This window comes from Camelus ferus, chromosome 9, assembly GCF_009834535.1.
Source record: "Camelus ferus isolate YT-003-E chromosome 9, BCGSAC_Cfer_1.0, whole genome shotgun sequence".
NCBI classification, from domain to species: domain Eukaryota; kingdom Metazoa; phylum Chordata; class Mammalia; order Artiodactyla; family Camelidae; genus Camelus; species Camelus ferus.
This window is the reverse complement of record NC_045704.1, coordinates 7,011,235-7,149,837: the sequence shown is the minus strand read 5'-3', so window position 1 is coordinate 7,149,837 and position 138,603 is coordinate 7,011,235. Positions and strand designations below refer to the sequence as shown.

The following is a 138,603-nucleotide window of genomic DNA, read 5'->3' as shown; positions in this document are numbered from 1 at the left end:
TTTTCCCATTCTCAGGAGGGGTTCGCGAGAAGCCAGAGCGCTTACTCCTTTCCTGTTGCTTTGATGAGTTAAGTCACTGACCTGACCCATTTTTGGCCCAGAGGACTCTGCTTGTGGCCTGCAAAAATGGACTACCTTTATTCAGGGATATTGTTCCTGTCACCGTGACTCCTGTGATGGAATTATCTAGCCCTCAGCTCAAGCCCAGGAACAGCCTGCCTCCCATTGCTCTGGTTTATGCAATAATAAAAGCCTTATTGTTTAAGCCGCCTTTAATTTTGAGGTTCCATTCACTGTGGGAGGCGATTTGAAAATGGTTGGGTTCTGCCACCATAAAGGAGTGAACAACTTCTGTTGGGAGTTCCAAACTGTGTGCTTCAAGGGCACAGTGTGATGGCAGAATACATCTCTCTCCATTTTGGCCTTGTTTGAGTTGTTGCCCAAGGCCTCCAAATAAAGACTACAGAACTTTATGGTCCTTCATTTGTAGCCTGAATGCCACGATTTTTTCTAGGTTCAGGAGTCAACAGGAGGAAGGAGCAGTTGTTGTAACAACCTTCGGTGCTTCTGAGAGCAACATCCAATTGTCTTGTTCACAGGAGACATTACCTGGTGCTCAGCACTGATGAGAATCTTCTCCCAGGTTCTGCAGTGGAGCCAGTTGCCCTGATGTGCAGAATTCTGTAGGGCAGCATCACTGGTTGTAAGATTATAGGGGAAATAATTGTTACAGAAACACTGGATTAATAGTGGGAGGAGGACACTTAAAAGCTGTTTGGAATGTGTCTCTTAAAGAGGCATTCACAATGTTCAGTCACTGTGGCTGTGAAGGATGAGCAGGTGCAGAAATTCTCAGACTTCTGAGCTGGGAATCTTGTAGAGCAGAGGGTGTTATGAGAGAAAATAATCTGAAGGTTCTGTGGATTTCCATAGCCTCTCTGGGCCATCGTCCTCAAGGCCATTTCTGTGCAGGCAGAAGAACGAGGATACGGAGGAGGGATATCGCTTCATCGAATAATGGACTCTGTGACCCAGCCAGTATTCCTGTTGAATCAGGTAGGAAGTGTTTACTCTTTTCCCCCCAGATGGCCCCATGTAACATTTATTTTGAGATTTGTCAGTGATGCTTGTATTAATTCATTCTTTTTATATTGATGAGAAGTACGATGTTCTGTGGGTTTATTCCTTTGTCTGTTTATGCATATTTGAGTTGTTTCCAGTTTCTGACAGTTTTAAGTAAAACTGCTGTGGGCATGTGAATCCACTTCTTCATGTGGTTACGTCTCACTCTTTCTGTTTTAATACTTTGGGGTTCAGTGCTTGGGACACAGGGTTAGTGAATGTGTAACTTTTTATAGAACTCCATACTATGATCTGAAATGTTTGTGTTCTTTGGTATTCCTACCAGAACAGTTTGGGACTTCCAGATCTTCCTTATCCTTGCCAATATATTCAGTCTTCTTATACTTTTGACCTTTTAAATAAATACGTAGCAGTATCTCACTGTGGTTTTAGTTGTATTTCTTAGATGTTTTTTGATGTGGAGCATTTTTTCATTTCCCACTTGTATGTTCTCTTTAGTAAAATGTCTTTTTATAATTCTTGTCCACTTAGGAGGCAGGGTAATTTGCTTGTTTGTTAATGGAGGTACTGGGGATTGAACCTAGGACCTCATGCATGCTAGGTGTCCACTCTACCACTGAGCGATACCCTCCCCTGCTTTTTGTCCATTTTTTAAAATGAATTGACTGTTTCTCTCTTTATTAACAAATAAGATAATGAAACAATGAAGACTTATTTGAAATTCCATTCTTTAGAGATGTGACTCCTGCTGTGAGAAATAATTATTACTGAATACTGAAATGCTGTTTCCTAAATTCTGCTGCACGCAGTGGCTACATACAGAATATACTTTTAAGTTTAATCTGTATTACTGACATATTCTCCATCACTTTCATAAGTGTAGATTTTATTAAACAATAAAATCATCAAGCCAAGATTTGTACTGTTCGCAATTTTCCCAGTGTAAGTATTCCCACTGTGGTCAATTCAAAACTTCCAATGTGACATCACTGAACACAGAGTTTGAAAGTTGCTAGTAGCACGCTAATATATATTCCACCTTAATGATGGTGGGAAAATGTGCCACTGAGAACACAGGAAAAAAATAGTGAAATGATTAGGAAGTCAGAAGTTTTTACATATTTTTAAACAGTTCAGTTGTCGTAAAATTGCATAAAGTGAACTGCACATATTTCAAATGTACATTTTAATGGTTTGACAAATGCTTCCATCTGAAACCAAAACTTTACTACTACTCATTTTGACTCATCCTTCACAACATAGAATTACTGATACAGTGACTTATCTCTTATGGCTATTTCCAGTAGCCACAGAAATGGAAAAGACTATGTTAAGAACCTGGACGAACCCTTTCCTAATCTACCATCATTACTGGCATTTCATGGCCATTCTTGTTTCATCCACCTTCATGTACACTAGTGGGTTACTTTGCTTTTAATCCCAGACATAACATTTAAGCATAACTGCCTCAGAATGCATTTTTAGAAATTGAGTGTTCCTTCATAACCCCAATGACTATCACTTAAAACATTTAAAGATGGAAATGTGTTGTGAATGCTCAGTTATTGTAATTGTCTCAAAAGCATGTTTCTTTAAGGCAGATTAATCGCAGTCAAGATTCAAAATGTATTCTTATGGTTTTCAGTAGCTGTGCCTCATTAAGTCTCTTAATATTCAAGTCTCATCATTTGTATTCTTATTTGTTCATCAGAATTTGGCAGATTCTAGATGTGGCTTATTGAGGATCTCTGATACTGTTTAACTGATGACCCTTCCCCCATAACCCTGTACACCAGATATTGATGAGATGGGTGATTTAAGTTTGGTCCCAGCAGACCAGTGTGTGATGGTGACTGGTAAATAAAAATAAAATCTCTGGACTCAGAAATCTCTCCTCAAAGGTAGTAGTGACAGAAAACACTTTTTATTTTAACTGAGTAAGCATTAAACCAGAATTTGGTATGTATCACAGGGCACATGCTAAGACATTACAAAACCTGAAAAAAACTCCGCTCTATGTTGCAAAGCAGATACAACCCATTACATGTTTTGAAGATAAACAGTAACTAGTTGCCTAGCGCTATTACCTGTTCCATGCTTAGTCACTGGCTGAGAGCCGCCTGCCGAGAGTGTGGCTTCTGGGATGTGTGGTGGCTCCCAAGGCAGCACAATGAGGGGCTGTTGGCCAGCTGCACTTTGAGAACAAAATCCATCGTGAAGGGAGAACTGAGTAGCATACTTGCATGGCTGCCCAGAACTGAAATCAGGGATAATCTATGAATAATTTTAAATATGGTTTGGGCAGAGCAAAGAGGCAGCAGAATAATCCTTTGGTAGGTCTCTTAGTTTCTGAAACTTCCATCTCATTCTTATTTTAAAACCATCAAAGTAGGTCTAGCCGAAAAGTAAGAAATAAGCCCTGAAAACGCACACACACACACACACACACAGTCAGGAGAATTTGATTGCTCCATTTGTGACGCATAGTTCTTCCTAAATTTTTCGGGCAATGGGCGTGATTTTTGTGAAATGAAAATCAAAATGAAGTCGATGTTCCTAAGAACACTCTAAATTTGAGCCAGGAAGCTACTAAGGAAGTGTGGCTTAATGTACCTCTCAGCCTGGATGGAATCTGATCTTTTGAACACCTATTGTCCCAATGAAGTCATCTAGAATTTCTGCAAGAAACTCAAGATACATATCAGACCCTTACCCTAAAATAACTTGTGACAGACTATCTACTTATTGGACCGCTACCCTAAAATAACTCCTGATTCCTTAAGGACAAATACTTCCTAAGTATTTGTTGCATCAGTCGATCACAATTCTTGCCAGGCAACTTCAACAACTTCATGGCTTCTTGTCTTTGTAAACCCCTGACTCTCTTTCCCTGGAACACTCGTGGGGTTACCTGAATTTATGCCTCCTGAATTGCAGTCCTAAGACCCTGGATAAACTCTCTTTTTACTTACAGCCTCCTGCCTTATTTTTTGGTTGGCGTTACATCTGTCAGAAGTGGGATACAGCATGATCTGCAAACTTTAACACCGCCATGGATTCGAGTAAGGTGCCTACGAGAGACCACTGTGCTTTACCATCTCCTTGATGATCCCAGGTCGTGCTGGTGAGTCCTCCTGTACCTAAGCCACCTACCTTCGTAGAAGTTCTAGTTTATTTGGGTGTCCTCTGTTGCTGGCTTCTGTCCTCTGGGATTTTGCTTCCCATTTTGTTTGAGGGGCCTCTAGCATTTCGTTTCTCATTTTGTTTGGGTTAGCGGCTTCTGTTCTCAACATTTCATTTGCTGTTTTGTTTTGATGAGCCATTACCCTTGGAATATGGGAAGTTCGCTCTCTTTCCAAATTAGTTTTTTTTTTTCCCAAAAAAATACCCAGAAGTGGAATTACTGGATCTTATGTTATTTCTATTTTTAATTTTTTGAGGGATCTCCATAATATTTTCCATAATGGCTGCACCAATTTACATTCCCACCACAGTGCACAAGAGTTCCCTTTTCTCCATATTCTCACCAACACTTGTTATTTGTTGTTTTTGACAGGCCCTCTGCCCATTTTTTCATCAGGTTAACCCCTTATCAGATGTATCATTTACAATATCTTCTCTCATTCAGTAGGCTGCCTTTTCATTTTGTTGGTAGTGTTCTCCACTGTGCAAAAGCTTTTTAGTTTGATGCAGTCCCATTGCTTCATTTTTGTTTTTGTTTCCCTTGAAGACGTATCCAAAAAAATGTTAAGACTGATGTCAGAGAGCATACCGCCTATGTTTTCTTCTAGGAGTCTTACGGTTTCAGGTCTTAAATTTAATTCTTTAAACTATTTTGAGTTTATTTTTTGTAAGTGGTATGAGAAACTTACAGTTTGATTCTTTTGCATATAGCTGTCCATTTTTCCCAACACCATTTATTTTTGAGATTGTCTTTTGTGCATTGTTTCTTCTTTTCTCCTTTGTTGTAGATTAATTGACCACATACTTGTGAGGTAATTTCTGGGATCTCTGTTTGTTCCATTGACCTAGGTGTTTGTTTTTGTGCCAGTACTGTGCTATTTTGATTCCTGTAGCTTTGCAGTATAGTTTAAAATCAGGGCATGTGATAACTCCAGGTTTGTTCTTATTTCTCAGGATTGTTTTGGCCATTTGGAGTCTTTTGTATTTCCGTGCAAATTTTATAATTATTTGCTCTAGTTCTGTGAAAAATGTCATTAGTATCTTGATAGGGATTGCATTGAATCTGTAGACTGCCTTGGAGAGTGTGATCGCTTTAGTAGTATTAATTCTTTCAGTCTATGAACATAGTGTATCTTCCCATCTGTCTGTGTCATCTTCAGTTTCTTTCACCAATGTCCTGTAGTTTTCCAAATATAGGTCTTTTACCTCCTTGGTTAGATTTATTCCTACGTATTTTATTCTTTCTGATGCAACTGCAAATGGGACTACTGTCTTAATTTCTCTTTGTGATAATTTTGTTGTGAGTGTACAGAAATGCAACATGTCTTGGTATATTAATTTTGTATCCTGCAACTTTACTGAATTCATTGATGAGTTCTCATAGTTTTTTGGTCAAAGAATCTTTTAGTGAAATAATTTTTAATTCCAAATTTTCTTCAGAGACCTCTGCATAGCAAAAAACAAAAAACTGCCCATTGAGCTTATCAGAACTTAAAGTACCTCTTAAAGTACTTTTTTTTTTTTTTTCAAACAGAATGTTCCCCAGCATGGCCACTGAAGGTCTAAATCATCTTTGCTGAAATTATGCCATTTATAAAGATAGATGCAAGAATTCAGATTCTAATGAGTCTGTATAAGAAGCACAAGATTATTCCTGGTAGATTTAGGTGATGGTACACGCAGATGTGTGTACACTTCAGGCCTCAAGCCCCAGACTGACAGTGTACCACCTACAAACACAGACCCAGCCATCAGCACCCCTGGTCAGGCTGAAAACCTGCATGCATCCATTCCAGAGTCTGCGGGCTCTGCCACCCCAGCTGCTCCTTAGTGCTTTGTCCACGTGGAAGTTGTGGGTCAGGGTTAGAAGCCCCATTTCCCTCTCCCTGGACCTGGAAAATAGTCCTCGAGGCACAGCTCACTTATACTGGGCACAGTGCCCAGAGCTGCTCACAGCCCGCCTGCTGACCCTCTCCCCAGGGCCTCCAAGAAAGGGCTCTGTGAGCACCCCCATCCCACAGATGGGGACACAAGAGGCTCCGGCACGAGCAGACAGTCCTGCTGCTGGGAAAAGGCAGAGCAGAGACCCGAACCCCACGGCAGAAGTGTCTCAGGGTGCCTCCTGGGGAGACAGCTGACCTGGGCAGCTCCCCACCGGATGAAGACTTAGCTGCAGCCTCTGAGTAGGACCCCAAGTAGGGGTCAGAGCTGTTCTGGGAAGAGCCCCCTGTTGGCACTGGAGCCCTGCAGTCCACGAAACCCTCGGAGGTCATCGCAGGCTCCCCGGGGCACTGCAGCACCCTGCAGGTATCAGGACCCTAACAGCTGCTGCCCTGCGGCCTCCCTCTCGGCCTCGCCCTACACATCCCCCAGGAGCTCCTGAGCCGGCTCCATCTTAGCCCCGTTTTGCACTGGGGGACTGAGGATGTGTGGGCTGGAGGGTGTGTATCTTGCTGTGACCCCAGGAGAGGCAGGGATGCAGAAATCCACACCAGGCTCGCCCACTGCGTCCTCCTCCCCTCCAGCCTGGTTCCCCACAAAAAGTCCCTTCTGCTTCCCTCAGGCTCCTCTTAGGGTCCTTCTCACCCTCCCCACTGGTGCCCTGCAGACCTCCTCCCGGATGCTGGTGGTCCCTCAGTTAGTTTGCTAAGGTTGCCAGACCAGGGCACCACAGTCCGGGTGCTTTAAACAGAAAGTTATCTCTGCACAATTCCGGGGGGTGGAAGCCTGAGATCAAGGGGTTAACCTAACAGTGGCTTCTTTTGAGGCTACAGTTGTAAGTGGCTGTCCCCTTCCTGTGTCTTCATGTGGTCTTCCCTGTGTGTGCATCTGTGTCCTGTTTTCCTCTGTGTATAAGGACACTGGTCACACTGGAATAGCAACCATCCTGATAATGCCATTTTACCACTTTAAAGACCCTATCTCCATATTCAGTCCCATTCTGAGGTATTGGGGGTTTAGTACTTCAGTGTATGAATTTGGGGGACACAATTCTGCCCATAACAGCCCCACCCATCTTTTCACAGGCAGTTAACGAGGCGCTCTCCTGAGAATTACATCATTTAACAACCCCAGAAGTATCCAGCAGAGGAGCTATTTATTTCCACTTCTCAATGGAGGGATCTGCAGCTCAGAGAGGGTGAGTGACTTCCACAAGGGCACACAGCCACCAGACATCTGAATTGGGGAAGATTATCCCTACACTCTACTCTGGGTCAGCTTACCTACTTCCCTCACATCCTCTCCTGACAGAAATAGCCATCCAGACCCTGAACTCCACTGGACTCCACTCCAGTGAGACCATCTGCTGAACACTGAGCCATCACATAACGAACCCCACCCCTGGCCCAGGGCCTCCATGCTCCCCTCCCTCTCGGGCATGCAGTGTCTTCCCTGGTGTCACCCTGGACACATGACTGGCCCTTGCTGCCACACGTGAGTCACCCCAGGGTTGTTGGTCTTCCTCCTAATACTGCCCCAGGGAGTCTCCTCCAATCAGTGCCCCAGCACTCAGCTGTCACCTAGGAATTATGTCACTATTGTGGACATTGGAAGACATGCTAAAGACCAAGAATGTCTGATGTGACCCTCAACCGTCCCTGTCTCCCTGGCCCTTCCTCTCACCCTCTCTAGCCGATGACTCTAGCCCTGACTGCTCCTTCCCACCCCTCTAGGTACAAAGCAAACCAATGAATGAAACTGCTAATCCCTAAGAAAGTTCTGGCGCTCTCCTAGGGAACTGACCTTGACTGCCTTTCCCTACATGGGCTAGATGAGGTCTGGCCCCCTTATAAATCCTGCACTTGTCACAGTGACAGGATAATGGCCTCCCAGATTTGTCACTGCATCCCCGGGGGTATGTGAGGTGCCCCAGGCTGGGCTGATAAATGTCAGTGTCACAGACCTGCCGCACAGGGTCCCCAGTGTGTGTGCAGCTCATATCCAAGGCCTGAAATGTTTGTTTCCAGGCTGTCATGGTGTGGTGGCAAGACAGTTAGACTCCTTGTGTTTCTAGGTGTGTCACATACAAACTATTTTATTTGACAGATACACATTTTAAAATTGAGAGATTTTAATTCTCCCTTTTGAAAATGGGGAGATTTCCTTCTCCTTCAGAGCATTTACTTTAGGACATTTCTAACTGTCACATCTCTTTAAAATTCATGTCTTTGGATACTACACAAGCCTTTTTTCAGCTGGCTTTTTTTTTTCCTTCCAGTTTTAGGATTCGAAGATGTCTTTCTCAAGAACCTTGGAGCCATCCTTTCAAACTGCAGACATCAAGGGAGACAGCTTGCTTGTCAGTTCCTGTGGGAGGACAGGAGTCTCACTGTAGTGGACACCTTGCTCCAACAAGAAAACTGTCTCTGATAGAGAGGTGAGAAGTTTGTTTTTCCTATGGATAAAGCCAGTAAGCTGACACAGATACTCACCTCAGACAAACGGTGCTGTCGGCTCCTCTTTCTTGAAGACCTGTTATTGTTTATCTTGAATATGCGTGTCCAGTGGGTTGTACTGCTTAGCTATTTGAGAGATTTTTTTCTCTCCTTGCTACTTCCTAGTGGACTGCCTTTGATGCACATCTATTTTGGTTTAATGTTTATTTAAGAATAAGATTGGTTTTGTCTCTACCTTTGTGAAGAGGGTTTCTAGGTTGGGAGAAATTTTTGTTTTTACTTCCCAGTCACAATCACTCATCTGTCTGCAGGGATCAAACCTCACCACTCATCACATCAACACCTAATGTACAGGAAACAGGGGGAAGGGTGAACAGTGAAACAGCATCAGAGACTCAAAAAGCCACATCTAGAGTGTGCCAAATTGTGATGAACAAATGACAGAAAATTATTAAAAAAACAGATAATACGAATTTTAAAAGGTAAGTGGACCCTACATGTTAAGAGACCTAGAGATGCAGCTGCTGATTTTGTTTTGGATTCTTTCATATATGTTCTTCAAGAGTCTGGCTAAAAGGTTTATCAACTGTCTTTTCCAAGACCCAGCCTTTGGTTCCATTGATCTTTTCTATTTTTTTTTTTTTTAAGACTCTGTTTTGTTTCTGCTCTAATCTTTGATTTCTTTCCTTCTACTAACTTTCGTTTTGTTGGTTCTTCTTTTTGTAGTTCGCTTAGGCATTAGGTTCGGTGGTTTGAGTTCTTGTTTCCTGAGCTAAGCTTGTATCGAAATCAACTTCCTTCTTAGAAGTGCTTTTGGTGTGGCCCCTAGGTTTGGGGTCATCGGATTTTCCTTTCTATTACCTCTCTGTATTTGTTTCAGGTTTCCTTTGATTTCTTCAGTGACCCATTGGTTGTTTAATAGCATATTGTTTAGCCTCCATGTGTTTCTATTTTTTGTAGTTTTTTTCATGTATTTGATTTCAAATCACATAGCATTGTGATCAGAGAAGGTGCTTAATATGATTTCAGTTTTCTTATTACTGAGGCCTGTTTCGTGGCTTAGCATGTGACCTGTCCTGGAGAATGCTCCACGTGCACTTGAAAGGCATGTGTCCTCTGCTGGTGTCAGATGGAATGCTGTCTCCATCAGTCAGTAAAGTCCATCTAGTGGGATGTGTCCTGTGTGGCCAGTGTCTGTCTCCTTACTTCTTTCTCTGGGAGTGGGGTTTTAATGTCCCCACCATTGTTGTGTCAGTTTCAGGTGTACAGCAAAGGGATTCAGAGACATATATTCTTTTTCAGATTCTCTCCCATTATAGGTTATGACAAGATACTGAGTATAGTTCCCCATGCTATACAGCAGGTCCTTGTTGTTTCTCTGTTTTCCACATCGTAGTGTGTATATGTTAATCCCCAGCTTCTTAATTTCTCTGCCCCTGACCCTTCCCCTTTGGTAACCATAATTTGTTTTCTGTGTCTGTGAGTCTATTTCTGCTTTGTAAGTAAGTTCATTTGTATCATTTTTTTTTTACTCCACATGTGATATCGTATATTTGTCTTTCAGATGCTTTACTTCTTTCTCACCACTTGCAGTCAACATAATTTTGGAAGTCCTAGCCACAGCAATCAGAAAAGCGAAAGAAAAATAATCCAAATTGGAAAGGAAGAAGTAAAACTGTCACTGTTTGCAGATGACATGGCACTATACGTAGAAAATCTTGAAGACGCCCCCAGAAAAATCCATTGAGCTCATCAATGAATTAGGTACCGCTGCAGGATCCAAAATTAACATGTAGAAATTTGTTTCATTTCTGTATAGTAACAGTGAACTGTCAGAAAGGAAAATTAAGGAGACGAGCCCAATTACCACATCAAAAATAATAAAATACCGAGCAATCAATCTATCTCAGGAGGTAAAAGGCCTGTCCTTGGAAAACTATTAAGACACCGATGACAGAAACTGAAGATGACACAGACAGGTGGAAAGATATACCGTGTCCTTGGACTGCAAGATTCAGTATTGTTAAAACGATCACACTACCCAAGGCAATCTACAGATTTCAGTGCAACCCCTATCAAATTACCAATGGCATTTTTCACATAAATGGAACAAAAAATGACCCCAAACAGCCACAACAATCTAGAGAAAGAATGGAGCTGGAGGAATCACTCCCTGACATCAGACTATACTACAGAGCTAGAGTAATCAGAAAGTATGATGTCAGCCTGAAAACAGACACACAGATCAACAGAACCGAACAGAGAGCCCAGAAATAAACCCGCACACTTGGGGTCAGTTTACTCTACGACACAGGGTCAAGAACATACGATGAACAAAAGACAGTCTCTCTCAGTAAGTGGTTCTGGGAAAACCGGGCAGCTACATGTAAAAGAATGCAATCAGAACATTCTCAGACACCATATACAAAAGTAAACAAGATGGAGTACAACCTAAATGTAAGACCAGATACTATAAAACTAGAGGAAAACACAGGCAAAACACACTTTGACATAAATCACAGCAGTATTTTTTTGGATCCGTCTCCTAAAATGAAGGAAATAAAGGCAAAAATAAACAAATGCGACATAATTAAACTTAAAAGCTTTTTCTGAAGAAAGGAAACCATTGACAAAATGAGAAGACAGTGTCCCGAAACAGAGGAAATATTTGGACATGGTATGACCGATAATGGATTAATGTCTAATATATATAAACAATGCATACAATTCAACATCAAAGAAACAAATCAATTTAAAAATGGGCAGAAGATCTGAACAATTTTCCAAAGAGGAAATGCTGATTTTCAGTAGGCACATGAAAAGATGCTTAACATCAGTCATCAAGCAAATGAAAGTGAAAAACACAGTATCACCTCACACCTGTCAGAATGCCTATCTTCAAAATAGCACAAATAACAAATGTTCGCAAACTATGGAGAATAGGGGACGCTTGTACGCTGTTGGTGGGAATGTATATTGGTCCAGCCACTGTGGAAAACAGAATGGATGTTTGTGAAAAAAGACTAAAAACAGGCTTACCATATGATCCAGCAATTTCATTCCTGTGCATATATCCAAAGGAAATGAAGATACTAGTTCAAAAAGGTACACGCACCCCAGCGTTCACATCAGCATCATTTACAATTCCCATGATGTAGAAGCAACCTAAACGTCCGTCGACAGATGACTGGATAAAGAAGTGTTGGTGTACTTATACAATGGAACACTGCTCAGACATAAAACAGAATGAGGTAATGGCATTTGCAGCTACATGCATGGACTTGGAGGGCATTACGCTAAGTGAAACAAGTGAGACAGAGAAAGACAAATAGTGTATGATATCACTTGTAATGTGGAATCTAAAAAGTACAACAAAATATTGAAGATAACAAAAAAGCAGCAGACTCACACATACAGAGAACAAAGTCGTGGTTACCTCTAGGGAGAGGAGGGGGTGGGAAGTGTAGGGTTGGGGGTGTGAGGGTACAAACTACTGGGTGTAAGACAGGCTCAAAGCTGCAGTGTACAACACAGGGAATACAGTCCGCCCTTTGTCATAACTGTAAATGGAAAGTAACCTTAAAAATTGTATAAAAAACTAAAGGAAAAAACTTACCAAATTGTAAAATTCAAGTATGTGCAGTTTATTTCACATGATTTATATCTTCTTAAAGCTTTAAAATATGGTTCGAAATAAAAATCTGCAATTCCTTCTGTCTTTGGAAGTCAGGTTGAGTATGCTGATCCCCCATCTCTCTCCTCATGCCCTGGTGGAGGTGCCTTGCCTCACTGGTAGCAACGCTGGTGAGCCGCGGGGGGCCGTTTCCACCTGAGTTAAGAGAAATGCAGGCTGCGTTAACACATCCCCCTCCTCCTCATCCTGCTCATCTTTGTGTACAGCAAAGATGTGAAAGGAAAAGCCCAGATGGGCTCCAGTATTCCACAAGGGCTTTTTTTCACAGCCGTGGCCCTTACTCACACGAGGTACACGGCCCAGGAGGCCAGAGGATTTCTGCGCCTGCTCATCCTTCACGGCCAGTGACTAAACACGTGGATGCCATTTTGATAGAGGGACATTCCAACCAGTCTGCTGAGTCTCCTTCCTCCGATTCCTTTAAACCTAATGTTTTTGTCACAAATATGATTCCTACTGTACTCTTACAACCAGGGATACTACTCTAAGGAGTTAATGGGCAGCAGGACCTGTGGCCCCTCTGCAGGACCTGGAGAACAGATTTACCTCATTAATACTGAGCAATGCAACTTCTGTGAACTGTACAAGTTCATGTTTCTCAAGAAGCAAAAGAAGTTGTCATAGGTGTGCCCTTCACAAAATCATGGCACTCAGACTACAAACTGACTCTGGGTAGCAATGCAAACTAGGCCATCACTTTGTCCCCTCTGAGGCACATAAAGTTTGGGATCCCAACAAAAACCGTTCATCCCTTTATGTTAGCAGAGGCCACTTATTTTCAAACCACCCCCATACAAGGAATAAAATTCCCATGAGTAAGCAGCAAGGCCTTCCTTCAGAATCACAAACCAGAGCAATAGGGGGCAGGCTGTTCTCAGGTTCACGATTGGAGGATGGAACATTCCATCACAGGACTCACGTGAGACCAAGAGTATTACTGAAAAAGTAAGCCATCTTTTCAAGTCACCAGCAAAGTCCTGAGCCAAAAGTGGGCCAGCTCCTCGGCCTGATGCATCAAAGAGGAAGCAATGAGTGCCCAGGTGCTCACTGTTCCCTCCAGCAAGTGGAGGACACCACCATGTGTTTCCCCAGCACACTGCGGGGTGAGTGGTGGGGAGAGGCTTTTACTCTAGAACTGCAGGGACAGATACCTGCCAGCACAAAGACAGACATGTGGGTCAGTGGATCAGAACAGAGAGCCCACAGACCTACAGTCAGTCCATCCTCAACACAGGAGGCAAGAACACACAATGGAGAAGAGACAGTCTAGTCTCTTCAGCAAGTGGTACTGGCACAGCTGGCCAGTCTCATGTAGACCAATGTGGTCAGAACACTCCCTCCTCACACCACACTGCATCATGTGGGAGCTCTAATTTGTTGTTAGAGCACCTCCACATGCATACATGATGCAGCAAAATTGAACTCAAAACGATTTATAAAGACCTAAATGTAAGACGTGATACCACAAAACTCCTAGAAAACATAAGCAAAACACTGAGATAAATCATACCAATATTTTCTTATATCAGTCTCCCAAGGCAAAAGAAGTAAAAGCAAAAATAAATAAATGGGACCCAATTAAACTCACAAGCTTTTGCACAGCTAAGGAAACCATAAAGAAAACGAAGACAACTTACAGAATGGGAAAAAAATGTTTGCAAATGATGTGACCAACAAGGGGTTTATTTCCTAAATATACAAACAGCTCATACAGCTCAATAAAAACATACAAATCACCCAATCAAAAAATGGGCAGAAATCCTGAATAGACATTTCCCCAAAGAAGACATATACATGGCCAATAGGCATATGAAAAGATGCTCAACATTGTTAATTATTAGAGAAATGAAGATCAAAACTACAATACATTATCATTTCACGCTGGTCAGCATGGCCATCATCAAAGAGTCTACAAATAAAACATGCTGGAGAGGGTGTGGAGTAAAGGGAACTGTCCTACATTGTTGAGGGGAATAAAAACTGGTGCAGCCACTATGGACAACAGTATGGAGGTGCCTTAAAAAACTGAAGTTAGAGCAAGCACAGAATGCAGCAATCCTACTCCTGAGCATATATCCAGAAAAGGCAATAGCTGCAATCCAAAAAGATACACGCACCCCAGTGTTCACAGCAGCACTATTTACCACAGCCAAGACATGCAGTAACATGGATGGACCTAGAGATTATCATACCAAGTAAAGTCAGTCAGAGAAAGACAAATACTATATCACACATGGAATCTAAAAAAAAAAAAATACAGATGAACTTGTTTACAAAACACAGACTCACAAACATAGAAAACAAGCTTATGGTTACCAAAGGGGAAAGTGAGTGGGGAGGGATAAATTAGAAGTTTGAGATTACCAGATAGACTACTATACATAAACAACAAGGACCTACTGTACAGCCCAGGGAACCATATTCAATATCTCGTAATAACCTATAATGAAAAAGAATTCATATATGTATAACTAAGTCACTTTGCTATACACCAGAAACTAACATGGTACTGTAAATCAACTATACCCCAATAAAAATAAAATAAAAATAGAGAATTTCAGAGGTGTTCCTCAAGAACAGACCATGGTCCACGTGAACAGTGACCATTTCAGTGATGACAGCTCCTGACACAAGCAGGCATGAGGAAACGTCAGCTAGAGGAAACAGACCCTGCAGTACACAAGCTGGACAAGGTTACCTAGCCACGGCGAGGGCAAATAAGGTGCGATCCATTAAGACAACTGCAAAAGGTCTGCGTCTGACACCTTCCTGTGATGCTGCAGGGAGCAGGTGTCGGGGCTGCTCAGGGAGAATAGAGGGCAGTGCTCAGACCTTACAGTACCAACCCCAGCACCTCCCCCAGGGAACTGAAGGAAGCGGTGTCCATGGTCCTGATGTGAGGACAGCGCTGCCACTGGGAAAGGGGAAGGGCAGAGACCAGCTCAGGGAACAGGGGCGGGTTTGAGGCTCTTACCCAGGGAGGTGGCAAGTGCCAAGTTCGCCAGCATCACAGCACGGTACAGGCATCTGAGCCTCATCAAGGAGAACCTGTTCCTCCAGAAAAAGTTCACAGCTACATCTTCAAAGGTCACGCCATCCTGCTATGATGGTGACAGATGAAGCCACAAACAGCCCACTCCCAAGGAGCCACAATCCATTCCTTCCCACCCCAAAGCTCCTCAACTCAGAGGAGAAATCAGGCCCCAGTACTACTGGTGCCACTTTCTCCTCTTGGGTCCACTGATCACTGGGTAAAGCCATCAGCAGCAAGAGGCAGGCAGGCAGGCAGAGATTTGAGCGGTGGGACTAGCCCAGTAGGACCCACACATCCACAGGCAACTCCCCTGGAATGGCTGTCACCATGTAATTCTCAGTGCAGCGCCTTAGGCCACCAGACATGCTCTCTGTCTGACCAAACATCACTACAGAATGCATGGTCCTCGCCTCCAGATCCCACAGCCACAAGCCATGCCCACACAGGTGTCTCGTTGCCCTTCTCATGTTACTTGTACTTCAGTCTCCCCTTCATACCACCACTGGTGAGGGTTTAATTCCCACCCCAAGTCTGTGGCCAGACACCACCTGACACTGGCCAGATGCAGTCAACAGCCATTTATTAATCAGGTATTAGTAAGTGGGAGAGGACACACACCAAACAAAGGCCACGTGCAGGGTGGACCCCAGGAAAGTGACCAACCAAGGGCTGTGGGATCAGGAGGGCAGGGCGCCCCACTTCCTCCAGGAGAATGTGATTGGCTGCACGTTGGTAGGGACTGAAACCCACCCCAAAGGGATACACAGGAACTGCACCTACTCTGTTGAGACAAAGGGCTGTGAGGCTAGGAGGCATCACCTGTGAAAGGAGAGGATGGAGGGAAAGCTGGACTCCGGCACTGGAGGGCACCCTTTTTTCACCAGATGTCAAGGCAGCACATCTACTGGCCAGAATTTTAGAACTTAACAACACAGCTGGGCAGACAGCTTCCAGAATATGCTTCACAAATTCAAACAAGATCCAGTATGACCACAGACGTGGTACAGGTATGGTTCCCAACAGCAATGGCAGCCCCAACACTGTGTGAAGGTCTCATTGCACTCCTCGCCTCAGACTTAGCTACACAGAACCACATGTGGACCTCACACAGCCATGGTCATACACTTACTGAGCTCTCAGCACTTACAGCCTTCCTCCATCCACCCAACCCTCAAGCAGAGCCCAGTCCCACTGACGACCCACCCAGGTCTGGTGACTCACAGGTTACTGAGTTTCCCTGACCATATCCACCCAGGTGAAAGGAACACCCCAGACTCCCCCAGAGTCCTCACAAAATCTTGGTTGATACCATAGGGTGGTAAAAACGCACCTATTTCAGCCTGAGTATGTTTAAATATGCACAATTTATGGCAACACAATTAGTCAGACCTTGTTTTTCATGGGTTCCGCCTACTTACGCCTACTATAAATTTTCCTACTTACCAAAATTGGAAACCCCTCCAAGCAATACTTACACTTTTATACTCACTGACAAACACATGCAGAGACACAAAAATGTGTGTGAGACAGACAAGGTGACGCTCTGCCTTCTCATTTCGGCTCTCAACAACGTAAACAAGTGTTCTTGCCATGATCTATTGAGTGCCCCATTTGTGCATTTTTTGGTGATTCTGTGGTCCAAGACAGCCTCCAGACCTGGTGTTTACATGCTGTCTAGTGTTCCTAAGCACAAGGGGTGTGCCTAGAAAATTCTTGTTATAAGCACTGCTCAGGCATGACTCATAGTGCTGTCGGCCAAGATTTCAATGTTAAACAAATCAATGAATAAATAGTAAATGAACGTCTTTAAACAAACATGGAAAACAAAGTTATGTATTGATTGGCTGACAAATATGTTGTGACCAGGGATCCAGATTCACTAATTCAGTGTTCACAGCGACTCTTAGAATATGACTATAATGAATGACAACTGATCGTTCTTCAATAAAGCTGTTACAAAAGTTTAAAAATTTACAGTGTTCAGGATATAGTTCCTATAGTCTGAAGATTACTGTGCTCCATAGATCTAAAGGAGAAAGAGGCTTGTTACTCATTAGAACATTCCAGGCTGGAAGTGCTAAGGCAGGAAGGGGAACCCTGAAGTCCCTAATGGGCTTTGTGGGGGTTGAGGTCATAGGTCTTTGGACAAGCTGCTTCTCTGTGAGAGCCAGCTTCCTGATTATTAACCATTTTTCCCATAAAGGACCCTCAAATCTATGCTTGGCTTCTCTGCTGAGGGGTCATGTTCAGAACTAGGACTGGGTGGAGGCTATGGATAGAATCACTCTGTGAAGCAAGACCCAACTCTTCACCAGAGACTCCAGGAGAGGACTTTGTGTAGTATGTCCTCATGGAATGGTGTCCATGTCCTGAAATGCTGTCAAAGGCGTAGACCATCCCTGGGGAGTAGAAACCATATACCTATTCCTTCCCTAAACAAAGAGGAGGCTCTTTCGGTGAGTCCAGTGCCTTGGTCTTCAACTTCCCAGCCTCCAGAAGAGTGAGAAATAAATGTTTACTTAACCATGCAGCCATGGTAGTTTGTTAGAGCAGCATGAACTAAGACAGCTTATTTCCTGTGTCCCACCAAGGGCTCTCGACTCTGTCCCCACAATGAGCAACTATATGGGACTTAGGTGATATATTAAGGGAAAGAAAGGACAGACGGCATCTCGGTTTAGCCCAGAACAATGAGAGCTCACAGGAAAGAAAACTGTTACAGAGAGAACTTCGGAGGAGGGTCTTACAACAACAGACCACGACCCACGTAAGTAATAATGATGTCAGTGTGGGTAATTCCTGGCAGAGAGGCATGAGGAAATGTCTGGTAGAGAAAGAAAGTTAAACCTGGGTCACACAGGTGCCTTGGATCCAGAGAAAGTCACCTGGCCAGGGAGAGGGCAAGTAATGTGGGACTCGTTAGGATGAGTGTAAGGCTCCTGCGCCTGCGCCCACCCGGGAGTCTGCAGGAAGGCAGGTGTTGGGCCTGCTCAAAGACAGGAGGGCAGTCCTACCAGCCACAGCACCTACCCAGCAAACTAAGGAAGCAATGCCCACGTGAGACGGACACAGCTGGCCCTGGGGAAAGGCGAGGGGCAGAGACTATCTCTGGGCACAGGGGTGGGTGTGAGGGCCTCACCCAGCAAGGTTACAAGTGCCAGGTTCTCCAGCACCACGCCATGGTGCAGGCGTTTCTGAGCCTCATCAAGGAGACCCCACTCCTTCAGAGAGTACACAGCAACATCCTCAAAGGTCACACTGCCCTGCCAGGATGGTGACAGATGAACCACAAACAGTCCACTTCTGAGTCACAATCCCTCCCCTTACACATCTATCCCACACCCACCCTCCTCCCAAGCTTCCTAACTCAGCGTTTTAAGAAACCAGGCCTTGGCACTACTGATGCCATTGTGTCTACATGAGCCTACTAATCGCTGGATCCAGACATCAGCAACAAGAGGCAGGTGAACAAATGGACAGTTGACCTTTGAGCAACACAGATTTGAACTGCAAGGGTCCACGTATACTTGGATTTTTTTCAATACATACATATTACAGTACTAGATGATCTGTGTATAGGTTGGTTGAATCAGCAGATGTGGAACCACAGACACAGAGGGCCTCACTGTAAATTTTTATGTGAATTTTTTAAGTGTGTGCAAGGTTGGTGCCCTAACCCTTGTTTTTGTTTTTGTTTTGTTTTTTACCCTAACCCTTGTTGTTCAAGGCTCAACTGTAAATCCAAGCCATGGGCCTGGCATAGTGGGATCCAGCTGCTCCTATTACACTGGTATGGCCAAGGTCTCAAAACTAGACCCTGGAACCATCAGGTAAACTCCCTCTCCAAGTACACATCAGTCTTTACAATGCACGTCGCTCACACCTCTGGATTCCACAGCCACATGCTCTTGGCTGCCACCCCCTTGTCCCTGGTCTCCCTATACGTGACTTAATTAGTATCTCTTCACCCCACTGTTGAGGGTAGAATTCCTGCCCTATGGTTATGGAGACAGCCAAATACCTGACACCTGACACTGAACAGATGACACACATTTATTAAATCACATATACTCACAGCCTGGGAGACAAGGACACACCACACCACACAGGGCCACATGGAGGTTTTACTCCAGAAGAGAGTAAACCACCAGGGGCTGTAGGACATAAGCTTTGTAGTATCGAGAGAGAGGTGTTCCTTGGCTCCCAAGGGAGGATTGGTAGGAACTGAATCCCACTACAAAGGGATAAACAGGAACTGCTCTGATCTTGAAAAACTCACACTCAGTAACTTGCACTCCGGCCACTTAAACCATCCCATTTTCATCACCCATCTTAAGGCTGCCCATAATGGGCCTATGCTGTAACAAGGCAGATGACATCCAGATTATGCTGGACACATTCAAACTCGACCCAGTGTTACCCCAGACATCCCATGGCTTTCACTAGCAGCACAGCCTCACAACTTTCTATCCAGGTTTCCCTGCCTGGCTCTGCTCCTTGCCTCAGACTTTGTCACACAGAATCATGTGTGGCTGAGACAGCAGCGGCCCTCTTCCACTTCTGTGCTTCACTTGCTGTCCCCTTGCCACGCGCAGTCTTCCTCTGTCCACCTATCCCTCATTCCAGGTCCAGCCCCTGTTGGCCTCCCTGGGCCTAGTGACTCTCACAGAAGACCACATCTGCTCCTGACCTCATCCTCCACGCTGAATGGAAAACAAGCCCCACCAAAGTCCTCACACAACCCTGGTGTGTACGGAGTGGTAAATGAGCACCAGCTGCGGCCTGAGCGTCGTTCGCACCTCAATTACTATGACCCTGCATCCATCTCATGTCCACTCATCTCTTGGGAGCCTTGGCCACCTGCCAGACAATACTGTCTCTGAGGGTCTTAACGAAGTTACAAGTACCGGGTTCTCCAGCATCATGTCTGAGAGCCTCCCCAACTCCTTTCCCACCCCTCAAGGTGGGACCCAAGGACTGGGGGGGGGGGGGGTACACTTAACAGACTAAAGACACAATAATCCAGAGAACATGTGGTTCGGAGTCAGGGCCGGTGACCGAATGGACACCCTCTACTTGGCTGTGTCGGTTCACACGTGCTTCTGCAGCCGTGGGAATGTGGGGAAAGTGATGCGTTTGGGGGGGGGGGGTTCGATGGGCTCAGGCCTCCCTGTACCCTCGCCTGGCCCTCAAGCCTGGGGTAGCTGTTTAACGACTCTGCTCAGCGCTCAGTTCGCCCTTTACCAGGCTTCCCCCCGCCTGGGGGCCCGTCCCCGCGCCGTCACGCCGTCTGTCAGAAACACGGCCCCACCCGCGGCCGCCTCCCCGGCCTGGACCCCGGGGCCCGGGCCGCAGGCACGCGAGCAGGCGCCCCGCACTCGGGCTCTAGTGTCCGGCGGGAGAGGGCGGTGCGGGCACGGAGGACGCGCGTTTACCTGAGGCGGGTCCCTCAGCGCGGCCGCCGCCATCGGGGTCTGAGGGCAGGAGCGGCGGGGGAGGAGGGGAACGCGGGCGCGGGGGTCCGTATCCCGGACCCGGCGCGGGGCTCCCCGGGCGGCGTCGCCGAGCCTCGGACCCGCTTCTGTGCCGCGTGGACCACGACTCTTCTCGGACCTTCTCAATCCCGTCTCCTCAGTCCCTGCCCAACGCTCCGGAGCCACAGCCCCAGAGCAGTTAAAATGGCCGCCAAGAGGCGGCGACAGGAAGTCCCTCCTCTACCACTCGTGCCTCAGACGGAAACGCTCTCTTCATGAGGTTTTTGGTTGGCTGAGTGACGCAGCGGCCTGTCGAGGCGCATTCTGGGTAATGTATTTCCATTAGAGCCACAGGCGCCCAGCCGACCTCCAGTAAAGAAGGCGTGGCTCCGCCGCCAGGGGCGCCAGGAAAGGGCGCCGCTGGTTTCCCGGGCGGAGGAGGGACTTAGCTCCTTCTTAAAGAGGCCGCGCTCAAATTTCTCGGAAGCCCGTCAGCAGTTGATGGATCACGCAGGTGTTTGGAGACCTTAGTTGAGACGCTCTGAGGTTTAACATGCTCTCACAGGCTAAACGTATCCTTTCAGATGCTTCCAGAGTCTCTGTTGCTCCACAGAGTTATCCAGTCACAAAAGGTGTGACTGGTAGAGGACACTCAAAAATGATCGTCCTGCAATTCAAATGTCAGAATGATTAAAATTCAACCATGTTTAGGAATTCAAGAAACTATCTTTCACAGTCATATGCAAAAATAATAATAATGGCTCTGAAAGAAACTGAGACAATTCTAAGGGAAAAAAATTGCAAAAAAAACCCCCAACACACTGTGGTATTGGTATAGGGGCATATAATTTAGGTCATAAATGTAACAGAACAGAATATCGGGCACACACAAAGATATATGTGTATGATTTTATCCTTGATTTATGGGTATAGTGGCACCAGATAGCAGTGGGAAATACAAGCTTTTAAGGATGTTCTGGAGTACTGAAGTATGCAAATGGTTAAAATGCGACTTTAGACTTCTTCAAACTGGACACAAATATTAGCTGCAGGTAGATAAGGCTTACTTGGAATGACAGAAATGATTGTTTTTATAAGCTGATTGAAGAGAATGCAGATCAGATGTACACAAAGAAGGATTTCTCAAAACAGACTCAAAAACATGACAGGGAGTATGTATCCAAATAGAGCCAACTACATTGAAAGAGAGGGTCGATTATAATAAAATACCAAGAAAATTGAAATAACCGGCCACAGAGTTGAGAAGACATTTGAATTATTTATAATTGTTTAAGAGCTGGTCTATAAATAGTAAATTTATGTAATAAATAAGTCCTACAAATTAATTAGATAGAAGTCATCTCAAAAGAATTAAAACCGTTTTTTATAGATGACAAGAATTCCAAAAAGCCAACCATATCAATAAGAAGAAAGACTTTGAAAGTCGAACCTTAAATCAGAATGACCTCAGTGAATGGCAGACTGGGAAACTAACAGCCCTTGCTCCTTCTAAAAACACTGAGTAAACAACAACATGCTAATCAAAATAGCTTTGTGAGTACTACAGAAACCAGTTGAGGGTCTGCAGAAACCAAGCAAACACCCCAACCAAAAAAAAAAATCCACAATTAAAATGATAAGGAATCTGAGGGTATTTTCGCTGGCCCTAGCCCCATGCCCTCCTCCCTGACACCAAACAGGCAGGTGGAAGTGGCCCAATTCTCAGTTCTGCTCTGGGAAAGAAAGGAAAAGTGAAGGACTTGATTGCAATCTTCTGGTGTGTCTGAAGCCTGACCAACGTTCTGGTTTCTGCATTGCCTGTCTCAGCGCTGATGGTAAGGGCGGCAACAGTTTGAAAGTCAGGATGGAGACCAGTCAGGGACTAGCAGATTCCAAGCCTTGGGACAGCTGCCAGGAACTGCAGTCCTGCCTGCAGGTGCCTGGGGACAAAAAGGTTATGGCAGAGGAATGCAGTAGAATGTTTAATGCTGAGTAAAATGAGGGGAGGGTGGGACTATTAGGGAAATTAAGACACTAAATGCTGCATACTGTGTAGGCAGAACTTGGGGAACCCACACTGGCACACACTGGAGGGAAGAGGCAGGTCCAGAGAAGTTCTGACAAAGCCTTTAGCCTCCACAATGGGTTGGTTAGTAAAGATTTTTCTCTGCGTGGAGCCAGTCCCTAGAGGCTTGGAGAGGTGGCTTAATGTGACAACTAAGGGAATAATGGTCACATCACCTTTGCCTAATCACAAGTATGACATCCCTCTTAAGACGCATGCTCAAGGGAAGGGAGTTATAGAGCCTTGTGCATCAGGAGGCAGGAGTCTTGGGGGCCATCTTATAATTCCACCTGCTGCAGTGGATTTTGCTAAGAGACACCTGCCCAAGACTTATGCTTGCTATATTCTTGATAAAAAACAGTCCAGCCTCTCCATGCCAGCATCCCTATATGGTATGTAGCACTTTGCCAGCAGAACTAACCCTGGAGGAGGGACCACACTGGCTACCAATGACCAGAGGGCCTCACCGCAGACCTCAGTGGACTCCAGAGGCACGAAGGTGTGCTGCAGCCTGGCCTCCCATCTTTCTGGGCCCCCACCTGGTTTGGAATCCTGGAATATAATCACTCTGAGAATTATCGACGATCGAATGGATTTCTGCCTGGCTTCTTCTGGTACCACCTAGCTCCCAGGAAAGTTTTGAATTGTGGGGCATAACCAACTGGCACTGGCCGAGTTTTTTTTAAGAGTTAGTACCTGCCCCTTCAGACATGTTATATCCACTATAGGTAATCCAGAGGTCATAATATTTGTTGGGAAATATTCAAACTTGCTTTGCCTTGTTGGCTGGCAGATGAACCAGCTGCTGGCCCAACAATTATTTGCTGATTAGGAAAATGTTTTTAAAATCAGTTGCCATGGGCTGAATGTTTGTGCTCACTCCTTCCCCAAATTCAGTCATCACACCCCAGTAGGATGGTATTTAGAGGCAGGGCCTTTGGGAAAAATCAGATCATGAGGGTAGCACCCTCATGAATGGGATTATTGACCTTACAACAGGACCTACACCAGGACCCGACCACGCTAGCGTCCTGATCTTGGACTTCAAGTCCAGAACTGTTATTTAAGCTGTCCAGTCAATGGTACTTTTTACGGCCGACTAAGACAGCAGTGTGGCATGTTAGTGTCTCCCGAGTTAGGTCTTGTCTCAGAGGGTCTGGGCATGGCCTTGTCTAAGGGTAAGAAGCCACACAAAGGGACACTGAAGGCCCACCCAGGCTCTGAGACTCATGAGCCAGGGCAGCACACTGACAGCTACTTTCCCTGTGAGCTGGGCCACTCATCCCACCTGTAACCCTTCCTGGCTGCAATGTGCAGGCAGGTGCAAATTATTGGCTGAGGCAGCCTCTGGGATGTCCCATTTCTAATCTATAGTCCCATTACTCCTTTGTCACATTGTCTGTTATACAGTTTTTAATTTAAGAAAGGTGGAAACTGAGTCAGGAGACTTGGACCTGGCTTCAGTTCATCCCCAAATTAGACTAATTTTTTAAACAGCTCGATTGAGATCGAATTCACATACCACAACAATAACTCTTTTAAAGAGTACAACTCCGTGGTTTCTGGACCACTCACAGGTTTGTACAGCCATCACCGCTATGGTAGCCACAGCATAAGCTGCTCCACCTTGAGCAGCAGAGACTCTGAAACCTACATACATTCCTCTTTCCTGCTTAGAGTTACAAATAATGGCTGGCTAGCGAAGGGAGAATTAATCTTGCTTGAGAATTCCAGGGATGGCTTTAAGGAGGGGGTAGCAGACGGACCTTGGAGTAGAAGACTGATTGCACATGAGACCATCAAAGAGGATGCTACTCAGACTGCCCCGCGGCCAGTCTCAGGATGATCATCGGAGCTGCCTGTGCTGTTCTGCACGTTGCCACCCACCTGTGAACCCCCGAAACTCCTCTTTAAAACTCTGTCCTCTAACCAGCACTTGGAGATGGTCCCAGGACATTAGTCCACCATCTTCCCAGGTGGATGGCTTCTTGACCAAAGTAACTTTATCACCAACACTTGTCTCCCGAGTATTGGCCTTTCTAGTGGTTAGCAGCTGAACTTGGGGTTGGTACCAGCTTTGTCTGGTTACAGTCCTTTTTTCTTTTTTTTAACATTTTCATTGCCCCCCAAAGAAAGCCCTACACCCACGAACCATCCTTCCCTTTTCTCCCCTCCCCCAGCACCTAGAACCACTTACCTACTTTCAGCCTCTATGGAATTGCCTGTTCTGGGTATTGCATATAAATGGAATCATACAACGTGTAACCTTTTGTGTCTAACCTCTTTGTGTATTTTGAAGGATCATCTATTTTGTAGCACGTGGCAGCACTTCTGTCTTTTTCCTTGCTTAATAATATCCTGTTGTATGGACAGAATGCATTATGTTTGGTTGTTTATCAGTTGATGGGCATATATGATGTTTCCACCTTTTTGCTCCTATAAAAAATGCTGCTTTGAACATTTGTGTGCAGGTTTCTCATATTTTCAATTCTTTTGGATATATACCTAGGAGTGGAATTGCTGGGACATGTAGCGTCTCTATATTTAACTTTCTGATGAACCATCAGACTGTTTGCCCAAATCAAAAGCACCGTCTAGATTAAATCTTGTCTCTTTTGTGTTCCCACAGCCTTGGTGGCTCCCGGCTTACAGCTCTCGGAACACCTGGCAATCTTTTATAGCTCTTGGCTTGCAGACCCATTTCCCTCACCAGGTCCCAGCACCTTAAAAACAAGGATTACTATATCTTAATCTGGTGTCATATTTATTTTGACACTCAGTCTCCTTGCATGTAAAATGGAAGCAAGCTACTGAAATTGATATTAGTGTCCCCGGGGAAGCTTTGTTTAATGCAGGTGGTTCCCTGGCCCGGTTTGGGAGACTGCCTGGAGAAATTCCTGGTTAGGAGTGAGAAAAGAACGTCCCGACAATTTCTCTTTCACACTTAGGAAGCTGGACTTTTTTCTTTTCTTTTCCAATTAAGTTCTATGTATTCATAAACCGTGACAGCTAAGCAGCAAGAATTTCTGTATCATATGAATTTATTTTCTCTTATATACATCTAGCTTGCTTTCTTTCGAGTGCTCTTGCACAAGCTTCTCCGGGGAACGTCATGGCACACCCTCAGTCACCTGAAACCCCTGCGGGGGCTCCTCCACACTAGCCAGCACCTCCTGCACCTGCTTCGTCTGCTTTCACATATTCTCCATCTCTGAAGTGTGCAGAGCATCCTTTATCTTCACTTCCTTTACTAACTTTTGCTCTTGATTCAATTTCTTTTCAATGTGTTTTCTTCTTTTCGATCTAATAACTAAATATAGACATAATGTTATTGAGATAACAACTAATAAATGAGGACTAGAAATGGGGACAAAAGTGAGAAAAATATGGAAAAATAAAGGTAACAACAATGGCATTTTCAGGCTATAAGCAATGTTATTTGTCTGGTAAGGATGGTGAATATTGCATTTTTAAATCAGTTCCCCACTTTCTGTGGTCAAGCTTTATAAATACCCAGTTAAAAAATATATAATTTATAATAACTATCAATGGAGTATAACCTTTAAAAAGTATGACTCACCATACTGTATACCTGTAACATATAACACTGTACATCAACTATACTTCAATTTTTAAAATGATATTGTAAAACAAATACATACATAAAGTTTTAAAAAATTAGAGAAGTTATAATTCAATGTAATGAAAAGACACTGAAAAACTATCCTCTAAGGGTACAAGGGCCGTCTGCCTCGGGGAGCACCAGTGACTTCTATTCCTTGACCTCTCAGCTCTGACGGTCCAACTCTGGGCTTCTTAGAGGGGAGGTCCACGCAGGGGACGTCAGTGTGATTGAATCAGACATTGTATGTATTTTTGCTCTAGAATTTTTTTAAGCAAGTATCCAAGAATCTCAGAACTTCTACAAAAAGCAGGTTTATGTGCGCATATACACTGTTCTCTCCTCACAGGGACTTGCAGGTGTGGTGGGCTCCCGGGGGCTTTTGACCCGGGGGCAGTAACCTCCACTTTGCGGGCCTGGATCCCATTTCCACGTCAGATCGAGGCAGATGGTGCAGGAGGGACATCGACCTGACTGTGTTCAAAACTCAGCAATAACGCTGCACAAATGGTACATTTAAGGGAAATGTTTAGTATGGGAAAGGTTTTGTTTCCCAAACTATTTTCAGTCCTCGAATTGCCCTGCAGAAGGAACCAAGCAACCACAGCTGTTTGTCCTTCTGTGTAATCTGATGGGACAGGTCATTTCTGTAGGTGTGGCCGTAAACATCTATCTTGCTTACCTCAGACTCCATCAACTCCCACTTAGCTCTGCCTTTGAAAACCAGACCATCATGGCCAGCTCAGCTTTCATGCAACTCTGGACCTGACAAAAAAACTGGCTGCCCCTCTACCTGAATGAATGAACTTTTCCAGTTCCTTCTCATTCTCGGGAAGCAGATACGTGGACTCGTCCAGGCTGTCATCCTCGGGGCTCTCCTCCTCGTCTGCTGATGGTACCCTGATATTTTTATAAAGCAATGCCAGCTGTTGTCTCTCCTCAGCCTGTGCCAGTCGACTGGAGAACAATGCAGATGAATTTAAAAGCCCAATTTTCACGATAAATCCTCACATCTTAAATTCTGTGACTTTTTGATGGAAAAGGGTCACTAGTACACGGTGGTAGTTGGGGGAGGGAGGCAGAAATAGACTGTGAAACCAAAGTTTTCACAGATCTCAGATTTGTGCTGACGAGCAGAAAAGGAGTAACTGATGATGCCAAGTTGGATCGGAGCCAAGACCAGGGTGGGATGAATGAGGCACTCATGTTGGGTACAAAACGCCACAATCAAGTTGAAGATCTTAGTGCAGTATTTTACAAAAGAATAATTAATGCCAAGAAATCCACAATGAACAGAAGGTCAACATTTTCAGGAAAGACAGTATAGGTGTTACTGGCTTTTCCTTTGGTTCAGTTTCCAATATGATTTGCCTCAGCAGCATTCCTGAGCCTGTATTTAAAATATTGATATTTTGTTTATTATGGATTTTTGAAGGCATGAATTTAGATTTTTTTAAAAATACTGTATTAAATTATTATTTATCTTGATTATCAAATTTTTGGCACACACCCACCCCCTTAAATTTTGCACCTGAGGTGAGCGCCTCACCCACCTCACCCTGGGTCCAACCTTGGACATGGATCTCTGTTTGAAGTGGAAATGGGCAATAGTGTTTTACCTTTTCCTAACACGCTTACATTCCTGACTGTGCTTGACTCATGTAGTAACTAGTAATTTTAGGGCTAGTGTATCTGTGCTCTCAGGGGCTGGGATGGAGGGAAGGGACAGGAGGAATAGTCCAGAATCATACTGTGCAGCGGGGGGAACTGGCCTGACTGTAATCAGGAGGTTGGTGCAGGAGCAGGATTTGGGTGAGGAGAGTGAGGTGCTCCCTTTAGGTGCAGTATTTAAGGGGGTGCCAAAACCTCAGTAATGATGATAAATATTTTGACTTAATATTTTTTAAAATTGAAAGGAATGGGAAAAATCCATGATAAACCAAATATCAAAATTTTAAAGACAGGATCCAACAGTGCTGTGATTAACCACACAAAAGCCTGAGGCAAAGGGGAAAATATGAGTCTCTATATACATGTTTTTATGTATTATTTTATGGTTATTCTTTTCTGAAACTTTATGAATATAGTTGAGAATATATGAAAAAATTTAAAAATGCATAATCAAAACTCACACCATTACTTTAAGTTGACATACTTTATATCAGAAACAAAATTTATTATAATTTTACTTTCCTGGTTTAAATGAAATCACACTCACCAATATATTTTCAAAATCTGCTTCTGGGAAAAATGAACCGCTAAAAATTACATGAAGACATGTACTTTGGGCACACATTTTTCCTTTTGCCCTAAGCTCTCCCATGGCACCAAGGGTAACACAAATGCAAAAGCTGTAAATGTTGACATTAGTTCAGTAACTTAATTGGGCACTGAAAGTCCAGGAAGACACAATTCAGCGAGTTATTTTAGAAATTTTTCTATCTGTTAACATCTTTGTCAATACTAAAGAAATAAACTGAAATTGCAATTACATAAACTGAGTCAAAGGAGATCACCACATTAGGTATTCTGGAGCCAGACATGCTGGTGACACACTCTCATTAGCAAAATTTCTTCAATTTTACTTTTAATTTTGCCTTCATTTGATGTACACCAAGGTGATCCTAAAATGGCTACCTTAAAAAACATCCCACACATGGCAGTATATTCCCCATGGACATACTTAATTCTAATAGAGTAAATAATTTAGTACTTCCTCAGTTTGATGGGATACAGTGGAATCCCAGAACTAAATCCTAGACTAGGAATCAACATGTTGGCACTGATCAGAGCAGCACAATGTCACAGTGCGGCTCACTTTTGTCTAATACTAACTTCAAAGTGATCGCAGAGTAGGGAGGGTGTAGCTCAGTGGTAGGGTGTGTGCTCCACATGCATGAGGTCCTGGGTTCAATCCCCAGTACCTCCATTTAAATAAAATTAACCTAAGTGTTCATCAACAGATGACTGAATAAAGAAGTTGTGGTATAATTATACAACGGAATACTACTCAACCATAAAAAAGAATAAAATAAGGCCATTTGCAGCAACATGGATGGACCTGGAGATTGTAATTCTAAGTGAAGTAAGCCAGAAAGAGAAAGAAAAATACCATATGATATTGCTTATATGTGGAACCTAAAAAAAAAGACACAAATGAACTTATTTACAAAAGAGAAACAGACTCACAGACATACAGAACAAATTTATGGTTACCAGGGGGTAAATGGGGTGGCAAGGGATAAGTTGGGAATTCAAAATCTGCATCTCTTGGGGAGTGATGGAAATGTTAGGTATCTTGATTGTGGTGGTGGTGGTTTCATGGGTGTGCACACCTATCAAAATTCATCAAATTGTACATCTGAAATATGTGTAGTTTACAATATAGAAATTGTACCACAATAAAGTTGTTTTTTAAAAACTTAAAAATAAATAGATAAACCTAATTACCTTTCCTCCACCAACAAAAACAAAAAACAAAACAAAAACAATGATCACAGAACTTGACTGTAAGTTTTATCGGTGCGAACAAGATGAAATGTCTTCCCCAAACGCTAGTATTACCCCAGAGAGCCTTGATGATAAGTTTCTAGTGAAAGAGGGAGTGGTCACTCTTCTCTGCTTTGCAATGTTAAGATTCCTCCCAAAGTATCAAGTTCACATTTTGGGGGGATGCCAGCATCTCAGATAGTGGCATTCAAATATTTTTTTTAATGGAGGGACTGGGGGTTGAACCCAGGACCTCAGGCATGCTAAGCAGGCATGCTACCACTGAGCTCTACCCGACCCCTCAAACATTTCTGATCATGGTCTCAAGTAAGAAATAAGCTTTACCTCACAATCGTGTGTCTGAAAAGATTGAGAATCAGTATTTACTTTAATACATGTAATGCTTTGTAATATTTTCTATTCTACTAAATTGTACTCTCTCCTGTTTCTTTTTATATTTTTCTTTTATATCATGACCCAACATGAACACAGTCCGTATTCTAAAAGACACTGTCTATCATATATAATGACTATAATGAGTTCGTGATTATAAGAACTGTCATTATTATTATCATTACCATCACAAAATAATAACCTACTTAACTAGTTACGTCTTACGTAAGGGTGGTGAAGGTTACCCAGAACATACTTACTAGATCATATAGGAAATAGCGATGCCACACACCAGGGCGATGCTGAAGGCTACCCCCGCGACTGTAACTACTTGAACAAGAGCAGGTCTATGAGGAATCAGTGCTAAAAATGGAAAGAACAGACGTTCTCACTAAATCCTGTTTTAGCTGTGACTATCAGTGAGTATGTTACTCATATTGTTTTCCAGAGAAAACCAGGAATACCCTTAAAAATAACATTCTTAATTCTAAAACATATGGAGACTAGACTGCACAGCCTGAGTGAACAAATATACTTTGAATTCCCACCTAAGCCCTGACTCCTTTTCCATCTGCCTCCTGTCTTTGGTCCAAGCCCCTCTGATGCCCCGCAGAGACTGATCCCCGACTCAGCACGGCAGGCAGCGCCCGCCATCGAGGGGGCTGAAAGGGGAGGATCCTTTGTTTTCCAATCAGGTGCTGCCCGGATAGCCTCAGGCTGTGAACTGCTGTTATGAACGGACATCACAGGGCACTTCAGGATGCAGTTTCACAGACCTGTGTTCCAGGTGTTGGTGTTCGGGACCACTGAATGCCCCACAAAACCACGGAGCTTTGTAGCCTCAGGGGTGTCCGTCTTCCCATTACCTGAATCAAAAAAATAAACAACCAGAGTGACCGTGCAAACCGAACGAGGGAGCAAAGGGCAAAGCAACGAGGTTACCCAGCCACGTGTGAACCCTGACCCACACTCGACCTTCCTGCACTTTGTCTCTTCACTGGTACAGGATGAGGAGTTCAGCGGCTGAGCTGAAAAATACTTTGATAACGATAATTTGGGCGCTGGGGATTAACAGACACACATTACTGTATGCAAAGTAAACAACAAGGACCTGCTGTACAGCACAGGGAACTACATTCAATTTCTTGTAATGACGTATAATGGAAAAGAATCTGAAAAAATACTTATGTATCACTGAGTCGCTTTGCCGTACACCTGAAATTAACACTGTAAGTCAACTACACTTCAATGATAAATTTTCTAAAAGGGCCAAAGAATGTGGACCTTCGGACACCATGGCCTGGACCCCGCTGGGCTTCGTGGTTGTGGGGCTGGGGCGGGGGGCGAAACCCCATCGCTGAGCTTTAGGAAGAGTCGTAGTATCTTTGGGGTGGATGGGTGTATTAACCGTCTGCCTCTGTTTCTCTCTGTATTCCCGGCGCTTTGACATCTCGCGCTATTGTCTGATCTGCCCGAAGCAGCAGCGTTACTGATCCGACCACGGGGAGGGGCTGTGCAGGTGCCGGGAGCTACACCCACGACAGCGCTGGAAAGCGTCGGCGACCGCCCCGCCCCGCCCGATCCCCTGACTCACCCTCAGGCTGCGGGGAACGCATGGGCGCAGTCGCGGTTCGTGCTGTAAGTAGAAGGGGACCAGGAAGAAGAGAGGGGTCTAAGACAGATGTAGGGAAATAAGGATCTGCCCTGGTGTCAGACGAGAGGGGCCGTTCCAGATGGGCAAGATGAGGCTGCGAGGTGCAGCTCAGTGGCAGAGCGCGTGCTTAGCATGTGCTAGGTCCTGGGTTCGATCCCCAGTACCTCCATTAAATAAACAGATAAATAAACCTAATTACCTCCCCCACCAAAATAAATAAATTAATAATTTTAAAAATAAAAAAAAGTAATTGTCAACATAAAAAAAACAAGTAGTTAAGATGGTAAATGTTAAGGGGGATAAAGCTCAGTGGTAGAGCACATGCTTAGCACAAGGAGGTCCTGGTTCAGTCCCCTGTACCTCCACTAAAATAAATAAATAAGCCTAATTACCCCCAAATAAAAAAATAATAACTTTTTAAAAATTTAATAATTAAGAAAAATATATTTGGGGGAGGGTATATAGCTCGTCCTGGGTTCAACCCCCAGTACCTCCATTAAATAAATAAGTAGATAAATAAACCTAATTACCTCACCCCCCAAAAAATAACTAAAAATAAAAATAGAAAGTAATTGTCAAAGTAAAAAAACCCAAACAGCTAAGATGGTAAATGTTGTTAATAAACTTATTCCAATGCCTGGTAGAAACATGGGGCTTAATTTGCAGGAGCACGGAGCTCTGCCGGCACCCAGTGTCTCCTTTCAGGAATATGCACCCTTAAGAACATAATGCACTTGGTTCCTGGCCTGGTTTTGCAGTCGCTGGGAAGCACCCCTATCCCTCCCAAGCTGAGGGCCTGGAGGAAGTCAGCACAGAGTGGCGGGGCTGGGCTCCCATCAGGGCAGAGAGGCAGACAGCTCTGCGATCTGCCAGCTGACAGAGTGAAGAACAGAGCAACTCACTTCGAAGCAGTGCTTCCCTCACCATATTATGTTGTGGCCGGGCTACTGCCAGGCTTAGGAGACAGTGGTCTAGCAGGAGAGAGGGCCCCAGACTAGCGTTCTCACTGAACTGGATGAGGAACCACAAGGACTCACCTCGGAACTGGACCAAAGGCCCTTGAACCTGAGATAGGAGAATCTCCGTAAAGGGCAGCGTGGGCCGCTGGGTGACTTTTGTGGGTGCCTGTGCCTGTCGATAGCCTTGAAGAGAGAACCTGTAGCAGTGAAATGCAATGACCCCACTCTACTCCCCCTGATGGAAATGAAAACCACGGTGGGAGCCACCCCTTAAACCCACTGCTTAGTCGGCTGGTTTGAACTCACCTGCATAAGGCAAGCACAAATGAAGGGGGCATTCCATTAAAAATAAAAATAAAAAGATGAAAGAATTTTGAACCTTGTCCATCATCCCCAAATTGTTCATTATTTTACCATATGGGGGAGAGGAAGTATTTAGACATTTTCCAGCATCAGTCCTGTGTTTCTCTGAGGAACGAAGGTCTTCTACCTACAGAATGTCTGGGTCCTGACTTGGAGCCACCAGTGTGAGGTCAGCACACGCTGCCATGGGGAATTCTCTCATGGAACCGAGTCGGCCAATGGGGAGACACAGAATGTGGGGGCCGGTGCTGGGAGTCAGGCTAAGGTTTTGGGTACAGCTATGAATATGACCGGGTCCCTGCCCTCAGAAAGTGCACGGATCAGTGAGGAGGCAGAGGAAGTCAATTATCAGTCCTTGTGACACAAACAGAACGCAGTCGGGCTCTGTGGTCAAACACCTGAAAAGATCCTCATCTCTGGCTTCCCAGGTGCTGGAGCCAATCCAGTTACTTAACCTCTCCAAGCACCAGTATCCTCCTTGGTGAAACAGGAGGAAGAAGTAATATCTGCTTCACGGGGTCACAGCGATGGCTGAGTAACGGAACCCACACAAAGCTCAAAACCAGTGTGGGCACTGAATATGAGTTCTCGCTGTAATATGCGAGACTACAATATTTGCAAAAAATTCGCAATTCAGTGCACCTCCAACCTCTGGGGTACCTACACTCAGAAACCTAGGCCCAAGTGATGAGGCTGACCGGCTGTCACAAGGGTCCCCCTTTTGCTCTCCTGTAAATGTGACCTAGCGACATTCGGATGCAGCAGTGGCCACGCCACGGGCCACTCCTGGGGACTCCCCGGTCCCCTAATAGAAGCACTCACCTGTGGGCTTGTCCTCACTCTCTGCTCCCCACCTGCTGGGCTGAGCCCCTCCCTGGGTGCTCCTCCCCTGTGGCTCCTCTTCTCAGGGCACCTGATGGACCATCACCTGAGAGAACACAGAGTGGTGTTCATGGCGTTATTTATAGTACACAAGAAGTTATTATAAACCCGAAGTTCCCGCAACCAATGAATGGACAAGCACAGTGTGGTATGACCGTGTGATGGAAGATTGCTCACCCACCGTACGTGCTGCAGTGCTGATGAACTGTGTGCAAACACTGTGCTAAGGCCACACGGCACGTCCTCCCATTTCTGTGAAAGGCCCGAAACAGGCAAATCCACAGCGACAGAATGTGGACCGCCAGGCTGCCGAGGGCCGGGGGAGGAGGGGCAGGGGGTGGAGTAACTGCTAACGGGCTCCTTCCGTGGTGGTGGATGTTCTGCACTTAGACAGTCATGATCCGGCACATGTGAACGCACCGAAAACCACTGCAAAACGGTTAACGTCATGGTCTGCGACTGTCTCAAGAAAGCTACTGATTTTTCAGAACAGACTATTTTTAAGAGTAGCTTTTGTTCACAGCAGAGATCCCACATGCCCTGCCCCTCACGCACAATCACACACACACGCACGCACACGCATCCACCCCCATTATCAACACCCCGCACCAGACAGGGAGATTGTCACGGCTGCTGCGCCCACACCGACACATCATGGTCAAAGTCCCTAGCCTCTGCTGGGCTGACTCTCGGCATTAGACATTCTGTGGGGTTTGATAAAGGCGCCATGACATGAATCCCAATCTTATAAAACGTCACATAGCACAGCTCCTCTGCTGGAAGCATCCTCTGTGCCACCTCTTCCTTCCGCCCTCCTCCCCCCAACCTCTGGCAGCCACTGGTATTTTTACTGCCCTCATGGGTTTTCCCTCTTCCAGAACATCAGAGAGTTGGGCTCATACAGCACGTAGCCTTTTCAGACTGGCTTCTTTCACTAATTAATACATATTTAACATGACCCATAGTAATATGTTCCTCCGTGTCTTTTCATGGCTTGGCAACTCAAGCTTTTTTTAAATAAAGGTTTGGGGGGAAGGGTATATATAGCTCAGTGGTGCAGTGTGTTCTTAGCATGCACGAGGTCCTGGGTTCAATCCTCGGTACCTCCATTAAGATAAATAAATAAAAACCTAATTTATCCTCCCTCCCCCCCAAAAAAATTAAGGAATAGTTGGTTTACAATATTACAGTAGTTTCAGGTGTAGACCACAGTGATTCACATTTTTTATAGATTATACCTCCATTTAAAGTTATTTTTAAAATAGAAAACAAAGACACCAATTATAAAATATTGGCTGCATCCCTTGCAATGTGCAATGTATCCTTGCAGCTCATTTATTCTACACATAGTAGTTTGTCCCTCTTAATCCAGTACCCCTAACTTTCCCCTCCCTATCAAAGGTATTATTTTTTTTTAAATGGAAAAAGCCACTGAATTTGGATGCTCTTAAGTGTCGCCCATGGACTACAAGCCCAGAAGGCACACCTCCGGGGCAGCCGACCTCCTGCGTGGATCTCACCTGGGACAGTTTCCTTCTTCAAGGATGGGGTCCACCAGTCTCTCCCTGCTCTGGCTGTTCTCCAGGTGCCTTAATTTTTTTGCTCAAGGTTAGGAATTTTAAATTATTACCAGAAGGAACACAAATCAGATCCAAGCTTCTCCACCATGACTGCGACCTTTTCTCTTGGGCTTCAGTACTTTCTCTGTAACACTGCGGTTTCTTCGTGTTTCTCTGCTCCGAGGTTCACCGAGCACCTTTTCATCACCTCTCTGCACAGCCCCTGCACCACACTGGTCCAAGCGGCCATCTCTCGCTGAGTGACCAGAGGTCTCCACACCTGTCTTCCCGTGGTAGCAGCTGCTTCCGCCCGCTCACTGCCCGCCCAGCAGCCACCAGGCCTCTTCAAACACAAAAGCATCTTCTGTCCTTCCTGGGTAGATGCTCAGTGGTGCCGGTGCAGAAACCCAGCCTTCGGGCAAGTCTTTGGGCTGCTCAGCAGGGCTCTGAGAACTCATTCCTCCAGCTTTGGATTCTGAGCAGACTCAGCACCAGGGCTTGGAGCCAACTTCTGCCAAATGGAAAACAAAACCAGTCTTCGGTCAGGAAAGACTTTATTCAGAAATATGAGTCCTGTAAGGAAAGGGGGCTGTCTGCCAGCACCTCCAAGGCTGGGCAGAGAGGAACATGCCTTCACGGGGAGGCATGAACAAGGCTACAAAGAACCGGGTGTGGGGAGTGGGAGATCAGAGGAGACGCCTGCTGTCGGCCAGTTCTAGAGGCGGCCGCTGTTCTGCACCCTAATACTTGTTTAACCTCAGGAGTGAGTCAAAGTTCAAGGGTCTTTGGGGAGGAAAGAAGCTGAACTAAAGTTTGGTGAAGTCGAGATTACAGACTTTTGTTCTGATTGATCAGAGTGGACAGTCTTGCTAATCACTTCCAAGAAAGACAACAGAAATCTGGAGTCTGGATCTGGCCTTGCCCTGTGCAGAAGAGGGGTCCCTGAGAGCCTTATCAGTCCTGTGGGGAAGGATGGTCCTTGGCAGCGAGCCATTTCCTGGAACACAAAAGGTCAGAGGGATTTAACTGCCTCTGTGTTCCAGGAGCCTGAAGCTCAACGTCGTCACCTCTCACCTCCAGGTTTCAGGTCTCCTTTATCCCCGAGTCCTCTGGAGAGGACCTTAGGATGGCCTCCCACGGCCACATGAAGCCTAGACCATCACCTTTTCCTCCAACAGTGTCACTGTCATACGGGGCCAGGTTAGAGTCCCCAGCACCTTGCTTGGCCCTGCCCAAGGTGGCCTTAAAATGACCCCAAGTCATGCTGGCTTCCTTCCCTGTGGTGGAAACCATGCCGGGTCCCACTGGATGTCTGCTCCCAGGATGACAAGAATCCCCAGAGCTCAGCCGACAATACAGATTTCTGGGTCTAGTGGATCGGGGTTGGGGCCACGGTGAGGGGGTTGTCTGTATTTTTAAGAACACCCCAAGTAACTTTTAGGCTCTGGAGTTTGGGAAGCAAGGCCAAACGTAGAGATTTCTGGTTGGCAAATCTGATCATGTTCCCTGCCCCCAGTTCTCCACCTTTGAGACCCTCCCTCTTTGGAGCGTAAATACTCCCACCACGAGGACCCACCTTGAGCAAGGGCGCTGCTCACTGAGCACTACTGGCTCCGCCTGAGAGGGATTTTGTCTCTGTGATGTCACAAGGGAGGCGTTGCCAGGGGAAACAGATCAGCACCTGCAGAGAAACCCAGGCTGAGCCCTGACCTTCATGACTCAGTCTCTGTGTTGCTGGGGCCCCTCTGCACTGCCCACACCCCTTCCTCCGCTCTCCGCTGTCCACAGGTGAGGCTGACTTGTTGCCTCTCTGATTAACCGACTCCTTGACTTCCACCCCCCACGCCCCACTCTACAGTTGAGCATTCTGACTCATCCTTCTCCCACACACAGGGTTTGTGGACCACCTGCCTCCACGTGCAGAGCCCTTCTCCCCGTGGGCCCCACCTCACAGTCAGCCTGTCTCCTCCCCATGGTCGGGAGACCCTGGATGAGGAGAACTCACAGCCGCCCCACCTGATGAGGCTGGGCTGTTGGGAAGCTCAGTCAACAACATGCTGGTGTGTCTCAAGTACTCTCCGTGCCATAGGTGCCGTGTGGGCACAGGGACTCAGCATGACCAGGGCCAGCGTCATCCCCACCCCCATGGGGCTCACAGCCGAGTGCGGTATTGGAAGGAGGTGTGGACAATGAGGAAGGAGACAAGTAGACAGGCGACGTCAGTGGCGTGTGCAATGAGACGGACCGCGAAGGGAAGGATGCACTGACTGTAGGTCTGGAGTGTGGGGCGGGGAGGATATTATCTAGGAGCAGAGACCCAAATGTTGAGAAGAGGAGGAAGGGCCAGCCCCGCCAGGCACTGTGAGATTGTTGGTAATGAAGGTATGTGCTTTTCCTCTTCATGCTTCTTGCATTTTCCTGTTTCTGTCTCAATGACCTTCCTTTGCCCAGAGAACCACCTTCAGTATTTATTAGTGTTGATCCGCTGGCAAAAACCCCACCACTTTGGTCCATCTGAATCTCTTCTTCATCATCATATTTGGTGAAGACGGCATTTGTTTTCCTTCAGTGTCACCCCATCGCCAGCTGGCTTCCATCCTTTCCTATGGGAAGTCAGCTGCCATGTCACTTCTTTAAGGTTAAGGTGTCTTTTCCTGTGAGTGTTTTCAGGGCCATCTCACTGGCTGCAGCAGCTTGTCTGTGACCTGACCAGCTGGGGCTGATCAGATGTGTTGCTGTAGTTGGTGTCTGTCATCACTTCAGAGCAATTTCCAGCCATTCTTTCCTCATATGTTGCTTATGAGGGCTGGGTCTTTAGACACTGAGGTCCAATGTTCTCTTCAGAGCCCCTTCTTCTGAGGACAAGGCCAACCCCTTTTGTGGGGCCCACCTCAGGGTTTTCAAGGCTTTCGATTTCCCCACCATCTTCTCTTTCACTGCCCTTAGTCTCAGAGATGCCAGGCTCCTCTTTAAATCAGTATCCCATTCCCTGTTGAGGATACCACTTTTGTCTTGCATTCCAAGTACCAGCCCCCACTTTGCAACTCTGCTAATGCCTCTAGGGGACAGTCTTTCTGTGGAATCTCATCTTTCTCTGTTTTACTCTTCTTCCCACTGGCATTGCTCCATCTCTTTCTTAATGTATTTCCCTATTTTTTTAAATATATATTTTCATTTTTAATTTTTTTTAAATGGAGGCACTGGGGATTGAACCCAGGACCTTGTGCATGCTGAGCACATGCTCTACCACTGACCGCCGCCTCCCACCCCCGTACATCTTTATATATTTTTTCTTTTTTACATATTTTAATCTTTTATTTATTATTTATTTCTCCCCTTAGCGGAGGCACTAGGAATTGAGCTCAGGACCTCGTGCACACCAAGCATGCACTCCACCACCGAGCTACACCCCCACCCCGACGTGCTCTCCCTGTTTTCTCTTCACTCACAGCATCGCGTGTACGTACGTGCCACTGTCTGACTGCCCTCACCAGAGTCCCAGCTGCACGAAGGCAGGGTGCTGCTTTGTTGCTGCTGTGTCCTAGTCTCCCCACAACACCTGGCGCAATCCGGGCATTTTGTAAACATGTGTTGAGCAAACAAGTGATGAACCCCGTCTGTCCCACAGCAGGGAGCAGCGGCCATCCTTCCTGCTGGAAGTCCCAGTTGGGCAGAGTGGCTGTGGAGGGAAAGCAGGGGCCGAGACAGTAGGCTGGAGGAGGGGGAGGGCAGGGAGGAAGCAAGACTCCAGCACGTGGGTGGCCCCTGCGGCTGCAGAAGGCGGCGTTTCCATTGCGGGCTGGAACTGAAGCTGGCGGGGCGAGTCCCCAAGCCAGGGACAGAGCTAGCTCGCTGCTCTCCTGCTCCCTGACCCAAGCGTCTCCCCAGCTTTCTCCCTGTTCTCCTGATTAGCATCACCCCACCCTTTGCCGTCTCCATAGCAGGGTCCAGAGTGGACAACTGTACTCGCCTCTTTCTGCTGAACAAAGCCTTGAGTCTGATGTTCTGCAATGTCTCATGTTCATGCAAATGTGTTTTTTTCTCTCTGGAAAATCCCAGAACAGTGGAAATGGCTGGTGGTTTCATTGCTAGTCTATGGCCATGGACAGGAGTAAGGAGTGGCTTCACCTCCCCGGAAGGCCCTCCTTGACCCCCTGGTCTGACTGCAGTGCCTGCACGGGTGCTGCCATCACCCCTGCTGAAGCCCCTGCCGTGGTCCAGACACCGCGACCTGTCCCCACCAGTGTACCCAATGTCTCACCTATGGGACTGTGGCTCCTTGAGGGCATCCGCAGGGCCTGGCCCAGGACTCCTTACCCCAGACCCTCCAGGAGGGTTTTCTGAAGGCACAGACGGACCAGCGAACACGTGCTGGAGCGCAGTTTCCCGATGCTCTTTCCTCCCGCTGGTGAACCAGGTGTAGCCGTTCACACTGCAGAACTTACCTGCTTCTGGACTTATCCCCAAGTTGCAGCCGTGAGATGAAATCACTGTCTGGTGGCATCAGCTCCAAGTCTTTGCTGTCCTCATAGCTGGTTTCTGAAAGGGCCTGGAGTCCATGACCCTCCCCGACCCCCACAAACCCCCATCACTATTTCTTATATCAGTGAGCTATGCACTGTGATGGTACACACTCAACTTCTGTGCTGAGTAGTGAACCCGACCCTGCGAAAGAACTAGAAATGACAATGTCCCATGTTAGGATGATTACAACTGGGCTGTTCACATCAGGACTGTGAAAGACTTGCTTACAAGCATTTACCTAGAATGTTAACTGTGGAAGTTCTCCCCCGCTGCCCTCTATCAGGATGTTTGCACCCCTGGCCGCGCTGAGACACCAGAAGACCCACTGAGGCTATGAGTGGCCACACGGCAGTCCCCATCCAATTTACACCAAGTTTCAAAAGCATGAGTCAAGGCCTCCTAGTCCAGCTGCTTTATTCACTGGACGAGAATAATATCCAGTAAATAAACTGGAGGAAGCACAGCACCCACGAAGTTCATTAACACGGAGGCTTGTTTTTCCAGTTATTCAAAGTCCAGATCAACCTCACCCACGATTCCCTTGTGTGCGCTACACAAATCCAAGCCCCACCTTCTTCCCTTCGCCTGGGTTGCCCTCCCTGGACTCTATCAGGCCCCCTCTGTTGTCCTAATAACACGGGAGGGTCTTTAGAGACTGAGTTTGGTGCCTTGGGAATAACTGTAATGCTGGTCTGGCCATTTGTCCACCCCATGCTCATTGAGAACTGAACCCGCTGTGGGCCAGCAGTTCCAGGTCCCAGACGAGTGAGAATCGCTGCCCTCCTGGAGGTCGCGTCTAGTAAGAGCAACAAGCAATAAAGAGAAACATGCTAAGTAAGTCAGATTAAACAGCACGCCTGCAGTTGCTACGTGCCATGAGCACTTACAGCAGATGAGCAGCGCAGGGGAGGCGGTCAAGAATAGCAGGGAGCGGCCGTTTGGACCGGAGCCCCTTGGCCTTGGGCCTGCCTGTGGCGCTTGCTGCTTCTGTGGAGAAGCTGAGCACAAGGAGAGGTCGCTGGGACGGGGACTCCAGTACCTTCCTACAGACCTTCACTTAAAAAGGATTCACAACCGGGTTTCCAGTTCTGGGTGCCACAAGCCAGCTCAATCACAGGCAGCTGAGATAAAGCCATGCGTAACTTAAGAGGCAAAAGAGGAGGGAATATCAGAAACTGTTAGAAAGACCCGGGTTGACCTCTGATTTGAACTGGAGTGCGGGGCTGGGTGGCTGAGGCAGGAGGCAGCACACGGCTTGGCTCTAAGAACAGGAAAGAAGCCTCTGGAGTTTGCCCTGCTTCTCCATGGCCTTTGCCTTGACACAGACAGTGTCTGTCCCCAGCTGCAGCCCAGGCTCCCTGAGGCGTGGAGTCAAGGCAGGGCTGCGGCCTGCGCTTAGGAGCAGCTGAGAAACACGCAGAGACTACCTCACAGCAGGACATGTTTCTCCACACGTTTCTCCACACGTTTCTCCACCCTGCCTCCTCAGCCCTGGGCTGGTGAACCCATTTCAGAGGAACCTCGTTATCTTGTGAGGTGGAGCCTTCACCTCCCCAACCCAGCTTCCGTCCCTCCAGCCCTCAGTTCAGTGGGGTTTATAGGGGCCAGGATCTGATCCTGTCCTGTGTATGCACACACACTGATGGAGCAGCAATGACCCCGAGAGAAACAAATGTGCTCACGGGCCAAGAAATAAGCAATTTTCTGAGCATAACTATTTCAAAAGAAAAACAACACACTGGATTACAGATTCCATCAGAAGCACGTATATTAGAACAGACAGACCAAAATTTTAAGTCAGTCAATCAAGTACATTTAAAGAGAAGGCATGGTATTAGCAACAGGAAATGAGAACTACACATAAAAGGACCAAGCAGAAATACTATGTACATAAGACAGTCGCTGCAGACACAACAGAGGAAACAAGGAGCAAACTGAGGGAAAGTCCAGACAAAAGGAAGAAAGGACAAGGAATGAGAGAGCAGACAAGCAAAGGTGAGAGACATGAACAACCGACATAAACACACTAACACCTAAATGATAGGAGTCCTAAAAAGAGACAGGTTTTAAATGGAAAGGATGAAATATTAAAAAGATGAATTTCCTGGAATGTAAAACAGAATAAAGACGCAAGATTAAAAGGCCCATAGAAACGTCTACAAAGTTAAACACATACTTACCACACAACCCAGCTAGTCCACACCTAGGTTTTTACCCAAGGTAAGTGAAGGCCTGAAGGATGCCCACAGCAGCTGTGTTTACAGCAGCCCAGGGCTGCCCACCCCCAGGCGCGCGGGAGGACGGCCTGCGGTGGCCCGCCCACCTGGCGGACTGCTGCTCAGCAAAGAAAAGGTAAACCACACCCGACAGCGAGGATGAGCCCCCAAGTTCTGCAAAAGAACTGGACACGAAAGGTCGCATGTGCACAGAATGTTGTACGGTTGTTTTCATAAAGCTCTGAGATGCACTGACAAGGCAGCCGCGTGGTTGCCGGGTAGGGCTGGGGATTACCTGTGAAGAGACACGAGGGAGCTCTTTGGAGAAGTGCAAATAGTCTCTATTTTTATTGTAGTGGTGGTTACAAGGATGTAGGCACTTTTTCAAAACTCCTGGAACTGCAGCCTGACAGGGAGAGTCGTCAGCTACCAGTGGTGCGTGCAGAGCCTCAAGACGGGATGAGGTAAAGGCAGTGTGAGCAGATGGGAAACGGGCAGCCTGACAGTTAAGAGGTAAGGGCGGTGGGAGGAAACAGCAAAGGGGACTTGAAATGAAGGCCAGAGGGGCAGGAGGCAAGTCCCCAAGGCCAGGTGAACGTATTTCAAGGAGGACATGATCCACTGTCTGAGAGTCTGAGATGCTGATGACGGCGTCTGGGAAGAAGACAGAATCAACCACGGGATTCAGGAAAGAATGGAAAGGGAGTGGGGACAGCAAGGACACACAGCCCTTGAGACGTCCTGCTTTCTGAAACCAAGCAGAGAATGACATAGGAACAAGAGGTTGTTTTTCTTTTTAAGTATGTGCGCTTGTCGATGGGAAGAATGCAGTACAGGGAAAGCCCGATGATATGAGAGATAAGGGACGCCTGCGGGAGGGCGTCCGGGGGCAGCGGTCAGGGCTCTGGTGCCGACCCAGCCGCTCCACACACAGGCATTGGCGGGAGGGCATGGGCATCACGGGAGGCCAGGGGAGGCGGAGGAAGGATGCTACGGAAGGCCTCCGCTGACAGCGTCCGCTGTCCCGGGGAAACAGGAAGCAAAGCCATCCACTGGGGTTGAGTGTGAGAGGTTCAGCCAAGGGACTGCTGGAACGTTGGTATTAAGCAGCCGACTAGCTCAGGAAGAGGTGCTGGAAACAGACGGGGGCGCGGGTGTCGTCACGGGTAATGGAATGGCCCTAGGGATGGCCCTGGGAGTGACGGGCCGCTGCGGGGCGGGTCACAAAACCACACGCAGGGAGGTCAAAGAGCTGTGAGGGCAGAACACGGGGAAAGTGTCCACATGGACACAGGGATCAGGAAGCATTATGATGGGGGTCGCTGCAGGTCCCGCAGAGCAGGAGCTGAACCCTTCGTGGGCGAGTGACCCACTCACAGGGTGACTGCGACAGGGGGAGCAGGAGTGACGAGAGGGCCCGGTGTCCCCTGGGTCAGGACTGAGCTCCAGGGGAGGGAGGAAGAACAGTCCAGAAGCAGCAAGTGAAGAAGACAGGTAGAAGGCAGCCCCTCCCTGGAAGGATCGTTAAGCGGTGCCTTGCAGAGGGGAGACCCAGCTTCCAGCCACAGCAGGAAGGTCAAGGCAGAGTCCTGACGGCTGAACGGAGAGGGCCCACCCCGCCCGGCAGGTTCAGAGTCAGGGAGGGTGGAACGGGGGTCAGAAGGCAATGAACTGAGCACATGTGGGTTCAAGTCAGGGAGTCAGAGGGGACCCGGGAGTCCTGGACACATACAAGGCTGTGAGCCAGGAGGCAGGAGGCAGGGAACACCCCTGGAAGCAGCAGGGTCCCGGACCCTTTTAGAAAGGCCCTGTAGAAATCCAGGAGGCCCCTTCAGAAATGCTTCTTAAAAGACAGTAGGCCTGGTAATACAGTCACACAGGAACTTGCCGGGATGCCTGTGGGCACTGCACGGCTTACAAAGTCCTCCGGGGCCCCCAAATCAGACAACCTGGGTTCGCTGTCCATCCTCTCCTATCCCCGCTCCCCTCTGAGCACTCAGAGAAACTTCCTCACTTTGTTATGGACCCATCAGCTCCCTCCCTTTCTGAATCCTCCTTACTATCAAGCGATCTTTTCAACTGGAGAAGTTAAAGAAAACATAAACACTGAATTCAAGGGAGACCTTGAGAAACGGTACCCCACCCCCACCCCCCCACCCCCCCGCCCCGGCAGAGGTGTCTCCTGCCCTCTGCCTCACGAGGGGCACTCCTCTGACTTGCCCAAACCTTTGGTGAGTCCTCCAGCCCTGGCTCTGCTGTAATCCTCAGGGTGTAGGTGGTGAGACCCAGGTCTCAGAAATGCAGTGATTCCGAACGTCCAATCCAGACTTCATTTTCCAAAAGGAGCTCAGCTCTCGTCTTTAGCAGAAATCCAGCAGGACAGAGAGCCAGGTACCTTTATTTCACATTGTTTAGGAATTTGATTTTTATTATCAAATATCTACTATAGAAACACTGAACAAATTTTTTTTTTTTTTAAAAACATTAGGGGAAAAAAAAATCACTGCAGAGGCAGCATAACATAGTGGTTAAAACATGAGCTCTGGAGCCAAACGATCTCGGCTCCACTCCTTCCTGGGTGTCCCTCGCTAGGTTTCTCATCATCTCTGCCTCGGTTGCTCCATTTGCAAAGCTGGGATAGTGACAGTACCTGTCTCAGAGAACTAAGGGGACCAAACAAGTTAATATTTGAAGAGCATTTAAAACAAAGCCTAGCACATGGTAAGTGCTGTGTTTGTAAAACTTTAAAAAAATCTTAAATTAACTGGGTTAATTTATCCATGGGTCTTTCCAGCCCTTTTCCATATACACTTTTTGGATGTTATAGTAGATATTTATAAACAATTTTGTGTCCTTTTTATTCCTTCGTGTCACGGATACTGATGCAGCGTCCATAATCATAACTCACAGTGATTGCCTGGAACAAATGACAAACTACCTGTCCAGCAACGCAGGAGTGAGTCACAAACCGAGGACACTGACACAGTGAGCTACGAAGCACCACCTCCTGTTTCAACAGCATCAGTTTCATCCTTCTGGGCAATGACATTTCCATCATTAGTAATCTCATCCACTAAGCTTTTCTAAGGTTAATTTTGATCATCAGTAAACATCCCATTCAATATTATTTTTTCTTAAATTCAGATTTAGTTTTCCATATTCTATTCGCTAAAGGGCACCCAGAACCTACCCCTTTTCAGAGGAAAATCTGTTTCCATAATGACAAAACGTTATTGTGATGCTTCCATCCAATACCGCAGCCTGACACAAAACAGTGCATTTCTAGTTGAAACGCTCCCTAGGAGAAAGTTCCTCCCTTAACAGCACACTCTGACCCACAAGGGGCAGAGATCTCTCACTAGCCGGCGTCTCACTCCCTACGTCCGTGCTCCTCAGGCAGGACCTCCGCAGGTCATGAGGGGAGTCTGGGGACTTGTTCTCTGCAACTGTTTGCTTTTAAGTAAGAATAAGGCCTGGTGGAAGGCCACTGCCTGTTCTTTTCATTCACAGGTTTCTTCTACAAAGGAAACTTCTACTGATAAGTGAGGGGTCAAGTCTTACTGAAAACGCCCCTCTTGATTAGGCTTAGAGGGCTTCCGAATGTGTTATCACATGTACAGTAAAAGGAGCATCTCGCATCAATTCAACGCACAGAGCTTCTCTTCACTGTGGTTCCTCTGGTGCTGCAGCAGGGCTGAGTGGCCGCTGAAGGCCTTCCCGCAGTCGCTGCAGATGAAGCGCTTCTCTCCGCTGTGCATTCTCTGGTGAATGATGAGCGAGGAGTTCTTACAGAAGGCTTTCTCGCAGTGGTTGCACTTGTAGGGCTTTTCTCCAGTGTGGTTCCTCAGGTGCACGATAAGGGAAGAGCTCTCGTTAAATGCTTTCCCACACTCGTTGCACCTGTATGGCTTCTCTCCAGTATGAGTTCTCCGGTGCGCAATGAGATGAGAACTACAGTTAAAGGACCGTTCACACTGGGTGCATTTGTAGGGCTTCTCGCCAGTGTGGATTCTCCGATGCGCGACAAGGTGACAGCTCTGGCTGAAGGACTTTCCACATTTGTTGCACTCATAGGGCTTTTCTCCAGTGTGAGTCCTCTGATGTCTAACGAGGTGAGCCATCTGGCTGCAGGATTTGCCGCATTTATTACATTCATAGGGCTTAATTCCAGAATGAATTATTTCATGTTTAGTGAGGGCTGAACGCTCTCTAAAGGCTTTGCCACATTCCTGACAGTTATAGGGCTTCTCTCCCGTGTGAGTTCTCTGGTGGGCAATAAGGTGGGAGCTCCAGCTGAAGGATTTCCCACACTCGGTACACTTGTATGGTTTTGCTCCAGAGTGAGTTCTCTCGTGTTTACTGAGGGCTGAGTAATCCCTAAAAGCTTTTTCACACTCGTCACATTTAAAGGGCTTCTCTCCGGTATGCATTCGCATATGGGCAATGAGATGCGAGCTCCAGCTGAAAGACTTCCCACACTCGGTACACTCGAACGGCTTCTCTCCAGTGTGAGTTCTCTGGTGCCCGAGGAGATGGGAGTTCCAGTTAAAAGACTTTCCGCACTCGTTACACACGTAAGGTTTCTCCCCCGTATGAATTCTCTTGTGTACAATAAGATGAGAATTCCAGCTGAAGGCTTTTCCACATTTATTACATTCGTAGGGTTTTATTCCAGCGTGAGTCCGTTCATGTTTAGTAAGGGCCGAACGATTCCGAAAAACTTTTCCACATTTATCACATTCGTAGGGTTTCTCTCCAGTATGAGTTTTCTTATGTTGGATAAGGTAGGAGCTCCAGATGAAAGACGTCCCACACTCATTATATTCGTAGGGTTGCTCTGCAGTGTAAGTGCTCGTGTGCTGTGTAAGGAACGCATCGTACCCAAAGACTTTCTCCCATTCGTTGTACTTACATGCTCTCTCAACAGTACCGATTTTCTGGTGTTCCATAAAGGATGAGAAGTAAAAGATATTCTCATATTCTTTGTAATCATACTGGTTTCCTCCAATATGAAGTCTTGGATGTTCACTGAATGATGGGCCCTGGTTGAAGATTTGATGGCATTCCTTATATTCATAGAGCTTTTCTCCTGTATGCATTCCCACATGGTCACCAAAATGCAGTATATGATTCAAAGATTTAACGGCATCCGTACACGTGAGATGGCTGTCTCCAGCGTGCAGCCCTGCAGGCTGAGCAGGCTGCACGGACTGGCAGAAGGCTCCGTCACACTCACTGTTTTCACAGGTAATCTTATCTGTGAACATTATGGCTGAGTTACATCTCCAACTTCCAGCATTTGTATCAGGCTTATAGAAATGTTCTACTTGAGAAACTTTCTGAGATGGAACAATGTTTAAGCTCTGGCTACACCCAGCCCCAAGTTCACAGAACTCAGAGCTTCTCTGAGACAGCACTTGCTTCTGCATGAAGACCGTCTGCCTCACAGCTGTACTCCGGTTCATGTGACACATTCCTAACTGGTCCTTACATCCCAGAACTTCTAACCTGGAGAGCCAGGGGTCATCCCATATGTGTCTCTCCAGCTTCAGGCTATGGGACCGTTCCTCCTCAAAAATGCTCTGTGTTGGGATCAATGCTTTGCTTTCAAGATTTCTCATCCACTCTGAAATAAACAGAAAAAAAACTCATGAGAGCACAGAGAAAGAACCTCTAAGAGCAAAATGGAAAAGGTAAGATTTATTGTCCAATTTACTGAGAAGGCAAGTGGGAACTTGTTTCCAAATAGACTTGCAACCCAGAGAAAGATTGTAATAGTGAGTAAAAAGTGAATCAAAGTGGTTACCAGACTACAGTGTGCGCTGAATACGAATAAAACCCATATAGGAGTATTTTCCCAGGAAAAGAGGACCAGAATAAGGGTGTGCAGGAAGGAGTTAACTCTGCACACCTGAGTTGCTCAAACTTTGCACATTGCTAAAAAGGCCTGTTTCATGACTCCCTGGGCCAACTCCTAGGAACTGAGACCTTGGAATGTTCTAACTCATGTGAGAGTTTTGCCTGCGTAAGGCCTTGAAGCACACTGAGCCAATTTCTCTAGACGGTCTGTACAAACAACGTCATTTATGAACACTTGCTTTCCTTCCAGGGTTCTGCAGCCTCCGTGATTACAGTCAGCCATGTGTGCCTAAATGGCCAACCCCCCGGGAAACACCTGGCTCCAAGGCTCAGGCACGCTGCCCTAGTCGATGACACGCCACACACACTGTCACAGCTCCTTGCTGAAGGAACTAAGCGTGTCCTGTGCAAAGGGACTGGGAAAGGACTGCAGAAAGCCTGCACCCGGTCCCCTCTGGACCTGCTCCCTGCACCTTCCCCTGGCTGATGCTGCCTTGTGTCCTTTCACAAAGGTCATAAACCATCATCTTGAGTATAATGTTTGAGTCCAGGGAGTCCCTCTAGTGAATCGCTGAACCTGGGGGTGGTCTGGAGGGTCCCAACACAATTCAGGTGAAAACTAAGAAATTAACTGGCTTGAAAAAAAGAAAGATGTACAACCAGCCCCTCAGCAACTAACGTTTAAGTTACTCAAGTGTGCTAATTCATTTCTGTGCTATAAGGTCCTTACTGCTCCACTACTGTGACACCTGCCAGAAAAAGGAGGGGTTGGGATAAGAGAAAGCATCACCAACAGAAGCTTCGAGCTGTCACAGCATTTCCCACGCCACAGACGGTGCCGTCAGTAACACAGAACTCATCTGCCCCAGGGCAGCCACCACAGGCTTTAAGGGCACCGCTACAGTGCTTCCCACACCAGCGCCACCTGCAGGCTGGGAGGACGCAGTGAGACAGACACACACGGGCTGTCAGGCTGCAGCTCGCGGAAGCCCCCGCTCTGCCACTATCCTTAGAGGACCCTTCCCAGGATTACATGGGACTGAGAATCCAGCGAAAGGTCTGGCAAATCCATTACGTGGGAGCCACCTCTCATCACTGCTGAGTGTCGGCCCCTCAACAGTGGGAGGGGTCTGAATCAGTGCCCTCTCGCTGCTGTGACACATACCACACATGCAGCGCCTGATGAGCACACAAATTCACTGTCTTACAGGCTGGAGGTCAGAAGTCCTCGATGGCTTTTTACTGGGTTAAAATCAAGCTAGCTTTCTTCTGCAGGCTCCAGGGGAGAATCCTCATTGATGCCTTTTCCAGCATTAGAAGCTGCCTGCATTCTTTGGCTTGTCGCTCCTCTCCCATCTTCAAAGAATATCATTCCAACCTCTGCTCCTGTCAGTTATACCTGCGTCTGATACTCCTGACTCACTCTCGTGAGGGCCTCACGATTACAATGAGCCCACCCATATAATCCAAGACAATCTCTCCATCTCAGGACCCAGGGTTTCATTCACATCTGAAAACCCCCTTTGCCACATAAGGCACCCTATGCACAAGTACAGGAAGCAGACATTTTTGGTGGGGGGTCGTTGTTCAGCACACCACAGGGGCTAAAGCTGCAGTACCCAGCAGGACCTAGACCCTTGTCTTCTTTCTTCTCTATACACCACCGCCCCCTTTTTACTACCCAAATCCATTACAACAGGGATCCTTCTCTGCTGAAGAACTGGCATTTATTACCAATCCCAAGCTTAGCCCCTAGATGTCAGGGAATGATTTTCACACAGCTTTTGAATTCTTCCAGTAGAAACTTTCAAAAATGGTACTTGACCAAGTCAGTGACCAAATAAGCAATTCCTGTCCAGCTTTATACTCAGTACTCACAGCTAGAGTGTCTCCTCCACCTGTAACTTATAATCTATGTGATGAAAGAACAATCTGAACAGCTATGAACAGACTGTGGGGTTGCAGACGCTAAGTACGTGGGAGGTCGGAGGAGACCAGCACCGACAGAAACAATCAAGGCAGGTTTCACATGAGAGAAATGGCATGAGCTCAGTCTCTGAGCGTGGCTCCGGCACAGGCAGCCTGCTAGCGGGGCATGAGCAAAGGCCTGGGCGATGCGACTGAAATGTGAGGGGGGCCTTCAGGAAGCCAGCTGAGTGAACTGTAGGAGCTAGTCAGGAAAAGAGAAAAATAACAAAAAACTGGAAGGTCTTCAAATCTCAGCTGAGTTATTTAAAAGGCAACTCAAGTCACTGTAGGTTTACTGGCAGAGCCCTCGTAATGGACGACTCCAGGGGCATAAATCCAGAGTTAACATCTGAGGAAGCTAGTAACAAATAACAATGCACTCATCAACCTGAGCTAGGATTTTATGGGGAAGCACGTGGCGGGGATGTCGGTGGAGGAAGAATGACACAGTGGGCACTTCAGAGGAAGAAAGCCTCGGAAGGCAGAAGGGAGACTACTCCTCAGAGAAGAAAGGGCAGGAAGTCAGGGCAGCTTCCAAATGTCCAGCACGCAGGACTCACAGACGGCCAGCACAATGGACGCACATCTCAGGAGGAGCTGGGGTTCCTGGTTCTGTTGAGATCAAGGAGGCAGCCGAATGATGTGCAGGGCAGTACAAGTGTAACGATGGCAGCGGTGGAGCTGCAGGGCCCAGGATGGTTACAGAGACTGGCCAGCAAGATGGTGGGACAGTTAAAGCTACTGGAATTCACGAGTCCTTGGTGGGAGGTTTCAGATCTAAATGGGGGCAATGGGGAAGACTCCACAAAAGCCCACTTTGGTAGACTGGACGGGAAGACGTCCACCTTCAGGACTCAAGGAGGCCATGGCACACCGTCAAGTTAAAAGCAGCATGACGCAGAACGATGTGCTCTGTCCCACTTTTGGCAAGGTGAACAGTAACCACGCACACCTATGTGCCTGCAGCTGAATAAAGAGACTCTGGAAACAAACAATAGAAATCACTGAAAGTAACTAACCTGGGCAAAACCTCAGCGAAAATGGCAAAGTAAGGACCTCTGAAATCTCACCCTTCTGGAAAAGCAACCATAAAGCTGGCAAAAACTGACAGAATAAATTTCTTCAGAATTCTATAAATTAACAAAGCCTTGCAGCAACCCAAGGGGAATTTATTCAAGGAAAACAGCTGAGTTCTGTGGTATTCTAACTCACCCTAAACCCATCTCTGACTCCTGAGCTCAGCAGCAGCAACTAGAAAACAGCAGCCCGCGTCTCTGGTGCTGCAGGAGCAGACCGAGTTAGAGCTTCCCCAAAGCCTCGCCCCAAAGGGCAGTCACCATCTGACCTGCTTGGTGGGTCCCCGGGAGACCCCACTCGAAAGGCTTGCTGGGAACTTGCACAGTCCTAAAAACCTCTAGGAAGTAGGTATTTGTCAAACACTTACAGGCGCTACTGTCTGAGATGATGGAAGACAGTTGGAGCAAACCAAATGCACAAACCAAAACAGTGAAAGGAGAAGTGGAGGAGTGGGATGCCCAGAGGAGCTGTGAGAAGTTCTGCCCTGCTCCCAGCAATCTAGACGGCCACCTGCGTACACCGCTCTCAAACTCCCAGAGCCAAAGAGAGAATCCTGAAAGCAGCAGGAGAAGCAAGTCATCGCACACCAGAGACCCTCACCCAGACCACCAGCCTCCTCCTCATCAGAGACCACAGTGGCCGGAGAGAAAAAAGTGTCAATCATCAAATACATATCTGGCAAAGCTATCCCTCAAAAATGGAGTGATCAAGACATTCCCAGATAAAGAAAACTCTGGTTTGCTGCTAGTAAACCTGCCCTACAAGAAATGCTGCAAATTCTTTAGCTGAGATAAAAGGGCACTAGACGTAACTTGAAATACAGACCACCAATACAGGTAACTACACAGGTAACACAGCAAGACTGCGCAAAGGCATTTTTTGTTTGTTTCCTATCTGATTTAATATACAACTACAGAAAACAATCATTATAAACCTGTGTTAAGGGACACAAATGTACAATGTAATCTGTGACAATAATAGCACAAAAGGGGGAGGACTGAGCTACACAGAAGCAAAGTTTTTATACACTATCAAAATTAAACTAATAGTAATCCAAGCTAGATTGTTATAAATTAGGATGTTAATTACAATTCCCAGGACAATCACTAATAAAACAACCCAAGATTTTTGTAAAAAGAAAGTGGCCACCTGTGTGTACGTGTGTGTACGTGTGTGTGTGTGTGTGTGTGTGTGTGTGTGTGTGTGTGTGTCTGGGGGATAAAGATAATGTGGGCAAGAGGAGGGAGTATGGGTTTTTATCAGTTTACACATTTTATACAGCTTTGAGCTTTTTTAACCATGTGAATACAGTATCTATACAAAAAAACCGTTTTTGGTTTTTTTTTTTAAAGAACAGTCTGTGACTATAGGCTGTAAGTTTAACAATAAAAAATTAAAAAGCAGGTAAATGAGGAGAAGTCACCCAGGAGAAAGGGAGAGAAGACAGGATGAGAGGCACTGGAGCGGACGAGAGTAGGGGTGAGGAGGGAACCCTTACAGACAGTTACCCTGGTAGAAAGAGGGGCACCTTGCTCTGACTCAACGGCAGGAAAACAGTCAGTACGAGGGACACAGCTCCTCGGGAGTGGCTGCGGCTGTCTCCGAGGCAGTGGCGTCCTCATGGTCTCACCTGTGTCTCCAACAAGGAGGCCTGGAGGAAGGCTCCCCACTCCCACCTGGGGCCTGCTCTCACCTGGACAGGTGCGTTGAGGGGGATACACCCGGTCCATGGACCACGGCTCTTCTCCTTGCTCCAGCAGGGAGATGACCTCGGGCTTGGCGATCTGATTCCCTGCACGTGGAGGAAAAGCACGGATAAGTGTGGCCAGTAACCCTCCTGTCTGTTCCTCGTGAAAGACTTCACGACATGCCTTATGAGCACTAGGGATTTCATCACCACCTCAGCCCTTGTGAGGCCCCCGCGAGCTGTAAACACACAGCAGAAGGTACTGCAGGGCGGCAGCCTCGTTTACTTGTGCAGCGCCCGCCTTACCCACAGAGAGCAGGTGCCCATAGGTCTCCAGCATCACGTCACGGTACAGGGTTCTCTGAACAGGGTCCAGCTGCCCCCACTCCTCCTGGGTGAAGTCCACAGCCACGTCCTTAAAGGTCACAGTTTCCTAAAAGACACACATGTTCCTCCTCAGCCCGGAGTTACCCCTTCCCGTGTTTTCTGGGGGTGGAATGAGGCTGATAGCCCTGGGGAGGGGACAGGATGTAGAGGAACTGTCTGCCCTGGAAGCGTTCCATATTCCTGGCCTGGCTCAGGTCTCACTGGGAGCCCTCGGGACCCTGCATCTGGGATGTACACTTAGGGAATCAGGTATCTGGGCCCACAATGACGACAGTAAAGATGAGCAGGTCTCTCCTAAGCGCCTTGCGCAATTCTGGTAACACTGGCGAGTGTGGGCAGGATTCCCACCAGGGCAAGCCCCCTGCTTCTCTGGAGCTGCAGACACTTGACAAGACCTGGACCAGAGTGGACACAGATAATGAGCCCTGGTCACAAACCAGAGAACCTGGGGGTGGCATATGCTCCACAGGGATCGCGGACCTGGAAGGGTGATCCGAACACTCAGAGCCTGTCTTCCCGGGCACAGCGGAGAAGTTTCCACTCCCAGATTGTCTCCAGCCAGAGAACTGGAGGTGGGTTGTGAGACAGGATTGCCTGTGCAGAGCAGCCCAAGTCAAGGAGAATCACTTACAGTTGCTGTCAAAGCACTCTGAGTTTTTACAAGTTCAAACTGGTGCTTTTAGGAAAAGGAAAACCGGGAATACCCACAGAAAAACAAAGGGAAGTCTGATTTTTGCAGTGAATCCTAACCCTTACAGTCCTGTGAAGCAGTCAACGTGAGCCCGGGGATCTGGGCTTTTCCGAGGTGGGGTGGGGTCGCGCCCTCCCTCGAGGTGCGGGTGGCGGGTGAGCTACAAACCCCACATCCCCTCCTCCTTTCTCGGGCCCCTCCTGGCCTGCCTGCGCGCTCGGTGCCCCCTCCACGTCTGCGCAGACCCACGGGACGAGCGCCCGCGGAACCGCACGCGTGCAGCGCGCCCCGCCCGTCTCGCCTCTGCCCCGCCCCCCCCCCCCCCCCCCCCCCAGCCTACCGCCTTCCTCTCCCGGCCCCTGCAGCCCGGCATCTCTGAGCCGGGCCGCCCCGTGCTGGGTCTTCCAGCACCGACTCCGACTCCGCGCGTCGGAGCCGCCCCCCTCCCGTCCACACCGCTGGCTCTGCTCCAGCGAGTCCCTTACTCCAAAAACCACTGGAAACTGCGGGCCCCAACCTCCCGCGGGGAAGCCCTCCCCCGCCTCGGACTCCTTTACGCCGATTTCTTGGGTTCCCTCTCACAGACCGGCCCGGGCCTCCGTTTCTGTGACGGCTGCTGCGTCTACGTTTTGGGGTAACGTAAACTTTTTACTTAAATGTAACACTTAACCGGTAGAGCAGTGCACCAGCTGGGAGAGGGCCCTGTTCCTGCCCCCGCGCTCCTCCCGGGGGCTCCTCTCCTGCCACCTAACCTCCCTGGAGGGCGCCATCTACTCGGTCGGCTCCAAACCCACACCCCGGCAGCTGTCAAGCTGGGGGACGGACCACACGTTCACCTCCCAGCCCTCCCAAGACCCCGACGGACCCCCCACACACACACACTTAAAAAGGAACAAAAGAACTACACCTAAGAATCTCAGAAAGAATGAAATCATCAGAGATTCTGCAAACCCTAAAAGAAAGTGCACACTGGCCATGAACATCGATGACTGTGAAACCACGGGTGAACGGCCCGCAGGGGAATTTACGATGGAGGGGTCAGGCCGACAACACCGGCACCCAATAATCCGTCACAGCATCTTGCAGTGGGGCAACCAGACATCCCGAGCCCACTGGCATCACACAGTAGGAAGGACCCAGCACCACCCATCAAGCACGCACACCCAAAATACAAAGCCTGAATCTGCTGCAGCCCAACTGCCAGACAACAGGAGTCGGAGGGATGGAGGAACATTCAATGACGCCACAGGGGCAAAAATCAGGGAAACCCTAAGACAGGCGACCTGCTTTCTCCAGCCTACGAAGCACATGCAACGTGTGGTCCTCCCTGGGGTCCTGATCTGAATGAACCAACTGCAAAAGACACTGGGGACAAGTGGGGAAAACCGAACGTGGGCTGGGTATTAGGTGACACTAAGGAACCGCCGTTAATTTTGCTGGGTGTGATGAAAGCAATGTTTATCTTCTAAAAGGTATGTATGTCTCAGATATACACACAGAACTGTTTACGGGTAAAATGATACAGTATCTGAGGTTTGCTTTAAAATACTTTTTTTTTATATATAAAAATAAAAAGGTTGTGCCAGAATAGATGAAAAGGCAGAAAGCTGAAAGGTAACAGTTGCTAAGGCTGGTGAATACGGGTGCCTGTGGTCAGCTGACTAATGGTCCTGCCAAAGACGTAACCATCCTAGTAACTGCTACTTTAATCTAACAAAAGAGATCATGTTGCAGAGATGTGGTTCCACTAAGGACGCTGAGATGGGGAGATGATCCTGGATGACCCGCTGGGCTCAATGTAATCACAAGGGTCTGGACCAGTGACAGGCAGGAGGGCCTGCATCAGAGAAAATGACAGGGTGGAAGCAGAGGTCAATGTGATGCACAATGAAAGTGGAGGGGCCATGAGCCAGGAAATGCAGGCACCTCTAGGAGCCAGCGAAGAAGGGAGGAAGATTCTCCCTGAGCCTCCAGAAGGAACACAGACTCAGCTCCAGAACTAGGGAATAAATTCATGCTGCTCTAAGCCATTAAGTTTGTGGTAATCTGTTATAGCAGCAACAGGAAGCTAATGTAGGGTTTAAAAATCTAAAGTTTTTTAAGAAAGTAAAAGACACTGCACCAATGAAGAGATGAGGCTGCTGGCATGTAGCAGTCTGCACACTCCTGCAGGACAGGGGGCAGGTGGCAGCACGGCCAACCGAAGCAGCAGAGCAGAGGCCCCAGCTGCACATTAGAAGGGGTTGCAGGAGAAGGACCAGGAGAGGCTCTGGGCTCTGAGCTAAAATGAAGGCAGAGTGACAGTCAGGTCCACACTCAGGTGGGCTTTACCAGCTGCCCCACCTCCCTGCCAGCCATTCCACCCTGTGGGCAAAACTCCCCGGACCCTCTGAGACTCAAGAGTGTGGGAGGGTCTCGCTGCCCAGGTGAGTGACCACCCCTGAGCTGAGCCCTCTTCAGCCCAACACAGGGAGAAGAGTGAGGTCTCTGCCTGACAGCCAGCTGTGCACTCACAAAACTGGAAGCAGAACCGACCTGGTGATCTCGGCCCACCCAGGCCCATGGAGTTTAGAGTGAGACTTGTCAGGAGACAGAGAGACGCAAACAGACAGACACAGGGAGGGAGGGAGGCAAATTGATAAGGCACCAGATCAGCTCAGCTGCACCAAGCACAACTGTCAGACACAGCCTCACAGCTCTTCTCTGGGAAACACGGATGGACCAGAGGGCCCCTGCGCACGCAAGGACACCTGCTGCTCAGCTGGAGACCGAATGTGGCGGCCAAGACAGAATCCAGGCAGCGGTTGCATCCAACTTTCAATGAGCTGTAATTCTAACTCCTGGATTGGAGTCTCCGTATAAAACAGGACAGGACGTGAGAGGCTCAGAACACAGGAAAGAATTCACAGAATATGAAGAAGACACAGTAATCAGGTCAGGAGGCCATGTAACAGCTGACCTCATAAAAATATAAAAGACAAGGACGGGAGGGAATTTTTTTAAAAATATAGGACTTCTTTTAAAAAGACACAAACACCAGCCATAAACAGGTATTTCTGACAAAAACTCACCAAAAAACACCTCTCTGATAAGACACCAAAGTGAGGACAAGCTATAGATTAGAAGACAATCCATACACACAATCCAAAGGCAGGAGCCAGAAAGCATGAAATGCCCCTTTAACAGGAAGTCAGAGTCTACAGAAACCTAGGGATGGGGAGGCACACAGAGAGAAGGAAACACAGATGGGCAGTAACTACATGCAAAGGTATTCAACCTCACTGGCAATCAAGGAAATACAAATTAAAATAAAACTTTTTCAGTCTTGAGGTAAGCAAAAATTAAAACACCCAATACTGTCAAGTATCAGCAGAAATGTGGGGAAACAGGCACCTCCTCCCAGAGTGTGAGACTGAGAAGGGCTTTACCTCTTCAGAGCCACGAGGCCGCACTAGTCATACTGAAACACACACGCCCCATGAAATTCAGCAGAAATCTGCTTCTGGGGCACATGCACGTATGCACACAGAACTCCAAGAATGTCCTACCGGCCGTCTGCAACAGGAAAAACGGTGGAGGGAGGGAGGACAGAAGAAACGAACCAAGCCCACTTCTCTGATGGGACAAAAGAAACGTGCTTGGCCTCTACCTTCACATGGATGGGCCTCAAACCTGCCCAAGTGAGCAGAGAGGTGTAGAAAAGTTCCATGTAGAAAAAGCATTGTCTAAAAAGAAGAGGTTATTCAACTTGCAATGCCTACGTGATTTACTGCCTACTTGTGTGAAAATGGACCAGCTGTGCGCGCCATCTTGAGGGGTCACCCTGAGGAGGGTGGGGAGGGAATGTTACTGGGGACTAAAAAGGAAAGCAAAGCAGACGTGGCAGACACTGAGCACTGTTCATTTGGAGTGATGGGGATGTTTAATCACTTCTTGTACTTTTCTGCAATTATGGGATTTGTCAAAATAAAAATTTTAAAAAGAAAGATTTCCAGAATTGAGATGTCACCAAAAACTGAAGGGCCCACGGACTGCCAAACAGCAAGAAAAAAGACTCCCAGAGGAACACGCCCTCTGCTGGGGCCCACAAATCATGGAGGCCTTAGGGATACAGAGAAGAATGCAAAACTGAGGCTGGTGAGGAACAGGAGAGATGGCAGAAGACAGGCTGTGGAGACAAGAGGTGGGGCTGGGAGATGAGATGCCGGTATCACTGCGACCTAATGCTCAGGGCAAGGTGGCAGGACTGAGGGCCCAGTCTGGGGTACCAGTGAGCCCTTCCACTTCCCCTGTAACCCCCTCACCTGAACTCCCACTTTCCAAATACCATCTGCTATGAGCTGCAAAGATGTTTCACCCACATTCTTGTAAACATTTTTAGATGTACTGCTTTGTACACACATATGAACATTTGCCCAGGCATTCTAAAGCACTTTATGAGCAATCCGCTGGCACACAGGAGGGCTTAACGGAGGGTACAGGGGTGCCAAGCTGGGTCTTGGCTGCTTGCTGACAAGATCTCATCTGCCTGCTCCTGCATTACCTGAATTCTCTGACAATTTGCCCCTTCATGGAACCTGGGTACATTCAGATGGACTCTGGCATCTCCACAATTTCCTTATTTATTAAGGTTTTAGGGCAAACTTTGCAGAGAAGAAAAACATAACTAGATCGTGCTCATCCTAGAGACAATCAAGGATAGGGGCAGAGTATTCAACTACTGGTGTTCTCTGTGAATGTTTACTGTGTACAAATCTTTGGTGGTTAGAGGGCCTTGAGAGTTTTCACATTTGGGGAGGCTGGCGGGGGGTTTACATGGGCTGGGATATTATTATTCCCCCATTCATCAACATAATGGGACCTGTGCTCCAACTAGCTGAAACTTCACTATCCAACCTGTTTCTAAGATCAGACTGTTCAGGTAACAAGGGATGACAGCATTTGACGTTTTTCACCAGATGAATGCTTTATTTCAATGCTTAATTCGGAGGGGACAATAGAGGGATAAGGGGCACTCACTTGTGTTCCTGAAGACCTCACTTAACACAAAATTCACATAATCAGCTCTTGAGTTTCCAGGGAGAGATCCAAAGTGAGTGCGGGGATGGGGCCAGGAATATGTGCTTAGAAATCACAACTCTTCAGACACTGCAGGGCGATGTTATTTTAATTCTCCATTTTTATTCTCTTGCGATTTCTTGGCTAGTAATTCTCAGAAACCCTCACATAAACTGACAGCAGAGTACAGCACAGTGGTTTTCAGAACTTCATGTCAGTTCACTACAGCTAACTTCTGATCCCCAGCGACTGATCAGGGCTCATCCTTCAGCCTAGTCTAGCTTCCCTATTAACTGTTACAGAATCTAAAACCAATTGCACCCTGTAACAGCAGCTAACACCACAGCCGCCCAGGTTCTGACGCCTGACAGCCACCTCCCTGCATCCTGAGGTTCAGGCCTTTCTGTCTCCCTGAGACAGCAGCGCTGCCATGGGTGGTGGCAGTTACTACGATGGACTTCACCAGTCAGCTTTCAAACTGTGGGAGGGGTCCTTTTATTTTTTAATTTAGTAGGAGGCATAAAGTTGAACAGAGATGTTAATATTTTTATATCACAGTATCTCACATGTGCATGATTCATTGTTTTAACTTAGAAACAAAAACCCTAAATATAGTAATGAAACTATTCTTTGTCTTTCATAGCAGAGAATCATTACAGACTATGTAAATTTGATGAATTAGGATAAAAATCCCTAATTTAGAAATAACCCTAAGAAACTGAAGAAGTTAAAAATGGCTACTTCTGAGCCATGGAAAGAAGAAAAATGGTAACATGATAAAACATAGATGAGCCTTGAAAACTTGCTACAGTGACAGTCGCCAGACACCAGAGGCCATGTATTGTCTGATTCCCTTTATATGAAATGTCGAGAAAGAAAGCAGATTAGTGCTTGCCGGGGGCTGGGGGCTGAGGAAACGGGGGTAACTACTAATGGGTATGGGGCTTCTTTTTGGCTTGATGAAAATGTTCTAGAATTAAATACTGGTGATGGCTGCACAGCTCTGTGAATATACTGAAGGTCACCCAACTATATGCTTTAAAAGGTTGAACTTTATGGTATCTGAGTTATACTTTAATAAAGCTGCTACAAAAAATGTTTTTTTCTAAGTGGCTGCCTCTAGCAGGGGGTGTGGCAGGAGGGAGGAGGGAGACTACACCTCTCCAACACCATTAGCTCTGCTGCCCTACTTCTCTCTGGAGCCACCGTCATGGCCTTACAGTCACAAAGTCCTCCTGCTTTGACTGACTCCCTTATACCTCACACCTTGCTTCTGGGTGCTGGTCAGATTGAAGCCTGAATCTGCTTCCCACCTCCCTCTTCTTTCCACTCCCCTGCCAGGGGCATCTTTCCAGCCCCATTCCAGACCCTGATGTCTCCTGCTCCCGAGACTTCTGAGGCTCTTTATTACCACCAGGATGGTGCCCTGGCTCTACAGCAGGCATTCAGGACATGGTTGAGTCAGGCCCGGCCTCCTTGGCCTAAAATCTCACTCCAGTCAGCCTTCACACAGATGCTGGTCATGCAGTGTGTCCCTGTGGTGCCGCAGGAACTGATTTCCTGCTCGCCAGGCTGGTGTGTCCCAGCTACCTCCCTGCTCAGGAGTGTCCCGTCTCCCAGGCGCCTCCCCCTCCACAGCAGAGGGGCCCCAGCTGTTTGGGCACACAACCTCCATACAGACCTGCCCACCTCCCAGGGCACCAGGTGTGCTCGCTACTTCCAGGCTCAGCGCCTCCCTAAGCATCTCTGGCTCTTTGGGGCCTGACCACGTGTGTAGCACCAGGCAGCTCGTGAGGCCTCAGGAGCCGACTGACCAACCCTGCAGAGGGGCCTGGGAGCTCCTTGGGATGGGGGTACCCACCCCCGGCAAGCACAGAGCTTAATGGACAGCATCCCTGCATCAACCTGCATCCGGCACTGAATACGTGTGCGAAGGTGGGAGAGGAGGGGCTGCTAGCCAAAGGGGGTGTCCCTTACCTACCAAACAGCCCATAGCACAGCTGGGGCTCAGGACTCTGAACAGGCTGGTTGACAATAAGGCTCCCAGTCATGGAAAACTGAATTCCCCCTACCCACGCTCAAGAATCAATCAAATTCTGGCTGATTCCTTCTCTACCTAAACCCTAGCCATGGTAAACTGAGGAACCATGTTGACTGGGATGGCTGGGGATACCCTGAACACCTTAGGAAACAGGGTAACCCCTCAGGAAAAAGCAGAAGCCCCATCTCACCTGGGCCTGGGCTGTCGGGAACCCGGGGGCCCTCCTCCTCTCCTCAGGGGTCTCCTCCATGCGCCAGGCAGCATCCTGAGGACACAGAGCTGGGGGAGGAAAGTGAAGTCACAGAGGCAGCTCTCCCTGCTGAAGTGTGCCCACAGAAATCCTACCTCTGGATCCTGGCCCGCCCCTTCGGGCAAGGGAAAAGACCCACCTCCTCATGGTACAGATGAAGGACATGGGGCCAGAGAAGTTAAAGAATGTGACAACACAGAAACCATGGACCATCTCCCTCTGCTCCAAGGCACTGTCTCAGAGAAGCAGTGTCTGTTTACAGCCTTTCTGGGCCTGGGCCCTAAATGGCCACACATTCATTCTCATACATCCTGTCCTGGAAATGTCACCACTCTGAAATCCCTCGTGGAATCTTCTGATCCTTTCCTGCTTCAGCTCTGCACAGAGACAGATCTGGACCACCGTCCCTGTCCTAAGACCTGGCTCCTGAGCTCTGAGCCCCAGTAATGGCAGGTTACTGCTGGGAGAGGCCATGACATGGCAGCCAACGTGGCTGATGAGGATATGGGTTCTGGACTCACCCCAGGAAGCCCACGGGTCAACAGCCGCCATCCCCCAGGACTGGTCCGTAAGGAAACCTGCACCAGAGGATCAGGTTAGGACAAGGAAAAGAAAGAATTGTGATATCAATTCTAGTGACTGAAGGCAACAAAACGGAAGAGGAGACCTGTCTCACTAATGGGCATAACAGAATTCCATAAACAGAGCCCAGGGACATGTAAAAAAAAAATCCAACATAAGCTAAATTTATAGTGGAAATGCACAGGTGGGTCACTTGCAGGAAATTTATTGATATGACAGAATAGATCCCTTTAAATGGCTGGAAAAGTAGCTGATAAAATTAACATCACCTAATTTTGAAAAATATGTTCTTAAATTATAAACCAATACTATATAAATAATAAACAATAATAAAAGTAAAAAAACATGAAAATAGTAGAGAATTTTTAGTTGTAGGTATGACTGTTTTCCAAAAAATCCCACAAATCACCAGAAACATCTCTTAGAACTAATGTCTCAGGAAATGACTATAAAATACACAAAAATTACACTTGTCTTTTATATGAACAGACAATTTTTTAAAAATCTCACTCAGTTCTAATTCTGTACCAAGTCAGAGAGATCCCTTCCAATCCCCAAAAGCCCTCAGCCCAACCTCCCTTCAGCTCTGACCCCTGGCTACAGCAGGGCATTGCTGGGGAGGCCCAGAAGAAACAGGGATTTAGACTCACCCCAGGAGGCCCAAGGGTTGATGGCAGCCATCCTGCAGGATTAATCCACCAGGCACTTGCCCAGGAGCAGTGGATCTGGGTGATTACAGAAAGCAGCTCCAATACCCACCTAGTCACAAAAGTGGAAAAAGACAAAAGTGGTTTTCTCACAGACGATCCTGTGGGAATAAAGAGAACACAACTACAGAAGCAACAAAAGACTCCTAGGGAGCATTATAAGAAAATAGAATGTACGTGTCAAAACATAACAGAATTCCTGAAAAGAAATGAAGGGTGACTTGAATAAGCTGAAAAAGGGAACAGTCCAGGAGGAGACAGCGGAAATTTGTCTCTGGTTCCCAAGAGAGGTAACTTTCTGTTGACTTAACAAAAATTAATGTAAAATCTACCTACAACCTTCGTATGTAAATGGTTGCCTGGAGCTGAGAGGGAGAGAGGAACGGGAAGTGGCCGCTTAATAGGTTCACGGTTGGATTTTTTTTTTTTTTTTTTTTTTGCGAGGGGGCGATGAAAATGTTCTGGAGTTATATAGTGGTGAGGACCGCATAACGTTCTCAACGTACAACAAAACCACTGATTTGTACGCTAATATGGTTAATTTCATGTCACATAAATCTTAGCTTAAAAACCAAAAAAAAACCACCTGAAAGACCTGCCAGGCCCAAGCCTCTTTCTCCTGGTGCAGAGGCCAACGGAAAGCCGAATTTGGAGCCCAAACCCCGTCCTCCTCCCATTCCCCAGGTTCTAGGTCTTTATGCAACCTCTGAGTGTACCAACGCCAACTGGCAGGGCTTCGCGACTTCCTGGGAGCGTCTACAAAGCACTGGGACACCCACTGGGCTCCGGGAGACCCGAGATCTGCGCCCAAACGCCGAGGCGGAACACTGAGTATTCTGCACCGCTGTCTGCAACTGGACAAAGTCCTCCGGTCACGGCACGTCTGCAGGCGCCCCGGGCTATCCCCAGCCCACTTCTGACTTCCCTCCGGGCCAGAGGAGGACGGGCTCGCAGGAGAAATGGAAAGGTGGATTCCCGGAGAGGCCTCGGAGGGGTCCTCACCTCAAGCCTCCCGGCCTCCCGCCCCAGATTTCCTCCGCACCCCGGCTCGGAAGTGATGCTCACCGCCCGTCCTGCGAGCCACAGGCCTCCCACCTCGAGGGCCGGCGCCGCCGCTCTTCGAGGACGACTGAGCAAGCTCGCTCGCGCTTCACGGGGAGCGCTCGGCCCGGCCCGGCCGTACGCTCGCAGTTCCCGCCCGGGGGACAAAAGCCCGACAAGCAGGGTTCACCGGGGCCCGCCTAGCTGGTCCGGCGCGGCCTCCAGACCGAAGGCGGGCCGAGGACCCGCCCTGGCGCCGCGCCCGCCGCGAGCGTAGGCGCCGCCTCTCCCGACCCTCCCGGCCGGCGGCAGCGGCGAACGCAGCAGCAGCAGCAGCCAGACCGTCCGGGCGACCGCCTCACCTCGGCCGCGGACAATGGCGGCCGCTCCCCCGGCGTCGGCCGGGACGCGCGCCGCGCGGGCTGCTGGGAGTGGTAGTTCCAGGCAGCGCGCTTCCGGTGGGGCCGAAAGTGCCTCCACGGTAAGTTGCTGGGGCTGCGCCGCCTCCAACGCGCCCTCCGACGCGCTGACCCGGGTCGCCGTGTTCGAAGCCGCGGCAGGGCGGGCGGCTCTGTCCCAGCGGCGGACCGCGCTCCCCCGCCGCCGCTGGCCGACGTGGGGCGCCTGGGTGATCGCGGCTCGCGAGCATCAGCCCGCCGTCCGTAAGATGGCGGCTCGCGTCGCCGCGCTGAGCAGGAGGAACGTGGGGGAGTCCGAGCGCTCTCCGTCGCTTAACAGTTGCGAGATTGTAAGGAAGTGGCTGTTATGATGCCCTGTTTTCGGATGAGGAGCCTGACTTTGAGCTTCCCCTCACGTATGAAGCCACGTGGCTTGTTACCGAGTCGAACTGAGTCCTGGACCGAGGCCTCTCTCCCACCCCTGCCCAGGCCCTGGCTTCCCGCGCCCCCGCCGCCTTCTCCTTGCTCCGTGCTCGCCGTGCCCGTTCACTTCACCTTAGTTGCGACTGTCAGCTGAGGGAACAGCACGGTGGTCACAGAGTGTCCGACTGCAGGGAGCCGTCACTGCTCCGGCCCTGAGCGAGGTGGGCCGAGCAGACCTGGGCTCCGGCCTCGCCAGAGCTCTCCGGCTTCCGTAGAGAGCAGACCGAGCCCGGGAGGGAAAGGCCGGGGTGACCCATGAACCAACGCAGTAGCCAAGGGGGTGGTGATCAGCCGTCAGATTGTGGACATGTTAGTATTTTAATTAAAAGTAGAGCCAACAGACAGTGTATTCAAGGTTCTGCGTCATGGGCTGCAGTCCAGCCTGTAATACCCAGAAAAGGGGGGGGGGGGGGCATAGAGGAGGCCTCTCCGTGCGGAGCTGCTCACCCAGGGTGGCTGGGAACGGTTACAGGTGTGTAGTGATTGGCTTCCCTCCTACCCAGGCCCTCTCCTACTTCAGCTACCCCAGCTTGCTGTATGGTACCTTATGCTCTGTGCTACGAGGTGGCAAAGGCTGGGCTGGACAGCCGTCTTGGATGTCCCTATTAGGGGATCTGAGCTGTTACTGAGCTTTCTGAGTGGGAAAAGACCAGAGGAGTAGGAGAATCTAGGTTCTCTGTGGACATGCCCTTCCTCTGGGAGACGCCCAAAGTGTGGCCACCCCATGCCGCATGAAGGGCTCCAGCTGGTTCCACTTCCTCATAGTCAGATGAGAATGAAAGGTAAAGGGAGAGGGAGTCCAGGAGGCGTTAACTGGAACACCTAGGGCATTTTATGAACTCGTTTGTAGGGTCACCAATAGTAAAATAACTAGCACAAATTAGCTAGCTCACAGTTACCTTACGCTCTCAAATCCTAGAATTAATTCGTCTCCTCCAGCCAAGAGTCCAAGAGTCACTAAGGTCAACAGTCGATGGGAGTGGGTTCCCCACGTGAAAGTCCCGATGCTTGTCTACTGTTGATAACCACGCAGAAGCCCCGCCTTCCACGGCTCTTTGCCACCAGCTCAGTATTCAGCCTCCAATTTCTCACATCCCTGTAATTTAATGTTAGAAGTCTGCTCATTTTGCTTTTAAGAAAAATATGTAGAACAATAAACTTGTAAGAAACTCAGTGAAACCCTGTGAACACACTAAGCTGAAAAAGAAAAAAAATCAACCCACAGGTTGAAACCCCTGTGTTCCCCCTCTCCAACAGAAACCGCAGGTTCCTCCAGAGGCAGCCACTATCCTGAATGAGATGTGGGTCGCTCCACGTGTTTCCTGAAACTACAAGGCGTCTGTATTCCAGAGCAATACAAAGCATGTTTTGCATTCACAGAGATGCTATCGATACCATGAGATTTCATTTGCAACTTACATTGTTTGCTCCGTGTATTTATCCTTTTTGGTATGTGAAGCTGTATTTCATTTATTTTCACTGCTGTATAGTTTCCCATTGAATGAGTTTACCACAATGTTTATCCTCTCTACTTCTGTGTGTGTGTGTGCGGTGAGGTAATTGGGTTTACTTGTTTACTTATTCAAGGAAGTACTGGAGATTGAACCTAGGACCTCATGCATGCTAAAGCATGCATTCTACCACCTGAGCTATACCCTCCCCACATCGTCTCTACTTTTGATAGCCACTTGGATTCATTCAAAAATACTCATTAAAGCAAAAAACTGGGAATAAAGTAGTGGAAAAAAAATCGAGCTTACGTTCTAGAGGGGAATAAGCAGTAAAGAAGTAACTGTAACATGTAGAACATGTAACATATCTGATGGGATAACTGCTAAAAGCCAAGGAGGGAAAGGTGACAGGGGAGGCTGGAGGATCAGGGAAGGCCTTACTGAGAAGCAAAGATCTGAACACAGGGAGGAAGCCAGCCATTCAGACATCTGCTTGCACCTTTGCAAGCAAAGGGCTTCCAGTTTTTGCTCCTATAAATGATGTTGCTATGAACATTCACGTATAGGTCTCCTTATAGTTTCTCCTTGTGGGTTTCTCTGGTGTGAGTATGTCCACAACTGGTAGAAATGTCACCCAGTTTCCAAAAGGATTGCGTCTTTTTATAGTTCCACTAGTAACATCTAGGAGTTCCACCTGCTCCACATCCTCACCAATGCTTGGTAGTGTCAGATTTTAAAATGTTTGCCAAATGCATGGTACAGAGTGGTATTTCATTGTGACATGTGTGCGCTTACTAATGAGACTCAGCATTTTTTCATGGTTTTTAGCCATTTGTGTTTTCTCTGAATTACCTTCTCATTTCTCATTTCATTCCTGTATTTTTCTCTTGGTTTGTCTTTTTCTTGCTGGTTTGTAAAAGTTCTTCACATAAATTTAACATTGATCTTTTATTAGTAATATATCCCTTCTAAGTCGTAACTTATCTTTTACTTTGTTTATGGTGTCTTTTGAAGAAAAGAAGGATTTTTTTAATATCTTTTGTTTCCATTGTGTTTTGTCTTCATTTCAAAATCTCAGCTACATTTCAGTCCTAAAAATAGATCCTGTATTTTCTCCTAAAAGACTTCCTAATCAGCTTAATTGCTGTATAACTGACACATGATAAACTGCACATATTTAAAGTGTATAATTTTGTAAATTTTGATATGTTTAAACCTGTAAAACCATCACCACAATCAAGAGAATGAATCTAACCATCATCCCCAGTTTTTTCACGTCCCTTTAAGTTCCTCCCTCCCATCTCTCCACACATGGGACGATACATTGCATACTCTTTATCTGGGGGGATCTGGTTTCTTTTACTCAGCATAATTATTTTGAGATTCATCCATGTTGTTGCATGTATCAATGGGACATTCCATTTTATTGCTCAGTAATACTCCATTTTATGAATCTACCACAATTTGTTTACCCAGTCACCCGTTGTTGGACATTTGAGTTGTTTCCAGTTCAGGGCTGTTATAAATAAAGCGGATATGACATTAGCATAGGGTACAAGTCTTTGTATGGGCATCTATTTCCTTCTGGGTAAATGTCTAGGAGCAGAATGGCTGAGTCACATGGTAGGTGTAAGTTCAGTATTTTAAGAAACTGTCAAAAAAAAAAAAAAGAAAAAAAGAAACTGTTCTAATCTGTGATAAAAAAAAAAAAGAAACTGTCATTTTATTTTTCAAAGTGGTTGTACCATTTTACATTCCCACCCACACGTATGAGCGTTCCAACTCCTCCACATCCTCACCAATGTTTGGTGTGGTCAGTCTCTTTGACTTCTGCAACTCCAGCAGATGTGTATTGGTACCTCACTGTGGTTTGAATTTATATCCTAATTACTACTGATGTTGAACATCTTTTCTTGTGCTTCTTTGTCATTTGTATATTTTCTTTCATGAAAATATTTTTCCTGTTTTTCAAAAATTGGGTTTTTTTTTTATTGTTGATCCATTTTTTTACTTAATTTTTGTAGCCGGTGTGAGGTAAGGGTCACAGTTTTGGTTTTTTTTTGTTTTTGTTTGAAATAACTATCCTCTTGTTCCAGTACTATTGGTTGAAAAGGCTATCCATTTCCCACTTCGCTGCCTGTATGCCTTTGTGAAAAATCAGCTATCCACAGATGTGTGGGCTTCTCTGTGGACTGTATATTCTGTTCCGTTGACATATTTGTCTATCTCTATACCAATACCATGAGGCTTTGATTATGCACTTTATAATAATTCTTGAAATCAGATAGTGCTAACTCTTCAACTTTCTTCAGTTCAGAGTTGTCTTTATTATTTTAGGTTCCTTGCAGTTCCATGATTCCCTGTCTACAAAAGTCCTGCTGGGATTTTGATTGGGAGTGCACTGAATATATAGATCAATTTGACAAAACTGATATCTTAACAATATTGACTCCTCTGACATATAAATAAGTATATTTCTCGATTTGTTTAGGTGTTCTTTAATTTCTTTCAGCAATATTTTGTTTTTAGTGTAGAGATTCTTCACATCTTTTGTCATATTTATCCATAAGTATTTCATATTTTTTGATGCTGTGGTGAATGGTATTTTTAATATTTTCAATTTCCAGCTGTTCATTACTAGCATATAAAAATCCAATCGATTTTTGTAGGTTGATCTTGTATTCTGCAATCTTACTAAACTCACTTGTTAGTTCTAATAGCTTTTTTTTTTTTTGGTTGATTCCATCAGATTTTACTTCTTCCTTTCCAATATAAATTCCTTTAATTCAATTTCTTTGCCAATTGCCTTAGCTAAAACCTCCCTTACGATGTTGAACAGAAGTGATGAAATCAGGCATCCTTGCCTTGTTCTCATGTTAGGGGTAAAGCATTCAGGTTTTTTGCCATTGGGTGTGATATTACCTGTGGGTTTTTGCAGATGCCTTTTATCAGGTTGAGAACGTTTCCTTCTACTCCAAGTTTGATGAAAGTTGTATTTTTTTTTTAAATCAGGAATGGATGTTGGATTTTGTCAGGTTTTTTTCTCCATGTATTAAGATAATCATACTTTTTCCTTTTTAGCTTGTTAATCCAGTGAATCATATTTATTGATTTTTGTTACACCCAACTCTGCAGTCTTGAGATAAACCCCACTTGATCATGATGTTTTTAAAATTATTTTTATTATGTTATTATCATTTTATTGGATTCAATTTCCTGAAATTTTGTTTATAAAATGTTTGTAACATATACATTTGATAAAGGACTAGTATCTAAGATCTATATACAACTCCTACAACTCAATAATAGAAAAGACAAATAACCCAACAAAAAAATGGGTAAAAGGCTTGAATAATTCACAAAAGAAGACAGGTGGCCAAAAAGCACATGGAAAAGTGTTCAGTGTCATTAGTCATCACACCACAATGAGCTATAACTAGAATGGCCAAAATGGAAGAGATGGACAATACCAAATGCTGAGGATGCGGGGAAGCAGGATTCTCACGTATGGCTGATATTCGCATGAAGTATTACAACTGCTCATAGGTAATCAGTTTCAACACGTGGGTGACGTTCTTCCAGGGAGTTCCCCTAGAAGGGCGTTATGGTTTCACAGAGTTGGGATTATCCGTGTTATTATGAGCCTAATTTTGTCTTCCAGTAATAGGCTGTTTAATTCTTGCACCATAACTACGTAAACAATCTCCTACTGGTGAGCACTCCTTACTTTGCTGTTGTGACTCACGCTATAATGAAGGTCCCACACCCACGTGCTTTCATACCTGGGCAGTTACTTCCATGAGTGAATTGCCAAGGCGAGGCTGCTGAGTCGACTCACGGGCGTTCTCTACACTGGGACTCTTCTAACCTGACCGCCCTATAGAGAAGGTGCAGCCATATAACCACCCACGTGTGCTGAGTACTGGGGTCCATGTCCCCACTAGTTTTGCCTACGTCCAACGGTCTTTTATAATCTTTGCCAGTCTTTACCTGTCAGCTGCCCTCCCGGGACTGCATTTCCTGCAGTCTAAAAAGAACTTCCTGACTAGGATTTCTGTATCAAATGAGGTTACTCAGACTGAGTGCTTCGGACACCACCTACCTCATAACATGTGCCGAAGTGTATATTTTTACCATTTTTGCTTAAAACTCTTGTACTGATGAGTTCATACACTTGTCCATGTTTTCACTGACCACTTGTCCTCTCATCCGTTGCCTGCTCATGTGTAAGGACGGGGAGCCACCCAGCCTTGGTCCTCCCTGAATGGGATGGGAATGGCCCTAGATCGGGGATTGGCAGAGCCTTTTCTGGTAAGTTCTTTTGGCTTTTCAGGCCATGCAATCTCTTCCACAACTACTAGCTCTACCTTATAAAGCAGCCGTAGACAATAAGGAAACGACTGAGTACATGATATGTTCTAATAAACCTTTATTTACAAAAACACATGGGCCAGATTTGGACTGTGGGCCCTAGTCTGCCAATCTCGGCTCTAGTGTCGCCATTAAGCCTGATATCACCATATTATAAAAACACTTTTTTCCCCTGAAATAATAAATACTAAACTTTATCAATTTTTTCATTGATGATTGAGATGACTTGTTTTTCTCCACTGGTTGATTAAAATGGAGCACTATAGTTGTACACTTCCCAAAACAAAGAACCCTGTTTCCTGGAAGGACTGTTCCTAAATCCACGCGTCCTCACTGTAATGTCTGAGCTGGAACTTTTGCGTTAATATTCCTGAGAGATATTGGCCTTTAATTTTTCTTTCTTTGAGCTTTGAGTGACTAGTTACCTCACAAAAGAGGTAAAATTTAGCTTTCTGCATGTTCTGGGACAGTTGTTGATCAAAGAGTTTTCTCTGTCTTGAACAAGTAAATAATTTGCTGGTGAAACAGCTTGGGTTTAAAATTTTGTGGAGTAATTCTTTTGAGAACTTTTTCAATTTAAGCTGAAATATTTATTAGGTTTTCTGTGTTTTTCTCAGTCAGTACTATGTTTTCCTAGAAAACTGTCTTTTTCATCTAAGTTATTCAAGTGTATTAACACAAAGATGTACAAACTTTCTGATATAATTTTCTGTGTTGATTTCCCTTTTCATTCCCAAAGTTGCAAATCTGTGTTATTTTTCTTAGATTGGAATTTATACAGTTTGCTTTTCTCAGAGCCACCTTTTACCAGGTATTTTCTGCCTTTATCTTTATTATGTCTTTGATTTTGCTTTGATTAGAAATATTCTCTTAATTGTTCTTCAGCTTGTGGGTTGCCCACCCGGAGGGTATGAGGCCCGACTATATTGTGAGCAAACCCAAGAAATATTTTCTTTTTCTCATTTCGTGTGTTGGCCACTAACTGTCCACTTCTTCTTGCTTTTGCTACTTTGGTGCACCCATTTCTAATGACTCAGACTGAGGTTGGATCTACGTCTTTCTCTTCTTTGTCTTTTTATTTATTGTAAAATTGTAGCAATTTTTAGAGAAACATAAAAAGTCACACAGTATTCTAAGACTCTTATTAAATTAGCTATGTTCCAAAGAGAAGAAAAGAAATGAAAAGGAAACAAAACAGTGTAAAAATGTATATAAATAATTAAAACTTAGCTAGGTTCACTTCTGTGTTTCCTTCTAAGCCCTTTCCAGGTGCACACACAGGGTCACACAGCCACGTTTCTGCACCTCTCAGTGCATTATGGGTGTTCTCCACATTTCCACACAGTGCTCATAATTACAGCTCAGGGTGGCTTCCTGAAACAAACTAGAAGTAGCCTAGCCTTCCAGCATTGGGGGAACAAAGAAGTAAAAAAATAAGAGCATGCTGGCTCTTTGAAGTACTTCATTCAGTCACTTAGTCAAATGTCATCAATTATTGTGACTTCTCGCAACAGCCTTTCCCACACCGGTTGATTGCATTACCTAGGATTATTGAGGGGAGTTTTGATCTTACTAAGTATTTCTCACTGGCAATTTCCCCAGCTATCAAATGCCTCCCAGGCTCAGCCCTTCTCTGGGAATGGTTGAAAAAGACAAAATCTACATGTACTTGTATAGCTTTTCTGAATTAAAATGAAAGATGCAGTTGCCCCCCTGCACCCTGTATGAGTTCTTCGGTGCCCAGTGAGTTTAGAGCCTTGATGATGGAAAGCGTTCCCACACGGCTGACGTTTACATGGCTTCTCTCCAGCGTGTGTTCTCTTATGTGAGTGAAGGCTAAGTGAAAACCGAAAGGGTCTGCACCTTCATCATGTTTGTAGGGCCTCCCTCCAGTACGGGTTCTCTCATGAACTGTAAGGTGAGCGCTGTGGCTGAAGGCTCGTCCACGCTTGTTGCATCTCCGGTGCACACAAAGATTAGACCTTCCACTGAAGGACATTCCATGTTCATCACCTTTAGAGGGCTTCTCTCCAGTATGAGTTCTCTGATGTACATACAGAAGGTAAGAACTTGGGCTAAAAGATTTTCCACATTTATTACAATCGTAAGGTTTCTCACTGGTGTGAATTCTCTGGTGCAAAACGAGGTGAAATCTTTGCCAGGAAGACTTCCCACATTCACTGTATTCATAGGCTTTTTCTCTACTGTGAGTTGTCAGATGGTGAGAAAGAGATGAAAGCTTCTTGAAGGCATTTCCACTATATTCACAGGATTTTCCCCCACTGAGCCCACATGACCTGAGAGATGTGACCTCTGGGTTAAAAAATCCCCACTTTCCTTACATCCATAAAATTTCTCTCCTGTGTCAATTATCTCACGTGTAGAAACGTATATGCCCTGGTTGGTATGTTTACTGCACTCATTCAACCTGCACGTTTTCCCAAGACTTCCACATGGATTGCCTTTACAAGATTTCTCTTCTAAGGCTTCCTGATGATTCAGTAAAAAAAAGTTACGCTGTAAGCTTTGAATGTCTGAGTCAATCTGATGGAACTGTTTGATAAGAAATCTCTGTGAAGGAACAAAGTCTGAATCGAAGCTGCGTTTTCTGGCAACTTGTGTGTGTTCCCAGGCCCCGTCCAGGGTCACTGTTTGCCCTTGTTTATATTCCACTGGCCCCACACCACCACTGCGTGTCTTCTGCTTTTCTGACTCATCCTCAGACTCCCAGTCACAGGCTGCGGTGGGACGCCAGGAATCACCCCCTGTGGACCTTTCCAGGTTCACGCTGCTGGGTAATTCCTCACCAGAAGTGGCCTCTATTGATGGTGACTCTTGGCTTTTAGGTATGTTCTTCCACGCTGGAAGGAAATGAAAAATGGTGCTTGGACAAAAACTCCTTCAGTGGGAATGATGAGATAAAAGCCACAAGGTGTGCACAACACACGTAGATGTTTTTCAGTATCAACTAAGGGACGAAGAAGAGAGGCCGCAAAATGTATGCACAGAACAAGAGGCGTCCACAGGGAGGCTGATCAGCTAAGAGTCACCAGCAACACAGGGGAGAAGACAGCATTAGGGGAAGATCATGGAAGCAGCAGGCATTCCCACATAAACCATTCAGGACAGCCACCCTTCTTGAATGCTTAGATATCTCCAAATTCTGGTCCATCTCCGTGCTTTGGGTGGTGTGGCCATTTTAACAACATTGATTCTTCCAGTCCAAAAGCATGGGGTATCTTTCCATTTCTTTCAGTCTTCTTTCATTTCCCTAATCAATGCTTTGTAGTTCTCCATGTATAAGTCTTTCACCTCCTTGGTCAGATTTATTCCTAAGTATTTTATTGTTTTTGATGTGATTTTAAAAGGGATCATTTCTTTACTTTATTTTCCTGCTGTTTCATTGTTAATGTAAAGAAATGCAGCAGATTTCTCTATCCATCTCTGTGCTTAGTGTCCATCCCTCCTGTTTCTGACATCATACTAAGCTTCCTAACAAACCAGTATCACAAGAGAACACCCCCTCAGACCCAGTCCTCCCAACCGCTGCGAACCCGGTCAGACCACCCCAGCTGCCCTGCTCCTTTTTCTTCCAGGCTTCTCTAGCCCTCGCTGTATATGACCATTTCCCCCATTTTTATACACAGTTCCTTTCTACTTGAAGACCTGCCTTTGGTCCTCAAGGTCGTAGGTGACAGCAGCCCCTCCCCTTCTTGTCACCGATCAGGTCACAACTCCCAGGTCACCTCCTCTGAGAGACCCTCTCCGACCTCCCCACCAATATGGGCTCCTTCTCACTTTCCATCCCATTGTCCTGTTTTTTCTGCAGCGCAGCGCCGTTCAGTGCTATTTAACACACCGTGTTCTTCTGGCCCTTTACTGCCTGTCCTCCCCCAGACACCACACGGCAGAGGCTTTAGGCTCCACGGGGGCGGGGACCTCGTCAGCCTGTTCGTACTGTGTCCCCAGTGCCCAGCACGGCGCCCGGAGCACCGCGGGTGCCGAGGCACGTCCGTGGGATGTGCAGGCAGGCGATGTGGTTGTGCTCCCCAGCAGCCTGCCTCCTGGGAGGGGAGGCCTGACCGGGGGAGGAGGCTGTGGAATTGAAGGGCAAAGGAGGGGACCTAGAAACTCATGGAGCAGGTTTCTTAGCTGGACCCTTAACTGCAAATGCACAGACCTGGCACAGAACAGCTGCTGGGGTCCTGAGCAGGCGTTTCAGAAGTTACGCAGGGTTGGGAAACACCCGAGTTCTGCCCCAGCACCCTAGGCATTCAGCTGAAATCTGATAAAGCTGCACCCCAGAAGGAAAGACGACGCCTGAGAATAAGGACTACAATCTAGGACTGAGGCAACACCGAAGTAACGCCACCTCATCAATCCTAAAACCAGCCTCAGCAGAGTGAGGGCTCCCTGCAGTAGCGCAACCCCTGCCGGAACAGAACCCACACCCTGCAGCGGGAGGTAACAGCCACGGTCTCCACCACATCTCATCCACAGTGTCCAGGACACAAAAATAACGAGGCACGTACGAGTCAGGAAAACGCAACACATGATCAAGAAAAAAAGGCAACCAAACAGACGTACCCACGTTAGCAGGAAAAGATCTTAAAATGCCTATTATAAACATGGTAAAGAGTATCATGGATAACCTACAATGGGAAACAATCTGAAGAAGAATATGTAGAAATAGAATATATATACATACCTGAATCACTTTGCTGTACCCCTGAAACTAACACAACATTGTAAATCAAGTATATTCAATTTTAAAAAAAGAATTTCATGGAAAAACTGAAAAAAGAACCAAATAAAAATTCTAGAAATAAATAAAAATGTAGTGTCTGAAGTAAAGCATGAATGGACTTCACAGCAGACCGGACACAGTAGAAGAGAGAATTGTGAGTTCAAGGCAGGTAAGTGGAATCTTTATGAAGATACAAAGGGAGAGAAAAGAACGTACAAGCAGAGCATCTGACAAAGGGACTCGCGTGCGGCTGGAGCGGCAGCAGAGGGCAAGTCTGAAGAGGTGGTGGGAGAGAGTGTCCTAGACTGACTCAAGGCAACATCCCACAGATCCAAAAAGCTCAGCAAACTCCAGTCATTTCAAAGAAGACCTCACCTAAGACAGCATAATGTGTTGAAAACCAAATACAAAGCAAAACTCTTGAAAGTAATGAGAAGAGAACAGATTGCATTCATGGGACAATTAGGAAGACAGCTGACTCCACACAGGAAACCACAGAAGCAAGAAAACAAGAGACAAGCGTCTTTCATCCTGAGAGGAAAAACCTAAAATTCTATATCCAGGGAAAAAAGTCCTTCCAAAAAGGAGGATAACGAAGGACGTTTTTAGGTGCACACACACACAGTGAGGAGGTTTTTCACCACCTGAGCACACCACAAGAAACATCACAGCAGTGTTTTTACGTGGTTTATTCCCTATTCTCTACAGTCACGTGAAATGACATAACATGAAAGCCAGAAGGTAACTAAGATCACCCTGATGACTGAACCTGGTGACACAGCAGGTCCCTGAAGCTGGAGGCCGTGTACAAACTGGAGGAAAAGCTGTGAGCCGATGTTTCGTCTTCTGGCCCTCTCTCTTTTCACTGCTGCGTTCAGCTGACATTCCTTACTATTGCTGGCTTCTGTCAACTGCCTGCATGACCTGAGTTTTCAAGGGTTACAGTCTAACTGGGGAAGCCTCTCCCCTCCCACCACGATGCCTCCTATCAGCACCACCCCGTAACAGCGCACTACAGGCATGTACATGTATTTCCTGGCAAATGTTCTACCCCTAAGGTCTGACAGTCATAACAGTAACTTTTCTTTTTTTTAATTTAAATTTTAATTTTTGGGGGGGGGTGGAGGTCATTAGGCTTTATTTTTTATTGGAGGTACGGGGGATTGAACCCAGGACTTCATGTGTGCTAAGCACGAACTTCGCCACCAAGCTCTACCCTCCCCCTTATAACATTAACTTTTAAATTTTATTATCTTTCAAAGATATTCTTCCAGTTCTTCAATCAATTATCATCGATGTTAATTTTTTAATCTACTGCTAATTTCTATTGCTAATACTCTTTGGTGACAGTAAGGCAAACTCAAAACTCAAGAATAAGGTAACCCTCTGAGAGTTAATCTAGTAAAATCAACAATGACTGAGGCTCCTCGCCTGTATAAGTAAGTAAGTGTCAATTACTGAAGACGTCTGCCTCAAACTTGACCTGGGCGGCCTGGGCAGCCTGATCGTGGGGAGAAGTTACTGACATGCGATGTTTAGTAAGAAAGCTAAACCTAATCAGTATAAGAAAGATCATAAGAACAGAAGAAGTAACTTAGGTGGTGGGATTTGCAAAGAACTGAAACCTGGCATGTTACATCTGTTAGATATGTAACTTGGCGTATTACAAATATTTACCAAGTTAAGTAATTTGAACTGAGAATAGAGAAGCCAGACATGGTGATAATGTATTCCTTTCCTAACAGATGTTTACTGTTCAAAGGCAACAATCTACAGAGAAAACCTTATGATTCTGACGTTTGAACCCACATTTTTTAGCTCGTCATAACATACTCCAACGTTATGGTAAGTACAGCTAGGAAAGCCATTCTAAGCGACAGTCTCTGGGGGAAAGATACACGTGAAAACTAATTTTCCATTTTTTAACTGTAACTTTTTAATTGAGCCCATAACAAAGACTTACCAAAACAGAACCAAAAAAGAGAAAGGTCACAAGCAGCGTGGGTTTGAAGTTTAAAGCACCAAACCCGGAGACGTAAGAACTGAAACTCCAGTTCTGATTTCTTTAGTCTGTTCCCTGTAAATCCTCTCTGCTCTCAAGAACAGTTCATGAACTGCACCTGCCTTCCAGGGAGAACTGAAACACACATGGGAGCCTCCCCAAGGCCAGAACCACTGAAGGATGGAGCCAAGACTTTAAATGATGACAGACTTTATCCAAAAGTCCCTCTGGGGAAAGCATGTTTTTTAGACAGACGGGAAGCAATTAGAGACAGAAACCTGCAGCTGCAGAAAGGAATTAATAGCAACCCCAAAACTAACTAACTCGGGAGGAGGATGTAGCTCAGTGGTAGAGCATGTGCTTAGCACGCACAAGGTCCTGGATTCAATCCCCAGTACCTCCGTTAAAATTTTTTTTAATTAAAGTAAATAAATACACTTAATTACCTCGCCCCCCCCCAAAGAAATCATTTTTAAAAATGCAAAAACTTTTTTAAAATCTAAAAAACCACCTAATTAATTAGGAAAAGCATTGTACAAAAGTACTTTTAAATTCCTTTACAATGCTGGTGACTGGATACAGCAAGGATGACAACAGTGCACCACGGGGCTTGTACAATATGCAGAAGTGACCTACGTGACTGCAGCGAAAATCACACTGATGCCAATGTAAGTTCTCACACTGAACACTAAGTGGCACAGGGTTAACTCCGGGTAGACTATGATCAGCTAGAATTTGTACTGTCACCCTTAGAGCAAATAAGACATAAGAGTACACAGCACTTATAAAGCTAAAAACAGATAAAGGAGATGAAATAATTACCCAATGAATCCAAAAGAGGGCAGAATGGAAAAACAAAGTAAAAGACCAGATGAGACAGAGTAACAAGCGGTAGACCTCAACCCAAACCTACCAGTAATTATATAATAAATACAAATTTACTGAACAGTCAGATTAAAGAATAAGACGGCAAAATGGATTACAAACAAAACCCAGTTAAATGCTGCTCACAAGAGACTCACTTTAACATTTCAACAGGTGAGTTGAAAGTAGAAAGAAGACATGTCATGCAGTGCCTGACTACAAGAAAGCCAGCTGGTTATGTGATATTCAAGCAAAGTGAACTTCAAGGTCTATGACATAGATCATATGCTGTGTCATAAAAACATTTCTCAATTTCCAGAGGAAAGGACATTTCACAGTGAAGAGAAGGCACGCTCAACAGGAGGGCCCGACAATCTGACAGGTCATTAAGCCCGGGAACACAGCTTCAGAATACACGAAGCAAAACCTGATAAAAAATGTTCAGGGGTACGAAATACTAAGTATAAACTAGAGAAGCAACAGGATATATAGCACAGCACAGGGAAACATAGCCATTGTTTTCTAATAACTTTAAATGGAGTATAATCCATAAAAATACTGAATCACTATGTTATATACGAATCTAACATAATATTGTAAATCAACTATACCTCAATAAAAAAGAGAGTTATGCCATCTTCAGAAAAAAATTTTTTTTAAGTTTTCATCACAAGGAACAAAAAATTATAGCTATGTGGTGATAGATTTTAACTCAACTTAATGTGGTGATCATTTCACAACATACATGTATATCAAACATACTGTAGTATATATACGTTAATGTAATACAATTTTGTATGTCAATTATATCTCAATAAAATTGGAAAAAATTGTTTAGAATTTTACATATATACAAATGCAGCCACAGCTGGAGATTTAGCACTCCTCTGTCAGTAGCCGAGAGAACAAGCAGATGAGGAAAATCCAGAATTAAGTATGCAACACACCTAACTTAACTGACATTTATCAACTGTGCCCAGCAAGAGCAGAATACACATTCACTACAATAGATCGTACACTGTGTCATAAAAACATTGCTCAATACATTAAAAGGAATGAATTCATACAGAATAGGTTCTTTGACCACGATGGAATTCATCTAGCCGTCAACAACAAAAGACTCGTATTTAGAAATTACAGTGAATATTTCACAAATCAAAGAAGGAATCAGTTTCAGATATTCAAAGAACAGGCCAGTAATGAAAATGTAACACATGAAAATGTGCAGGATGCAGTTAAAATAAGGCTTAAAAGAAAATGTGTAGCTATAAATGCAAACATTGGAAGGATTAAAATCAACGACCTAAGCCCCCGCCTCAAGAAACCAGGACAAAGGAAAGCAAATTAAATGAAGACAAAGGAGGGAAATAATCCAGTGGGGAAACCAATGGAACAAAGGAGAAAAAATACAGTCACGACAATATATTCACATATTTAACAAAGTACAACACCCATCCACGACAAAACTCAGCAGACAAGGAACAGTCCTCAGTCAGGCACAGGGCATGGGATCATATTTAAGGGTGAAATGCTGACTGCTGTTCCTTAATATCAGTAACCAAGCAAGGACGTCCACTCTCACTTTTATTCAATATTGTGCTGAATAATCTACAGTGACAGATACCAGAGCGATGGCTGCCACCTCTGCACACACTAACTGGAAAGGGACTCAAAAGGAAAGTACAGGGAGATGGAAACACTCCACGCGTGGATTAGAGGGTGTGTTACACAAGTACACAGTTGTAAACCTTTATTGGACTGAACTCTTAAGGACAGCATGTCTCACTGTACGTTAACTACACACCAATATTTTATTTTATTTAAGTACCAGCGGTCCTGGCCAGTATAGCTAGAATTAAAAAAGAAAAACATAAAGACTGGAAAAGCAGCAATAAAGCGATCTTTATTTGCAGATGACATACTTGTGTAAGAAATCCAAGGAGACTGACAAATTACTAGAACAAGTGATTTCAGCAGGTTCACAGTGATGAAATAAAATTTGCATCTTAAGGCAGGAAAGAAAATGTAAACATAAAATTCACTCTCTGTGTCTGTTTGGGCCCCTCCCTCATGAGCAGAGTGCACCTGCATCACACACTACCCAGAACTTCTTAAAGACAAGAACGTCTGTTCAACCACAAGTATCAATTTTTCCCCTTTCTTCTGACACTAACAATGTGACTTCTTAAAAGAATGGCGTTCTTTTTCAGCTCTGTAGGAGACATAGTGACTAACTGCTCACTTTGTTCATGCTTACCTGACTATATATCGTTGGTGAATTTTATATAAAACATAAGCATTTTGATGTACCATCCTTTGTTTTGAAAATGTATATGACTGTACTTTCAGCTTCTAACAGGCAAAACAGCTCTCAGAGCTTCTGAGAGTCTGTCTCCTGGGTTATAATCCTCAGTTTGGCTTGAATAAAATTTCCTTTTATCTTCTAAACTTGATTGTTAATTAAATTTTCATCAACAATAGAATAGGTCAATTTTAAAATAAACTATATTTGTATACACTAGCAACAGACAATTAGAAAGTAAAATTAAGGAACAATAGTAATTACATCTGAAACTAATATAATATTGTAAATCAGCTATACTTTAAAAAATAATAAAATTAAAATTTGTTCCAGATGAAATAAAAAACAGCATTATAGAAAATTTTTAAAAAGGAACAATAGTATTCACAGTAGCACCAGAAATATCAAATGGAAAGCAATAAAGTTAATGAAAGATGTCCAAGACCTGTATACTTTAAAGGTGCAAAATACTGCTGAGAAAAAATAAAGTACCTAAACGATTAAACCATGATCAAGGAATTAAGGTGTAAATTGTTCCCAACTGATCTGGAAGGCACTGCAAATCAAATTTTGTGGAATTTAACAGCTTGATATTTTCCAATTGACAAGCTGATTCTAAAATTTGTGTGAAAGTGCCAAAGACCTGGACAGCTAAGGCAGTTATCAAGTTAGACGCTGACTTTCACTACCTCATTTCAAGATTTACTGTGAAGCTACAATAATTAAGACGAGTAATGTTGGCCCTAGGCTAGAAAAACAGATCAAGGGAAGAGAAGAGAGCAAAGAAATAGACTCCCCCGACACACATTCAGTTGATTTTTACCAATGCAATGGAGGGAAGTTTTTTCATTACATGGTGCTGGAACAACTGGATTAACAATAAGAAAAAATAAATACCGTGTCTACAGCCTCACACTTACATAAAAGTTAATTCAAGGTGGACATTAAGTCTTAATGTAAAAACAAAAACTATGAAACTACCAGAAGAAAACAGGACAATACATCTGGAGTCTTGGAACAGTCAAAGATTTCTTAGGACATTTTAAAAACTGCCCCCCCCAAAAAACTAACCATAAAAGAAAAGATTAATAAAATCAGACCTTGTTAATCTACGATCCAGCAAGTCCACCCCTAGATATTTTCCCAAGAGAAATACAGAGATCCACTAAAATCACTGTATAGGAATGTTCAGAGCAGCATTACTCATAATGGCCCCAAACTAGAGACAACCCAAATGTTCATCAACAGGAAATGAAACAAACTATGGTTCATTCAAAAAATGGAGTATTACTCAACAGTAACAAAGAAATGAACTAACGATGCATACAATCTCACGGATGAATCTCAAAAATCTCAGGGTAAGCCTCACACAAAAGAAGTAATGTATGATTCTCTTTATATGAAGTTCTACGAGACGCACAAGTAATCTGTGGTGGAAAAAATCTGAACAGTGGCTGCCTTTATTAAGTCGAAAGAGGTCACAAGGGACTTTGTGAGGTACTGAAAGTGTCCTCAAGCTCGATTTGGATGATGATTGCACATATGTATACATTTGTCAAAAATTACCAATTATATACTTAAAATTTGTGTCTTTGAAAAAGTACCATTAGCAGGTGCAGTTCAGTGGTAGAGCGTGTGCTTAGCACGCATGAGGTCCTGAGTTCAATCCCCAGTACCTCCATTAACTAATAAATGAATAAGCCTAATTACCTCCCCCCTAAAAAAGACCCGATGAAATAAAATTCGTATATAAAAAGGTATCATTAGCAAAAATATATAAAAAAGGCCTATTGTCTTCAACGTAACAGCAATGAGAGGAGGGTTGACTTCTCAACAGAAACCATGGCGTCCAGAAGACAACAGCAGGGTGTCTTTAAAGAGCCAGAAAATAAAAAACCTACCTGCCTACAATGCTCTGCTTAAGGTATCTTTCCAGGATGAAGACAAAATAAAGGCACTTTCAGGGAAACAGAGTGGGGAATTTTGTCACTTGAAATGATAAACGGAGCTCTTCAGGCGAAAGGAAAACGATCCTGGGTGGAATCTCGGAACTACAAAGTGGGTGGAGAGTGCGAGAGAGAGCAGATGTGAAGGGAAACAGACACACTGAATGTAAAGACCCTTCGCCACCTCACCTGGGCAGGAATCTTGGGAGAGTCCTCTGTCCACTATCCATGGCTCCACTAGAAGTTCCAGTGGGGCAAGGAGAGCTGGGTTGGGTATCCAAGGCCCTGTCCAAGTGAGAGATCAGGCCGTGAGGGTCTGGAATAGGAGGAACCCTCCTAGGGTTCACAGACCTCACACAGCTACTCTGCCAAGACCCCTGCCAGGTGTAAGTCAACACAGGGACCAGATGCCCTAAGGTCTCCAGCATCCCATCGTGGTATAGGGTCCTCTGGCCAGGGCCCTGCAGCACCCATACCTCCTGGATGACGTCCACAGCCATGTTATCCAAGGTTACTTGCCCCTTATTTGCCACCCACGTCTGCTGGGCGGAGACCCTCATCTCTGCAAAGCTCCCAGAAGGGCAGGGAGGTACATGAGGACGTGAGGATGGACCCAGGTGTGCAGAGAGATGGCCTGCGACGATTCTGGGTCTGAGGGCTGCGCTCGAGGCTTCCTGGGGGCTCCGGGAGAGGGGGTCTGAATAAGCCATTTTCGAGGGGAGCTCCCATGATACTGGAATGTTTACCCCCTAAGAATCTCACCCATTTCCTGATAAACTAGGGATATTCCACAAGATCAAAATGTACAGGCCCCCTTTAGGATTTCCCTTCTGGTCCCCTTCCCTTTTTTTTTTTTTTTTTCTTTTCTTTTTTGTTTGTTTGTTTTGGGGGAGGTAATTAGGTTTACTTATTTTTTTTAAGGGCAGCACTAAGGATTGAACCCAGGACTTTGCGCATGCTAAGCGCACGCTCTACCACTGGGCTGTACCCTCCGCTTTGGTCCCCTTCCTTTTTATACCACTAGATATAAAAAGATGACGATGTCGTCTGCTGGTAATAACGTTTAACATTTGCCCAGGGCGCTCCAGCCCGGGCGCAGTGCTACCAGCACTGGCTCTAACGCAAACGCACCTGACCCTCGAGACAGCCTGAGAAAAAGCAGCCGCTCCTCCTGGAGTCTCTTTGTTTGTCTTTTCAAAGGAGTAGCCTGAGCGAGACGCGTCCAGCTTTCGGAATCATGGCGACGCCGGTTTCCTAAGAACTAACGGAAACGAAGTCCCTCTTTGAGACACATCGGTCCAGGGGATGGCAATGTGCGGTAGCCGAAGCCTTCGGGTCAGGGGTCTTCTCGCTGGGGCCTTGTGACTCGGTCCTTAGCGGTGTTAGGGCTGCACCTGAGGCACTTAAGGGCTGCGGGGTCAGTTTTCTGCCTCTTGTTCATCGCTCCTTGGCCAGAGGACGCGCTGAGGGTCCCACCTTGGGGGAGTCCCTGCCGCCCAGCCTGGGAACCAGGCCAGCCCGTCTCGAGGTAGGGGCCCGGCAAGTTGGGGGAGTCCCTGCCGCCCAGCCTGGGACCAACCCAGCCCGTCTCGAGGGAGCGGCGCGGCGACTCACCGCGGGTCGGGCTGCCTGGACCCCCGCGGCCCCCACCTCTTCTGACTCCGGAGTCTCGACCGAGTCAGAGGTGGAAGAAGCGAGTCAGAGACGTGGGGAGCAGTGAGGCCCAACCCTGGCCTTTCTGGGGCCCTATCAGTTCCCGACGGCGACCGGCCCAGACCCCACCAGCCGACCCCGCAGCCCTCCAGAGCCCAGGCTGCGGACGCCAGAGAGCCCCGGAGCAGCGCGCCCTCGGCGGGAACTACCACGACCAGAAGCCCCCGCGGCGCGGCGGCGCGACCAACGCGAGGGCGCGACGGGAGAGTCCGCAGCGTCGAAGCGCCGCCGTGCTGGGGATTCTGGGACTAGTAGTCCTGCGGCCCAAGCCCTGGACCTGGGCGTCCAGAGAGCTCGACTACATTTCCCAGAAAGCGCGGCGGCGCGGGGGGATGCCCAATGGGTGTGCGCGGCCAGGCCTTGGCTGGGCATGGGGTCCTCTGGGACTCATAGTCAAGGCTCTAAAGGCCAGGCCTAGGCCGCCCTGAGACCACACAGAAATGACCGTTGGGCGGGCATCCACAGAGTCCAGGAGGCCTAGGTAAGAGCGTTCTGGGCGTTCTAGGGACTCATAGTCAAACTACCCTTGTCCGCCAGGCGGCGCCTGTGTGCACCTAGAGCTTCGTACTACACCTCCCAGAGAGCTCCACGGCACAGTGGGCGGGCCCGCTCTGCGTCCTTTGGGAGCGGTGTGTTCTGGGATTTATAGTCCATTGTCTTCAGGCCAGAGCCTCTGGGAGCAAGGCATTCTGGGAGTTGTAGTCCATTGTCTCCAGGCTTGTCTCCACGCATCTGGAGCCCACTGAGAGATTTCTAGGGACTGCTGTGAATGCTTACCTTGCATCCCCTGGGTTTGGGGGTCCAGCGATGGGAGCCTGACTCCCACTTGAGAAGAAAAAGGCCAGGTTGCAGGAGAGGAGAGGAGGTGAGGGCACTGGCCAGGGTCCAGAGGAAGGACAGGAACCGGGTCTTGTCGTTGAGGCTGGCCAGGGTGGACAAGTAACTGACCTGGGCAGGAGGGGGCCAAGGCATAAAGGAGGGGCCGTGAGAACAGGGAAGGGGCCTTCGGTGGGAGCTCGGGTGTGGGCTGACCGTGGGTTTAAACGAGGGGAGGTGGGCACTGTCACCATCTCGTCCTGCTGGCCTGCATCCCATGAGCGCTCTCCGTCCTGGGCATAAGGGGGTGGTGTCACCCTACTAGGAGCAGCGCCTGGAGCACAGTCCTCACTCAAGGAACATCAGCAGCTGAGCCTGAAGCCCCTTCTGTCTTAAGTGGGGGCCTGTTGCGGTCCAGGCGCTGATGCAGGAGTCCAGAGTCTGTATGTGCAATGTCTTCCAGGTCCGAACTTTGAGTAAGGAGGTCCTAGCCCACTGGGGGCACCCCGGGATCGTCTAGATAACTGCAAAACGCTGATGCCTGAACCGGCTCCAGCTATCTGCTGTTCCACCGCCAGAGGGTAGTAATAACATAGGTTATAAATAGGTTCCACAGTTAAGGGGAAGGCGTTCTTGGCCTGATTGGTTTATGGAGACGGATATGGGCGACTAAATCCCACAAAGGTAGGGCTACTGTACTAGGGAAGAACAAATCTGACTCCATATGAGTTCTGTTTCTTCAACCTTAATCCTGAGCTGTTTCCTGTGCTTAGTCATGCTGGCTCTACACCTTTTGTAAAAGAATGTTGCCTATAGTTTGAAATATGTAGGAGAACCCATTCTAAAGGTTCTGGTCTTTAAAGATATAAGACTGCCCCATTCATATAGGAACAAAAAGTTGCAGAACAGAGAATAACATTTGTCTTGTTGTAGGTTTACAGGGACACCATGACCTGACCCAAGTGGACAGCTGCAACAAAGGATTCCGACCTCAAGAAGTTTGCAACAACCAACTACACTCCCCTCCCCATTTTCAGTATAAAAGGTGCCTGAATTCTGACTTGGGGAAGATGGTTCTTTTGGACGTTAATTCCCCCATCTCGGTCTGCTGGCTTTCTGAATACAGTCATTATTCCTTACCCCAACACCTAGTCTCCCGATTTATTGTCATGTCATGTGGCAATCAGAACAAATTTGGACTCAGTAACACTGCCAGATTCAGCCAATAAAAATCAGGATGCCCAGTTCAATTAGAATTTCAGGTAAACAATGAATACTATTTTCATGTATGTCCTATTCAATATTTTTGACAAATTTTTTAAAAATTAGTCATTTCTTACATGAAATCCAAATTGAACTGGGTATCCTGCATTTTATCTGGCAACCAATCCTACAAATATGGGAAAACAAAAGTTTCTTGAGGGGTGTTGAAGAAATGGAGTTTCTAATGCTTTAAATGTGCTTGAATATTTTTAAAAAGGTTTTTGCAGGGGGGAGGTAATTAACTTTGTTTATTTAGTTTTTTGATGGCGGTATTGGGGATTGAACCCAGGACCTTGTGCATGCTAGGCCTGCACTTTACCACTGAGCTACACTCTCCCCTAGCACATATTTTTACTAAAAAATTACTCATCTGAAATTAATATTTAACTAAGTGTTGTCCTGTAATTTTATTTCCTAAATGTAGGAACCCTAATGTGACACATACCAAAAATGACTCATACTAAATATACTTCTATTTAAAAGTTCTGAAAATATAATAAATATGGGATGCACTTATACCAAAAAAAGTATTGACTGTTTATCTGGAATTTAAATTTAAGTGAGTAGACTGTGTTTTTATTTACTAAATCTGGCAACCCTACTATGGGACATAGTTACACTGAAAATTACTTACACAAGTATATTTGTAAAGTTTTTGTGTTTATCATCTTTTGAATGTTGGGGATTTTTTATATCAGGCAACAAAATTTGTTTTTCCTGTGCCTATTTCATATTTATTTTTCAAGTAATGTTTACATGGTCCCAGAACAGACGAGGCAATCCTTTTCCTCCCTTTTTCATATATGGTAGCACCTCTTTGTTATTCTTGGGTTTTGATCACTTTTTAAAATTTGAAGTATAGTTGATTTACAATATCACATTAGTTTCAGGTGTACAACATAGTGATGAGTATTTTTATAGATTATACTCCATTTAGATTTATTACAACATAATGGCTGTATTTCCCTGTGCTGTACAATCGATCCTTGTTGCTCATCTATTTAAAGTTCTTCAAATACACTCAATGAGAAACATACTAATCCTAAAAAACAATTCATTGTTATCTGAAATTCAGCTCTTCTCGGGGTCTCTTGTATTTTTTCAGTTGGTAAATCTGGCAATCCTATTCTGGCCCTCTTCTCTCACTCCCTGCACATCTGGCTCACCCTGTGCCTTCCTCCACCTGCGTCCCCTGCAACACCTCAGTGCCCGCCCAGCAGGACCCTTCCCAGCCCCCTTGTCCAGCCTCCAGCCTTTGTCACAGAGCAGCTGCCTGCTGGGTCCTGGGTGCTGCTGGAGGATCAGGGCCCCTAGGGTTGGAGGAGGGGTGGGCACTGCTAGGCTTCAAGGCTCCTGAAATGATTATTCTTAAGGAAGAAATGTATCCAGAGGGCTATATAAACATTGGACCATATTTAAATGTATCTATGGAACAAATTAGCAAAAACGCAGCATAACTGCAGTCTTGCTCTCCATGATATAATTATAGAATTCCTTGAAAGCCACACTGATTTGTAATGTAACTGCTCAGGGTGGGTCCTGCCACAGCCACGGGGAGGGACACCTGTGGCTGGAGGAAGCCAAGACTGGACTTAGAAGGACCCAGCCAATGGTGACAACGTGGTCTCGGGGTGGGGAGGGAAGGCAGCTCAGATGTAGCCTGCAGTTTATCTTAGTTGACTGGCAGAGTGTTTTAAAAATCTTTGAATTCCCTGCCAGCTTCTATTTCTCATTTTGGGGTTTTTTGGGGGGGGTAATTAGGTTTATTTATTTAATGGAGGTACTGGGGATTGAACCCAGGACCTTGTGTATGCCAAGCTCATGCTCTACCACTGATGTATACCCTCCTCCCCTGCCAGCTTTTACAAATCAAGAGATTTCACACACAAATCCAAATCTTTGGTTTCTTTTGAGAAATCCAGACCTGTCCCCATGGCACCTCATGGCTGGGGTCATGAGCAGCAACCCTTTTAGAAAGAGTCCAGGCCCTACAGGCATTTAAGCCTGTGAAAGTTGGTTGGGGAAAAACAAGGATTCAAAGGCCAGAGGCAGGTGGCAGAGGGGCAAGTCCAAAGGGAAGCGGGCAGGGACCTGAGCCAACTTCAGGGCAGGCAAGTCTGGTTCCACACCACCGTCAGCTCATCACCGGGAGTCTTCTCAGAACTTTGAGGGAAAAGAATTCACCATGAGAATTGTGTCCATATCTTTTGATCCAGTAAAGGGTACACATTTTGTGGAAGAAAAGTTAACAGAAAAAAATTGTCTTTTTTTGCACTTGGATTTGCAGGTGAGGGAACTGGTAATTGATGTTTTATATACATTTTAAAGCTTTCTGGGAGGGGTGAGGATATAGCTCAGTGGTAGAGTGTGTGCTTAGCGTGCACAAGGTCCTGGATTCAATCCCCAGTACCTCCATTAAATAACAAACAAATAAACCTAACCCCCGCCCCAAAAAAGCTTTCTTACTGCAGTAGAAAGAAGGGTAGTTTCAGTACAGCAATCACAAATGTGGGCCTTTATACTTTCCGAATGTGCTGGACACCCTTAAAGAAAAGCTAATGAGCTTGCCTTTGCTTTGTTTACATCAGTGTGTTCTGACTTTGGGGATCCATCATATCTTGTCGTAACAACCACTGTTACAGCGCTTATGAGATTTAAAGTCTTTCACTCATGTGTGAATCACCCAAATCTTTTCAAGAGTCTCTATATGTGTAAAGAAAATGTAATCAGCTAGGTTTTTTCCTGACATGAGAATTCTTACTATCTTCTCTCTCGTTTTCAGAGTCAGAGATTTTTCAAAGAAATAGTTGTTTTGGGCAAAGAAAACATGCCCTTGTCTTGAAACTTTTTCTCAGCTTCAAATCCAGCAGGCAAGCCCTGACTGATCTGAATCAATCAGTCCTTTCTTCAAAGGGCAAACACACGTGGCTCAGTGTTGGTCAGATTCTTCCTGCTCACTGCTCCATGGATGTTCCACGTGCATTTGTGAAAATAAGCCCAGCTCAGGTGGGGAATGGTGAATGCCCTCACCTCGTCCACTGTTGGCTGCTGTACCATGGACCTTCTGCCGGGTGGGCCTTGGTCAGTGTTGGCCAAATGTCGAATTCAGTCGCCTGCAGGCACATCAGCTTTGAATGATGTGCTACTTCTCAAACACACAGTTTTGACAAGTATGCAGCGAAGTATCAAGTGCCTAGGTCTAGCGGTGACATTCTATAACCACGTGCTAAACACTGGCAACTGTCCAAAGCTGGTCAGTGTGGCAAAGTCTGAACTGCTCTTGTGTTTGGAATCTTAGTGAATGTTTTTGTTTCAGCTTTCCCTGTAATTGTTTTATTTTTGTTGACCCCCCTGGTTTGTTTTACAATAAAACTTACAGTAAAATTTCCAGTATTGTTACCAAACTGGGTCCACTAGCCCTGTGTGCAGCAAAGCAAATCTACTGACATGTGGGTTGTGGTGAAGGAAAGTACATCATACATCGCAGAGCCCCAGCCAAGGAGAACCAGCAGCTCATGCTCAAAAGACCCGAACTCCAGGAGGGCTTTCAGAGAAGGGTTTTCAAAGGCAACATTAAGGGTGAGGATGGCGGCTACTGGACTTTCTTCTAACTGGTTGGTGATGGGGTAACAGTGTGATGTTTCAGGTGCTAACATCATCAGCATTCTGGTTTCAGCTGGCCTGAAGTCTACGCGCTTGCGGTCAGCAGTTTCCCTCTAACGGAGTTTGGTTTTTGTAAACAGCAGCAGCAGCCTGGGAATGTCCGCCAGACATTGTTACCTACGTCCTTCACGCAGGAACTGAAGGTCCTGTGACTGCTACATGGCTCATCTATCCTTTAAGTGATTACCACTTCCCCTGCCGGGCTGCTGTTCTTTGTCTCTGCATGTCATCGCTGCTCTGATCATTAACCCTCAAGCCAGACTTTTGGAAACTCAGGGGAGGTTCAGGGGACTTAAGTTTTTCCCCTTAAGCAAGAGGTAAGGAACACCAGGGGTCTGCTGATGCTCGGTTTCACTCCTGACCCCATGGCCCCCCTGTCTGAATTAGTCCCCCAGGCAGTCATCTGCTGCAGAAGCGCGGGGAAGGCGGTCAAAGCTCCTAACGCAGCGGCTGCGCAGGGAACATTTACGAGGTGACACCAGTACGGGCGTCAAGACGGGAACCCCTGTCCCAGAAAACCCGACGGGCGGGGACCGACGAGCGCGGCAGCCGCGCGTGGCCCTCTGGGAGATGGAGTTTGGCGCCCTCTGCGCAGGCGCAGTCCCGACTAGTCACGGGCTCAGCCTTCGCCCTGCGATCCACGAAGATGCGGCGTGGGAGGGTCCCGGGGTCGGATACCAGGCTGAGTTCGGAGGGTCTGCGAGACCTAACTCGGAATCCGAATCCCTCTGCCTCGGCCCAGGGCGGGGTCGGGGCGAGCGCGGAGGCACCGGAAGTGTGCGTGCCGCTTTCTGGGAGATGTAGTTTAGCGCGCCTGCGCAGGCGCAATTCGCTGCGTGGCGACCGCGGCCTTTGTCCTGCAGTCCGCCGGGTAAGTGAGATTGGGGGTGTTCGGCTCTGGGGAGGCCGAGCTAGGCATGGGTCCAGGGCCTTCTCTGGGGCCCTGGCCGGGGTGTGTACCCAACCGCGCACGTCTAGGTCGAGTCCTTTTTGCTGCTTTGGTCCCGGGGTTTGGGTCAGTGGGGGCGGGGCCGAGTGGGCGGGACCGCTTGGGAAGGAGGGTCCCAGCGTCTTAGAGGAGGTGTTGGGGCCGGGGTTGAGTCCTGGCTTTGGCCAAAGAGATGGGGTCTCGGGCTTGGAGCCACAGTCAGAGAGACTAGCTGCCTCGACCTTTCAGAGCCTGGAGCCAGCCTGACCTGCATCCCTCCCCCGTTTTGGTGAGATGTCCAGAGTTTCGGGGGTGGGGAAGGCCAAGGCCCCAGCACCGTGTCAGCTCTGGAGCCTCACCTTCCTGAAAGTGAGGGAAACCCAAAGCACAACATTTTAATCCTAGCCACCTGGGACCCATTATATTAAACTCTTATTGAGCAGCAACTGCATTCCAGGCACCATGCAGGCTCCTTCATTAATTCAACAAGCAAGTATTTAGATGGCTGCCAAGGTGCCCCATCATATCCAAGAGCGCCCAACATTGTCTGTGCCCCGGACGCCAGGAGAGTCAGGGCGATGACGACAAAGCCATAAAACGTCGCTGAACAAGATAACTCCCACCCAGGAAACTAGTAAAGACAACGGGGCACAAGCTGGATGGGGCAGAATCAGGGGTGCAGAGGCAGGGCCACCAAGGGCCCGTACAGAGAGAAGGGGAACACGGCCTACCTTTGGCCTGAGTTTCACTTTGGCAGTCAGCCAGGGATGAGCTTGTAAATGGTGGGGAACACAGGGGAGCTTGAGTAGGTGCTCATTTGATGCCCGCTGAAGCACTGCTTCCCTCCCAGGAACTGTGGCCTTCCTGTGTATTCTGCTGCCCGCCGGGCTCCATTTTCAGTCCTTTTCCCATTTTAACTCCTAAAATCTCTGTGGGTCACACCCTCTTTTTGTGGGAGAGGGAAACTGAGGCACACTCAACAGTGCCCTGAACCCCAGAACTGTCTGGCTTTCTGTCACAGTAACAGAGAGACTTACCACCCTGGAAATCACCTGTGCAACCGCTACCCACCCTCATTTTCCCTGTATGTGGAATGGGGTAAGGGAAATTCAAGATCATCCTTCACCAGTGCTTGGAATAGCACCTGGGCACACAGCAGGAGCTTGGAAAATGCCAAGCTAAGGGTCCACTGCTGTCGGGTTTGGCTTCGGTGCTGGTCCAGGCTCCAGCAGCTGCAGCGCCTTCCACCTGCGCATAGGGCTTCCAGGGCCCGGCGTTCCTGATCACTGCAGCTGCCTGCTCAGTCTCTCACATTCCCTTTCCCCCCAGAACTTCCTGCAGAGGAGCTGGCTGTTCCTGCAAGAGGCCAGAGTAGGAGGGAATGACCGCTGGGCTCCTCACTGCTGTGGACCCGGTGAGTACACTGCCACCCTCACACTTGGGCTTCCCAGACTCCAGCCTGGGCTCCCCACCAAGCTCATTCTGCCCTCAGGGCCTTGGCCCTCACTCTGCTCCCTGCCAGCAATATGCTTTAGTCAGCTCCACGTCTTCTTCCAGATCTCACCTCACCACCTCCCAGAAGACCTCCCGGATTCTCCCCTGCCCAGTGCCAGCCTGGCAGACATCACTCATCCATCTCACTGATGCATCTGGCACTTTCCCGACATAGGGTTCTGGGTCTGTTCTCCCAGCTCGCTCTCTCCATCCAGTCCCTTGGCAGACGTACTGAGCACCTGCCATGAGCAGGCACCATTCCAGGTGCTGCAGGGGCCAGAACAAACAAAATGAACAGAGATCGCCACCCCATGGGGCTCAGAGACCACATGAGGAATGTAAATGTGCCAAATGTTGGGGAGGGAAAGAAGGTGGGCTGGGGGACCAGGCATTAACCCGTACAGCTCGGGAGGTCCCCCTGAGGAAGTGGCGACCCCCAAGCAGAGACCTGCAGCAACACAGAGGGTGAGGTCGAGGCCCACAGGAAGAATGTTCCAGGTGGAGGGAACAGCACGAGCCAAGGCATGGAAGTGGGACCCTGCTGGGCACTTATGAAGAGCCTGCAGAGGAGGGGCTGGAAGATGGAGAACGGGGTTTTTCTACGCCAGCCGCAGGGGCGCGTGGCCTTTGGTAAGCAGTTCTGGCTGGTTTCGCCATGTGCAGAGGCCCTGCATACAGTAGGTGCTGAGTGAAGGGGGAACGATGAACGTTCCCAACTCTGGTCAGTGCTGGCCTCGCTTCACCCTGTTCGTCCCCAGTCCATCCCATACGGTGGGAACAAGGAGGAAGCCACAGCCCAGAACAAGTTGTGCAAGCGGGAGTGGCCGGGCCGGCCTGAGCTTGACCGCCTGCCCCTCTGAGGCCCCCAAGGCCCAGCCCACGTGGCCCTTCCTCCGGAAGCACGCTGCCAGGTTCTCCCGAGCGCCGACCCTCCTGAGACTTTCATGTTGCCTTGCCCGGACCCTTCTCCCAGCACCCAAGCACCACGGGGAAGGGGAGGTCTTGTATCCATGGTCTGGTTGCGGCTCTAGGGGACCCCAGCGGACGGTCCAGCTGAGGCGCCGGAGGTTCCCCACCCCCAAGGGCAACCCCTTTCTCCGTCGATGTGCTGTGATATCTTAGGAGTCCTGTCCAAGGAGGAGCCAGAGAGGGTGCGAGTTTCCTGCCCACCCACAAGGCCCAGAAGTCTCCCAACCCCCGGGTCGTCTGTCAAGGAGGTGGCTCAGGCCTGGCCAGCAGGTGGCTCTGGACCACCAGTTCAAATCCCAGCTCAGCCATTCTCCCCCCCGGGGACTTTGGGTGACTTCCTTGGCGTCCTCCTCTGGTGAGCAGGGGTTGGTTTGTTATCCATGGCCCAGGCTTACTCAGTGAGCGATCCACATCATCTCTCAGCACCGTCTGTTTGCTCTGAATTTTTAAGATTCACAAATTTAAAGTTCTTAATGTGTCAAAACGCTGGTATCTTCCATGGTGATTTCTGGGTTGATAAGTTGGCGGACTTATTTCTTTAAGGCCACATAGTCCCGGAATGTCAGTCTCATTATAAACATGTCGAGCAACACCTAGAAAGTCCCCCTTGCTCCCCAGCGCCCGGCCCAGGCTTCCCTCTCAAGCTGCCGCTGGTGTCACTTCCACACACCTCCGGTTCCTGTGCTTACGGGTATGTTTTCAGACAGATAGGAATTCAAGTTCTGTTTTACGTAAACAGTTCTGTGCTGGCAATGTCCGACCATTTGAGATTTTTCCATCCGGAAGGTTGCGCCCCAGCTGTGCGTCACAGTGCTGTGCTCTGCGGCGGGGTGAACCTGACTTTGGCTGCTCCCCTACCAGGGGTGTCTGGGCTGTCAGCGGCTTCCTGTTAGGTGTAGATGAGGCAGCATGGGACAGGGCTCTGCAGGGAGAGGGATGGAGGGGAGTGGAATTGCTGGAATAACGAACGGACGCGCTTAGAAACCCTGCCGGTGGTAACAGTAGCCCACGCCCGGGTACACACCACCCTTCCTCTTCTCCGAGGGTCCGGCTCCCCGTCCCGTTGTCTGCCTTTCACGTACTGAGCTTCACTTACTGAGCTGTCAGCCCCTCACCTGCACAGCCACGAATGCTCTTCTTTCCACTTATGCTGCATATGCTCATTTTGCTGTCCTGGCTTGTAGTAGCTTTGTCACTAGAAGTCACGCACTTTGCTCAGTGTATGATTTTCCTGTTGATTCTGTAACAAACCCCAACAAACTCAGTGGCTTAAAACCACACAGATGTATTATTTTATACTTCTAGAGGTCAGAAGCCAGAAAGGCATCTCATGGGGCTAAAATCCAGGTGGCAGCAGGACTGTGTGCCTCCTGGCAGCTCTAGGGGAGAATCCACGTCCGGGCCTTTTCCAGCTCCTAGAAGCCTCCCACGTCCCTTGGCTCCTGGCCCTCTCCCATCGTCCAAGCCAGCTTGGCCATTTCAGTCTTCCTCTCATCCCGCCACTGTGAGGCTGACTTTCTGTCTTGTCCCCATTGAAAGGCTCTTGCGGTTATACTGCTTTCACCAGGATATTCCAGGAGAATCTTCTAAGATCTGCTGACTAGCAGCCTTCATCGCACCGGCCACCGTAATTTCCCCGTCGCTATCCAGGGTTGGTGGTGACACTGTCGTGCCCACCACACTCATTTTTCTTCTTTCTAACTTCTAGTGTCTTATATTTTGTGTGAAGACTTCCTCTACCCCCAGTTTATTAAGGGCTTATACTTCTCCAAATTTTCCCCTTTTGACATTTAAGATTTCTGGGATCTTTCTGTATTTACAGTGTGAGGCAGGTATCTACTGATTTTCTCCCAGACAGAGGGCCCGTGCCCTGTTGTGCCTGTTGCTTTGAAATGCGCCCACCACCACACATACTTTCCACTTACACGTGGAGCTTCGTGTGCTTGGATTTAATTTACATGGTGAACAGATTCTTATTAAAATCGCCCAGGTCCAATCCTTAGACCTGCTGCTTACTAGCTTTATAACTGGGCAAGACTCTTAAGTGCTCCCAGTCTCTGTAAAACGGGCTCGCAGCAGCAGGGACCCTCTCCCAAGATTCCTGATTAGATTGGATGGGATGAAATCTTGGCCCAGGGCCCAGCACGGGCACTGTGGGTGAGGGTTTCATTGAGTCATTTTTTTAATCTTTCATAACTCTTACAGAATATATTTCAGGTTGTGGTGAACGGTGAGGATTTAGGTAGGTTCGCCCCTTGTCAGGCTCACCAGTTATCATCAGTGTGTTTTCTGGGCAGTCTTTCTCTTCCTTACTAATTTGGGCTTCTTCCTTCCTGTGTTAGGACCTAGTTTTAGGCTGAGCTAGTCCATGAAGCTCCCATTTCCCTGCCTGCTGCACGTGGTTTTAGTCTTCATCATTATCATGTATATACTTCCAAGTCTGGTGAAGTGTATCCAGACCCATAATAATCCTTAACCATGCTATCCCAGTGCTTAGCCCCTGACACGTGACCTGTACACATAAGCCATTATCATTGTTACTCCTAGTTGGGAGGACGCAGAGGCCACCATCCCCTCCCTACCAAATCCAGACACAAACCCAGGTGCCAGTGGAGACAGGGCAGGTCACGCAGATGGAGGAGGCACATCTGGCGTACACAGTAGATAGAAACTGTCTTCCCTTCCCTGAAGAAATGGGCTCTCTCCTGCCTGACATCTGTCACTCATAATTTGACTGGCCTCTGTCTTACTGATTCATAGGAGCTTTTTACATATTAAGGAAAGAAATTAGTACCCCACGTACGTCACATGTTGCGCATACATTTCCCAGTTCTTAAGATTGATGGTAGTTTTTACAGTGCATACGTTTTAATTTAGTTGAGTATCTCAATTCAACTCAGTTTTTTGGAGAGGAGTGTCCTAGTCGAAATCTAAGATGTTATGTTATCCAACACGATCAGCCTGAGGAAAGGGAGAGCATCTGTGTAGGCCTGACCTGCTCCCATGAGGGCTTTAAGAGCAGAGCGTTTTCCCTGGCTGGTTGTAGAAGTGGGAGGGACACATTCCGTCTTTGCTGGGAGAAAGCAGGTATCCATGTTGTAAACTGTCAACAGAGAGGGGTGGCTTCCAGGAGCTAAGAGTGACCTCTGGCCAACAGCCAGCCAGAAATTGGGGACCTCAGCCCTACAACTGCAGGGGGCTGATTTCTGTCAACAACAAGAATGGGTGTGGAAGTGGATTTTTATCTCTTATTTCAGAATAGAGAATTCAGCCATGCTGTATTGGAGTTCTGATACAGGATTCTGAGATAGTAAATGGGTGTTGTTTTAAGAGACTAATTCTGGGGTAACACGTTATAATCAACAGATAACTAATGTGGGCAGAGGGGAGCAGCTGGGTTTTGTGTCATGATCAGAAAGGTCATCGCCACCTGAGATTTTTTTTCTAATCTCTCCTTTCCTGAGGCTTTGTTTCATTATGTACACATCTTGGACCCGTCAGGGTGTTATTTTGGGCAAAGGCTGCAGCAGGAATCCAACCTGACAGTTTTGCAGGTGCCCCTTCCCCACTGCCTGGCACGGCTACCACTCTGAGGGGCCCCCAACGCAGGTAACTCCTGGTGACTGCACTATGCTCCCCCTCACTGTGGACTCCTCAGCAGCATTTCTTATTTGAGAGACTTTCCCCCAGCAGGGCCCCAGGCCCCCCAGGAAAACCTGCCCCCAGTCCCCAGACCCTCCCATCCACTGGCCAATGTTCCCGTTCACCAGCCGCCAGCCTGGGGACACTGAGGACACTTGTGTGTGATGTTTCAGGAGCAAGTGACTTTTGAGGACGTGGCCGTGGACTTCACCTGGGAGGAGTGGGGGCAGCTGGAGCCAGCCCAGAGGACCCTGTACCGAGATGTGATGCTGGAGACCTTCGGGCTCCTGGTCTCTGTGGGTGAGGTCTGACCCCTGGACTGACTGTGATTCTCCTGGGATAAAAGTGGAAGTGGATCTAGGCCTGAAAAGCAGATACCTGGGATGTGTCTTGGGCTTCAGTGACCTGACTGTTTTAGGGTAGAGAACATCTGTTAGGATGTTTTGGTTACAAATTACAGGTCCTACTAGCAATGCCAGAAGCAGAAAGTCATGGGGTAAGAGGGACACACTAGGTCCCATGACCACAGAGTCCCAGGGCAGACCTGGGTCTTCCTAGGGTGCTGTGGGGACCCCCTCCACCCTGTACCTCTTCCTGCCTCCATTTGCAGATGGGCCCCTCTGACCGTGACAAAACAGCAGCCAGGGTGTGTCTCCTGGGTCTAACAACTGTAGAAAAGTCAGGGTCTTTGTCCCGGGCACCTATCAAAGGCCCAGGCTTGTCTTGGTCCCCTTGACACTGGTCATGGTTGCCAGAAGGCAGTGGAAGAAGCAGAGCTCTGTTTGGCCCCCTGGGGCCACGGATGGGCTCTGGGACCAGGCGGGGAGGAGGACCCTAAGGAAGGTCACGGGCCTTTACCACAACTCTGGCCTCTCAGGGAACCTTCCGTCAGGTGGACGGAAGGTTGGGGAGGGTCCTAGGAAACAAATGCTTACTCTGGGTCTCCCCCGCAGGGCACTGGCTCCCAAAGCTGGACGTCATCTCCTTGCCAGAGCAGGAGGTGGAGCTGTGGACGGTGGACAAGGGAGTCCCCCAAGGTGTGTGCCCAGGTGAGATGCAGGCCCTGCAGGTCTGGGAGGAGCCATTTGCCCACCGACCCCCGGGTTCTCTCTCTGTCCCTGCCCTCGGATTCTTCAGAGCAAACTGACTACTCAGTCTCTCAGGGAATTTTCACCAGGCCCCTGTTTGCTGTGATTGAGACCAAGTTCCCATCTTCACTGATTTTGCATTCTTGGTGAGGGAAAGGGCACTCAATAAATAGCTAACGAGAACACTGTGACCATGAAACAGTCTGGGAGAACAGAACTCCAGGTAGAGAAACAGCAAGGACAAGGACATCAAGGTGGTGCAACAGGCAGCTAGTGCTGTGTAACAGACACTCCAGCCTCAGTAGTTTAAACTGAAGAATCACTATGACTCTTGCATCTGTGGGCTGGTGGATCCTGGCTGGGCTCTTCTGTGTGACGGGGACTCCCTGATTGGTGCTGTGACAAATTACCACAAACTTAGTGGCTTAAAACAACATGAGTCATCTCACAGTTCAAGTGGCCATAAGTCCAAAGTGGGTCTCCCTGGGCCACAGTCACAGTGTCAGCAGAGCAATGCTTCCTCTGCAGGGTGTGGGAAAATCCATTTCCTTTCCTTTCCTTTCATCATCCAGCTTCCAGAGGCTTCCCACACTCCTGGACACATGGCTGGTCTGTCTTCAGAGTCAGCAGTGGCTGGTCAGGCCCTGTCACATCACGTCCCTCTGACTCTGACCCTCCTCCCTCCCTCAAACTGAACAACTCTTGTGGTTACACGGGGCCCACCCCCACAAGCCAGGGTAACGGCAAATGACTAGCTAATGTCAAAAGATAGCAGCCTCATTCCTCCTTGACATTTAAGGTACCCCCATAAGCAGAGGTTCCTGGGATTAGGATGTGGACACGTTTGGGAGCCACTGTTTGGCTAACCACGTCTGCTATGACCCTTTTTCCCCCTTTACTTTTCATTGGAGTGTAACATAAATGGGAAGGGTGCCCACATCACACTTCAAGGCTAGTCTGGTGTCAGGGTGGGGACGTTGTGCACTGAAGCCGCAGTTGTGCAAAGAGGGCTGGGAAAACAGAGCCCAAAGGAAGGAGGAGAAGGGAAGGGGGTCTGTGTCTCTGGCACCTCCACTAACTTTGCTCGGGGCTGGGGGTCCCCTGGGCCTGGGGCATCTGTCGAGTCACCCTGGAGGCTTGCTCTCTCCTCAGCATCCTCCCTACCCTCATTCTCTGTGCTCCCCTCCCTCTCCTGTTCCTTCCCTGGTTTGCAAAGACCTATGTTTTAATGGGCAAAGCCACCTGTGCCTCAGTCCTTCCAAAACCCTCCATTTTACTCTTCCATCTGCCCACCTACCATGGACTCTTCCCCCAGAACCGGGACTAAGGGACATTTCTACTGTTCTGTTTCTTTTAGACTTGGAAACTAGACCCCAAACCAAACTGTTCACTGCAAAGCAAGACATAACTGAAGACATACCTAGCAATTCTGCAGTAGCAAGGTTCCTGTGGGAAAGTCTCTGGTGCTCTAAGGGTGACAGTGCTGAGGGCCACTGGGCGCAGAGTTGTGAGAGGCCAGGGGGCTGTGCGGTGCAGGTGGCCTTCGTGTCTGTGAAGACGCCCACTCAGGAGCAGCAGCAGGGAAATGGGTCTGGGGAAAACTTGAGTCTGAGCCCCAATTTCCCAACTCAAGCAATGACTCCTGAAAGGCAAGGCCGCCCCACATGGGGAACACATGGAAGGATGGAGAATCCAGACTCAAATGCTCAACAGAAAATCTGTGCAAAAGAGAAACCCTACAGATGTCAGGACTGTGGAAAGGCCTTTAGTCACAGCTCGGGACTCATCGAACACCACCGAACACACACAGGGGAGAGGCCTTTCGAATGTCATGAATGCGGAAAAGGCTTCCGAAACAGCTCGGCACTCACCAAACACCAGAGAATCCACACTGGTGAGAAGCCTTACAGATGCACTCAGTGTGGGAGGACCTTCAACCAAATTGCCCCGCTGATCCAGCACCAGAGAACTCACACTGGCGAGAAGCCCTATGAGTGCAGTGAATGTGGGAAATCCTTTAGCTTCAGGTCATCCTTCAGCCAGCATGAGCGGACTCACACAGGCGAGAAGCCCTATGCGTGCAGTCACTGCGGGAAGTCATTCCGGCAAAGTATCCACCTCACCCAGCACCTGCGAATCCACACCGGGGAGAAACCCTACCAGTGTGGAGAGTGTGGCAAGGCCTTCAGCCACAGCTCATCCCTGACCAAACACCAGCGAATCCACACAGGGGAGAAGCCCTACGAGTGCCAGGCGTGTGGGAAAGCCTTCACCCAGATCACACCGCTGATTCAGCATCAGAGGACGCACACAGGTGAGCGGCCCTACGAGTGCAGTGAGTGCGGGAAGGCCTTCAGCCAGAGCACACTCCTGACGGAGCACCGGAGGATCCACACGGGGGAGAAGCCCTATGGGTGCAACGAGTGTGGGAAATCCTTCAGCCACAGCTCCTCGCTCAGCCAGCACGAACGGACACACACGGGCGAGAAGCCCTATGCGTGCATTCAGTGTGGGAAGGCCTTCCGACAGAGCACACACCTCACTCAGCATCAGAGGGTCCACACGGGGGAGAAGCCCTACGAGTGCAGCGACTGCGGCAAGGCTTTCAGCCACAGCTCGTCCCTGACTAAGCACCAGCGGATCCACACCGGGGAGAAGCCCTATGAATGTAACGAATGTGGCAGAGCCTTCAGCCAGCTGGCTCCACTCATTCAACACCAGAGGATCCACACTGGGGAGAAGCCCTATGAGTGTAACGAGTGTGGCAGAGCCTTCAGCCAGAGCTCCCTCCTCGTAGAACACCAGAGGATCCACACCAAGGAAAAGCCCTATGGGTGCAATGAGTGTGGGAAATCCTTCAGCCACAGCTCCTCGCTCAGCCAGCATGAGAGGACGCACACTGGGGAGAAGCCCTACGAGTGCCGGGACTGTGGGAAAGCCTTCAGGCAGAGCACACACCTCACTCAGCACCGAAGGATCCACACGGGAGAGAAGCCGTATGAGTGCAGGGACTGTGGGAAAGCCTTCACACACAGCTCCTCCCTTACCAAGCACCAGAGAACTCACACAGGGTAGACCCACCTTGTGTGCCTGGACACAGGAGAGCCTTAAGCCAAATGCATCCCTTACTAGATCTGACCCAGCCGTACTTCTGAGAAACAGCACAGACATATTATACACAAACTTTCATGCACAACACATTCCTCAGACCCCCTCAGAGAGTTCACACTGATGGAAGTGATTGTAGGAATACAGCGCTCTGGGTCCTCAAGCCCTGGATATCAGATCATCCAGACATTAGGCGAGTGTGGAGTTAACCACTGTTGAGGACCTTCAGCCATGAGTGCCCACTACTGCTTCATTATAGAGCCTACAAAAGAGAGAGCTGGAAAATAATGCAGTGGATCTGGGGATGGCTTCTGTCTAAGGATTCACCATATTCCAAACCAGATATTTTCAAAATGGTGAGAAATCCACCAGATAGATTTCATATAAAGGAATCGAATGAAGTCAGAATTGATCATTATTGTATATTACATTCTTGGGGAGAGGGTGCTTCTGAATGGTGCAAATTGACTCTGATATTCCCTAAAAACAATATGGCAGAGTGTTCCAGACATGAGACTGGCATATTTATGGAATCACCATGAATATTCAACTTTCTCAGTATAAAGTTTTCTGATCAAGGTGCATGGCCACCAGCCTCAAAGATGTGAATTCCATATGACAGAGTATGTATGTGGTATAAACAGATTTTAAAGTAGTTATCTGCATTATGTTGCAATAAGTTGATCTTTATATGCAATGGAATTGAAAAGATTTGTGTAGGAAGACTTGAAATGTAAAGCCACTTCCAAGGAGTCTTGCAGATTCTGAGATGGCTTTTGCTTCTCTGATCTTGCTATAAATTTTCCTACAGGTTTCACAGGCATTAGAAATGCAGGTGTTGGTGTTTCACAAAAAGAGGAAGATTTTTCCTTTGTTAAGCCACCATCTTATGAGCAATAATAGCACCTCTATGTTGGAAATTTATGTTTTGCAATATTTTATCTCTTGAGAAATATATAAGTTAATCTTTGGAACTGTCTTTTCATTGATTCTTCATCCTGATGTTCAGTGAGCTTTTGTTTTTATATAATTTAACTTGAAGGCAGTCTGTAGCATTTCACTGAACCCTGAATCCACTAATAACAGGTACCCTGACAGCCACTATCCTTAAACAGTGACTTCTCACTCTCATTAGAACCCATATTTAAATTGCATTGGCTGAATTTGGTCACAACCATCAGTTTGGGTTATATCAGTTTGGTTTTTTAATCATAATGTGGGACATGTTTCCAGTTAACTTGAGATTTCTCCTTTGGGGGAACCATGTTGCAGATAGTCTTCCCATACTGTTCCTCAGTATGCTTGTAGAATGCCTCCTCTTTTTTGGAATTAACTTAAGTCATTTAAAACCACTTAAGAAAATCGGTAAATAGTGCATAGCAGCACACTCCAACAGAAACAGCACAAGTCACATTGGTAAATTTAAATATATAGTAAGAGTTCCATTGAAACAGCAAGAAGAAATAGGTAAAATTAATCTACTGCTTGTCCCTCTATATCCCAAATGTTACCACTTTGACATGTTGTTAATATTAAAAAATCACTGAGATTTTTGCTTTCTTTTGGCATACTTTGTATTTGAAATCCAGTGTGTATTTTATATTTGCAGTCCATCTCAATTTGCTGTAGCCACATTTCAAGTGCTCACTTGCCACGTGTAGCCAGGCAAGGTCTGTACTGGATGGGGCAGCTCTATAGCCTTGGTCCTTTGGTCAGTTGTTTTGTCCTCCCTCCTTTGACTACATGTATCCTCTTCCCTTTCCCTGCACATCTGTCCTTGTGTAGCTTCTCGTCCTTAGGAAATCAGATGTGCTAGGGAGATCAGCAACAAAGTCAATCAGAATAGAGAGAAGACAAGGTGAAGAATGGCCAGAGATGATAATAACACCCGCATTATTATGTGTGTGTGGATTGGGAGGTGGCGGGCTCACATTAGAGGCCTCCACACTTATGATTTGTTGGCCTTTTCAGAGAAGCTTGCCCTGATGCCCTGGTGAACACCTGTTTTATAACTTATTTCTGTCCTTAGTTATTTTGGTGCTCACGTTGTCCCAGGTATGGCCAGTCCCTTCAGGAAAGCTCCTGCCATGCATGTGACATGCCTCCATCATTTCTTGAACATTTCCTTTCTTTTTAGTATAAGATGTTATAAGCGCATCTTGTTTCTACCCTGAAGTCAGCCATATTTCTCCAGTTCCAAAGAATTGGGGCGGGTGGGGTTTGCTATTTGAGACCAAATCTGAGTGTCAGGTTTGCTCACTGCTACTATGGTGTCTTCTGATGAACCAGGAAATAAAGGTGCACATATAAACACACATAGGTACACACGAAAAGGCATATGGTTGCATATAGGTCTACAGAAATACCTCCAGTTCCAGCCTATGTCTCCCTCACATTTTATGTCCCTTCTTCAACAATGAGAATGCTGATACTCCCCCAAATAAACACATTTACTAATTTGTTTAATTCTAAAATCGTTTCAGAGTTGCTTTTTCAATCCGTTACAAAAAAACTACCAAAAGATTTTACGATTTTTTTTTCTTTTTTTCCTCTACCATCACCAACCTGTCCAAGACACGGTAAAGCACATAAATGGATGACTTACTCTACAGAGAGACACGTATCACCCAGTTTCCCCACCTGTTAATCTCAGGGGAAGCTGGGTTGGCTCAGGCATTAGGGGCAGTGGGTCGGCTGAGGGTCTCAACTCCCTCCAGAGGTGTAGGAACATGGACCACTGAGAGGAAACTTTTTAAGAAACTGGGGAGGATTAGGTTTGTCTGTCTCAGGGTCTCCCTCCCAGAGTGGTTTCCACTCCCAGAAACCGGAACCTCCTGCTGCAGGAGCCCCGCACCTTCCCCCACACTTCCAGGAAGCCATCTTCTGACGGAAGAGTTTCCCTGGGAGCTGCCCCAGTTGTGTGAGCTCTCAGGAGTCCGGCTGTAAGGAGATACCGTTTGTCAGTCAGAGGCTGGAGCTGGAGAGCTGGTCATTTCACTGAGACCTCTGGAAATGTCCTTTCTGTAAACTCAGGTGCTTGCGGGGTGAGAGAGGTCTGGGTTACATTATGTTCTGATGCTCCAGTTTCATGGATTTGCCACGAAGTAAATGAAGCAGAAACTCCAAGGTCCTTCACTCTCCTTCTGAGGCCCCTTCTGAGGCCCAATAGCTAACTTTATCTTAGTAATTTTGAATTCTTCAGGGAGAGGGACTCCTCAGTTGTGTGAGCTTCAGGCCCAATGAATCTGGACTGACCCTGGTTCCACCCACCCAACTCCTAGGACATCTGCACAGGCATGGGGAAGACCCAGCCCCGCACTTCCAAGGGCAGTGGTGGATCTCTAACACTGCCGTGAATGAAAACTATCTGAAGGTGGACAGCGTTACACCTGAGACTGCTCTGATCGTACCAAGTGGGGTTCGAATCTATACGCCAAGGCATTGGGCGAGGGGCAAGTGGGGCAAGAGGTCTGAAGGCCTCACCTTGAGGAACAGGGACCAGGATGCACGAGGGTGACCTGCGCTCAAACTTCCTGAAGTGGTTCCACTGCATAAGCCTATATTCCCTAGTGCAGAAGCTCCTGTCCCAGGAGCCTCCCAGGAGTGAGGGAACAGCTTGAGCCCTGACTTTTCCCTGCCTTTCTCTACATCAGAAACACACAGTCCATCTTGTGATGCCAGCTGCCTGAATAAAGTCCACAGTCTCTTCCCACAACCCACCAGGCAACTCACTCACTCAAGATACGGAAGAGACACACACACTTACACTGAGGATGCTCAGATTTTATATGCACACTGAACGAATACATACCAAAATCTTGTACATGGAAAAATGACCAGAAGGACACATGTATATATACTGAGATATCAAAAGTAAAACTTCCCATGAGCTGAAAACATGAGTATTTTTTCTCCTTCATGTTTTAAGTTTTCCATGATTGAGAAAATATTTTTCAAAATGATGAAAAATTAATTTTATTATAAAGCCCTATAAATAATTTTCAAGGGAATTCAAAAAGCAAAATAAATGCAGCCATAATTCCATGACCCTAACAAAACTATTCTCATTTTTACACTTTCTCTATTTGACCACAGCCACCGTATTTTAGTTACAATATAACGAATACTTGTATTCTGCTTCTTGTGCTAAAGTTAGAAATCATTCTTCCATGTTGCTACACAGTCTTCTTAATTATCATTATGCCTTATCTTTCCTTTGAATGGCTCTATCAAAATTTAAGTCATTGTTCCTCTGTAATTGAGTATTTAACTCCATGCAAATGGTCATCCTAGTCACTTGTGTATATTTTACTTTTAACATCCCACCTAGGTCCAGAAAGGATTTCAACATCTCAAATGTATGCAGCTTTCCCCTTTTTCCACATTTATGCCCTTGGGCAGTCCCCAATCCCGGAAACCCCCTCCCCACACAGATACGCACACATACAGCCCAGCCTAGCCACATGACCCACTGCAGTCTACGGGACATTATCACACGGGATGCAAACAAAGGCTTGAGAAACACCAGTCCTGCAGCCTGACCCTCCTGGAACACTCCTTCCACGAACCCAGCCACCCGCCACATGAAGACACGACGTGAAGGAGCACCTGAGCTGCTGGCTTTAGCCGAGCCCACGCCAATGGCCAGTTGGGTAAGTGAGGCCACCCCGGACAATCCAGCTGGGGTCGAGCCTCCAGGGGACCACGGCTGTGTGCACAGCACAGGTGCCATCAAATGGAGCAGAAGGGTGGCCCCGGCTAACCCCTGTCAGTCCACAGGATGGTGATGACTAATACTGCTGCTGCTGAAGCAACTATGTTTAAGGAGTGGTTTGGTACATAGCAGGAGTTGGTTAAAATCACCAGATTTCTGCCTCCTGCTCTGACATCTGGGGAAGGTGGGCATCAAAAGTGTGGGATGGGTGGTGGGAGGATGAGTGAGGTCAAAGTTGAGATCTCTGCTGAGGCTAGTGGGGACCAAGACAGGGACCCTGGCAACCGTGTTCAAGGTCAAATACATTTAAAATACACTCAAGTTCAAATACGTTTAAAACAGCGTTCCACCTGAAAGCCCATGTGGGAATCAGAACCCCCCAAACCAACAGTTTTGGGGAAGGATGAGGGGTAAGCGTGAGGCCATGGGAGGCAGGTCTCGCCCCAGAGTCTCCGTTAGACCTTTAGGCTCTCCTCTGCCAGGTCCCCCAGCCCCGCTCCCCCAGGGACACAGGCACCTTCAGCTTCAGAATGGGGATCCTACCCACCACCTTGCAGGTTCTGCCAAAGGACCCCAGGTCTCCCTGGCCCCAGCCCCAGGTGTCCTGGCCTTAGCACCCCAGACCTTCTCCGTGGCAGGGCCAGTCCTGGTCATCACAGGAGGCTGCACACACCCTCCCAGGCCTCTTTCCTCTAGATGCCAGGATGGACCCTGAAGTTGTCCCTGGACACTGTCAAACGTCCCCTGGAGCGGGTAAAGCCACCCCCCCCCCCGCACCGAGAACCAGTGCTTTGGACCCCAAGGTCTCCTCCAACTCTGCCCATCACCAGGGCTCTAGGCCGGCACCTAAGGGCACCAGAACCAGGACAGGAGAGACAGATAATGTCCCCAACAAAGGCCACAAAGGAGATAAAGTGGGTGGCCCTGTGGTAACATTGCCACAGGGCCCAGGAGGCCTGGGCAAGGCCAGGAGTCCTGGCTGGTGGGAGGTGGGAGGGTGGGAGGGGTGGGCAGCAGAGTCAGCAGGAAGGAGAGGAGGGCAGCTGGCAGCCAAGGGCACCCTCAGAGGGAGCTAAGGATACTCTGGACACAGCCAGAGGGACAGGGAGGAAGCCGCGGAGTCACCACAAACTGGGCTGGGAGGGCCTGCAGCCAAGGGTCACGTGGTCAGCACCTCAGTCTGAGCCCCTCCCCTGATCTCAGAGAATTCAGCTTTCCCCGCCCCGACCAGGCTCACCACTTGGCTTCTCAGGGAGGCACCCGCCTGTGTGCTCAGCCCCGGAACCTCAGCCCACCCAACTCCTCGTCCCTTGGGCCCCCTGATGATGGAGGGAGGGGAGGCTGAAAAGCCAGAGTGGATCAGGCCCCAAGAGCTGCTGGACAAGGGGTCCCCACCACCGTCGGCTCAACCTCTGCAGGCTTGGCCTCTTTGGTCTGCTCCCCAATCCCTGTTCCAGAAGGGGGTCTGGAGCAGAGCGGCTGGAGAGAAGGAAAGGCATCGTGCAGGAGATGAGACTCCAAAGCTGGGCACCTCAAACCTGTCAGGGAGGCCCCAGCAGGGTCACCGCAGGTCCCAGGGCTCCACGGCCCGCACACCGGTCCTCCATTCACAGAGCAGAGCAGAGCAGCCAAGAGGAGAGCAAAGCAGCTCAAGCTCAGCGGTAGCTCCAGATACTCACAGAAAACACACAAAGGAGACAACACACCTCATCACCCATCAGGTTGGTGGAAATCGTAAAAAGCAACAATGCACAGTGCTGTCGCGGACGTGGGAATGAGGGTACCTCTGTACACGGGCTCTACACACATGCTACAAAATTTTGGAAAACTACATGGAAACGCCCTTTGTCCAATGGTCCTGAGGGACCCACCCTACCCAGACAGCATCCACCACATCCTGCAGATTTACAGGAAGAGGCAGAAACCTTAGCATTGGTGAACTCTCTCGCCAGGACAAGGAAGGGGGGATCCTGTGGAAGGCCATGGAGGTGACGAGGACACGGCCTGGACACTCCAGCCACTGCCTGGAGGGCCCGGGGGGGTTGAGAGGCTGCGCCATGCAAACAGCCAGGGGAACAGCTGCCAACGTCCACACAGGCCTGTGGGTAAGGCGTGTGCACACACGTGTGCGATGTCCAGGAGGACGCAGTCTGACGTGCAGAGGGGACGAGGGGGAGCTGAGGCTATAACTTCTTTACACCTCGATGCTTTTCACCATTTGCGATAAGCACATACAGTCTGCATCATCTCTGAAGAGGAATTTTATTAAAAATAGTCCTTGTGACGCTCACAGAGACCATGGGGAGAAGTCGGAATGACAGCACAGAATGACTTCTGTGCTCAGCTACCTGGCCTCCCTCGGGCTCCCACGAGAACCTGCACGGCGTCCCCCTCCTGTCCCCTCCCAACTACAGACCCTGGCCCACACACCCCCAAGGGATGCCTGGTCAATCACGGGTCTAGGGGGCACCTGGCTCTCTCTGGGTTCCAGATCTTCGCTGGCCCTTCCCGGCCCACCTGGTAATGGCAGACAGGAAAGGCTCACTGTGCTTCCCCATGACACACCCCCTTGCTCGAGGCTGTGGATGACCCCAGGGGAGAATTCAGTGGGTGGACGTGGACCCAGACTTCTGAACAGAGCCCAAGGCTTCAGAGCCCATCACCACCAGTCCCCAGGCCTTGCCCTCAGACATGGTGGAGACTCTGCCCATCCAGCCCCTGCGCTCCCCTTCTACCCATATGAGGGGGCAGAAATCTGCCCAGAACATTTAGTTAGTTTTTAAGGGGCTGCTTCCTCCTGCTTCCTTACATCTGGAAGGCAGATGTGAGGGCAGGAGCCCAAGCAGCCTTCCTGGCCCATGAGGCAACCATGAGTGTAAGGCTCCTGGGGGTTCAGGGGGCCAGAACCCTGCTGACTGAGGAGCTGCCCTACCAGCTCAGAATGGCTTACTTCTGTGCCCTTATATGCGAGGGAACAGAACTCTCTCAGGTGAGCCACTGGCTAGGGTCTGAACACCATGCTGTCAATGTCACTCCACTCCCACAGCCCTCCAGGGCTGATCCACTCCCACTTCCTCAAAGGCATGTTCTCCTCTGACAAGATGAGTACACCTCCTGGTGGCTCTACCAGGGCCTTGGTGAGGTCCTCTACCAGGGACGCCACCTTCTTGCAGCTCCTGTGGTACTGCGCCACCACCCTGGGCCAGACCTTGTCGGGTAGGACACTCAGGAACTGCTCCAGCATCTGCTCCTTGTAGCGTGCCTCAGGCTGCAGTCACTCGCAATACAGCTCCTGAAGCTGGGCCAGGACCTGGTGGGGCCCATCCACCTCCTGGAAGCCGAAGTTCCAGAGATGCAGGCAGGAGGACAGTAGCAGTGCTTCCAGGGATGGTCTTGGACCCCTCACACTGGTCCCCAGCTGCTGAACCCAGTGTGGGAAACTCCGGGAGAGCTGGGGTATTCCTGGGGATGGCAAACGCCTCTTCAAAGGCAGCATCTTTCCAAACCTGCACTGAGAAATGTGACTGTGTCTAGCCAGGATGAGTGCACAGGACTGTGGCTCTGAGGGTGACAGACACACCAAGGATGACAGGATGTTCTGGGGTCTCAGCCAGAGTCAGAGAGACAAAGAGGTACCCACACAGTGAGAAGCAGGTTGTGGGGCACCCATGCCAAAGGAGAATAAACAGGAGCCTTGGAGCACATCAGCCCCACAACCCACATACCCAGAGTCCATGCACAATTATTTCCAAGCAATCGCTTGTTAAATATCAAGAGTTTTGTACTCATGTAGATAAAAACTAACATAAACATGGGAGGTGGCAACTTATTTTTTAAGACTGATGTTATCAGGATTATAAAAAATTAGTCACGGATAGAAGAAAAATTACAAGACATCTCATAAAGAAGTAAAAATCTTAAAATGTTAGTAAACTCACTCCAGCAATGTATGTTATATACTCAAAACATGTAACATCCCAGTAGACTTGGATTTATCCCAGAAACGTTTGACACTAAAAAATATATTATGGGGACTTCAGTTTCCAGTCATGTGGAAGGACTGAGTGTCAGGAGTGCTCCTCCTACTAAAACAACTGAAAATCTGAAGTAGGTCAGTGGAGAATCTACACCCAATTCTGGAAATGGCACAGACCTGAAGACCTGGCCTGGCCCGCCCACAGAGCCAGGTAGGAGGTGTAAAAAGTCGGCCAAAAGCCAGGGATTATAGGGGAATATAATATAAGTGAAGTGAATGGGAGTTCAGGTCCTGGCCAGCCCTCTCCCCACCCCAAGCTGGTCCAGAAGGGTGGAGACAAATCTCCTTCATACAGGGCAGAGCCCAGCTCAAGCTTGGCTCCCACCTGCAGGCCAAGCCTTGCCCCATGTCCCTCTCTGCCACGTTTGCAAACCAGATGTCTCAGGGTATTCACAGGGTCTCCTGGCCACACCTAGAGATTACTCACACAGTATAAATGGCGCGTGAGGGCAGCGGGTAGTGCCTTTAGAATAAAAAAAAAACATGGAGCATGGGAGCAGCCTCAGTATTTCAGCTGCCTTCCTCGGTCCTGGCCAAGAACACACGGTGGATCCACTCGCGAGGAGAGACAGACAACCAAGAGACATCTTGCACAACCCACTTACGCTCCCTCAAAGCCTCAAGACCAGGAACTCAAGGAAGTCACAGACCCGAGGAGCAGGTGGAAGAAGAGCGACAATGTGTAACCCAGGGCCCTGGGCTGGCTGGGGAGAAGACACGTCTACAAGAAGTTATTGGGGCGACTAGGGAAACGGGTACTGAGTCGAGGATGGTGGGGCCGCTCAGCTTGGCCTCCGACGAGTCAGCTAGGAGACGGGCATATATGATAGGGGTTGGCGGGGGGGAGTAAGGGAGTAACAAGTGTGCAAAACATAAAACACCAACAGGTATGTCTGAATACCGGGTATGTATAAGTAATATTAGCTTTCCTATAAATTAGAAAGTTTTTTTAAAAAGACCTAAAAAAACCAATCCTCAGTGGTGCCGAGGGCCCCTGGCCGGCCGCCCCACTCTCGCCCTTGTCCCACAGGGTTTCCCTCGCCCACCTAAGGGGTCCCAGAGCAAGAGCAGGCACCTCACGAGGCACCTCAGGCAAACCGAACCCTCGCCGGCGTGACTGGGGGGAGAAGCAGGGCGACCCGAGGGCAAAGACAACTTGCTCCCGAACTCAGCCCCTCGAGGGCACCCCCAGCCCTCAAGCCCCTCCCCAGGCGCACGCCGAGGGGCTCGCAGCCCCAGGGTACCCTCAACGCCTCCCGTCGGCGACACCGAGAAGGGCGGCCTGGCCCCCCGACCACCGGGGTCGCTCCCTGCCCCGCCCCTCCCCTCCAGACCCACACCCTCCGCCCTCCCGGTCCCCCCTGGTCACCTCAGAGCGCAGCTACGCGCGCACACCGGCCGGACCGCCACCACCCGCGGCTCGTGAAAGGGACGTCGCAGGCGCGGCTGACAGACCCTCCTCCGGCTCCAAGGGGCCAGGCTGCACTCCCAGAAGGCACCGGGCCGCCCGCGGGGGTGGGGGCGGGGCGAGGACGAGACAGTAGGGCGGGCAGCCAATCAGAGGCCGAGCTGGCCTCCCCTGCCGTTTCCCCCCCTTGCGTCGGCGCCGTCCTTATGCCATGGCAACGGCGTAAACAAGAGGAGACTGGAGAGACCTAGAGGAACAGAGGAGGCACGGACGCAGAGACAGGGAGGGAAAGGTGAGGACCACAGACGTGCACACCCAAGGATGGAGACACCAGGAGGCCAGAGCCCCAGAGACAGCGAGATACAGAGGAGAACAGAGACAAGGAGACCGACAGATGGCGACACAGCGAAAGGGAGGAACCCAGACTCAAAGAAGAGGAGATCCCGAGGCTGGGAGACTCCGACGTGGAGACAGACCCAAGACAGGGACAGACAGAATTTGGTTGGCCTAAAATGGGGAAGACAGAAACTCTGAGAAAAGAAGGCCTGGAGATGGAGACAGCGAAGGAGAGAGGCAGAAACAGGGAGACAACAGAGCCAGACTCATAGCCTTAGAAATAGACGTGGGAAGGGGAGGGTATAGCTCAGCGGTAGAGTATATATATATGCCTAGCACACACGAGGTCATGGGTTCAATCCCCAGTACCTCCATCAAAATAACTAATAAATAAACCTAATTAACTACCCCCTGAAAGAAACAAACAAGCAAACGAAAACCCACCAACAAAATAAATAAATATAAAAAAAAAAAAATAGACGTGGGAACACCCAGAAACAGGGATGTGGGGGCAATAAAAGGAGGTTCTTCATATCCGGGGAACTGATAGAATTCGAAGACCACCCATACTGTGGGCCTCAGGAGCCGCAGAAATGGAGGAAAATGTGAGAGAGGCAACTGGGGTAAGTGATGTGCCCCGAAGCCCAAAATGGCTGTCGCAGCTCCAGTTCACAGAGCCAGGATGCTGCTTCCCATTCCAGACTTTTCTAGATGGCAGTTTATGAGGCTGTCATTTTGAGGGAGCTGATTTTTTTAATGTTTCTCTGAACAGTTTTATTTTACATATTTATTTACAACAACACTGCCATTTTGGGGCATTCACTTCCATGAATTTTAACTTGTATAACCGACAACACAAACAGAAGAAATAATAGATCCACTGTACAAAAAACTCCCTCCTGCTGCCCTTCTCCCCCGCCCATAACCCTGGCAAACACTGATCTGGTTTCCCCGCCTACAGTTTTGCATTTTCCAGAATGTCATATAAATAGAATCATACAGTATGTAGATTCAAAAGTCCTTGGAACAAAAACCCTTGAGACATTGTGTCTGAGTCAGAAACTGGGAGAATTCTTCTGCCATGTCGCTGAACTTACTGGAAAGAAACTCTAGAAATATAACAGGGCATGAGATTGGCATGTTTTGAGATTGGCATGTTTTAACCAAACGTAATTCCTCTGAGATCCATTCAAGTATCAACAGTTCATGGATAAAGAAGCTGTGATGTATTTATATAGTGGAGTACTACTCAGCCATAAAAAGAATAGAATTGTGCCATTTGCAGCAACATGGATGGCCCTGGAGATCATCATTCTAAGTGAAGTAAGCCAGGAAGAGAAAGAAAAATACCATATGATATCCTCTCAATGTATGCCATCACTCTGGGGTACCAGGCCCAGCAGCCAACCTGCCAAGACCTCATCGACCTCATCATCTCAGTGCCTGGAGCCCCACCTCCACTCGGGACAGACACCCACACACATCCCAGCTGCCATCATCCACATCCAGAGAGTCTGGCCCTCTCCCAGGCAGCTCCTTCAGCTCTTCCCACCTCAGGGGGCCTCCAGCCAATCACATACACTACAGTCTGGGAAGCAGTGCCAGCTGTGAACTCCTGGTGACAGGGGCCGAGAGCCTACAATGGTTGAGAAGGCTGCCGACGTCCCTTCTCCTTCAGCCTCCAGAGTCAGAGAAGAGCAACCTCTACGTCCTCATCATCAACAAAATGAACAATAAAAACAATAATAAGAGCAGTGGTAACAGTGGGAGGTGCAGTAATACCAGTGGGGCGGGGAGCAGAAGCAGCAGACCCACACCGAGCCTGCTCTGTCCTGGGGCCTCTGTGCCCCTCACTGCTCTTCCTCCTAATGAGCATGGGATTATCCACACTTTGTAAGTGAGGAACTAAGGCACATAGAGATTCAACAAGTCACCTACGACCCCACAGCTATGGAGACAGAATCCCATGAGAAACCCAAGTCTGACGAAAGTCAAAACGTGTACTCCTACCCATGGCGCTAACACTCACCTGGTCTGGCCCAGAATTCTCATGCAATTTCATACCATTTTTCTTTATTTGGGGTTAGGATTCCCACATAGGCCTTCTGAGCAGCCAAGGGATTGCCAGTTAAATGAGTGTCCACTGACTGTCAGGGACAGCGTTTTCTTTCGTAAATAAAAGGCCCAAAGTGCGCACCGGCACATATACAGAAAATACTGAAGATATTCTGATATATAATTTAGACTAGAAGCCCTGTGACGTCAGAAGTTCTCTCCTGTTTAGCCAGCTTGTCAGGAGCCTGTACACACTTGTGTGTCTGGCTTCCCTCCACCTTATGAGAATTTTCAGTCTTGCAATAAACAGTGACGATTACAGGTGACACTGGCTACAGGAAAGGAATCAGGTAACACTCACTATCCAGCAACAGGAGCAGGACTACATCACCCTCTTTTGCTCCCACAGCTGTGTCATTCATTGTTACCCCAGCAACAGTCTCTTCTGTGAACGTTCTGGTTTCCTCAGATGGAAGAATCTCACTAGTCATGTAATTCCCCCTCCTGATACTAGTTATTTTATCAGACCTAAGACACAACGGATGGTAAGATGCACATTTTGTGTGCCACTGAGAAAACAAAAGGCTGCCAACTGAACTACAGGCTGCCATTGATTAACCTGATTTCCAAGATGTTAAAATGTGAAAAGAAAATTTAAAAATTTTTTTAAATATGAAAAGAACGTGTATATTGAAATAAATGAATGAGTTGAGTCCTGAGGGTTCTATGTCAGGACTAACTTCCAGGCACACACTTTTTCTAGAAATGGGACAAAAACCTGACTGTGGATTATTTGCAACCAGACAAATGCTCTATCAGGGGCTTCTCTCCAAAACCAATTCTGTGATGCCCTGGAGTCACGCTGTTGATGAAGTGGCCGCTAGATGTGCGGTGACGGGGATCGAAGTGCAGTGAGTGCCGTACGTTCCAACTACTGGTATTTGGGATACAGGTGGTAGAATAAAATGTTACTGACATGAATTTCACCTGTTTCTTATTACTTTTTAAAAACATATGGCCACGAAAGAGTTTGAAATGACTTATGTGTCTCATATGATATTTCTATCAGACAGAACTACTCTGGAAGACCAGATCTCCAGTTGGAAGCTTTCCCCCATAAATGTATGATTGCTGTCCATTTTTTATGAGTTTTCCTTAACATTAAGGTTAGCAGCACCTTAAGGGACTTTCCCGTGTTATCACTCTGTATTGGCCAAATCAAAAATACATTCCTTTTACCCAAGAGCGTCGGCAAGAGTTTTTACCAAGACCTCGAACTCATCATGTTAACCAAATCTTCCAACGCAAAGAAAAGCAACAGTTCCAGTGTAAACGTTTCCCACATTAATTCCATTCCTAGGTTTTGATTTGCACATCATATAACAACAAAGGAATGCCATGAGAAGTAAGTCTACCCCCGCCATCTTGGTCTCCTCCCTCAAAGGTGTCATTGCCCTCAAAAGGTTTCACTGTGATATGTCAGAGTCTCATGTATGTATTTTTAGCACAATCCTTGAAGGTTTTTTAACACATTTGTTACATTTCTAGAATTTCTTTCCAGTAAGTTCAGGCAGAAGAATTCTCCCAGTTTCTGACACAGACACAATGTCTCGAGGGTTTCTGTTCCGAGGAGTAAAGGATGAGTTGCATTATTTTCAAAGAGCCGCTCGTCAATATGAAGTCTCTGGCATTGCATAAGTAAAGAGAATTGGACAGAGCCATCTTCACATTCACTGACTTTACTCGAGTGTCTGTCCAGTGTGCCAACTCTGGTGTCTAATAAGAGCACAGCTGCCCTGGAACTGACATTTGACCCACTGGTACAGGGGCTCTTGAGAATGTATCTTCTGGTGTTTGGTCAGACAGGAGCTGTCCCTGAAAGCTTTGCCACACTGACTACACTCATAGGGCTTCTCGCCTGTATGGATCCTCTGGTGCCGGATGAGGCAAGCAGTCTCAGTGAAAGTTTCCCCACATTCTTTACACTTGCCGGGTTTCTCCCCGGAATGGACTTTTTGATGCACCATGAGGCGACCATTGCAGTTGAAGGATTTTCCACAATTCATACACTAACACAGTTTCCCTCCAATGTGAATTCTCCCACATTTAGTCAGGTATGAGCCACAGCTTCCCACACTTGGCACGTACAAAGGGTTTCTCTCCTGTGTGAATCCTCAATGGACAATAAGGTGGGAGACATTGGGGAAGGATTTCTCATATTCATTATGTCTGGACGACTTTTCTCTAGCTTGAGTTCTGTGGTGCAAAACAAGGAAGAGTGGTGGCTGAAGGACTTCCTGCACTGGCCGCCTTCATGCATCTTCTCCCGTGTGGGTCCTCTTGTGCTTGATAGAGGCAGAGCCAGCACTGAAGGCTTTCCCACATTTACTGCATTTCTAGGGCTTCTCTGCTCTATGGAGGTCGTAGTTCTTGGGGAAGGGTTTTTCCACAGTCACTACAGGTAAAAAGCCTCTCTCCAGTATGAGTCCTCTGGTGCCAGGGAAGTGAGATTTCCATCTGAAGGATCGCCCACATTCATTGCAGTCAATGTATTCATCTCCAGATGAATTCTCTTCTGCTCAACAGTGCATATGCCCTGATCAGACACCTCCTCTCACCCCTCCCCTTGTGTGGCTGCCTTTCTCTGAGTTAGACCCTGTTCACTCGGGGTGCAGAATGGCTGTCAGAATTTACACTTTCAGTTCATCTGGTGGGCTTGTCTCCTGTTCTCCACCAAGGTGGCCAGGTTGTCCAACCTGGCTGACGGCTGTTCTGTGGTCATCTTCATCAAGCATGGGACCTTCATGGCTTTTCCAACAATTGGATATATAACTGGAATGCTTAAATGTCTGAGTCGTGTTCAAAGAAAGCTTTTGTCTGGGACCTTTTTGAGATGGGTGAGGACTGAGGAGAGGGTCGTCCTCTCTCCATGTTCATGATGACTACAGCCTCTCATCAGACCCTCTTGTTGTCCTGGGTAGATGCCTTTCGCCTCAGATGAGCCCCTGGGTTTTTATGGAGCATTTTTACCTCGTCCTCACACTCCCAGATTTCTCCTAATGCATATAAACAGGAATCATCCCCCACATATCTTCCATTTTCTTGAAACCGGATGGTTCTTCCCCCAAAACAACCTGCGTTGCTGCTTCCATTTGGACTTTTGTTTCCCAGGCTGGGGCAGGGAGAAATATTTGAATCCTTAGAGAAAAAAAAAAAAGAGTTAAAATGGCATTATGTTAAAAACTGGCTAGACGCTTAGCTGCTAAAACTGACTCTGTGTCCACCCTATGACGGCAATTCCACCTGCAGGTGTATGACTGAGAGCACTGAATGAGGAGCGTCCTAGCGCTCCCCAGCACATGGCAGGCACACTAAGGCCAATCATTATGAACCCGCCTGCTGCCATGTGCCCACCTTCCCAACTGTCCCACCCACTAGCATCCAACCCCACCTACAGCTCAGTTCTTAGTGGAGTGAACATGCAGCTCCCCCTGCCCCCGGATCCATGCGCAGACCTGAGTCACTACAGACGTCACTGAGAGTGTGTGTAGGGTGAGAGATGCAGTGCAGGTCGGCAGCCTCACAGTCCTAGTTGGACCCTGGCTCCACCACTTCGTCAGAGAATGAGAGAGAGAGAGCCCGCGATACACCCACAGGTTCTCCATGACCACCGCTGCAACAGGGCTCTCGGGTTCACAGTTCTTGGGGAACATCTCATCCAGGTATCCATCCCCTCTCTGGGTTCCCCTCCAGGACTCCTGGCTAGACCAGACCTACAAACAGCGCGGCAGAGCCTCTAACCCAGACCCTCAAGCCCTCCTCACACTCATGGCCCTTGTCACAAACCACAGTCCCTCCACGTCTGCCCACGAACCACTGTCCTCTTTTCATGTCACACCAGGGCCTCACATCTGTGCACCCGAGCTCACTCTGACCTCTGGGCTTCTTCCTCACACTCAGTCTTCCCCTGAGGCCACGGGTACCCAGCAAACGGGTACAACGTATCTCAGGCTGTGGAGTTAGAACTCCAGACAAGGTACTGAGGTTTTTCTTTTAATTGAAATTTTTATTAAAATAATTGTAGATTCTCATACAATTAAAAGTAATAACAGAATGATGCCTTGTATGCTTTGCCTAGTTCCTCACACTGGTTACAATCTGCAAAACTATGGTAAAATAACACAGCCAAGATACTTTCATGCAATCCACTGATCCTCTTCACATTCCTCAATTTCAGCTGTGCTCATTTGTCTGTGCCTGCACTAAGCTCTACACAACTCTACCACCTCTACGGGTTCTTGTGTGTACAACGGCTAACAGCAAAAGGCGCAGCTCCAGCACCAAGAGTATCTCTGCTATGGGCTGTGCTTTAATAATGACACCCACTTCCCTCTCATCGCCTGGATAATGTTTTGACCACCTTCCTCATCTCCTGAGGGTTACTTCCTCAGGCATTAGTTAATTTTGTGTTTCCATGCCAATTTAAAAATTGTTTGTTCTAGTTCTGTGAAAAATGCCATTGGCATTTTGATAGGGATTGCAAATGATAGGTCTGTTCAAGTCACTTGCCCGTTTTTATGCTGTGTTTTCTTTCTTATTGGGACGCCGAGTTCTTTGTGTATTCTGGACACCAGTCCTCTGTGGGGTCTGTGAGCATCAATTACTATCACCTACTCTGTCGCTTGCCTTTTTCACTTGTGTAACACTGCTTTCTAACGAACACAAGTCCTTAACTTTAATGTAGCTAGGTTTATCAGTTGTCCCTGGTTTGGTTAAAAAATATTGGTCTCTGCCAAGATCACAAAGACATTCTGTTTTTCCCTCTGAACTCTATGGTTTTGCCTTTTCTTATTTAGAGCTGCAGTCCTCAAGAACCTATTTTTGTGCATAGCAGGGGTCAAGCTACGGCCCACAGGTCAAATCCAGTCCAGCACCAGTTTTTATACGGCCTGAGAGCCAAAGATGGTTTTTATTTTATTTATTTATTTTTTTTTTACAGGAGTCCAGGTTTATTGAGGGCATAGAGGTCTACAGGGGAGACCCAGGTGCTGGTGGGTAGGCCTCCCATCAGCCTGGAGGGGCAGCGGCCTAGCGGGCAGCCAGGGATGGGGTCTCCAAAACCTGGGTTCACTTGAAAGTGTGACTCTCACCTCCACCACGCCCAAAGCCTTTGGGTCCGAACATGGCAGCGTAGTAGGGGTGGTTGCAATAGGGCTTGCCTTCATGCTCAGCGTGACCCCCTGAGGTCAGCATCTTTCCACATTTCTCACACTTCAGGCAAGGCCGATGCCAGTCCTTCCCGAGGCAGGTCACCCGCTCAGCAAAGTACACCTCCTTGTCACACTTGGGGCACTTGGGCATGGTGGCGCCTGGTCTGGGTGGGCTGACTGGGCAGGAGCCGGCAGGTGTGTGGGACTCAAAGATGGTTGAAAAAAATCAAAAGAATAAGGTTCAATGACAGACGGAAATTATATGAAGTTCAAAGTTCACACATGAAATTTTACTGGAATACAACCACGCGCATTTGCTTACAAATTGCCTACAGCTGCTTTCACACTACAACAGTCGAGTTGTTACAGCAGAGACCATTGGTGTGCAAAGCCTAAAATATTTATTATCTTGCCTTTTACAGAAATTTGCTAACCCCTAATGTACAGTGTGAGATATCACCACCGGATTTTAACTATTTTTAAATTCTTACAAAACCATGAGATACGACTTCATACCTACTATGATGGTTATAATAAAAAAGACAAGTAGTAACAAATGCTGGTAAGCTTGTGGAGAGATTAGAATAGTTATACATTGTTGGTGGGAGCATAAAATGGTAGAGCTGTTGTGGATAAGTCTGGCAGTACCTCAAAAGGTTTGATGAAATAAAATTCATATTTTAAGGCAGGACAAGAAAATTTGAATAAAATTCTGTCTGTTTGGGCCTCCTCCTTCTCTCCCTAACGTGCAGTGTGCACCTGCATTTACACATTAACCAGAGCTCCTCAAACATGGGAACGTCTGCTCGGAGGTAAGGACAGTTTTACCTTCAAAGGTAAGGAAGATCATTTTCCCCCTTCTTCTGACATTAGCAATGTAATTTCTCAGAAGAATAGTGTTCTTTCCCAGCTCTGTTGGAGGGTCATGTTGACTTGCTGCTTCCTTCATAAGCGCTCACCTGGACTACGTGTCTTTGGTGAAATTTGTTAAAATATCAGTATGTCGTTTTGATCCTTTGTCTCAAAAATGTGTGCTACTCTACCTTTGACTTCTAGCAGGTGGGACGGTTCTCGGTTTCCGAGTCTGTCTCCCAGGTTATAATCCTCAGTTAGTCTCAAATAAAATTCTTTTTTTTTTCTTATTTTGATTGTTAATTGAACTTTCGTTGACAGATTAAACATAGAGTTGCCATGTAACGCAGCAATTCCACTCCAAGGTGTCTTACTCAAGAGTACTCAAGTATTCACACAAAAACTTGTACATGAACAATCAGAGCAGCCTTACGCATAAGAGTCCCCACGTGAAACAACCCAAATGTCCCTTAACTGATGGAAGGATGGTATAGCCATGTGATGAAATAGTATTCAGCCATAAAAAGGAATGAAGCACAGACACCTGTTGCAACATGGATGAGCCCTGGCAACATTATGCTGAGTTAAATGAGCGACTGGCTGCATGGGCTGGAGGATGCCACTTATGTGAAATGTGCAGGGTGGTGAAGTCCACAGAGACAGACAGCAGACTGGTGGTTGCCAGCGGCTGGAGGAAGGAGGGAATGAGGAGTGCTAATGGGTACTTGGTTCCTTTTGTGGAGTAATGAAATGGAATGGAATGGAAGAACGGCGATGGCTGACCAATCTCGTGAAAATACTAAATACACTGAATTGTACATGTGAATTTTTTTCAATTTAGAAAATTGTTTAATCTCTTTTACCATAAATGGCCACTGATTTAGTTGAACTGCTTTGGTCACCCTAAGCCTAGACATCCTAGACTTATTTATATGCTGTTGTCTTCTTGGTCACACATACTCTCAACCCATGCATCTCTGGAGGTCTGAAATGCTGCCCTTGTAAATGTGGGTTTTTTTATTTGGCAAAGGCAGCCTTCCACCTCACCCCGTCCTCTTCTCCAGGGAAGCCACTTCTCCAATAGCTGTCCAAGAAGGGATGTCACAACGGCTTTACTGCCCCTCCCTGAATTTGACGTATCCCAACTCCATTCTCTCTTGGTCCACAATGCCATGCACCCTGGCTTCCCTCCTCCCTTCTTGGCCACTTCGTCTTCATCTGGCTGCCTCCATCCCCTCTGTTTCTCCCGTGGTCGCTTGCATCTTGGGTCTCCACCCTGAGTGCTCCTCTAACAAAATACGAGGTCTACAAGGCTCTTCCTACCTGGTCCTGCCTGCTCCCCTCCCCTCCTCCTCCCTGATGCCCCCCCACTTCCCCTCCACATCAGCACATATCGCTCCAAGTGGGGCAGTCTTCCCTCCCCGCCCCTTGGAGGAATTAACTCCTTTCCTCCTGGCTCTCTGCTATTGTTTTGGTTCTTTTTCCTATTCAAGTTCAAGTTGATGTTTTGTGACTGTTTGATGAATGCCCATCTTGCTCTCTAACTAGACAGTTCCATGAGGCTGGACACACTGCCTTGCTCCCAGTTAGACTTCAAGGGGACCAACATGTTGACGTCTCAGATGCTCATCAGGTGTTTGTTGACTGAATGAGTGAACTGCAAGATGTTTTCCAAAACATGAATGATTGCTGGTGGAAGGTTAGACTCCAGATGTGATTTCTTATTTTCATGTTTTTCTGGACTTTGCAAGTCTTGGCCCTCACTGAGCAAGAATTACCTTAGAATCAGAAAAAAATAAAGACATGCACCCACAGCATGGATGCCCACTGTTCACTTGTGCTGGTTTACCTCCATCTAACTCTTAGCTCAACAAGCATTTACTGAGTACCTGCTGCAGTATTACAACAGCCAGGGAGGCCAAGAAAACAGAACAAGGTGTTTACAGTCCAGCAGGGAAGATGAACAAGCACTGGATGGTGGGGATGCCTTGGAGAGACCTAAAGCAGGGAAAGAGGACGGAGTGTCTGTGTTGGGCAGGGGCGGTTACAATTTTAAACAGAGTAGTCAGGGAAGGCCTCACTGAGAAGGTGATGTGTGACTGATGAACTGCAGGAGGTGAGGAAATGAGCTTGATGTGTTGGGGGAAGAGGATCCCCACAGAGAGAATGGGCATTGCAGGGGCCCTGACATCAGAGCGTGCCTGGTGTGTCTCAGGAAGAGCAGGGAGGCCACTGAAACTTGAACAGAGTGACCAAGGGGGAGATGGGAGGAGATGGGACATGGAGGTGACAGTTGCTATCAATTAAAACATTATGGCCAGAAGACACCAGAAACTAGCACGACACTGGAAATCAACTATACTTTAATTAAAAACAAAGCAAAACATTATGGCCAGGCCAAAAAAATTAAGAAGACAACAGAGGTAACCTGTGTTAGGGCTCACAGTATTTGCTGCTTCTTCCACCAGGCTTATGTTAATTTTTTTTGTTGTTGCCGGAACAAATTACCACAAACCTCACAGCTTAAAACAACACAGACTTATCATCTCACAGCTTCCATTCACTCAGCAGCCTTCCCCCGACTCTGCCTCCAGAAAAGCTTGTCACAGTTCCAAGGGCAGCCGCCCAGAGCTCCCAGGCGACAGCTCTCACCCAGGCAGTGTCACACGGCCTTGGAAGGGGTGCTCCCAGGTCCTCCCAGACCTCTCTGTGGCCTCTGACTCCCCATTCTCTGAGACCCACCCTCTTCTCCATAGTAACACCTTCTCATGATCCAAGTCCCAAAGAAGGAAATTACTCTTATGTCCCAAGCTGTGGGAAGCCGATTCCAGAGAAGTTGCCCCCCATTCATGCTTACAGCTGCCCTGTGACCCTGACCAAGTCACTTCTGGTTTTAAAAAGGTCCAAAGAAACCCCAAACTCACCTCCTTTTATCTCCACCTTTTTATTCCTCATCAAGTTATTTTAACAATGCATGATTTGTAATAGAAGAAAAATCATACACAGTTAATAGTTCTCTTGGAAAACCACATTTATTTCTCCATGATCAGCTTCCAACCTACATCCATATATGTGCACATCTTTGCGTGGCTGCAGCAACAGCAAACCTTGCATTTCATGCTTCTGGTTGCCAGCCATATCACAAGCAGTTTCAACACGGCCACAAAACCTTCATCGTTATGGTCTGGCAATGGCCGCGTGGAACAGGTCAGAAGTGTCCCGAATGATGAGGGGGGACAACGTAAACACACAACTCAGTGTTTTTTGTCTCAACAACTAAAGCGATGCGCCACACATCTTAGCAGCAGGCCTTCCCTGTTGGCAGGAGCCTGCTTCAGCCTCCTCTTAAGAGGGACAACACCACTGTCCACTCACAAGCAACTTCCTCTTCCAGCTGCCTCTCCTGAAATGAGTCCTCAGCATCTTGCAGGACCACAACACAGAAACACATTCAAACAGCAACCCACTGTGTGTGGCTGCTGCGGGATGGAGCACTGTGTGGGGCCTCCCAAAGGTTGCCTTTGCTGATACAGAGAAGATGGGAAGGGCTCCCGCCGAAAGTGCCCCTCAGTGGATCAAGTAAGAGTTTGCTTCCCTCCAGTAAGGCAGGAGCTTCCTGTTGAAGGGTCCCTCAGCCCGGTCACACAGGTCCTCCCCCGTTTAAGGACTCTGATGCAGGGGTGGGTGGGCCTCTGGGGAAGCATCTTCCCGACTCCCGCAGGTTTTATTCCAGTGTATGTACGACTGGGTTTGGTACAGGCTGGGTCATCCCTGAAGCCTCTGCCAAGTCTCTTACCATCCTGTATTCTCTCCGAGAATTCCCTCATGTACCAACTTAACAGTATGGCTAAGGACTGTTTCATATCCACTGATCCACTGGATAGCTCAACGGAGTCTTTTCCACTGAAAGGGAGGAGCCTGCCCTGAAGACGCTGCTCCTTCACACAGGTTTTTGACAGCAAGTTGGAAGACGAGTGTGGCCCAAGTTCATGAAGTGTCCACAGGCTGTTCTCCTGGGTGTGATCTTCGGTGCCGGACGAGGGAAGAGCTCCTTCTGAATGCCTTCCCACACTGAGGACAATGGCTGGGACCCTCCCTGCTGTGGAGTCTCTGATGCACTGCCAGGTGAGAGTTCTGCTTGAAGGACTTTCCACATTCTGGACACTGGTATGGGGTCTCCTTAGTGTGAATTCTCTGATGCTTGGTCAGACAGGAGCTGTCCCTGAAAGCTTTGCCACACTGACTACACTCATAGGGCTTCTCGCCAGTATGAGTCCTCTGGTGACGGATGAGGCCGGCAATGTTCCTGAAAAGCTTCTGACACTGGTCACAGCCATAGGGCTTCTCGCCAGTATGGATCCTCTGGTGCCTGATGAGGTAAGCACTCTCAATGAAAGTTTTCCCACATTCGGTACACTCGTAGGGTTTCTCCCCAGAATGGATTTTTTGATGCACGATGAGGTGAGAGTTCCGGTTGAAGGATTTCCCGCATTCCACACATTCGAAGGGCTTCTCTCCAGTGTGCGTCCTCTCGTGCTGAGTGAGGTAAGAGCCGTCTCGGAAGGCCTTTCCGCACCTGCTGCATTCGTAGGGCTTCTCCCCAGTGTGGATCCTGAGATGCACGGTGAGATGAGAGATGTCGGTGAAAGGTTTACCACACTCATTACATCTATACGGTTTCTCCCCTGTATGAGTCCTTTGATGCAGAATCAGGGATGAATTTCGGTTGAAGGTTTTTCCACATTCTAAGCATTCGTAAGGTTTCTCCCCAGTGTGAATTCTCTGGTGTTGCGTCAGAGCTGACCCATCGCTGAAGGCTTTCCCACATTTACTGCATTTATAGGGCTTCTCTCCTGTATGGATTCTTTGATGTACAATCAGGTTGTAGTTCTTGGAGAAGGATTTTCCACACTCACTACAGGTATAAGGTTTCTCTCCAGTGTGAGTTCGGTGATGCAAAACAAGGGAAGAGTTCCGTTTGAAGCACTTGCCACATTCAGCACATTTATACAGCTTCTCTCCAGGGCCGCTCCTCCTGTTTTCAGTAAGAGATGAACTCAGGGCAAAGATGTCCCCAAAGTCCTTACCCTCATACAGTTTCTTACCTCTTTTCATTATTTTTTGCTCACCAAGAGAGGCAAAATGGTTAAAAGGCTTCACACTTTCAATGTATTTATAGGGTTTCTCTCTAGTTTGAGTTCTTCCAAACTGAATAACTTCCATGGAATGGTTGAAGGCTTTCCCACAAGTGTCACTGTTACCTGTTCTCTTAGCTACACAGCTTTTCTGACAACTGTATAAAGCTGGGTCACAATTTAGACTTTTAACATCTGAGCCGTGTACATGGAAACCGTTGGCTGCAGAAACTCTCTGATGTCGTGGAAGGTCTGGGCTCACACTCAAATGCTCCCCAAACCCAGGATATTCACGAACTGCTTCCTGAGCTCCTGGTTCCTCCTGAGTTATAGCTGATTGCCTCAAATGCCCCTCTTGGTTCTCACAGTCCCAACTTTCACCTAGAATGGAGAAATGAGGACCCTCCCTCATGAATCCTTCCACCTCCATGTCACAGGATAGTTCTTCTGCAGGAATGTTCTGAGCTGTCATTTTCAATCTCGTGTCTCAGGCTGGAAAGTAAAGAATGAAAAAGACAGACTTAAATACATGAAGCTGTACCTGGAAGAGGAATGAAAAATGGTGATAGGCCAGGCGTGAGGGTGTGTATCTTTACCAGTTTTCTTTTTCAAATTCACATCTATACAAGGTGGGAGATAAAGTGAAAGTCAAGGGATGGAGCCAAGAACATGTTCAACAAGAGCCAAGAACACGTTCAAGAAGAGCCACATGGCATTTTCATCCTCCCAGAGAACAGGCAGGAGGAACAGTGTTGGGGGGAAATGTCACCAGAAGGATTAGCCCCTCACGTGGGAGACCAGGGCCAGGTGTCACTGCTTACACAAGAACACCATCTCAGCTGCTGTGTGCTTGTCCCCACCACCCACTGCCCCTACCAACACTCAGCACACACTCCAGGGCCTGCACTTCACAGTGGGCTTATGCAGCACTGAGTGGGCAGTTCTCACCCCACCTTTGTGGCAGAGCTCTGCCTTCACAGATGGGACACAGCACAGGTCTGGTGACCTGAAAGTTCTGAATTCCTAGATCTGTCAGTGACCTCCCTGCGGGGTTATTGTGAGAATTACATCATGTCTGAGGCTGGCTCTGAGCTGGGAAGGACAGTTCTCTAAGTGGTTGCCAATGTCTTCAACATTGTTCACCTTCCTCTAACCACCCTCCACCCCTCTGACTTGATGATATCAAGACAACTGGCTCTCAATGCTTTTTTTTCTCCAGGTAAAATGAAATTAGACCCTTACCTCAGGAAAGTTTTTTTTTTTTAATTTCAAATAGATAAAGACCTTAACATAAATTCAAAGTTTAAATTATGTAGGGTACCTTCATGAATGGGGGAGTCCTTGATCAAAATGGCTTAATAAGCAAAAGCCATACAAAGATCAACAACTTGATACCAACATAAAAAAATTCCAAACAACAAGACACAATAAGAGTCAAAACACACGTGGCAGCTGGAGAGATGATACTATAAAGTATAAAAGAGACAAAGGAATAGTGCCCAAGATCTATTAAAAAATTCTCACAGAAAGCACACACACACACACACACACACACACACACAAAAGGTAAAGGATAAAAGAGGCATTTCATGGAGAGGAAATAAAAATGTCCTGAAAACATAAATATTTGCTCATTCCCATCATCATGTAGGCAATTACAAACCTGCTACTTTAAGAACACAAAATACGCACATTTCATGTGAGTAAAAGTAAAACAAGGTGTGGGCAGGTCTTGCAGGAAGACAGCTGGGGGGTGCGTACAGTGGTCAGTCTGCTCAGCTAGAGGCGTAGTGGAGACATGAAACGGGCACCTTCCACCACCTCCCAGTTCCACTTGGCGGCATCTCAGACTCAGAAAGCACGAGTCCGGGGAATACCTAGAGAGCAAGCTATGCCTAAGGAGGTGGTCGCTCTTAAAGGCCAGCAGGAAGCAGACAGACCACCAGTGGGGATGAACAGCACCACTAGGTAACAAAAACAGAAACCTGATGATAATGGAAGGGTACTTTCAAAATGATGAGGGAAAAACGGTCAGTCACATTATTGTCCAAGAGTGAAGGTAAGATAAAGACAGATTCAGAAAAGCAGAAGCAAAGTTTATCGCCAAGGACACTGGCCAGAAGAATAGAAAGACTGTTCTTCAGGAAAAAAAACCTAGAAGGAAGGAATGGAGAGACTGTGTATGTAAATCAAACCCAGTGATGACCACATAAAATGCAGCAATAACAATGCCTCGGGGCGTAACAACAGGATGGACTAAAATACTGAGTGGCAGTGAGGCGAATAAAGGGGACAAAATTAAGTGTCCTGGCATTCTCACACGTTATTCACGATTCATGTCAGACGTGGTCAAGTCAGGAAAAAAAGAATAAATGTTGTGTAAAACTTCCAAACCATTTGACAACATTGCAAAATGACTATAACTCAATAAAAAAAAAAAAAGTTTGAAAAAAAAAACAAACTTCCAAGCCCACAGAGCAGTGGTTCTCAACCAGAGATGGTCCTACTCCCCGGGGACACCTGGTAATGTCTGGGAACATTTTCAGTTGTCATGACGGGGGGGCAGAGGCTACTGGGATCTAGGGATGCCGCTAAACACTCTTTAAAACCCTGGACAGCCCCTCACAGCACAGAATGACCCAGCCCAAATGTCAGCAGTGCTGAAGTGGAAAAACCCTGTTGCAGGAGAAAAGATCAATAAAGGGAAAAAAAAAACACCATCAGATCAATCCAGAAGAAGCTGATAAGGGGGGAAAGCCCAGAAATGACCGGTTACAACAGAAAGTATGAAATAGGACACCACCAGTAACAATAAATGTAAGTGGCCTTAAAGGGCAAGATCAAGACATTCTGTCAGATGGCATTAAAAATGTGTTTGTAACAGACACACCAAAGCAGAAGGACACAGAAGACAAAAGCAAATGCTTGGAACAGACAAATGCTAACCAACCAAGACTGCACGGTCCTTGGCTAAGCATACTTTGCTATTCAAGTTGATGGAGGGGCAATATAACAATGGCAAAGATGTCTACATTAACAGCATGCCTCCAATACAGAACAAAGCCAGCAAATCCAACCATATGGGCGGTGGGTGGGGGCTGAATGAACCTCTCTCAGAAATGGAAATTCAGAAAACTGAACAGAGATAAGCATGAGAGACTGTAACTAACCAGCCTGGTCCCACAGCTGGACGAAGAGCCACCACCAACCAGAACCGAAGGCTTTCTAAGCACAAGTGGAAAATTTGCTACCTGATCGTAAATGGTCCAAAGAACAAGTTCAACAAAGGCCAGGCCACAATCTGTTGACAATAAATGTGGTCAAATTAAAAACCAGTAACAGAAAGAAAACAAAATAAAAAAAAAAAAAAACTTGAAAAAAACAAAAACCTGTTTCTTATTAATTCACAGATCAAAGAGATATCTTGATGAAAGCTAGAAAACATCTACTTGGGAAACACAAAGAACTGAACAATGGAAATGGTACACTTCAAAACGTGTGGCAAAAGAGGATGCAGCTAATGCAGCTCCTAGGCAGAAAATGTTGGTCTTTGGTACTTAGGTTTTACAGAGAAGACCAAAGACTGTTAGTTCACTGTTCCACTTAAGACTTAAGGGAAAGAGCTGCAGAGTAAACCAACAGGAGGTGGGAGGGAGGTGGCAGTAAGAGCAGAAATCACAAAAACTGAAAACAAGGGAACAGCCAAGAAGATCGAGAAAAACAAAAGCCTATTACTTAAAAAGACCAATGAAATAGATATACCATTGACAAGAGTAATCATAAAAAAAGAACAAGAAGGCACACATAAGTGATCTTCATCATGAAAACGAGACTTTAGAAATAGAAGAAAGTTACCAAAACGGCAACGCTGGATTTATCCTAGGAAAGCAAGGACTATGAAACATTAGAACACCTACTGATACAGTTCCCCACATTTTCAGGTAAAAAGAGAAGACAGCCCCCTACACCCCATCTCAATAAATTCACAAAGTAATTCGAAGAAATCTCACCCAGACTCATGATCAAAATGCTCCCGGATTAAAGCAGTAGACCCCTTCACCTTATGTGGAAATTCTTAACACACAGGAACATGGGGAATTAAGGTAAACGTCATATCTGAGAAAACATGAGAACTGCTCACTCTGAAGCCCAGACCAAGATCCAGATGCCTGCTAGGTCCACAGCACTCAACAGCGATGCAGAGGGGCCAGCTGGTCAGGAGCTCACGTCCCCAGCTGTCCCTCCTGGACACTCCTACTTGCAGGCCTCTTGAGGCTGCCCTGTCGCCATGCTGCACATTGCCCATCCTGAGCCTTCTGAGTAGACTGGGCCTGGGTGGCCTGTAGTTGTCCTGTGAACACAAGATGGAGAGCACCTCCCCACAGGTCTATAGCGGGCAGGATGCATGTGTGCACTTAAAGGAGGCAAGTAAGACATACACAGGGTGATACCACTTAGAGAAATGTTTAGACACACAAAATATTTTGGAAGTAAAAATATTAAAATGCCCTGGCAACACACCTAACAAAGCTGTGATCGTGACTGTCTTGGGGGTGTGGGAGGGAGCAGGAGTAAAGGAATTATCCATTTCATCTATAACAGAAATAAGAATTTGAAACAAGACTTTATTGAAATAAGACTTACACTTTCTTAAAGACATTTAAGAACGTAAAAAGACAAACTACCAAATGGGAGAAAATATTTACAAAGCAAATATCTGATAAAGGACTTGTAGAAGATATAAAAAAAACCCTTACCCAGTAATAACAGGACAATCCAAATTTTAAAAATAGGCAAAAGATCTCAATAGACATTTCTCCAAAGAAGACATACAGATGGCCAATAAGCACATGAAAAAATGATCAACCTCATTAGCCATGAGGGAAACTAGTCAAAAACACAGTGAGATACCACTTCACACCCAGTAGTGTGGCGAATATCAAAAACAGGACAGTAACACATGCTGTGAGTATGTGGAGGAACTGGAACCCTCACACACCACTGGGGGAATGTAAAACGGTGCAGGGAATTTAAAGCTGTTTCGCTTTGCAAAACAGTCTGACGGTTTCTCAGAAAGTAAGCACAGTTACCATACGACCTAGGAATTCCATTCCTAGGTAAAAACTCAATAAAAATGTAAACATGATTACACATAAACTTCTACACAAATTATGAGGGCACAGCAGCCCTATTCATGATAAAAAAAATGGAAACTTCCTAAATAAATGTCTATCAGCCGACGAATGGATAAACCAAATGTGGACATACACACAATGGGATATTCTTCAGCCTTAAGAAAGAATGAAGTACTGATAAATGCTTCAACAACACAGATGAGTCTTAAAAACATTATGCTCAGTGAAGGAACTCAGACACAGAAGATTCCATATTGTCTGATCCTATTTGTATGCAGCATCCAGAACAGGCAATTCCGTACATACTGAAAGTCAACTCTTGGTTGCCAGGAGCTGGGAGAACGGAGTATGGAGAGTGATTGCTAATGGGTAGGCGGTTTCCTCTTGGACTGATGAAAATGTTCTGGAATTACACAGTGGTGATGGTTACACAACTTTGTGAATATACTGAAAACCCTGAGTTGTGCAGTTTAAATGAATGAATCATATGGTATATGAATTACATCTCAATAAAGCTGTGACAAGTGAATTTATACCTATAAGGGGACAAGTTTCCCCCAGCCTGACCTGCAGCTCAACCTTGGCAGTACTTTCCCTGGGGGCATCTGGAAATCTGTGGAGGTGTCAGGTTATCACAAAGACGGAAGCAGTGGGAACTGCCAGTTTCTGATGGGGCTGAGCCAGGGACAGAGATCTGCCACCATGCTGGGGATGACCCCACATGCTGCTTGACTATCCTGTGGGCCACGTCCTTGCAGGTGTCAGCCTGGGGTACCGTGGTACACAGCAATACCACATGGGCTACAAGACATTAGGGAAAAGCAGTTTTTGTTTAGGAGAGGGAAGCCGAAAGGAAATCCAAATACAGCCCTGAATTCATGACCTCATTCCTATTTACCACCTTCTCCTTGATGAAAACTGGCCCTTCCAACTTTGCCCTCAATCAGTGAGGGCCTGAGTGCCATAGTGAGGTTACCGCAAAAAGAACAAATAATCACAAGTATACAGGCAGACGTTAGGACAGACTTAGGGAAATAGTATTAAATAAGGGTATTTAATGCAGGAATTGCGCTCAATTTCATTAATTAAGGTTATTCTAAAAATCTCACAGTATGTATGCCCTCATACATATCTGTATATTGCTATTTTCAGCAGTACAATAATACAAAAACTATGTTGTCAAAAAATTCATCTCAATGTTGTCCACAAATTACGGGGGTTCTCTGTTTCCACGCCCCCCTCCTCTGACCCTGTCCTCAGATATCCACAATACCACTTCTCTGAAGCCCCAGTGTTAATTTCTCCTCCCCATGGCCAGAGAAGGTGGTCTCTAAGGCTTTCTACACACTGAATGTAACCCCAGTATATGCTGAGACTTCAGGTCTGTCTGGAGAACTGCCTTCTATGCTAAATTGTCCTGATGCTGTTCCAAGTCATAACAGAGGGGGTGACTGACCCTTCACCTGTCACCCCAGATCATCCTAGGCTGCCTAGACTGCCTTAAATGCATAAGTGCTTAGAACCTGCTTCCACTAAGGTATTGTATTTCTTCCTTTCCTATTAAATACACCTGGTCTGGACCCACTTCCACAACACTCATATTGCAGCAGTGTCCAGCCATACCTCACCTCATTCAGTTTCACTAAAGACAAGGAAGGCCATCCTATTTCTCTTACTCCAAGCCTACGGCCTCCAGCATCAGACTACTCCCTATGTCTTCCAGGTAGCTGTGCCAGGCATTTAAATATAGAAATAAAATTTTTAATTCAAATGCTTTTCCTTTTATTGATTCCTCACATGCACATAAAACTTTATAATCTTTAAAATTATATTAATATTTGATATAATCTATAAAATTTTCAGTATGGTAAGAGGCACACTGCAACTATTGATCATAAAGAGTGAGCAATACAAAAAAATTAACTCAAACTGCATCACAAGCCTAAATATAAGAGCTAAAACTACACAACTCTTAAAAGAAAAACATAGACAGAAATCTTCAGAAAATTGAATCCAACACCAAAAGTACAACTGACAAAGCAGATGAACTGGATTAATAAAAATTAAAACCTCTTGGGGGAGGTGCCAAGCTGGGGGAGTAAAGAGACTCACAGATCGTCCTCTCCTACAAATACACCAAGAATTACATCTACAAACCCACTGAATTGCACAGAACACTACTGAATTCTGGCAGTGTCTCTCTCTTCGAAATATAGAATTCTTACAAAATCTGATAAACAAGTTTATACTGTATAGCACAGGGAACTATATTCAATATCTTGTAGGAACAAATGGTGAAAAAGAATATGAAAATGAATATATGTATGTTTATGTATGACTGAAGCATTATGCTGTACACCAGAAACTGGCACAACACTGCAAACTGACTATTCTTCAATTTAAAAATATACATATACATATACACACATAAAAAATATATATACATATATAACACACAAAAAATTAAAACCTTTCGTGCTTCAAAGACTGTTACTAAGAAAGGAAAAAGACAACTCACAGGACAGGATAAAATACCTGCCAGTCATCTATCTGATAAGGCACTGGTATCCAGAATAAACAACTCTTAGAATTCAATAATAAAAAGACCAATAACCCACTTCATAAATGGGAAAAGGATCTGAGTAGACAGTTCTCCAAAGATATACAAATGGCCAATAAGCACATGAAAAGATGCTCAATATTATTAACCATAAGGAAAATGCATATCAAAACCACATTGAGATACCACGTCCCTATGATGTCAGTTCCATTCCTAGGTTATCCAAGAGAAATGAAAACATATGTCCAAACAAAACAAAATAAAACCTCGTACATGAATGTTCATTTGTAACACATCCAAAATGGAAGCAACTCAAATGTCCATCAACTGATGAATGGATAAACAAAATGCAATATATCCATACAATGGAATATTATCCATCCGTAGAAATGAACCAAGTACTGATACAGGCTACAATGTGGATGAATCTTGAAAACATTATTAAGTGAAAGAAACCAAAACAAAGGACTACACTTATATGAAATGTCTACAATAGGCAAATGTAGAGACAGAAAGTAAATCAGTAAAAAGATAAGCAAGAGTTGAATTTGTCAGGGTCAGAACTCCTAGTCTAGAATCCACTTGGCATGTTTCTGGTACCTTGAGACTTCATGAGAGAAGTTATAGTTTTATGGGGATGTGCCAAGCTGGTGTAGAATTCCATTCCCAGGCACTCACCTCTGAAAGGCTTTATACCCAGTGTCTATGACCCTTCAGAGGGATCCACTTACGGCCAGTGACTGGATGTTTGACATCAATGGTGGCCAGATTTCAGCAGTCTGACCCCACCTGCATGGTTCTTGCCATCTCTGTGGACCACACATGATAATGTTTACTTCTTCAAATGATACATTTGTTAACAAAAATAGTTTGCCACCAACTTTAGCCCTGTCCTAATAAAGTTACCCACCCGATTACCAACTGTGATCAACAGTCTGACTTCATTTTTGATAAATGACTGCTGACAGCTTTCAACCCCCACCTCCCCCTCCAACAGTACACTTCCCCATCTCCTTCTGCCCCACATGGAGGTGAACTAACAACAAAGCCTGAGAACTTTTTCCTTGGTGTTGGCGAGAAGCTCAAACCATGCAAGCCCCAACCAATGCAAGGCCACCCTTATGACATCTCCATTTTCTAATCACAGTAAAATCCCAGTTAGCCTCCTTTTCCTGCACTCTCAGGCTATTTTTGGATCACCTTGAGAAGCCTGCTGCACTCTCCTGAGACAATCTCATTATGGGAGTAATAAATCTTTTATCTTCTTTGGGGGTAAGTTGTGTAAAACACAAAGAGTGTGCATATGTGTGCTACAGGAAGGGAGAAAAGAAAGGTAATGCCAATATGATAAAATGTTAGTAAGTTGAGTAAATCGATGGTTTTACAAGTGTTCATTGAACTATTCCTGTACCTTTTCTGTAGGTGTAAAACTTTTCAAAGTAAGAAGTTGGGTGGTAAGGGAGAGAAATAAGCAACAAAATGAAGGAAAGTTACCTGCTGCAGGGGGAAAAAATAACAAAGGCTTGGTGTTCTAAACATATTTTTACAAGCCCAAGTCCCTAACAACCCACTGTTTTAATTGGCAAAGGATAGGGATCTTTTTGGGGTGATGTTAATTTTTATAAAGGTTCGGATTACATTTGTCAAAACTCATCCACTGATACAATGAAGATCTGCCCATTTCAGTGTAAGTCAGTTTTCCCTCAAAAGAACTTAAAAAGCAATATTGAACTCTAATTGAGGTTGTTAAGCATACTGAGGTGCTGAGGGGGAAGTGGAGTGAAATCTACCATTTACTTTGAAAGTATCCCAAAAAAGGTTACTGGATGCCTGAAAGAATAGACAAAGGGAACAAGTATATGGGATACAGAAAGTAAGCAGATGTTAACGGGTTGCTAGTGCCTCAACTTTTCCGTTTGTAGTAAAACCTTTATCATAAACTATTGGAGGAAGAGGAGCTACGGAAATGAACCTCGAAGCCAAGGAACAGGAAAGCGAAGTGGCCACTAACAGGTGGAAAAACTCGGCCATCACTGAGAACCGCAGCAAGACCTGATTTTGCAGCTTGGGGGGGGCGGGGTGACAGGTGATATGACACCTGCCGGACTCGGTGGGAAACCGCACAGTCTGCGGGCGCAACACCGCCACCTTCGCCTGAAACCCACAGACGCCCATACCGGCCCTCCCACCACCCGGCAGAAGCGCGGCAGATCCGGCGGTCCCCGCAGCGGCCCAGCCAGAACACGGTGCAAAACGGTCCCTATGGAAGGACAGGCTCGATACAAGCGTGGAACCCCCGCGCCACGCGGAAAAAATCGTTGGGACGTCCTTACCGAAAGAGGGAGCGTCCACACCCGCAGAAGGCAGGCGCACTGAACCTCCACCGAGCGTCTACACTTGCTGAGGAGCCTCCGCACCCGCCAGGGGGCGTCCCCACCCGCCGGGAGGTGTCCACACCCGCAGAAGAGAGGCATCCTCACTCTCTATCCGGCGTCTACACTCGCCGGGGGGCGTCCTCACTCTCGGGGGCCACCGCGCCCGGGACCGATCTCTGGCCTGCGAGATGGGCGCGCCCACTGCCCGCGGGAAACCCGCCGACGGACGCGCCGCTCCTGCCTCTCACCCCGGACCCAGCGGACACCGCCCCCGACCCTACACCCACCCAGCCCTTGCGGGGAAACCGCGGCACCGAAGGGCGGAGGAGCGCGCGGACTCACCTCAGGCTGGCTGGTGGCATCGGCGGCAGGGGCGGCCGCCATGTTCCGCGCAAGTGCGCGTGCGCGCGCCAGGACCCGGATGTGCGCGTCCCAGGAGGCTCCGCGGCCTCCGCGGTGTGGAGACGGGCGTTCCTACCTTTCACTTCTGCTCCAGGCTGCACCTGAGGCCGGACCCCTCGCCGGGTCCAGCCCCCTCACCCGATCCAGCCCCTTGACCGTGTCCGCTCCCCTCACGTGGTCCGGTCCCCTCACCTGGTCTGGCCCCCTGACCATGTCCAGTCCCCTGCCCGTGTCCGGCCCCCTTACCCCGTCCGGTCCCGTCACCCCGGGCGTGGGTTGCCGGAGGGTTCAGGACTCCCGTCCGCCCGCCCTGCGCCCTCCCTTCACCACCAGCCCGGAGGCTTAAGACTGTGCCATCTGGAAGAGCTAGCCCTTCTCCGCATTTATTGTTCAATTATTTAGTGATTTCAGTGTGGACTCGCTGATACTTATTTTCTCCTACGGTTCTAATCATTATTGTGCAGCCTTATTTTTATGTACTGCATAGTTTCCAGAAATAATTCTACATCTTTTTTTTTTTTTTGAGAAAAATATGTTAAAATTCAAATAAGGGCACCTCATTATCCTTTGACAGTATGGTTATTTATTTAGGAATCTAAACGGAAGCCACACATTAGTGAGACAGTTAGGTAAGGATTCTAGATAGGCAGTTAGGAATGCCAATCAGTGTATTTGTTGTGGGAAAATCAGTATATAAAAATCAGTAATAAGGACTTAAGAAAATGTGCTTTGAAAAGAAAGAAATGTTCTCAGTTTTATGTATGTGTATAAAACAAAAATAATTCCAAAAGAAGTAATTCATATATGTACAAAAATAAATACCCCTACACCCACCATCTAACATGAATGTGGGGAGAGAGAGCCTCCAGAGGAGACCCCCCCAACGTTGTGAGGCCTAGGGTACCAGATGCAGTCACTGCACAGCCTAAGTCAACGTTGAGGAGATAATTCTCAAAGAATCTCATACATACATATATATATATATATATATATATATATATATATATATATATATATATATATTTCATATTGGTGATTGTAGGGGTTTTTTTAACTTAAGTATAGTTGCTTTACAATATTGTGTTAGTTTCAGGTGTACAGCAAAGTAATTCAGTTATTTATATATTTCAGATTATTTTACAGTATAGGTTATTACAAGATACTGATAAAGTTCCCTGTTCTGTACATTAAATCTTGTTGCTTATCAATTTTATGTATAGTAGTTTGTACTTGTTAATCCCATACTCCTTATTTATCCCCTAACCTCTCCCCTTTGGTAACCATAAATTTGTTTAATATGTCTGTCAGCCTGTTTCTGTTTTGTATATAGATTCATTGTTTTTTTTTAGATTCCAGATAACGTGATGTCATATATTTGTCTTCTCTGTCTGACTTACTTCACTTAGTATAATAATTCTCTAGGTCCATCCATGTTGCTGACCAACATTTCCTATATGTCTATTTACTAGCTACCCAGTCTTTTATGGGACTGGTCACTTCATATTTTTTATCCATTTCTATGCTGGAGTCTATCTTACAAAGTGTATCAACTTCTACATAGCAGCTCCCCTGCCTCCTTTTTCCTGCCTGGCTTCTCCAGACAGTTGCAGTTCAGGGTCAGCACACAGAAGTGGAGTTAGATGTACAAAGGGTTTATTGGGGAATAACACTAGGAAAAGAAAGAAAAAGTGAAAAGGGGTGAAAGCAGGATTGGGCTGGAGGCACTGTCTGACCACCATGATACCCAGCAAGAAACTCCAGAGCAGATGGCCAGTTAGAGGAGTTTCGCGTTGGGTGCAGACATCCAGGCCCGTGGACCCTGGCCTTGCTTGCTTAGAGGAATGTGGCCAGAGGCTGCTGGGAAAGGAGTGTGACCGGAGCTCCCAAGGAGCCCACAGCTGATAGCAGGTCCTTCCTTGAAGGGGAACCTGAGTGGCAGCCAACCAAGAATCTATCCTTGGAGCTTGGCCTCTGTCGGTGCAAATACTGCTCTTAAAGAAAAAGAACCTACTCTCAGGTTACAAAGCCTCGCCTCATCAGAGTCCTGCCACCCCAGTACCATCAGTTCTAGCCCCTTGGTGTGTGATCCTCTTTCAATCTGTAGACTTCTCCATCAGGAACAGTGCCAGGGCCCACGATGCTTTTAAGGGTCTGCCAAAAGGTTATCATTTCTTTCCTTTTTTTTTGGTTATTCTTTTTTTTTTTTTTTTTTTTTTGAGGGGGGAGGTAATTACGTTTATTTATTTATTTATTTATTTATTTATTTATTTATTCTTAGAGGAGGTACTGGGGATTAAATCCAGGACCTCATGCATGCTAAGCATGTGCTCTAGCACTTGAGCTATATCCTCCCCCTCATTTCTTTTAAAATTAGAGGAGAAAAATGAATTTAATCTCATCTGGCTTATGTTCATCTTTATTCCAATGTAGTCATAAAATATAATTTTTTCTATTTGATGGAGGAAGGAGCCAACAAAGGCCTAAGTGCCTCAGGCTTGAGAAAGAAATCAGGATCTGATTCTCCTCACATCAGTTATCCGTCATGAGACTCTGCTCTTCTGTGGCACTCTCTTCTCTACCCCTTCTTCTGATCAGTGCCTCATTTTTTTTTTTTTTTCAGATTTTCTGTTGCTGATCTAATACTAGCCCAGACTGTCCCCTGTACTCCAGGTTAAAACAGTCTCCTGCCTCCTTGACACCCATCTTGAAGGCCTAATGAGCATCTTACATGCCCCAAACCCAGTGCCAGTGCTTCCCCCAATCCCGGTTCCTCTCACAGCATTGCCTGTCTTGGTCACCAGCATTTCCATTGCTCCCCGGGTGCAGGCCAAATCTTTGCTGGTATGTGGACTCTCCTAATTCACATCCTACTTGTGACTGGGCAGCAGGTCCTGCCAGCATCATTTTCAAAGCTACCCAGGATGCAGCCTACTCTCATTGCCTGCCTGGTGGCCAGTATCTCTTACGGTGAGTGTGTCAGCAGCCTCCCTGCTTCTATCCTTGCCCCCAGGTCAATTTCTCCATGGCATCCAGAGAGTTCCCTGGGCACCTCCCTCTTTGCTCAAAACTTTCAAGGGCTCTCAGCTCCCTCAGGGGGAGAGTCCACACACCTTGCGAGGTGGCAAGGTCAGCCCTGGTTGCCTTTCTAAGCTCCTTGTCTTTCTTTCCCTCTGCCTCACTCAGCACCAGCCACACTGG

The 138,603-nt window shown here is 47.1% G+C and overlaps 5 protein-coding genes and 3 long non-coding RNA genes across 13 annotated transcripts; 3 read left to right on the top strand and 5 right to left on the bottom strand.

Annotated features, from left to right (window-relative positions):
• The first annotated feature begins 4,179 nt into the window (after window positions 1-4,179).
• LOC106730494 lies at window positions 4,180-11,145 on the top strand. 2 transcript variants are annotated; one of them, XR_001366959.2, is made up of 5 exons: window positions 4,180-4,207; window positions 7,293-7,405; window positions 8,486-8,644; window positions 8,975-9,145; window positions 10,228-11,145. It is a non-coding gene; the product is annotated as an uncharacterized LOC106730494 (long non-coding RNA). The 2 variants fall into 2 exon arrangements; XR_004322812.1 differs by having other exon boundaries at window positions 8,486-9,145.
• On the bottom strand, window positions 8,275-21,091 carry LOC116665968. Its single transcript, XR_004322804.1, has 3 exons — window positions 20,827-21,091; window positions 12,280-12,492; window positions 8,275-8,574 (listed from the first exon to the last, which is right to left on the bottom strand). It is a non-coding gene; the product is annotated as an uncharacterized LOC116665968 (long non-coding RNA).
• Window positions 21,092-25,969: 4,878 nt separating this feature from the next.
• On the bottom strand, window positions 25,970-34,292 carry C9H19orf18 (chromosome 9 C19orf18 homolog). Its single transcript, XM_032487482.1, has 7 exons — window positions 34,233-34,292; window positions 33,126-33,230; window positions 32,029-32,070; window positions 31,211-31,300; window positions 30,695-30,797; window positions 27,346-27,509; window positions 25,970-26,240 (listed from the first exon to the last, which is right to left on the bottom strand). Exons 3-7 carry the CDS (start codon window positions 32,048-32,050, stop codon window positions 26,125-26,127), a joined length of 495 nt encoding a protein of 164 aa, XP_032343373.1. The 5' UTR covers window positions 32,051-32,070; window positions 33,126-33,230; window positions 34,233-34,292; the 3' UTR covers window positions 25,970-26,124.
• Window positions 34,293-44,998: 10,706 nt separating this feature from the next.
• On the bottom strand, window positions 44,999-84,363 carry ZNF606 (zinc finger protein 606). Of its 3 annotated transcripts, XM_032487433.1 has the most exons (8): window positions 83,635-84,363; window positions 82,693-82,788; window positions 62,842-62,950; window positions 62,131-62,187; window positions 61,550-61,638; window positions 53,489-53,615; window positions 53,189-53,287; window positions 44,999-48,217 (listed from the first exon to the last, which is right to left on the bottom strand). In XM_032487433.1, the coding sequence occupies exons 3-8, from the start codon at window positions 62,870-62,872 to the stop codon at window positions 46,230-46,232; spliced, it is 2,391 nt and encodes a 796-aa protein (XP_032343324.1). In that variant the 5' UTR covers window positions 62,873-62,950; window positions 82,693-82,788; window positions 83,635-84,363; the 3' UTR covers window positions 44,999-46,229. The 3 variants fall into 3 exon arrangements, with proteins under 3 accessions (XP_032343324.1, XP_032343325.1, XP_032343323.1); XM_032487434.1 differs by lacking the exons at window positions 82,693-82,788; window positions 83,635-84,363 and adding an exon at window positions 64,302-64,320; XM_032487432.1 differs by lacking the exons at window positions 82,693-82,788; window positions 83,635-84,363 and adding an exon at window positions 63,964-64,315.
• On the top strand, window positions 64,283-66,342 carry LOC116665974. Its single transcript, XR_004322821.1, has 2 exons — window positions 64,283-64,420; window positions 66,078-66,342. It is a non-coding gene; the product is annotated as an uncharacterized LOC116665974 (long non-coding RNA).
• A 6,128-nt stretch (window positions 84,364-90,491) lies between the features above and the next one.
• Window positions 90,492-102,740, top strand: ZNF135 (zinc finger protein 135). Of its 3 annotated transcripts, XM_032487450.1 has the most exons (6): window positions 90,492-90,829; window positions 92,216-92,300; window positions 92,444-93,010; window positions 97,165-97,291; window positions 97,945-98,040; window positions 99,437-102,740. In XM_032487450.1, exons 4-6 carry the CDS (start codon window positions 97,258-97,260, stop codon window positions 101,152-101,154), a joined length of 1,848 nt encoding a protein of 615 aa, XP_032343341.1. In that variant the 5' UTR covers window positions 90,492-90,829; window positions 92,216-92,300; window positions 92,444-93,010; window positions 97,165-97,257; the 3' UTR covers window positions 101,155-102,740. The 3 variants fall into 3 exon arrangements, with proteins under 3 accessions (XP_032343341.1, XP_032343340.1, XP_006191463.1); XM_032487449.1 differs by lacking the exon at window positions 92,444-93,010 and having other exon boundaries at window positions 97,945-98,028; XM_006191401.3 differs by lacking the exon at window positions 92,444-93,010.
• Window positions 102,741-118,732: 15,992 nt separating this feature from the next.
• LOC102511846 (cysteine-rich protein 1) lies at window positions 118,733-121,134 on the bottom strand. The gene has a single exon (XM_006191402.3). It carries the CDS (start codon window positions 119,095-119,097, stop codon window positions 118,864-118,866), a length of 234 nt encoding a protein of 77 aa, XP_006191464.1. The 5' UTR covers window positions 119,098-121,134; the 3' UTR covers window positions 118,733-118,863.
• A 1,010-nt stretch (window positions 121,135-122,144) lies between these two features.
• On the bottom strand, window positions 122,145-135,586 carry ZNF329 (zinc finger protein 329). The gene is made up of 2 exons (XM_032487457.1): window positions 135,346-135,586; window positions 122,145-125,425 (listed from the first exon to the last, which is right to left on the bottom strand). The coding sequence occupies exon 2, from the start codon at window positions 125,403-125,405 to the stop codon at window positions 123,786-123,788; it is 1,620 nt and encodes a 539-aa protein (XP_032343348.1). The 5' UTR covers window positions 125,406-125,425; window positions 135,346-135,586; the 3' UTR covers window positions 122,145-123,785.
• Between the last annotated feature and the right edge of the window lie 3,017 nt (window positions 135,587-138,603).

What these genes read in the sequence shown, in the direction of transcription:
- ZNF135 (XM_006191401.3), top strand. Translation starts at nt 92,268, where the DNA reads ATGACCGCTGGGCTCCTCACTGCTGTGGACCCG. An exon ending in TCCTCACTGCTGTGGACCCG is followed by an intron (nt 92,301 to 97,164) that starts GTGAGTACACTG and finishes GTGATGTTTCAG; the next exon opens with GAGCAAGTGACTTTTGAGGA. An exon ending in CGGGCTCCTGGTCTCTGTGG is followed by an intron (nt 97,292 to 97,944) that starts GTGAGGTCTGAC and finishes TCTCCCCCGCAG; the next exon opens with GGCACTGGCTCCCAAAGCTG.
- ZNF329 (XM_032487457.1), bottom strand. Translation starts at nt 125,405, where the DNA reads ATGACAGCTCAGAACATTCCTGCAGAAGAACTATCCTGTGACATGGAG.
- LOC102511846 (XM_006191402.3), bottom strand. Translation starts at nt 119,097, where the DNA reads ATGCCCAAGTGCCCCAAGTGTGACAAGGAGGTGTACTTTGCTGAGCGG.
- C9H19orf18 (XM_032487482.1), bottom strand. Translation starts at nt 32,050, where the DNA reads ATGCGTTCCCCGCAGCCTGAGG. An exon ending in GCGTTCCCCGCAGCCTGAGG is followed by an intron (nt 31,301 to 32,028) that starts GTGAGTCAGGGG and finishes TTTTTGATTCAG; the next exon opens with GTAATGGGAAGACGGACACC. An exon ending in GCTATTTCCTATATGATCTA is followed by an intron (nt 27,510 to 30,694) that starts GTAAGTATGTTC and finishes ATTGTTCTCCAG; the next exon opens with TCGACTGGCACAGGCTGAGG.
- ZNF606 (XM_032487433.1), bottom strand. Translation starts at nt 62,872, where the DNA reads ATGGCTGCCATCAACCCTTGGGCCTCCTGGG. An exon ending in TGACCCGTGGGCTTCCTGGG is followed by an intron (nt 61,639 to 62,130) that starts GTGAGTCCAGAA and finishes TTCCTCCCCCAG; the next exon opens with CTCTGTGTCCTCAGGATGCT. An exon ending in CCCTCAACGCACCTGTCCAG is followed by an intron (nt 48,218 to 53,188) that starts GTGAGAGCAGGC and finishes TGTTTATTTCAG; the next exon opens with AGTGGATGAGAAATCTTGAA.